The sequence below is a fragment of the Girardinichthys multiradiatus genome, chromosome 7, assembly GCF_021462225.1.
Source record: "Girardinichthys multiradiatus isolate DD_20200921_A chromosome 7, DD_fGirMul_XY1, whole genome shotgun sequence".
Taxonomy (NCBI): Eukaryota; Metazoa; Chordata; class Actinopteri; order Cyprinodontiformes; family Goodeidae; genus Girardinichthys; species Girardinichthys multiradiatus.
The window spans coordinates 48,001,336-48,121,694 of NC_061800.1; the positions used below are offsets into that span (position 1 = coordinate 48,001,336).

The 120,359-nt window shown below is 43.0% G+C and overlaps 7 protein-coding genes across 19 annotated transcripts; 3 read left to right on the plus strand and 4 right to left on the minus strand.

The window, feature by feature from the left end:
• Nucleotides 1–10,530: 10,530 nt before the first annotated feature.
• pms1 (PMS1 homolog 1, mismatch repair system component) lies at nt 10,531–30,279 on the minus strand. 4 transcript variants are annotated; one of them, XM_047370217.1, is made up of 14 exons: nt 29,663–30,074; nt 29,280–29,341; nt 29,013–29,149; nt 28,570–28,752; nt 28,038–28,140; nt 27,790–27,953; nt 23,452–23,562; nt 20,879–21,001; nt 20,655–20,801; nt 19,766–20,580; nt 17,400–17,867; nt 17,108–17,238; nt 12,466–12,626; nt 10,531–12,389 (listed from the first exon to the last, which is right to left on the minus strand). In XM_047370217.1, the coding sequence occupies exons 2-14, from the start codon at nt 29,299–29,301 to the stop codon at nt 12,189–12,191; spliced, it is 2,766 nt and encodes a 921-aa protein (XP_047226173.1). In that variant the 5' UTR covers nt 29,302–29,341; nt 29,663–30,074; the 3' UTR covers nt 10,531–12,188. The 4 variants fall into 4 exon arrangements, 3 of the variants coding, with proteins under 3 accessions (XP_047226173.1, XP_047226174.1, XP_047226175.1); XM_047370218.1 differs by lacking the exons at nt 29,280–29,341; nt 29,663–30,074 and adding an exon at nt 30,159–30,279; XM_047370219.1 differs by lacking the exon at nt 29,280–29,341.
• Nucleotides 30,280–30,335: 56 nt separating this feature from the next.
• On the plus strand, nt 30,336–36,632 carry ormdl1 (ORMDL sphingolipid biosynthesis regulator 1). Its single transcript, XM_047370220.1, has 4 exons — nt 30,336–30,627; nt 32,466–32,645; nt 35,282–35,433; nt 35,511–36,632. Exons 2-4 carry the CDS (start codon nt 32,472–32,474, stop codon nt 35,644–35,646), a joined length of 462 nt encoding a protein of 153 aa, XP_047226176.1. The 5' UTR covers nt 30,336–30,627; nt 32,466–32,471; the 3' UTR covers nt 35,647–36,632.
• Nucleotides 36,633–37,005: 373 nt separating this feature from the next.
• On the minus strand, nt 37,006–42,904 carry adat3 (adenosine deaminase tRNA specific 3). 6 transcript variants are annotated; one of them, XM_047371257.1, is made up of 3 exons: nt 42,769–42,904; nt 39,704–40,287; nt 37,006–38,165 (listed from the first exon to the last, which is right to left on the minus strand). In XM_047371257.1, exons 2-3 carry the CDS (start codon nt 40,280–40,282, stop codon nt 37,134–37,136), a joined length of 1,611 nt encoding a protein of 536 aa, XP_047227213.1. In that variant the 5' UTR covers nt 40,283–40,287; nt 42,769–42,904; the 3' UTR covers nt 37,006–37,133. The 6 variants fall into 6 exon arrangements, with proteins under 6 accessions (XP_047227213.1, XP_047227214.1, XP_047227215.1 ...); XM_047371258.1 differs by lacking the exon at nt 42,769–42,904 and adding an exon at nt 42,504–42,628; XM_047371259.1 differs by lacking the exon at nt 42,769–42,904 and adding an exon at nt 41,904–42,483.
• Nucleotides 42,839–48,383, plus strand: osgepl1 (O-sialoglycoprotein endopeptidase-like 1). 2 transcript variants are annotated; one of them, XM_047371263.1, is made up of 7 exons: nt 42,839–43,167; nt 44,858–45,245; nt 45,322–45,526; nt 45,598–45,746; nt 46,547–46,677; nt 46,754–46,825; nt 48,072–48,383. In XM_047371263.1, the coding sequence occupies exons 1-7, from the start codon at nt 42,962–42,964 to the stop codon at nt 48,154–48,156; spliced, it is 1,236 nt and encodes a 411-aa protein (XP_047227219.1). In that variant the 5' UTR covers nt 42,839–42,961; the 3' UTR covers nt 48,157–48,383. The 2 variants fall into 2 exon arrangements, with proteins under 2 accessions (XP_047227219.1, XP_047227220.1); XM_047371264.1 differs by having other exon boundaries at nt 43,027–43,156.
• Nucleotides 48,384–52,593: 4,210 nt separating this feature from the next.
• fkbp7 (FKBP prolyl isomerase 7) lies at nt 52,594–57,118 on the minus strand. The gene is made up of 4 exons (XM_047369738.1): nt 56,865–57,118; nt 55,736–55,887; nt 55,053–55,180; nt 52,594–53,240 (listed from the first exon to the last, which is right to left on the minus strand). The coding sequence occupies exons 1-4, from the start codon at nt 57,068–57,070 to the stop codon at nt 53,079–53,081; spliced, it is 648 nt and encodes a 215-aa protein (XP_047225694.1). The 5' UTR covers nt 57,071–57,118; the 3' UTR covers nt 52,594–53,078.
• Nucleotides 57,119–60,172: 3,054 nt separating this feature from the next.
• Nucleotides 60,173–95,464, plus strand: glsb (glutaminase b). 3 transcript variants are annotated; one of them, XM_047369802.1, is made up of 18 exons: nt 60,173–60,768; nt 67,670–67,766; nt 67,874–67,995; nt 68,349–68,478; nt 70,002–70,081; nt 70,733–70,896; nt 72,226–72,284; nt 77,289–77,321; nt 77,409–77,467; nt 77,865–77,931; nt 78,948–78,998; nt 79,236–79,412; nt 79,500–79,631; nt 80,702–80,794; nt 93,065–93,126; nt 94,444–94,520; nt 94,600–94,663; nt 94,802–95,464. In XM_047369802.1, exons 1-18 carry the CDS (start codon nt 60,509–60,511, stop codon nt 94,947–94,949), a joined length of 1,875 nt encoding a protein of 624 aa, XP_047225758.1. In that variant the 5' UTR covers nt 60,173–60,508; the 3' UTR covers nt 94,950–95,464. The 3 variants fall into 3 exon arrangements, with proteins under 3 accessions (XP_047225758.1, XP_047225757.1, XP_047225756.1); XM_047369801.1 differs by lacking the exons at nt 60,173–60,768; nt 67,670–67,766; nt 67,874–67,995; ... (1 more) ...; nt 70,002–70,081; nt 70,733–70,896 and adding an exon at nt 76,561–76,611 and having other exon boundaries at nt 72,247–72,284; XM_047369800.1 differs by lacking the exons at nt 60,173–60,768; nt 67,670–67,766; nt 67,874–67,995; ... (2 more) ...; nt 70,733–70,896; nt 72,226–72,284 and adding an exon at nt 74,580–76,611.
• A 937-nt stretch (nt 95,465–96,401) lies between these two features.
• LOC124870924 (signal transducer and activator of transcription 1-like) lies at nt 96,402–118,007 on the minus strand. 2 transcript variants are annotated; one of them, XM_047369789.1, is made up of 24 exons: nt 117,852–118,007; nt 114,339–114,466; nt 112,176–112,320; nt 111,995–112,090; nt 111,826–111,903; nt 111,663–111,741; nt 111,490–111,578; nt 108,758–108,909; nt 108,491–108,652; nt 108,315–108,407; nt 107,176–107,235; nt 107,057–107,086; nt 106,878–106,968; nt 106,740–106,781; nt 104,428–104,511; nt 104,203–104,304; nt 103,975–104,110; nt 101,335–101,375; nt 100,730–100,806; nt 100,491–100,630; nt 100,114–100,290; nt 97,070–97,133; nt 96,926–96,995; nt 96,402–96,755 (listed from the first exon to the last, which is right to left on the minus strand). In XM_047369789.1, the coding sequence occupies exons 2-24, from the start codon at nt 114,464–114,466 to the stop codon at nt 96,621–96,623; spliced, it is 2,271 nt and encodes a 756-aa protein (XP_047225745.1). In that variant the 5' UTR covers nt 117,852–118,007; the 3' UTR covers nt 96,402–96,620. The 2 variants fall into 2 exon arrangements, with proteins under 2 accessions (XP_047225745.1, XP_047225746.1); XM_047369790.1 differs by lacking the exon at nt 111,490–111,578 and having other exon boundaries at nt 111,637–111,741.
• Between the last annotated feature and the right edge of the window lie 2,352 nt (nt 118,008–120,359).

The following is a 120,359-nucleotide window of genomic DNA, read 5'->3' on the forward strand; positions in this document are numbered from 1 at the left end:
GGTAGTGGATTAGAACATTGTGCATTAAAGTTGGTGTAAAAAGGTTAAACTGAAGGTTTGGAGTGACTGTGCCTGATACCATCCATCTAGCTTCCTGCATTTTCACAATGCTGGTTTCTATAGTCTGTTCTTGGTTTGTAGATATCAGGACCAACCAACAGTGGTCCAAGAAAGGAAAACCACTAACAGGGTCAAGGACCAGTGATGCTCATTGAAAGGGGAGGCTGGCCTGTGTAGGAGGTTCATGTTGACTGCTGCACAGACCTGAAACCATCTACAAAGACTCATAAGCAGTGGACCAATATTAATGCATACTTAAAAAAGCTGTGTTAAGGTTCCTGGCGAATGCTTTGGAATATAGAGGACCGCGCAATGACTACATCAGCCGTCCAGCACTTTGATTGACAGTTAGTTTTAGGTGTTTCTGCCCACTTCATACTGGGCTGAGAACTGCTCAACTGCGCTGAAGGTTGCTTCCTGAAGACGCAGACAGAACTACTTTTACTCTGTAAAAAACAAAGACATGACCTTAAGGTTCCCAGAACAAGACTCCCTCCTCTTCAACACAACACCCTTAGATCCTGTCCTTGAACACCGCAGACAGAAATGGGTACATAGGACAGACCTGATGGAGTCCAACCGACACTGCAAACAAATTTTACTTTGCACTGAGAATGTGGAGACAGTTCTTGCTTTGGTTGTACAACACCTAGATAGTCCTTAAAAGGATATGTGATCTCTTTCTAGTAGGACCAATTTCTTTCTCAGGGGTTCGGGACCAGGGTATAGAGCTGGTCCAGTGTTCCACGGCCGGGACGAAAACCACACTGTTCCTCCTGAGGCCGGGGTTCGACTATCGGCCGGACTCTCCTCTCCAATACCCTTGTATAGGCCTTACCAGGGAGGCTGAGGAGTGTGATCCCCCTGTAGTTGGAACACACCCTCAGGTCACCCTTCTTATGAAGGGGGACCACCACCCCAGTCCGCCAATCCAAAGGCACTGTCCCCGACTGCCATGCAATGTTGAAGAGGCGTGTCAACCATGACAGCCCTACAACATCCAAAGACTTGAGGTACTTAGGGTGGATCTCATCCAACCCCGAAGCCCTGCCACCGCGGAGCTTTTTAACCACCTCGGTGACTTCAGCCTGGGTGATGAAAGAGTCCAACCCCGAGTCCCCAGCCTCTGTTTCCACCAGGGAATGCGTGATGGCAGGATTGAGGAGATTCTCGAAGTACTCCTTCCACCGCCCGATAATGTCCTCAGTTGAGGTCAGCAGTCTCCCGCCCCCACTATAAACAGTGTTGGCAAAGCACTGCTTCCCCTTCCTGAGGCGCCGGACGGTTTGCCAGAATCGCTTCGGGGCCAACCGGTAGTCCTTCTCCATGGCCTCACCGAACTCCTCCCAGGTCCGGGTTTTTGCCTCTGTCACTGCCCGGGCCGCAGCATGCTTGGCCCCACGGTACCCGTCAGCCGCCTCAGGACTCCCACAAGCCAACCACAGCCGATAGGACTCCTTCTTCAGCTTGACAGCGTCCCTTACTGCCGGTGTCCACCACCGGGTTAGGGGATTGCCGCCGCGACAGGCACCGCAGACCCTATGGCCGCAGCTACGGGCAGCAGCATCGACAATAGATGCGGAGAACATGGTCCACTCGTACTCTATGTCTCCAACATCCCTCGGAATCTGGTCAAAGCTCTCCCGGAGGTGAGACTTGAATACATCCCTGGCCAAGGGGTCCGCCAGACATTCCCAGCAGACCCTCACTATGCGCTTGGGCCTGCCAAGTCTGTCCGGCTTTCTCCTCCCCCAGCGGATCCAACTCACCACCAGGTGGTGATCAGTGGACAGCTCAGCCCCTCTCTTCACCCGAGTGTCCAAAACATGCGGCCGAAGGTCTGATGATACGACAACAAAGTCGATCATCGACCTCCTGCCTAGGGTGTCCTGGTGCCAAGTCCACTGATGGACACCCTTATGTTTGAACATGGTGTTCATTATGGACAATCCGTGACTAGCACAGAAGTCCAATAACAAAACACCACTCGGATTCAGATCGGGGAGGCCATTCCTCCCGATCGCGCCTCTCCAGGTGTCACTGTCGTTTGCCACGTGGGCGTTGAAGTCCCCCAGCAGAATAATGGAGTCCCCAGGAGGGGCACTATCCAGCACCCCCGACAGGGACGCCAAGAAGGCCGGGTACTCCGCACTACCACTTGGCCCGTAGGCTGAAATGATAGTCAGAGACCTCTCCCCAACCCGAAGGCGCAGGGATGCGACCCTCTCATCCAATGGGGCAAACCCCAACACGAGACGGCTGAGCTGGGGGGCGACAAGCAAACCCACCCCGGGCCGCCACCTCTCCCCGTGGGCCACTCCAGAGTAGAAGAGAGTCGAGCCCCTCTCGAGGAGATGGGTTCCAGGCGACGTCACGTGCCTCGATTTTGTAGTCGTCATGAGGGGTTCTTGAACCGCTCTTTGTCTGACCCGTCACCTAGAGCCTGTTTGCCATGGGAGACCCTACCAGGGGCATTTAAGCTCCAGACAACATAGCCTCTAGGACCATTCAAGCACTCAAACCCCTCCACCACGTTAAGGTGGCGGTTCAAGTAGGGGTACACTGGACCAGCTCTATACCCTCTACAGGGTACTCGAGTGTTCATGGGAGTTTGCCCAACCGGTCCACATGTGTTTTGTGGACCTGGAGAAAGCATTCGACTGTGTCCCTCGTGATGCCCTCCCGAGGAAGGAGTATGGAATCGGGGGCCCTTTATTAAGGGCCATCGGATCTCTGTAGAAGCGGAGCAGGAGTTTGGTCCGCATTGCCGGCACTAAGTCGGACCTGTTCCCGGTGCATGTTGGACTCCGGCAGGGCTGCCTTTTGTCACCGGTCCTGTTCATAACTTTTATGGACAGGATTTCTAGACGCAGCCAAGGGCCAGAGGGGTCTGGTTTGAGGACCAGTGGATTTTGTCTCTTCTTTTTGCAGATGACGTGGTCCTCCTGGCCCCCTCTAGCCAAGACCTACAGCATGCAATGGGGTGGTTCGCAGCTGAGTGTGAAGCAGCTGGGATGAAGATCAGCTTCTCCAAGTCCGAGGCCATGGTTCTCGACCGGAAAAGGGTGGCTTGTCCTCTTCAGGTTGGAGGGCAGTTCCTACCTCAAGTGGAGGAGTTTAAGTATCTCGGGGTCTTGTTCACGAGTGAGGGAAGAATGGAGCGGGAGATCGACAGATGGATCGGTGCGGCTGCCACAGTAATGGGGGCACTGTGCCGGTCCGTTGTGGTGAAGAGAGAGCTGAGCCAAAAAGCGAAACTCTCGATTTACCGGTCGGTCTACGTTCTTACCCTCACCTATGGCCATGAACTTTGGGTCATGACCGAAAGAACGAGATCCCAGATACAAGTGGCTGAAATGAGCTTCCTCCATAGGGTGGCCGGGCCCTCCCTTAGAGATAGGGTGAGGAGCTCGGCCATCCGGGAGGAGCTCGGAGTAGAGCCGCTGCTCCTCCACATCGAGAGGAGCCAGTTGAGGTGGCTCGGGCATCTATACCAGATGCCTCCTGGACACCTTCCTCGGGAGGTGTTCCAGGCACGTCCCACCGGGAGGAGGCCCAGGGGACGGCCCAGGACACGCTGGAGGGAATATGTCTCTCGGCTGGCCTGGGAACGCCTTGGGCTCCCCCCGGAGGAGCTGGGGGAGGTGTCTGTGGAGAGGGACGTCTGGGCGTCTCTGCTGAGTCTGCTGCCCCGCGACCCGGATAAAGCGGAAGACGACGAGTACGAGTACAAGGGTTTGGGACCATCATCCTGGTCACACTCGACGTACATTGTCCTAGTCCTCCACACCAAACCCACAATGTCCATATTTTTCAGCATCTGTCATCCACTCCTGATGTCCTGCCACCGGGGAACTTATGAATTATGTCAGCAGCCTGTCCCACAGCAAAAGATTCTCCTTCCTCAGGGTCGACACACTCGTTCCCTACTGTGAAAGACATAGTGAATGAATTAAGTGCTCCTTCCAGTATCAGACAATATACTCTCTGGGCCCCTGTCCTCACTTCCAAAAACTCAACTCAACGTGGGATAGCCTCTGTTTTCCTTTTTCATGGTCGGATAGTTTTCCAGAACTTCCTTAAGGCCAACCCATGTCCTTATCCATAGTCCTCTGCATTCTTCCCACAACCAAGTTTTTGATTCTACAACCAGTAAAACTACATACCTTCTGGCCACAATGTGCCAGTACGCTGCTTCAGGAGTCTCCAGAGCCAACAAGCTTTCCTCCTCAGCTTGACAGCTTCTATTATGCTGGTGTCTACCAACGGACCCACTGGTTGCCACTGTATCAGGCCCCATCTTCCCTCAGAAGGTGAGAGAAATGTCTCCAGGGTTATCAGCTGAAGAACTTCTGAATGGGATCGTCTGCCAGATGATGCAAGTTTGCCTTCATGCCAAACAGACCTGCTTTCAAGTATTTTATATTTGTTGATCAGGTACTGAAGAGCACATGGTTACAGGTGTTTTTTCTTTCTCTTGCAGAATCACCAAGGTTTTCTTCAAGGTTTTCTCATTTCTTTCCTGCTTTGAATTTTCTAGATTAACAACAGTAGTCCACACAGTGAAGTTTATTTCTGCCCAAGACTCATTGAGGCACCTGTGGAATGGACGCAGGCATGCTCCAGAGCTGTGAGCGGCACACTGGGCCAGCTAGCACTCATAATTCCTTTCCTCCAATCGGTGCCAGCTGCCCGGCCTCCAGTTTTCACAGATACTGGCTGCGTTAAATGCTTTACAGATCTGTGCTGTTGTTTCAACCAGAAAGTGAGGCGAATCCTTAACAGTGTGTTCATTTATAGCCGTGCTGCTTCCTGAAGACATCCGTCTGTTTTCCAGTATTGCTTGAGGTTTTCAGAGTCTGACAGTAGTTGATCTTTTATTATGTATTTCAATTACTTTGAGTCGTTTTGGTCTGAAAAGGATGTGGCGTCAGCACGGACCATGAAAAAGTATTTACCCCCTTAAACCTAACCACTGGTTGTTCCATCCTTGGCAGCAACAGCCACCATAATGTTTGCAATAACTTGTAATGAGTCTTTTTCATCACTGTGGAGGAATTTTGACCCACTCTTCTTAAGTAGGACACATTCAGAGCTGTATTCACTGGAGAGCTTTGGATCATTTTCCATAACCAAAGTGAGCTTGAGCTTAAAGTCATGAATTGATGGGCTTTCATTCTGCTTCAGGATTTCTGGTAGAGAGAAGTAGTCATGGTTCCATAAATTAGTCATCTATGTCCTGAAGCAGGAAAGCAGCCCCAGACCATCACACTACAACCAACACTGAGGGGATCCTCAAGATGTTTTTGATAAATGTGAAACGGGCCCTTGTATTCTTTTGGGTCAGCAGTGGTTCCGGCCCCGGAACTCTCCCATGGAGGCCATTTCGCCCAGTCACTCTTTATCATAGAATCATGAACTCTGCCCCTAATGGCTGCAGTGAGGCCTGCAGAACCTGTGACCTCCTGGATGAGTCACTGATGAGCTCTTGGAGTAATTTTAGTAGGTCCACCACTGTTCCAGGTTTTCTCTATTGGTGGATAATGGTTCTCACCTGTTCTTGTATTTTTTTAGACTGGGACAAGCTGTGATGCTTTTTGGGGTCATTTAGCCTACTTCATGTTGTCAGACATGTTGTCAGGTGTAGTTATGTGATGTCCTGAATCTATTGGTTAGGGAGTGATCAGGCCTGGGTGTGGCTGGGGAAACTAATGCAAGGCCACTATATTTTCCTCATTGGACCAGGTTGGTTTGGATAATAAATGAAATTGTCTGATATTAAAATTAGTTTAATGATCCTTTAAGTGTGACAAAAATGCACAAAAAGAAGAAATCTGTAAGAGGGCAAATACTTTTCCACAGTACAGTAACTGCTGAGAGTCATTAGTCTACATTTGGATGACAGGGATACAAACAGCCAGCGAAGGTTTTCACTTATCATCACTACATATGGATACTGAATCCCACCGCAGGGAGAAGTGCAATCTGATCGCTCAGCTTATGATAATATTATAGTTGGTGCTGTGAAAGGTCAAACCGCAGCACATGTTGAGGTTTATGTGGCATCTGCTGAGAGAACTCCCAGATGGCTTCAGCACTGCTGCAAAGAGTTTCTGGATGCCAGAGAAGACTAGTGCCTCTTGTTTGACCCGTCTCACTCGGCGCTTCAACCCCACATGGACTCTTGTTTGAGACTCGTCACTGTTGGATGAACGGTGCTCAGAAATGCATGCAACAGCAAAAATCTAGAGTGTTTGAGCTCCCTTCAGCATCCAAGGGACACATCAGAGTAATTAAGTGATGATCATCTTTTTACCATGTGACCTGACTGTTTAAAAGGTCAGTAACAGTTCATTTAACCAGCTGTCTTCTAAACCACCTATTTTAATATATTTTCTGCTATCGAAATGAGGTATTTGCTGATGGCTTCTCCCACAGGAGGGATGATAGGAAAGGAGCAGTTTTGGAAAGCATGCAAAATGTTTCACTTCTTCATTTCACACACGTCATCAAGATAAGTTTCTGTTCTCCTGTTACAACCTTAATGTGTGGAGCCACAGGTCACCGTCAGCAGCTGGGCCACTTATACAGCCATCTCATAACCCAGAAGTAACCATAGACTTTAACAGACTCATCAAATTTTAATTTAAATCACATGAGCCATATTTAACACCTTTCCCACTCTATTTTTGGATCTGCTGGAAGAAGTGGTAGTATGTGGTACTGAGTACTTGGACCACCTGCTTCTGTTAATGCATACATAAGGTTTTGCCTACCTTTACGAGTAGATATAGATACCTGGGTTAGTCTTAAATATACTCACCTGCAGCTTTATTAGGCAAACCCTGTAATATCGGGTTGGACCCATTTATGCTTTCAGAAGTGTCTTAATTCTTCATGGCACAGAAACATTCAGGCACCAGAAACATTCCTCAGTCCTGTTGGACTGAGTTCTGGTGACTGTGGAGACCACTGGAGTTCAGTGAACTCATTGTCATGTTCAGGAAACCAGTTTGAGATGATCTGGTGCAGGAAACAGCAACCAGAAGATGGGTCCATGGTGGTCGTAAAGGAATGGAGATGGTCAGCACCAATACTCAGGTGGACTGTTGGGGTTAAAAAGGAGATTTTGTCCTTGGGTTAGAAAACACAAGTCTGTCGGAATCCCGAAAAACATTGATTGGGAACGTTTACTACTTGGAAAAGACTGAAAAACACAATGAAATACTCTTAACAAGAAAGATTCAAAACTTTAGCTCCAAAATAAATGATAAAAATAAGAAAGTGCATTAACTTGGGTAAATTCTGATAATCTACATGTAATAAAAGAACTTTAAAATAAATGCAATCACAGCTAAATAGGCAAGTGCTAGAAAGTTGTTTATAACACGGACTAAAGTGTTAAAAATATGAGAAAAGATTTGTTTTTGACCATAATAGACGAAGCAAAGGGAAACTCTACAGTAATTATGGAACCAACTGGGATAATCAACAACATGGTAAAATACAAACCGAAAGAACCCAATAGAAATGAAGATAAATACACTCACAGGAAGATGCCGATGCCTTTAATAATGTCTTCATTGAGTCTGCATCTACGAACAGACCGCAACAAAAACCACAGAACCAGCTTTTAGCATACAGAGTGACACAGAACCATAAGGTCTCTCCGCTCACCCAGAACAAAGGATTCATTCGGACCTGATGCTTTCAGGCCGACAGAACTTAGTCTGAAAGCATCAAAACGTCACTCCAGTAACAAAACCTCTCAACCATTCATTCTTAGGCAATATTCCCTGAGGTGGGAAGGTCTGCAGCTATCATGCCCATCCATAAAAGTGGAGATCTTTCATCATTTTACAGTTACAAGCCCATCAGTATCCTATCTACAGCGTCTAACGTTGCAGAGAAACTAATTGCTCAACAAATAATGGACCATCTGAACACAATCTCAGCTGCCTTTGACCCAATGAGATTTGGTTTCAGAGCTAAACCTTCTACAGTGCTGCCAACTCCTTCCTCATGAAGCTGGTGTGGTTGGTGTTCTTTTTGACGCCAACATAAATTGATTCAATGTCTCATTAGGTGGCATAAAACATCACGTTATGTTTGGATGGATGGATGGTTTCGTGTTGTTTAAACTAGATTTGGACCTGACCGCCTGGATGCTGCAGCTGAAACAGGTCTCATTGGATCAGGCAACATTTTTCCAACCTGTTCTGGTCCAGTTCTAGTGAGTCCATGTGAATTGTAGCCTCGGTTTCCTGTTCTTAGTCAACAGGAGTGGCACCTGGTGTGGTCTCCTGCTGCTGTAGCCCATCTGCTTCAAGGTCCCAGATGTTTGTGCAGAAATAATCATCTCCAAAGCTTATGATGACTTTCTGAGCCACTGTTGCCTTTCTATGGCCTCAAACCAACCTGACAGTTTTTCTCTGATGTCAACAAGGAATTTTCGTCCACAAGGTTACTTGGCTCCGCGGACGTCTGCGCGTTCTTGAGGCGGACTCAATGTGGACGCCCGCAGGGTCACATACGCCCGACTTTGTGGGAGCCTTCACCCTACTTGTGGAGGGAGCCTATGACCTTCTGCTGGACAAATGGAGCAAGCAGTCTTTCTCAGAGTTTTGCGATAGACCATTACACTGTAAATAATAAAAGCACCACATTTAAAACTGAATCTCTTTACTAATTGTTAATACTGCAGCACAGCTAGCTGAGGCAGGAAGTTAAAAAGCTTAAGGTTAAAGCCACAGATAAGTGTTTTGTGCTCTTAATCCATTGCTGGGGAAGGTGCTTCAAAGTTTTTCTATTAACAGCCTCTTTATTAGAAAGTTCCTACAGTGAGATGCCTTTTGTTTGAATTGAACTGATGAAACAATAAACATGTCTGCCAACTTATGATCCACAACTTCAGTAATAGAGAATTGATCCAAACCTTTGAGCATCCTGGGGTGCATGCTGGTACAGTTGGCAGCGCTGTTGTGTAGGTCTTGGGTTCGAATCCTGGCCTGGGGTCTTTCCACATGGCGTTTGCATGCTGTCCCTGTGCATGTGTGGCTTTACTGCGGCTTTCTCCCAGTCCAAAAGGTTTGGTTAACTGGTCTCTCTAAATTGCCTTAGGTGTTGGTGTGTACATGGATGTCTGGGCCGTGTGTCTCGGTGTTGTCCTGTGTTGGACTGGTGACCTGTCCAGGGTGTCCCCTTCCTGGGACGTTCCCTACTGGTGATGATGCACTTTTCTGCAACCATCAAACAGCAGCTTAGTTCATGTTATGAGCTGGAGGCACACCATAATGTGATCAGTGTTAAAAAGCTGCAGGTTTCCATCTGTTGGGTAACTAGTCCCAGAAGTTTGTCCCAAACGGGTCGAGGTCGTCTAAATCGAGGCCATCAGCTCCACCTTCATATTATGTTCCATCAAATTCTGCTTTAAAGACTATATTTAAGATAACTGGAGGATAACAGAATGGAAATTGCTTAAAATTAAAGACTGGATAATCAACTCAGTGATGGAACAGATTTTAGAGGAATATCAGCTTGATGTCATCTTTTCTTTTTTATCTTGAAGACAGAAATAAGTTTTTTTTTAAAAGCTCCCTGAAACGTATCAAGAAACGTTGGATTGTGTTTTACGTCCATAAATACTGAGGTTCAGACAGCAGACTGGATCTACCTGATGAGGATTAACTGTGGAAAGTACAGCTTGCTACTTGAATGTCACAAATGTATCATGAATAATCTATAAAACTGTACCATAAAAGTTATTTCTGAGATGTCTGTACTCATCCAGCGTCCTCTGACACATACCTGACACCGCTCGACATCCGTCTGTGTTAGGAGCTCGTACATTTCATCAGGGGGGCAGCAGGTCTCTTTGGAGGAAGATCTGCTCTTCATCACTGTCATCTCTGTATCCTCAGAGGACCAAAGCTGAGCTGCTCTGGAAGTTCATGCCACATATTTTTGCTCATCACCTGATGCCTCCTCACAAACAAACACCAAAGCTGAAGCATTCTGTAAACAAATCTGGAGTGAACACCAGTTTGGTCTTCTCCACAAGCTTCCAGTGGCCGTCATTAATCACAGCGTGCCTTCCCAGATGTGGCTGTCAGTTCTGGGGTCAGAATGGTGATTGCTCATGTGTAAGTGGAAAAGCAAGCGCAGTTCAGACGGAAAGGATAAATTACAGGAGAAGTGAAGACAGGTAGCATTCAGCAGCTGGCCATCTGGCCCTCAGGTCCATGACTGGTTGATTTTATTGCTTTTCATTGCTTTCCAATTGCCCAGGAGGGACTTCAGCAAACAACCTGTCAATCTAGCCCAACATCCTCATCCTCTGCAAGTTGTTCAAGTGATTACAGCAAAGGTTTTAAAAATGATTCTCTCATTAGAAAAGTGACACTTTCAACTCAAGAATGAATCACTGGACTTTTATCCTCATCAGTATACACACATAATGCAAAGTATACCCTCAGTGCTATTATTTTATTTTTATATAAAGACGGTATATAAATCAAATGGACTTCAGCATGTTGTAAGGTAAAATAAATACATAAAAATAAAAACAAAATGATGTATTAATTTACAGCCTGGGACCAGGATCGACCACTTCACTACCTGAGGGTCATCAGAGTGAGCGCCTCTTTAAAAGCAGCAGACAGGTGTGTTAACACATCGCCAAGGTGGAAAGACATCAGCAATGGCCTTACAGCAGCAACTGTTGCTGACCTTAGAGCTATGGAGATCATTTCCATCATTCTGCAGAGACAGAGATGGTTCCCAGGTGGAAAACGTTTGCAGCTCCTCTCAAAAGTCTACACACCCCTATAAGCTTTCCAAAGTAAAATAAACGAGACTGACAATTTATTTACAAACCTTTTCCACATTTATCCAGTAAAATGTATCTAAATAAACAATCAATCTTTATTAATAGGTGGAAAATGTAAAATACATAGACCTTAAATACTGCAGAAGCACCTTCTGATTCAGTTGGTTGAACTCTAACCTGGTTAAATTTAATCTGATTAATTTCACCTAAACCTCTCTGCCAACTAAAGCCATAGTTGGCAGAGGTTACAAAGGATCGGGATAATCTCTTAGCAAAGGTATCAGTCAGGAGAAAAAGATCCACAGCAGGATTTACATGCCATAGCTGATGAAACCAAACCTCAAGTTTTGGTCCATAAAGTATATTTGGCAAGAAAAACAAAATGGGGAAATGTGAAACATGGTGGTGGCAGCATCATGCTGTGGGGTTGCTTTGCTTAGCTGGAACTGGTTCTTTTTCTCAAGGCAGAAGAAACCTTCAGATGTGTGTTAGAAAGTTGAATTTTAGTTTTCAGCTGCTCGTTGAGTCTGAGCAAACTTTGAAATCAACAAGAGACACGAGAGTTCATGAGAAGAGAATTAAAGATCTGCAGCGGCAGAACCAGAACTTTAGCGGACATAAAATCACCTGAAGAGGGCTGTGGACAACAGAGGTCCTCACAGTCTGAGATCTGGAGATCAGGCAAGGTGGGCCAATATTACCAATTTCTACTAAAGATTTCTTTTTTATTTAACAATTTAGTTTTTCAGTTAAATTGTAAAAGGATGTAAAATTAGTGGAACAATGTTGAGATGACCGTGTTTCATACCAGCTGTCAAGAACTTCACACCAAAGTATTCTAAATTTAAATGTAAGTCCATCTGTCTGACAGTTTGGTCCAAACGGAGTCATCAACAGAACAATGATCCAAAATACAGCAGCAGATTTATAACTGAATGACTGAGAAACAAAACAGAATCAATGAGCTGCAATGGCCTAGTTAAAGTCCAGAACCCAACCTGATTGGAATGCCGCATTCTGTTAGAAATCTTGTGTAGTTTTTGTACCAAATCACATATTTAAAACAGGAGTCGTCTCACACTGAAAGAAAAGCAGAAGCAGCAGCATGACGAGCCAGGCAGGCTGCCCACGGCTTGTTCAGAACATCTGAAGTTCATTCCTGAGGAAGGACCCACCAGCTTTACAGAACTGAGACAAAGCAGAGTTTAATATCATCTGAGAGAAAAAGGCAGCAAACCAGATGTCTGAACCCGGGGATAAAGAGGAAGTTTTATAAAGTTTGTGTCGGATGTCTCGTTGGTCAAAGCTCCAAAGGCCTGAACAGAGCCTTCGCTTCCCTGTCTGTAGAGGGGATGTCGGTCAGGTGTTGGAAAAACGGCCGTCCGTGGATGCAGGTCCGGTTGGTTCCACCCAGCTGCCGTTCCATCCGTTGAACAAGTTCCTCCACATCTCTGTGACATAAATTTGAAGGCAGCTGGCGGGCCAGTCGGACTGCCTCAGCCTGTGCAGGAAAAAAAAATTAATTCACAGACTTCATTAATCTAAAAGAAAGATAACAGCCATAATGTCTCTTGTACTTTTAGGTAGTTTGTGACTTTAAGTGGACGGCACTCTTGCACTTTGGAGGCCTTCCTGTGAAGAACTGCAGTCAGAACCTCCCTGAGGTCCTCCACGCCGAGGAACGGCACGCAGTCCGCCATGGCCGTCACTTCCAGATGTCTCTTTGCTGACATGAGACCTGGCCAAAGCAAGCAGAAAACAAGGATTAATACACTCCAGACGCTGCTACTATCTCCAGGAAAGAATAATAAATAAACACTGAGGTTTACGGCTGAGCTGATGACAAAGTGCAACAATCCCAGAGCCAAATGGAGTGTTAAATGACTAATAGAAGCCCCAGAAGACTGGAAGGAAGCTGCCTAGTAGGCTGGAAGAATGATGGTCTCACATTTTATGAGGAAATACAGTAAATCATCCACAATTTTGATTCTGATTTAATAACCTGACGATACAGAGGCTGTGACAAAATGCCTGAGGTGGTTGTTTGCCAGTGGAATGCTGTCAGATGCAAAGCATCATTTGTTAAAGAAAATTAAAATCTAAATACATAGAAAAAAAAAGTTATTTCTAAGCAAATAGAAATATGCAGCACTGAAAACATGAACATTTTTAGCAGAAGCTAAAATAAACTGAAGACGGAAAACTTAGTAAAACACATAAAGTAAAGATTTGGCAATAAAAAAAAGTCTTTCTAACATTTTCCAGAAGATAATTATTAGCGGACATAGTGGAAGATAAAATGTTGGAAATATATCATGTTTAAAAATACATTTGATAATTAGATAAAGACTTCTTATCAAGTTCTAAAATAATTTGAATCTTTAAAACATTGAAAAAGACAACCAACAGATTCACGAATAAAAAGGAAAAAGCTGTAAGTTCCTCAAGATTGAAGACAGAAAGAATCAGCTGGATTCTGCTGACTGAATACATGAACTCATCATCATGAGTGGGAGCACCTGCACAAAAACAAGACTTCTGGGTCAATGTCCTCTGGACAGAGGAGACCAAAGTACAGATGTTTCACCATAACAAACAGAACCATGTTTCGAAGAACACCAGAAACACCTCAGACCTACTGCAGGGCATGATGGTGGAGGTGTGATGGTTTGGGCCTGCTTTACAGCCACAAAACCTAGGACCCTTGCAGTCACTGAGTGGACCATGACCTCCACTTTAGAACAAAATATTCTGGAGTCTAATGTGAGTCCAGACCTCAGTCTGATTGAAACGCTGTGAAGGGACATTCAGAAAGCTGAACAGAAACAAAAATCTGCCAAACTCAATGAATTGTAGCAACGTTGGAAAGACGAATGGACCAAGAATCCTCCACAAAGATCTGAGAGACTGATAAAGTCAGACAGAAACCCTGCTGAGCTCATGAAGGAGGTTCTACAAAGTCCTGGATCACAGGTCTTCACAGGTCTTCTTAGTTTTGCACAAACAGCTTTCCTATTTTGGCTTCACTCCTTTTAACACAAGTGCCGAATCATTAGATAAGAGAACTAAATAAATATGAACATCATCTTTATGTCCTGGTCCAGCCTCCTCCAGACGTCTTGGTACCCCTGCTAGAAATGTGTAAAAATACACAAATTAATCTTTATTTGTAGAAGCATAATCTTACAAAACCTTACAAAAAGACTAAATTTATTTAGAGGAGACAAAAACATCTCAGGTTAAGAAGTATTTTTTCCACAACACAGATGTTCATATAACCGGCGGCCCGAGGATTAATGCTTTTCAGAACCACCTTTAGCCAGCTGTCTTCTCCTCCAACATTCCCACGGTTGGAGCATTCAGAGAGACGGATCTGGGCCCATTCCTCTCCATATGATCCTGGATCCTCTCTGGTGCTCTCAGACAGCGGCTTCTCTACAGGGTTTAGTTCTGAGGACCATGGAAGAACTTTGGGTTGGCCTGATGTGTTTTGGGTCATTGAAAACCCAGTGATGACCCATTCTCAGTTTTCTTCAAGAGGCCGCCAGATTTGTACCTCAATTATCCTGGTGTTTCAAAGAGTTCAAGATGGAATTCACTCTCCCTTTGGAAGAGTAACAGGCCCACAGCATCACAGATCCTTTGCCGTACTTAACAGTGGGCCCCAGGAGCAATTCCACTTCATTATCCCTTGTTTCCCAGCAGACCCACCCGGAGTACTTGGCGCTGAAAAGCTAAATCTGAGTCTCATCTGTTCAAAGCTCACAGTTCTGGTTAAAGTACCAGGTGGGTTTGTTTGTTCTGGTGGTCGGACAGAAAATAGCTTTTTCTTAAACTGCCTCCAAAACAATCAGTTAGCATGTAGCTAGAGTCTGATGGTTGCTATGGAGACATGGAGACCCCAGGATGCTGCTCTTTGCTGCAGTTCTCTTACAAGGAGCTTTGGAGAGGTTTTACCTCTGACCGTCCTCCTCACTGTGTGTGGTGGATGGTAAGCTCTGGTCCCAGTCTGGTCGCCAGCCTGCTGGTCTTAGTTCTTATGCTGGTTTTAAACCATTTCATTATCACTCTGACTATAGTTTCTAATTTCCTGATTGATGAAGATCACTCAGTCTCTTTCGAATGGCATGTTCTCCTGTTTTTCCCATTTTGAAGAGTGGCCAAGAGAAAAGTGCCTGTGTGACCCATCATATTTATAGTCCAGGGAAACAGGAAGTCCAGGATCAGTAAGTAAATGCTCCTAAACACAACCGGTGCCAATACATGTGAAGGGAGGTAAAATCTGAACATGTCGTTTGTTCTTGTTATGACTGAATATGGTTTTAATCCCATAAATTAAATCAGATTCATCTGAAACTGTGAACGGAGAGCATCCAACATGCACCTCCTGCAGAGGGTGGCGGTGCCAGAAGAAAAATCCCAGGAATTTCTTAAAGGGCAACTTTTCTCATCACCGGCACACCAGGGTCCAATCCTACCGTGAGACCACGCTACCGGGCAGAAAGCCAATGTCAGCTGAGGTGAACCGTTCTAGCACCATAAACAACCAACAACCGCCGCACACCGAGAGCTGAAGATGAAGCTGGAGCATCGGCTTCATTTAAAAGGACATTTATTCACCAGGTTTCAGGAGCTCCTAATACTGTAGAGTGACAGCAAACACAAGGATAAATAAAAATCTGTCGTTTTAAGCTTAAACACTAACACATCATACTTCTGACAGAGAAACTCTGGGAATCAACCCTTCAGACCCAATCAGGAACCTTCGCATTATATTGACTCCATTTTAAGTTTTAACCTAATGAAAAATGTCAACCATTCTGTCCTGGGCCAATGCACACACTGTAATACATGCTTTATTAATAAGGTGCAGACTAGATTAGTGCAATAGTCTCTGTTCTGCTCTTCCTAAAATAAACTGCTGAGGAAGACAAACACAGATCCCATCACTGTACATCTCTGACTTTATCTTAAAGATGCTTTTAATGTTTTAAAGCCATTCATGTTTTTAGTGCCTCTTAATTATATCTGCTTTAATTCGATAAGGCGTCCAGAACCCTCAGATCTTCGAAAACCCAAAGTAGGAACAAAACCCAGTAGGATGCCCTGGCTGATCTGTGGTAGCCTTCCTGAGGTCCAGAAGGCAGCAGAAACCACTGATGTTTTATGATTTAATATCTACTTTAAATTTATTGAACTTTTAGTCTGGTTTTATATTTATTTTAAATAATTCTGTTTATTATATTTTTTTCTTTTTTCACTGTCATGACTGATGGAGTTTTATACAAGTTGTTGAAATAAAACGTAGATTTTAGTGCTAAATATTAGTTTGTGATTTTGCTTCTTAGTCTTAAATATTACTTTTTAAATTATTATTAAACACAACGGTGTTTCCTAACATCATCTCTGATCTTTTGCTTCAGGCTTTGTGCTTTTTAGCTCATTCTTTGTATTCTTGTCATTTATTGCTTCCTGTTTTCATCTTCTGTAAAGGACTTCGTCGTCTTCGCTGTGCATGAAATCTTCACCTAATGGCTGATAATGAATAAACAGTCAGACAGATGGATGGATGGACTGGCTAATGATGCACACACAGATGGATGTTTTATCCTCTCATTACTTATTTAGGCGTCCAAAATACCTCAAATAAATCCCAGACTTTTCATTTACGGCACTTTGAATAGTCTTGCTACTGAAATGTGCTACAGAAATAAACTTGCATTGCCTTTTAAAGAACATTTGTGAAAGAAAGTGATCTTTTTACATTTAAAAATGAGTTTAATTTCTTTTCCAAACCAGTTTAGAACTGCTGAGTTGTGGAAAATGTGAGATTGTGTTGATTTAATGCAAAAGATTGGAAGAACCAAAACCTATTTCAGCTTTTAATTAAAAAAATTTCTGAAAAATGAGTGAAAAGCAGCAAAGTCTGGCTGCTTGAAAGGAAGAAGTACTGACAGGAAAACTGGATCAAGACTTTTACACAACCCTGTAAGTGAAGTACGATTATTTAAAAAAATATATAAGTTGTTGCTCTAGTGGACTTTGCTGATGGTATTTAGACATGAAACGGGCAGAGAGAAGGGATAAAGACCCCCAGAAACCCCCCAGAGTTGGGAATCAAACCCCAGACGGCTGCGCCATGGGGCACCCGCTCCACCACACGCCAACCCAAGGGGGTCATGGTGAATATTTTGCTCTGTAAGTCTGTCTGTACCGTACCTGGTGTGAGTTTGATTTTAAAGCCGCTGGCAACAAGTCTGGGGTCAGAGAAGAAGATACTTCCATCCAGCTCTGCTGCTTGTTTCTTCATGCTGCACAACGTGTCAACGTACTCAGGTCCTCCCAGATTCCTAGAAGACAGAAAAAGAAATGTGCAGCAGGGCGGTTTCTATGTTCTGAAACAGCAGGCATGTCCAAATTCTCCTTTCTAAATGTATAATCACATTAGAGAGCAGCTTCCCTGCGAGAAGACAACAGACAGTTACTGCTGCTGACAACGGGGATACGTTACCCATCTGTTAACAGAACCGGGTTCTGCAGACTCACTGCTGGAAGAATATTACTCTCCTCAAGCCTCCTAAACAACAAGGCTTCCTGCACTCGAAACGGGTTTAACAACATCAGCCTCTGACCACACAGAAGGACCCAGGAGCTCTGAGAAGCCAGTCGGTTTACAAGATGGAGGCCCCGGGGCCCTGTGTCGTTCTGGGATGAGAGGCGCTGAAGCTGCCGGCGGAGGGCCGCCATGCTGCAGGGGAGGGGCTGCGAAGGCTTAGAGGCTGGAGTCTTCATCTTCTTCTGGGGCTGAGCAGAGAAGAGTTCATCCAGTAGCTGCTGGTTGGACAGTGGCACTTTACGTTTCTGACCCTGGATTTTGGACCTCGGGGTCTTTTCTGTTGGGTCTTTGGGGCCCTCGTCTGAGGCCAACTTGGTCCTCTGGTCATGGAGATCCTGGTTTTTCTTTGCCTTTTCCTCATACCTGCAGTTACAGCAGAGGAAAATATGACTGTTTCACTAATGTCTATGACATTCTTTGGTACCAGTACCAGACTATTCTTTGCAGCTGATATCCGTCTGAGTGAGAAAGTCAGAGTGTTTCTGTTTTCATTTCATGAAAGCCTTTAATATTTTCTGCAAACTGTAAAGCTAGTGAGGCTGTTTATTTAATGGAAGAGCCTGAACAGTTTACCTGGATGAAACAGGAGGATATTAACCAAAAGATCTTTAGGACAAGGTGTGCTACATAATGCAGAGCAGAGTCACAATATTTCCTTTAGAGGGCAGAGAGTAGCCTCTCAGCTGTATGCGTGGCATGCAGTCAGGCTCACATACACACTTTATGCAATCATATCTTTCTGAGAGCCCATTATTGATAAAACATTTCCCTTTCCTTCAAACCTAAAGAGCATATTATCATCTCAATGAACCAGAAAACCTGAAACTATGAAAGTATAAGAAAAACAAACTAAAATTAGCCATCTACTGGTTCTCAAGGCTATTTACTGAAACAACAACCACCTTTTCAGTCACAGCCACAATAACAGGAAGTTACGACCATATTTGGATGATGACTTTGCGTCCATAACTGAACCGTCTGGAGGTCTACAGCTTTCACAGTCTATGGCTGTAGGCCGGTTATAGATTATTCTTTGATAAAAAAGGTGTTTCTAATAAGAATGTGTCTAATGGATGGTTGGCCACACAGAAACACTATGAGACGAGCAGGGAGTGAACAGCCAGGCCAGGAGGGGACGGCAGCAGTGTGTGAGCATAAAGCTGATCAGGTCAGAAGATGTTTCCTTTTATTGAGATTTTTTACTTTTTGCGTTCTTTGTCAGTATCAAATATCTGCTCATGTCCACAGGTTGAATCAAATAAATTATCTCTCTCCAAACCATCTTTCTGCATGTTTATCCAAGACAGTTTTTTTCTTCTATGGCACGTCAACCCTCAGGAACAAAACATCGACCTTGGCAAGCGCCGGTTTGTTAGTTCTCCAAGATAATGCAGTCAGACATTTCTCCTGACTTTCTCCTGTCCATTTAATAACTTGCTCAATAAATATGACCTTGTATGAACTCCTACGGGAGCAGCAGACTTTGCTCCACTACATCCATCCTGGGAGGCCATTGTTCTATGCATTGACATCAGAGCTCTGCTTCACATGCACGACGCCATCACTCTTCTGACTGTGTTCTCAGCACCAAAATCCAAACCTTTCACCAAGTTGTGCCTGTATGCCCGGTTCTGGAGGTAACCTGTGTGAGCGTCAGCTCACAATGAATTCCAAATCTCTTCCAATTCTGGTCTGTTAATCTTCAGAACTTTAACTAGGCCATTGCATCACCTCAATTGTTTTTCAGTCATTCTGTCACAGCTCTGCTGCTGTGTTTGGAATCATCGATTTGTTCAAATTGAATTACTTTAAATTGGTGATCAATAATCTACCTTAATTAGGCTGAAATGCAGTGTAACTGTTGTTGCCGGGTTGCAGCAGATCAACAGAAAAGGAGCCCGGTTCTGGCCCAGTGCATCGAACCATTTACTAACGACAGTTAGGGCCTCTGAATCCTTGCCTGAGTTCTCAGGTATGTTCAGGTATGCAGATTGTTTGTAACATTTGTGTCAGTTTGTACATGTTAAGAGGAGCTTCTGCACAACGTCTCACAGGATGTTTCCATGTTAGATAACATCTGTCACAGTGGAGATTCCAGGATTCCCTGGAGGAAAAGACATTTTACAGGCACAACCAACTGGAAATTGGGATCAATTAAATTTCCAGAGTATTTTTTTGCGTGCAAGTCACAGATCAGACGTTCCTTCTGCACAAGAGTTGGAAACAGAGAGTCAGAACAAGAGACAGGTCTGGAAACTCACTTCTTTCTGTCTTCCTCCCTCAGATTTTTCCACCTCTCCTGAACAGCGGTGCTGATCTCCTGCAGGCTGGCCGCAGGCTGCTCCCTCAGGACCTCCGATCGGGCCTCCTTCTCGAACAGGGAGGCGGGAGACAGTGGTGCCCTCATAGCGCGGTTGCTGATCATGTTGTAGGCCGTCAGAACAGCTCGTTTCTCTGTTATAGCGTTGATTGGCTTTTTACTCATGTCCTCCTCCGGGCTGGGATGACCGAGCTTTAAGGGTCGGAGGATTACGACGGGCTGCAGAGGTTCTCCTGACGTCGGGTCAGTCAGAGCTGTACCTCGACTCCAGTCCTCGGCCGATATTTGCATCTTTCTTGTTTCTGCAGCTGGAACATCACAGTCCCCGGGTTTCTCTGGAGATATGCTTGCAGAACTAGTTTGTGTTATTTGGGAGCGACTCCGAGTCATTTCATCATCGCAAAGAGAGAGGTCGGACTGAAGCTCGGCGGGAATCTGGTTGACAATCCAGTCGTCTGCCATAGAGGATGAGGAGCTACAGTTGGAGGCCTGGCGCTGCAGGGAAGCATCAGAGTTTGCTGCTGACTGACCTGTGTCACCGTGTTTCGGTTCTTCTGTGTGGAAGCCTTCATCATGGCTGGCGACACCAATTTTCCTGCTTTCCTTATTTTCCAGGGGTGAAGCGTCATTCTCCAAACAATTAGATAGAGGAGGAAGAGTCTCAAGGTTCAGCTGTTTTTCAGCTGGTTGGCTTGGACCCGGCCGAAAACCATAAAGAGAAACCAGCAGAGCCTCGACCGCAGTCAACACCGCCTCCTAAACATCAAGCACAGGTGGTCAGAGGCAGTAACTTCTAAATCTGATGAACTAAAGTGGAACTTCTCAGGTACCTTGTTATCAAGCAGGACTTGGGTTTTGTCAGGTGTCAGATTTACATCCACTGATGAAGGGGAGACAGTAATTTTAAGCATGAGGACAGGGTAGCGATGCCGAGCCGCATCATCAGAATACTGAGCAGAGTAGTGCTGACGCAGCAGCTGAAGATACAGGAAAACATAAGCCATAAAACCAGCTGAAAGTGCAGGTTGAATGCATTTATGCCAACAAGTTTCACCTTCAGAATTTCTTTTTGCTGGACAGGCCGGTTATTAATGAATATGAAGGTTTTATCTGGAGTGGAGGAGCTTGTGGAGAGGAGATCAGCTCCAGGCTTGGGAAGAAAGCTGTCCAGAACCATCTGAGTTAAAGAAGAGAAAAATAAAAACAATCATAGACAAAGAAGGCAGGCAATGAAAGTCAAACTAAACAGAAATCTCACCTCACTATTAATACCTTTTAGAGCACCTTGAAAGAGGAATCAGACCACCTTAATGTTAGCGAGTTTATCACAACCAGTTCAATGAATATTCTCTGGATTTAACGTTACAAACCGACACTAACGGCAAACCAGTGGAAGATAAAAATTCATTTATTTCAGCAGTTAGAATCTCCTATGCTTAGATGAAATCCAGTGCAAGCTCCTGCTTCCAGATCTCACCTAATCAGAACCAGAGTCCAGCTGTGTGTGATTTGAGTCTAACTGCAGAGGTTCTGTTTCTGGTTTCAGAGGTTCTTCAGAGAACATCAGAGAACAACCAGCATCTTGAAGACCAAGGAACACAGCAGACAGGTCAGGGAGAAGGTTCTGGTTCAGTTTAAAGCTTTGAACATCTCACATATCTCTGATCAACCTATCATCTGAACATGGAGAGAAGATGGACTTCTAGAAGACAGTGGCTGCAGATTTTATTCAGGTGTACCAGAGATGAGGGGGATGCTCATTTTCAGATGTTAGTTACACACAACATGAACGTTAAAGGGGTGTGAATACTTTTGTAAAGCACTTATATTTCTGACAGAATAGTTGAGGGAAACTTGAAAATTGAGCGAAGACAACCCAGAGAGTGACGTTTCTTCTTCTTCTCCTCCTCTGCAGGCTTCTCTATGAACACTGTTCTGTTCAAATCTGTATCATGATGATCTTTCACCCAGAACCCCTGGAGATAATGACTCAGCATAAAACTCAGTTGAAGGTTAGCCTGTAAGTTACGATGCACATGCCAGTGACAATCATAACCGAGCTCAGAGCACATCATGTGCTTCATCCTGCTTCTGCTCATTACGGTCATTTTATGAGTGTATGAACTGGACCTCTGGTCCCCCAAAGGTCCTCGGCTGTGTGTTGTCAGAGCTGCCAAAAAAAAGCCAGCGTCACATTTAGTTTCTGTAAGACGAGAGCCTTCGGTCAGCCTGCTTCCTCTTGATCAGCGGGCTGTGTTCTTGGGGAGAAGGAGGGAAAAATCTTTCATTAATACCAGGGAGGAAAAGGTCAAAGGTTGTTCTCATAACTTGGCACCATGCAGCAAAATAACAACAACAAAGAGGGAAAATGAGGAAGAAACAGGGTGAAAAGGTCTGCTCGATATCTGTCAGAGCAGATTGTTTGGGTGGCTGGAAGCAGGTAGGGGCCTCGTGACAACCTACCATGACCACGCAGAAACCAACAGCTGCACAGTAATTCAATTACTGTCAGCACAGCAAAGGCTTGGCTAACAAAAATCTCTCACTCTTCATCAGGAAAGAGCTCAGAAGAAAAGGGCAAAGCATAAGTTGGCCAGCCACCAACTGAGCACATTTTCTGGCAGCAGATCAGCTGTTCGTGATGAGGTTATTGAAATCTAACGGCTGTTCTCACATTTAGCCTGCAGAAAATTATCCACCTTTTTAGGTTTGGACTTTGGCTGCTTTTTCCCCCCATTTTTGAACAAATGTTGTTTGTTTTCCTGTTTAATCTGACTTAAGGCACTCGTGTGTAAAAAGGCGTGGATCAGATGCAGATTATTCAACTGCAGAACGTTTTAAACACATTAAAAGGTTTACTTTATAACAAACCAATCCTCATCGTGTTTTTGCCCAAACTGACCAGCTGCCCCCATGCCAGTAAAGTCCAATGATTGATATAAAACGGGACATATGTGCTAAAAACTGTGTTCTAGTATTAGCAATGGCTTTTTCCTAAAAACAGCGTGCAGACATCATCAAAGCAGCCTCACATCCAGCAAACTGCTGCTGAAAATATGGAAGCTAAAAGAACAGTTTCCTGAATCACCAAACTAAGACGCTCATCTGCAGAGAAGACCTAAAGGGTCCAGCAGACTCATTATCTGTCTCCGTAGGATCATCTCGCCACCACTGCAGAGCCTGCTTAACACTGGCAGCAGGTGAGTAGAAAGGCACCTGCACGCACAGTGAGAAGACGTTTGGACAACAACAGCAGAGCAGGAACCATTTCAATCCATGTGTGGTGTTGCTTTTCCACCAAAGGACTGGGCGTCCTCCCAGTTCTGCCCAAACATTTTGCCATGGATAAAAAGTGGGATCAATCCAGCCTCCAAGAGAAACTTCTTCCAACCATCACAGAACGTTTTGGTCATCATCTGTAGATTTTCCAGTAAAAAGGAGCAAGGGTCACTATGCTATGGCTCAAAGGTTCGAACATGTACACAACTTCCCAGACCTGAACCCCACTGAGAAAAAGCAGGTGAGGAAAGAAGCCACCAAACTGGGATCCACTCCAGGATCTGAACAGACAAAAACCTGACAAAGACCGACTACTACACAAAAAACTTGAACCTTTCTTTAACTGACCTCCGGTTGTTCTTGGTGGCACGACAGCAGGTTAGTGACAGCGCTGGGCCCAAGCGTAGCAACGAGGGCGCTCCTGTTGTCAGCCACTCTGGGCTTCTGCCAGACCACCACCTGAAGAAGAAAACACCTCCTTGAGTTCTCATCCCACCACAGCAACATCAGCCAAAAACATCAACAGTTCATAAGCTTCTCAAGAGCAGCATAAAGTTAAACATCTTCCAAAAATGCAGAAATAAGCTCTTCAAACATATTCATATTTCTTCAAACATATTCATGGTAAAATCTCAACCCAGATGGTTGCAGGACATGTCTGATGTTATACAGTTCGACTCCTGTAAACAGATCCCTGCAATAAACAGTTCCTGAAAAGGCTGTGAAACATAACACAAGTCACACAGCAGAGCTGGAGGCAAATGATAGGGACAACTGCATGATGACTGTACAAACTGTGCTTCACTGCAATCTCAAAACTGGTTTCTATGAAAATTGTGCAGCATTGCATGCAAACTCACTGACCTGCAGCGCCAACCAACGCCTGCACCCAGAGAGGCTGCAGCCTGAAGCGGACTTACTGCGGAGCTTGAGTCTGGGTTTCAGGTCGTAGGCAGATCTGCTCTGTGGTGGATGAGGTCTAGACTGTCGCATTAGGTGCTAAACACTTTATTTCGCATAAGACCTGCTTGATTTAGAAGATATGTTTGAGTTCAGGGCAGATTTTCTGCTTTAAAAGAAATAAGTTCAATAAGTGGTTCAGGAAACCACAGCTCTTTGAAATAAATTACAGAAACCTCCAAATTATTCATTTAAATGGGTAAACTGGTTTCTTTAAGCTAAGTAAACCAACGTTGATTTAAATTAAACATAAACTTTCATATTTGACAGATATTTTAATTTTTCCCTCTCATGTTCAGATATTTATTGCTGAGCTGCAATTACTTCCTATAAATGCTGGAGAACTGTTTATGCAAAAGAGCAGCTCCTCCTGCTGCCGCAGCACCGCTTCCATCTGGGGGAACGTATCTCTTCCCAGCACAGCAGTAGTCCAGAGTCCAGAATGGGTTTATGATGAAATCAGACCCAAACAACATTAATCTCAGATGGTTTCCTGGTGGTTATGCTGGAAAAGCCACGACCACCAATCCAAACTGTGTGGAAATGTGATTAAATGAACTGTGCCGATTCTGATTCCCGACTGTGGAAGGAAGTACAAACCAGAGCTCCAACCAGGATCACATTCAGATATCTGAAGATATTTATCACAAGCGGTTACACTTTGAAACTAAATAAAAATCAGCTTTAACTAAATAACTAAGTAATGATCCCCAGATCTTTAATTAAAGCCTGTGAGACGTGTCTTATTGGAACCATGGCAGCTGTGGTTCTGCTCCATTCAGATTTAAAATCAGTCAAATCGACCATCCTGTGCAGCTGTGATCGTTTCAATCTGCATCTCAGAACATAAATAATCTAACTTTACTCCTTAAAGTTTTCTAAAAAGACTTTGAAGAGAGAGCCGTCTCCATGGAGACACTTAAAGTCCAAATGAAATATTTTCACTGAGGTTGGCTGATTTATTGATGTATTTAAATGAAAACTCAGTAAAACACTGCTATATAACATGTTATATTCAGCCTGACTGGGTTTAAAAAGGTTCTGTTTGCCAACAAACATCCAGAACTCTGGTCATTTCATTTCAATTTAACAGTAAATATGAGCTGCAGAAGATAAACTGGGAGAGGACTGAAACAAAATGCCGTCATCAGGGTAGATTGGACCTGGTTCCTGCAGTGGAAACGCACCTTGGATCTTCCTTGTTAAACGTTTCTGCTCCCTTAAATGTCCCATTTTCATTCTCTTGGACGTGAGGCTGCTCTAGGTACGGATAAATATGCCATTCTTCTAAAAAACAAGTTTGTCCTTCTCCTCGTCCATCTCCACCTATCAATCATGCAGTGCCTCTATTGTGGGGACAATTTAATTTAAACATTATATGCTTTCCTTCAACTTCTTCCATAAATACAACATTTCACATAAACTACAAATTTCTTTGCTTTTAAATTCCAGATGTTAATAAGATAAAATTCTGGATAACAACTAACTGCCTTCAGTCAAACTCATCCGGGATATTCCCTCATCCAGGGTAGTTAGCAGCAGAGATCACACCCATAATGCTTTGAACAGCTTCCATGGTTGATCCAAGTGGGAATGCTGTCCCAGAAGCTTAATGGTGGCCAGTCCAAAACCAGCATGGATTAGTGTTTGGGATCATTGTCCTGCTGAAACACCCAAACGCAAGGGTTTCAACCACCAACCTGTTGATCTGAAGTGAAGAATGAAATCCTTCATTATTCACCTCCATGCAATGCACCAGTACCACAGCAGAGAAACAGACCCATAGCATGATGCTACCACCACCGTGCTTGGCAGTTTGTACAGCGTTGTTAGGTTTGAAAGCCTTAGCTTGACTCCAAACACACTTCATGTTGCCGTGACTGTAAAACGTCTCTCCTGAAGGCATCTGGCTTGTCCACATGGGCAGCTAGAGGTTTCAGTCTAGCTTCAGGGCAATGATTGAAGAAGCTTCTTTGTTAATCAGCACCATCTCAGTCCAAAACCATGGAAAACTGGTGTCACTGTGGGGAGTAACACTGCTGTTCAAACAGTTTCCAGTTCCTACCAGGTTTGATCCTTGATCTTTCCTAAACATCCTAACCCGTTTTCCTTCTTCTAAGGAGGGTGGATTGTGTCTTATTAATGATATGTGATTAATTTGTTCATACATTCCTTATGTGGTTATCTTACCAATGGGTCCAAAAGGCTTTGCCCAACCTGTGTAAATCTACAGATCAACTTCTAAGATCTTTATTGAGATATTTGGACTTTCCCAATGTTCTGAGTTTTGGTAAATCCAAACATTGCTGTTAAACTAATCCGTTCTATGCTGCAAAGAGAAACCAACAGTTGTAGTCAGTCATGGTCACTAATCAGAAGTGAATCGGCCTCTCAGCACCTCTTATAAGCTTCAATCTCTGCCAAATCATTTTTTTTCTCCAACCTGACAACAACACAAAGACTTAATAACTTTCATGAAACAACCTCAGGAGATAATTTCTGTCTCCAATACAGGCCTTAAATAATAATTTATTCAAATATTAAAGTCAATTTAATGGATTGACATGAAGTGTGCTGCACATCTGGATTCTGAAAAAGACACGGTGCATTTTACAACCTTAAATGAAGTCAACATTTGCCTCTCACCTCTTGCTCTTTTTGTGTTTTTGGGATTTTTTTCTGCAAATAATTTAATACAAGACACAATTGATCGTAGCCCTAATGTACTTGTTTAAACAACCCAAATGTAAAATCTGCAGGAATAGCTTAAACAGATGCAATGTACCAAATCTCAAAAGAAATCCAACTGAATCATCAGGCTCGACACCGTATTACATATTATCCTCTCCGATGTGATTATTCTATAGAAATACTTTAGAAATGTTATTAACCGGAGCTTCTTCAGTTATGCTGAGCGGCTGATGTACCGATGAGGCCAATTTTAAACCACCGAGTTCTGCATTTTTACTCATTTGTTAAAATAGGGATTTTACTTCAGTTGTTTGTAAATTGTTTTTAAATCTGCTGCTTTAAGGGTTCAATATGACTCTAATTTCAAAACCAGAGGGAGATTTTCAGCAGGAGGAAATGCAACGAGGACACCTAGTGGTGGAGAACCCCACTCTACATAAACCGGTTTAAATGACAGATTTTATTATTATAATCATCACTAAATGTTCATTTGCTGTTGAGAGTGTAATATGATTTAATCTTGGAAAGTTATTTCATCTGAAAAAAAAAAAGTGATTTCATTTTATTTGGAGATTTTAGAACATCTACTGCCTTGACAACCACATCTTTCCACAGACGTCTATTCATTTTTCACAACAAACCCACTAAAAAGAAACGCATTTCAAAAGGCCTGGATGAGGTAGAGGAGGGTACAGCTGCTGGGCTGACCTGCCTGCAGTCCTGATCTGTTCCCAACACAGAAGGATGGAGAATTTACAAACCAGAAAGGGGACAACAGGGATGTTGGGACACGTGTAGATGTGCTTGCAGTAGAATTGGGATAAAATAAAACCTGAAACTCTTCCTCGTTTGTTATTGCCAATGAAAGACTAGATTCTAAGTCCTGGGAGAAGGAATGAAGACAGGATAAAGTGGGAAAAACATCCCTGAAACAAGGCTTATGTTGTTAGGAAATGTTGCATCTGGAAATTCAGGAAAAGCAGGATAACAGATGAAATTGGTGAAGTTAACAGGCTGAAACCTGGAGGTACTGACCTTATTATGCACTAGCATCAGTCTGAGCTCTGGTTTTATAATGGCATAGGCCATCAACAGGTCCTGAACCTTCTTCAGCTCCTCCTTACACTTCTTTGTAGAAGAATAGTACTGCCGTCTCACTGGGAGATTCTTAAAAAGCTTCATCACATTCACGGACGTACCTGGAGACACAGAGAAGGTCTCACACTCAGGCCCTGCCTTCAAAGCAGAACAATCAAACCTTCATTTAATCATCAGTGACCTGCCTTGACCCAGGTGGGACGGCCTCTGAGAAACGATGTTTCCAGTGAAGTCCAGTGTGTACAGGGTGCTGATGTCGTCTTCCTCCGTTTTTGTGGTAACAGCTACCTAAAGAGGAAACAGAGCAGCTGTGTAGTTTCTGCACCGCTATCAGCTGTGCAGGAGCGACCCACTCATCTTTTAACATTCTGCTCTCCACTTCCTGTTTGCATGCTACGTCTAGTAAGATGTTTGCTCCACTATCGATTTAACTTTAACTGCGTTTTATTATCGAAGATTTAATGGGAAAGAAAGGATGCTACAAAATCTTCAGTTATAACAATACAATCATCATTTAACTTAAAAAAGTTAAGGAGAATGTATCATTTTCCCATGATTTAAGCCTTCAGGCTGACAGACATTTTTCTTTTTTGCACCTGAAGCTCCCAAATGACCAGAAAACATCCAAATGTCTCATTTCACCCAGCAGAAAAATCCCCTTTTAAAAAGTTTTAAATTGCTTGCATGTTCAATTTACTAGTCTGAAATATTTTTCACCTCAGCCACAGCACAGATGGAGCCCAGCGCCTCCCCCCTGAAGCCGTATGTTTCCAGATGCCCCAGGTCTTCGTGGCTGCAGATCTTGGAGGTGAAATGTCGGACGGCCATCACTGGAGCATCCACAGCTTTGATCCCACAACCGTTGTCACGAACTTCTGTCCGATCCAGGCCAAAATTCTCCTTAAAATGTGCAGCATGGTAAGTACAGTTGACAGGGGGGGGGGGGAACAGGAATAACATGAATGTCTTCAATGTAAGTCGTGAAAGTTGAAGCTTCCGCAGCAGATTTCCACATGGGAAAGAATATTTCTAGAAACCTTCAGAAACTGCTTGTTATAGAAAGTTTACAACATCAAAATCTAAAGGAAAATCCTTTCAAACTCACAAACTCATCCTTCCGTTTGGCATAAAGCAAACCAAAGAGTGAACAGGTTCAATACCAGTTTTATGTCGATGCTTGAGGCTCCAGCATCCAGGGAATTCTCCATCAGTTCTTTCACAACATTCACCACAGAAGTGATGACCTGGGAGCTGGACAGCAGCCGCACCGTGTCTGGAGGAAGCTGCTTCATGATTCCTGGTTTAAAAAAAACACAAGGATCATGAATCTGCAGGAAGACTGATTTAGTAGATTTTCAAGTAAACAGTATTATGTTTACAACAGATAATATTCATACAAAACATCAGAACATTTATCCAGAACATGCCTTGGCTGGTACCGTGTTTCATAAACTGGAGAACCTCTATCTGTCCGAGCGGTGCTGAATATCTGAAACCACGATGAATGTGATATAAGTGACCGGAAAATGTCTTCAAACACATGGTCTCTAGAGGTACAAACATGTTTCAACCCTCAAAACAATCTGCAAAATGACCCAGGACAAAAATGATACAGAAAAAAGATGACCGACAGAAAAAGGAACCATAATGGCCAAATAAAATAAAACAAATGAACCTTTTTAAGTCAGAAGTCAAATGTTTTTTAACAAGACCAGACTTCTAATAAAGGAGATAGAGCAGACTGTTACCCTGGTGCCACATGTATCTGACACCAATGTAACCAACTAGATAAACGCTGTTTTTACCTCACCTTGTTGTGACTTTGTGGACAGTCTGTGTAGTTTTTTACATGATAGTCCCCAACTCAAACCAATACTGCAAACAGGGAACCATCCCCTCTATCTGAGGTCCTCCAGCATCCACCGACTGATAATCTGGATGTTTGATCCCTAAGAGGTGATTGCAATGGTAGAAGACCGAGGACGCTGGAAACCAACGGTTTCTTTTATTATCTAACGCGTTTAAGTGTGATAAAAAAGCAAAGACAGAAGAACTATTTTTTACACCACTGTACGTTTAGCATATACCTGCTGAGCTGAAAATTTATAATAAGTGTCTAAAAACTATCGTCTCCTGGAACCAAATATTGAGAAATGGCGTCGTCTTAAAACCTATTTGACAATATCGACTGGTGCTCGATTGTGTTAAAGGTAAAATGTGCTCTTGAACTTTCACCTACTACACCATCGCCAGCTAGCTGTGTCGATAATTTAGCTTCCTGTGGTGATTTGCTAACGGCTACCCACCAACTCAGCAGCGCTGACCGAACCGCTTCCACCATTTATAATCTCACACGAGCGCGAGCCACAACAGAAACAACCTCGTTCCCGCCCCCGACGCTGCCTGCTGATTGGCCAGCACCAATGAGAGGGCGGGCTCAGATAGAATTTCAGAGAACATTCTACCCTGAGTTCAACCTGAAGGCTAGATTTTAGCATTTTTATGGAAAAATGTCGCCTCGATCTTAAAAAATAAAACAAACCAGACTTTCTTAGACAACGAGTTCAGTTTAAATACATTTTAATAAAATCAAATGAAGCCGACATTTTTGCGTAATTGCGAAGGTCGGACCGAATTGAGCTGGTTTATATTTGGACCCGTTTTCACCGCGACACCTACTTCCGTTCGGTGCTGTCTATCCACAACAACAAGGATACACCAATTCTCGCCATAGTGTTTTATAATAAGAAAAACATCTACTGCTCGCTGCTACATGTAAGTTAACAAATTGGCCTTTTTTGTTTGTCTCATGGTACCGTAACTTAAGTTCAGTATTTAGGTCGGGAACCAACTTGTTTTGGGAACACTGGTGAATTAAGGGCCTGGCTATGTAGTGAAATTAAAAGTCTATGGGACAGAGGAGATCTGACAGGGGACAAACCATATATTTAATAAGCTTGAATGTGTGCAAGTTTTTAAACGGTGGTGCAGTGAGAGACACCCACGAATCTCCAACAAATCGGATCGAGTGTCATCAGCGTGTTTACACAGTTTCAATTCAGTTCTTTTTTTATTGCTCAGCTGATTGATATGTTTGCAGGTCAACAATGGCAAGTGAATCTCTCATCATTGGGCTAAAAATAGATCATGTCACGTAATGCAACAACAAAAATGATGACCTATAGTTAGATTGGTACAATTTGCATGGTACTATAAATTTTTAATAAAACTGTTGGTCTCTGCCTTTAATCCAGTCTGACAGCTAAAAGTGTGCCAAAGGGCAAAGTTCAGTCACATTATATAAGAGTTTTTTTTCTAGCCTTTTTGCACAGATAAGGAAAATATCGCAGCACCAACTTGGTATGTTATTTATTAGAATGCTGTCATGCAGACCTGACCACTTTTAGCAAATATTGATGAGTTTTGTGCCAGCCTTGGTGTTAAAGTCTCAATAACCCCCCAAACTAAATTATGACCGAATTAAGTCCAAATCAGACCATTTTATACAGTACAGAAAAAATACTTTAAATTACTGGTAAATTATAACATATGACAGAAGTTAATAGCTGTGTATTCTGAAAAAGGCATTTAGAATGAAAGTAAATGGGACAGAATAATGTGGAACGGACAAAGTTTGGTCTAGTTTAAAAGGAATATGAAAGACTGGAAGGGGAAAATATGTGCAATTAAAATTTACCCAAAAAATGTGGAACCTGGAGAATTTTATGGCATTTAAATGAACTTAAATTGCTAAAATAAATGATGCTAGTGGCCCACAGAAAACGAAAGCAGGCTAAAAGTTTGTTCTGATTGTTCTAGAATGTCAGAGTTTGAGGTCTAAGGTAGAAAATGAAATGCCTGTTTTCTGTGCATTGTGTTTATCTACAGGTTCTCTTGAATGTTTGCTTGTTGATGCTCAGTGTTCTTCTTCTTCTTCACCTTAACCTCTGTTCCTAATTCTGCTCTTCTCTGCACACTCCCAGACTCTGGGTCTGCTTCAGTGTCTCCGTCAAACCTTCCTGCCCCTCCACCTTTAAACAAAGCCCAGTTTAACACCTGTCAGATGTGTTCATGTACAACTGGTTCTTTTTTCACTCAGCATCCTGGAGATTTGTTGCATTTTGCCACCATTTTGCGCACCCTAGCTTCACTTAATGTCTCATCTCTTTGCAGAGAATCTTTGCATAATTTTAACAGAGCTATAGTTGCATTAATTAAACATTAAGACAACAATTTTCCATTCACGTTATTTGCATGTTACAAAGACTAGCTACATTTGTTAAAATGATTTAAAAAAAAGAGGTAATTTCTTTGCGCCTGCACTGATAGGTTATTAATAAGTCCCATAAACAGGCTGCATTGAAGTGGAGAACATTCCTCATGTTCTTGAGGCAACAATAGGGATCTATTAAAAAATAAAGTTAGTTATGAATACAGTTATGAATTTCTGTGTAACAGAACCGTTTTTAGGACTTGTTCAAGGCTTTGACGGAAAAATAAAACTTTTCTCAAAGGGTCACTTGGACATCAGTCAGCGAAGGAACAGCTGCTCAAGCACCAGATGCCTGAAAATGTGCCAAACAAGTGAAATGTGATTCTTCTTCTGTCTACAGACCAGGATGAACGTGGGTGTGGCACACAGTGAGGTGAACCCAAACACTCGTGTGATGAACAGTCGGGGGATCTGGCTGACTTACGCCCTCGGTGTCGGTGTTCTTCACATTGTGCTCCTGAGCATACCCTTCTTCAGTGTTCCTGTGGTCTGGACTCTAACCAACGTCATACACAACCTGGTAAGTATCAAGGTTCTGGGTCAAACAAGGCGAGCAGATGTAGGAGTGTTTCGGATTCCTCAGAGGTACCATCTGCAGAGGGATGAAGCTTGTGTGCATATCTTGGTCCTCCTCCTTTTCTATGCTTGTTTGGTCTTGTTAAGATTGGCCCAGTTTTGGAGAAGCCAGTGGGTGAACCTTTAGATTTCACCACATAAGGTCTTTTTAGGAACGTGGCTGCTGCTGGATAAATCACTGACTGCACCAGGAGAGAATCGGTTTACTGGGATCAGCCAATATGGGAGGCTATTAACAGCAACCGCTAAGGTCAACTACAGTCTATTGTTTTCAGCAGCAGTGTGCTGAAAATGCCTCGGCTCCATGTCACTGTTTGGTATTTTATCAGTCTCAAGGCACAAACACACCTACTGTAAAAATGATCTGATTTGGATCTGCTCTGGTCCACATACCAACCAGTACTTGGTGATTCAGTGATGGGGTTTGTAAGGAACTGAATGGCTGCAGGTGATGGCAGTGGGGAAGTTTTTGCAGGCAGTTGCTGGAGCATCCGACAGCTTAAACGGCGAATGAGGATCAGCAGCATTGGAGATCGCCTTATTATACGGCATTAGCAGCACCTGATGGAGTTTCATGGAGCAACTGTCTGGCAGGTAGACCCTAATCATCACATTGTGGTCAAGGGTGACATGACATCATTTAAGGATTGATCCCAACATCCAGCCACCGCATGCCTGGCAGTTGGACCATGAAACCCCCCAGCTGGATCCAAACCACAAGCGCTGCTAACATTTTCCTAAAAAGTATCTCCATCTGCTCACCTTCACTTAGTTCCAACCATTTTGTGACTGTCAACTGTCTTCGAACCTCATAACCTAGATGGTTTTAAGCTTGTTAGCAAAGAGGTAAACCAAACATTTATGTAGCCCATGGTACCAAACCCTGATTCTGATGGAAAACCGGAACACAATGGTCAAGCTAAATGTTTATAATACTTAACTAAACCGTTTCTATTAGTCTAATACAAAAATGTGTCTAAATTCAAAGTCAAATAGAGAAAGGTCTCAGTCTGGTACACAGGAAGCTCAGTCTGTACTAAGCAGCTTCATGCAGTCTGTTGGCAGCATCACATTCAAGAAGCAGAGGAAGAGTTTCCTCCTCATGGTTCTTCAAACATGTTCCTCAGGAGACAGATCTGGACTGCAGTTAGGTTCCTGGATGCCATATACCAGGGGTGTCCAAAGTCTGTCCTTGAGGACCGGTGTCCCGAATATCTTAGATGTTCCCTGTCTTCTGCACACCTGATTTCCATTGATGGCTGATTACCAGGCTTTTGCTGAACTGCAATCATCTGAATCAGGTGTGTTGAAGCCAGGAAAGATTTCCAAGGCTTTGGACTCCAGAGAACCTCAGTGAGAACCATCATCTACACGAGTAGAACTCATGGAACAGTGAAGAACCTTCAAGAGTGACTGACCAAACAAAATGACTCTGAGAGCTCATCGACAACTCATCCAGGAGGTCCCAGAAGAACCCAGAACATCTAAAGTTCTGCAGGCCTCACTGCCTCAGTTAAGGTCAGAGGTCATGATTCAACAATAAGAAGGAGAGACTGGACAAAAATGGCTTCCATGGAAGAGTTCCAAAACCAGAACCATTGCAGACCCAAGAGAACACAAAGGCCCGTCTCACATTTAATAAAAAACATTTTGATGAACCCAAAGACTTCTGGGAAAATATTCTGTGGAACTTCCTGGACGGTGAGCGTCCCATTAGTTCTGGTGTAAAACTAACTGCATCTCAGAACCAGAACCTCATACCAACAGTCAAGCATGATGGTGGTGGTGTGACGGTCTGGGACTGCTTTAGGACCTGGAGGACTTTAGCAGGAAATCCCGAAGGAGAATGTCCGACCATCAGTTTGGGACCTTGGACACCCTCCAGTGTGGCTGAATTAAAACATTTGTGGAAAGCAGAGTGGGCCGTGATTCCTCCACAGTGACGTAAAAGACTCATCATTAAATATCTGATGGGTGCTGTTGCCAAGGGTGGAAAAACTAGTTAAAAGGTTCAGGGTGTAATTAATTTTTCATGCAGGGTCAGGTTGGTTTGGATAGATTTTACCATAATTATTCAAATCCGTCCCTCCACTTTCTATACCCGCTGCTTCCATAGTGGGTGACGGGGGAGCTGGTGCCTGACTCCAGCGGTCTACAGGCGAGAGGAGGGGTACATCCTGGCTGGTCACCGGTCCATCGCATGCACACACCCATTCACTCCTACGGTCGATTTAGAGAGACCAGTTTACCTTACAGTGGGACCGGGGGAGGAAGCTAGAGTACCTGGAGAGAACCCACGCATGCACGGGGAGAACATGCAAACTCCATGTAGAAAGACCCCCGGCCGGGAGTCGAACCGAGGACCTTCTTGCTGCAAGGCAACAGCGTGCAGCCCAATTCATAAAATCATCATGCATCATACATACAAAGTTTACTTAGTTTTTCTTTGTCTGATACAAAAATGTGTTTGGAAATATTTTATCGTGAGCAAAAAGCAAAAACAGGAGAAATTAATACGGTGGAAATACTTTTCACAGCACAGTCCTACCCGTGTGTTCACAGACATGATTTGTTGTGCAGGGCATGTACGTGTTCATGCATGCGGTGAAAGGAACGCCCTTTGAGACCCCCGACCAGGGAAAAGCCAGGCTTCTCACTCACTGGGAACAGCTGGACTACGGCGTGCAGTTCACCTCCTCCAGGAAGTTCTTCACCATTTCCCCGATCATTCTGTAAGTTCTCCTGGTCCTGGTTCTCCTCCGCTCATATTTCACTCCCTGAGATGAGCTTTTATTTTGTTTCTTTTCAGATACTTCCTCGCCAGTTTCTACACAAAGTATGACATGACACACTTTGTGATCAACACTGCGTCACTTCTGAGCGTCCTGATCCCCAAGCTGCCACAGCTGCACGGAGTCAGGATTTTAGGCATCAACAAGTATTGAATGAGTGGAATCGCTCCAACTTCCTGTGTCCGTACTGCCGGTTTGTGTACTGAATCATACCGTGTGTGTGTCGGGGTTCGAGTTAACAGAAAAAACAGGTCATAGGACATGATGTGCATCAGCAACTTATGTCAGTATTTAAATGTATATTTTGAGCCTGCATAGACCTGGGCTGGCCCAGGCCTCGGTCCGGTTCTTTGCCCCGTTAGTCACACGGTGACACAAATGATGAGTGTTGAAGCCACCCAGATAATCTGAAGTATTTCTTTTTTAGAGATGTTGACTTTGTTGCTCTTTGGTACCCTCTTCGTTTCGTTTCATCGATGCTCTCAGCTGTAGCGCCGCTCTTTGTTTGCATGATTTCTCTAAACGTAGCAGAGAGGCTTGTTTTATTTACAGTGTTTGTGGATGTGTGTCGTCTGTGTCCAGATATGAGATTAATGTGAGGTTCATAGTTTACTGTCCTTGTGGAGAAGACTACACTCACCCAGCCGCTGTCTGTAGATGAATCAAGGTGATACTTCTTGTTCCAGATCTTTAATAAAATGTTTTTGCCCTCAGTGATGCTCCTTGCTTCAGTTTGTTAATTGGGATGCGATCTTTTTATTTAACGTCTTGGATCAGAACTTGCATGCTGGTTATGCCCAACTGGTGGAAGATTCGACAAAGGTTTTTTTAAGGTGGACAAAAAGTGACACTTTGGAGAAGTTTCACATGAATTTAGCAAGATCTCTTATTATTTAAAAAGTAAATGGAACAACAGGCGGAGTCCAGCCCATAATGAATGCTGTGGATGGACCTTTGGTCAGGTTAAGGTCTAGACTTTAACTAGGCCATTGTAGCCTTGGGATTATTTTCTTTTTCACCCATTGTGTTGTGTAACAGCTACTGTTTTTGTATGGAGACAGCATGGGTGTACTTAGTTTATTTTACACACTGCTTCTCCATGTTGGATTACGTTTTATTTAATAAATTATACTTTGTAATCTGTGTTTTTGAGTTGGTTTTTTTTCAAAGGTTTTAGAACCTGATAAAATCCAAATGATCATAAAACCAAAATGTTAAAAGTGGGTGTACTTACTTTTTACCACAGCAGTTTTTGTTCAGTTTTAAGCTGGAAATGAAAATGTTATTTGTATTTGTGATGAAACGAGTTATCCCTTTAAAAACAACTCCTGGTCTCTTCACATTAAAGTCTCGGCTTCAGTGGAAAATGATGGAATCTGGTGGAGAACTTGGTCTCCAAACAGCAAAGCTCACAAAGCATCTTCAACTGAAAAATCTCCAAAATAAGGAAGGTGGATTTGTCTTACCCAACAAGTCATGGAAACATTTGATCTAAATAACAACAATAAAGGATCAGAAGATAAAAACTTTATTTCAAATAAAAAAAAAAAAAAACCTTTGTTGGAAAATAAAATCCCTTCTTTCAGTTTTTGATCTAGTTTCAGCAATAAAACCTCCTGTCCTCCCTTCTACATTTTCCCTCATGAGGTCCTCGTGTTCAGGTCCTCACACTGCTTGCTCAGGACTCCTCTGTAAACCTCAAAGCGATGGTTCAGATCTTTCTGCGTGTGGATTTTGAATTTACTCCCTAAAGCTCCATCGGCAGACGCAGCGCCGTAGAAAACCCGACCGATCCGGGAGTGCACCAGCGCCATGGCGCACATAACGCAGGGCTCTCTGGTGACGTACAGGTCGTAACCGGTGCATATGTACGGCAGAGCGCCTCCCTCTGGATGGGACTCTGTTGGAGTTGGGTCGGTGGGGGTGAACCTGCACGCTGCGTACCTGTCGGACCGATAATAACCTCCTCCCTGACTCTGAGCCACCAGGTCGATGCAGACCATGACGGCGTGATGCAGTGGGTGGTCCCCTCTGCAGTCGTGACCAACAGCTATGACCTGCTCCCTCTCAGGGTCAACAACAACCGCTCCCACTGCCCCCATCCCCAGCTGCTCTGCAGCTCTGGCAGCGGCCACAGCAGATGTCATGAACGTGTGCATCATGGCTTTTTGTTGGGGACTGAAGAGCTCTCCTTTCAGAGCCACGGTCACCTGCTTGTCCTCATGAAAGGATGTGGGCCAGCGCTGGCTCGCCAGCTCAAACTGAGGCCGGGTCAGCGGAGGTCGCGCAGGGATCTTAACCACAAACGGCTCACCCAGTCCTTCCCATTTATCTCCATCTGAAGGCAGGAGGGACAGGATGCTGAGCTCCTTCGTGTTGGGAACATCACTGATGAGGCACAGCAGGACCTCCAGAGGATGAGGACTGTCCTTGTTCCTGCAGGCCCGGACCCTCTTGACGTGCTGCAGGCCGTTTAACGGGTAGAGGCTGTTCAGCTCTCTGATGAGCCGAGACGTCTCTTTCTTGTTGACGATCGGAGCGGCGAACGCCTCGACCAGCTCCACGTCTTGTGACTGTTCATCTGACAGGATGGGATAAGCGACCCAGGAGTCGGCGTTGCACTCTGACCCTTTCCACCGTTTCATCTGAGGTTCCATTATCTCAGCGTCCTCCTGTCGGTACGCCAGAGGAAAGAGCACATGATGAGAAATACATCAGACATGAAGATCAGCAGAAGATGCAGCTTTCACTCAGTGCATCTGGTGACAAATCGATAGAAACAGAAGAACCACAATGATGGGAGAGTCCGATGAAGTCTTATTGATAAAGATGCTTCCTTCAAGACCCTCGAAGATACCAAAGACAAAATCAGACTCACAGTTTGCATATTAAACTCAGCACAGGATTGAAACTGTTGAAAATCAAGACCTGGAGGAAGTTTAATAAGTTGTTTTTGTAGCCATAATAATAACGTGATTATAAACCAGATGAACATTCTGGCTTTTTAAAACATACCTTAAACACACGAACGTTGTTGTGATCATTGGCACATTTTTTCTATGAAATCACCATTTAAATGATCATTTCTAGAACTAATATCCTCCCAGGTCTAATCTTAACAAGCTGCCTCAGCTGGCTGAAAATCGTGGTTATTTTAGCTTGAGGGAAATTCATTTTGGAATAAATAATCATTGAAGAAAACTGTTATGGAATCATGAACCAGAAACACAACTTCAAGTCCTTTAATCCAGCTCTTTTAGGGAAAACCATCTTCATCCATAATCCTCGTCTAGCTGCTAGCATCAACCTTGCAGCATGTTTTCAGTTTCCACCATAAATCCAGACTGTTAGTGGACCAGATCCTGGAGTTGATCTGCCTGTCCTGTCCATGGGCAGACGGATCATCCTGAAGATCATCAGCTACTTTGGATTGATAGAATGAGATCGTGTCCAGCTGTGCATCTCCTGCAGAGGTCCTGACGCCATCTGCCCTGCAGCTCCAGATCAAAATCATCAGCTTGACCAAATCAGATTCAGGATTTATCCCTGAATCTCCGTCCTCCATCATCTATCTTCTCTTCAGCGTCTGGAACCGCTTTAATTTCTGCAGATGCATGGATCAGAAGCATTTTATCTGATTAAACCTAACATGACTTGGTTATAATGTTTCTCATATTAATCTCAATCTGCAGTTGAGGAAATAATGTATTTATTTGATCTCAAGAAACATGAACAAGTTGAGCCGAAATAAAATCCTGATATCAGTGTTTAAAGCTGTTGAATTCATATGACAGCAAATATTTTTAATTTCTCTTATCACACTCTTAGATACAGGTCATTAGTCATCATGATTAATATTAATTATCTGAATATATAATATAAAAATATACCAACGAGCCCAGATTTTATTGGAATATTTTGGCATTCAGATCCAGACACACAGACCATGTGTGTCTGAGGGTCCATGGCTGACTGATGCCGTCATCATGTTCATCTGTTTAAACTCCTTCATGCATCACAGATACAGACCCATCCAGAGCTGAATCAGTGGAGCCTTGTTGACTCCGTCAGACCAAGCCTTTCCTCATTTCCTTCCCAGAACCAGCTTGTTCTTTATCACTTTGGGAACATGTCTGATGGTGAGGGACACCCTGGTTCCTCTGCTCAGCGTCTCCCCGGGCCGGGCCCCGGCAGCAGACAGGTTCATTACCTTGTCCGTCAGCCTGTCCTGGTCGCGCTCCTGGATGCCATGCAGGAGGCGTTGGTACATCTCGTCCTGCAGGATCAGTAGGCTGCGCGGCTTCACCAGCAGGGAGAACAGGTACCGGTTCTCCTCGGTCTGCGACGCCTCGCCATCCCGGCTACTGATGGGTCTGTAGAAGTCCAGCAGGGTGTGGGAGCCCAGGCTGATGGTGGTGACTGTGGGATGGTATAATGGGCCATCTTCATGGGGCATGATTCCTTCACCTTGTTCATACTCGTTCACCAGCACATGGTTGGCAGTTTTCCCACTGAAAGCTCCCAGTAAGGATATCTTCTCACAGTAGTTCTGAAGCCAGTCAGGAATCTTATCCACCAACATGCCTTTGGGATGCGGTAACCCTCCCCAGTTCTGGAGCCGTCGACCTGACAGCTGGGTCCATTTAGTTTTTGGGGATTTATAAACCTGCTGTAGAAGGTAGGACTCCTCTTCTTCTGATATGAAATCTGGGATGTAGTACACAGTTTGTGGAGCTTCTCTAACAACGAACTGCTTCAAATCTTCCACAACACAAGCTGGACGCTCCATGTCTCCTTTGGAAAAGTTAACATGAAATCCTAATTAAAAACAAGTTCATAACGAGTGGGAAAAGAGATGTTGCCTCTACCGAAATATAAAAGTACCTGACAGCTGTTTCTGGTGGACTTTCATTAAGAAACATCTCATGTGACCCAAAACAAAGACAGACTGAACTAAATCGCAGCTCCCTTCCTTAATCTGACCTCATCTTAAAGAACCACTCTGGAAATCTTCTTCCAGGTCTACAAATCAGGATTTTTCCTGGACAGCTACAGGATCTCGATCCATTAAAGGAAAGCGGTGTTTTCAAAACTCTCAATATTTCAATATTATATCAGACCAATAAAATGTGATTTTTAACTCATAAATGTTAGGCTATGGCCTGCACCATCATGGTGAAGACCGATGCTGACTGACAGTTGTACGGCAGACAGTCATTGACACCCTCCACAAGGAAGGTAAGCCACATAAGGCTGTTGCTAAAGAAACTGGATGTTTACTGAGTGATGTATCCAACGACATTAATGGAAAGTTGAGTGAAAGGAAAATCACAATGCACAGACATATCCAAGACAAGAGCTGCGACTGTCGCATTCCTTGTGTTAAGCCCCTCCTGAACCAGAGACATCAGAAGCATCTCACCAGGACTAAAGAGATAAAGAACTGGTCCAAAGTCGTCTTCCCAGATGAAAGAAAATGTTGGATCTTATTTAGAAATCACGGTCCCAGAATATGGAGGGAGAGTGGTGAGGAAGGGAATCCAAGCTGCTGGAGGTCCTGTGTGAAGTTTCCACAGTCAGTGATGATTTGTGGACTCATGCCATCTTCTAGTGTTGGTCCACTGTGTTTTATCAAGTCCAAGTCCGAGCAGCCATCTACCAGGTCGTTGTAGAGCCTTTTATGCTTCCCTCTTCTAAAAGGCTTTACGGGGATGCTGATTTGACTTGTCAGCAGGACTTGGTACCGGCCCACCCTGCTAAAGGTATCAATGCCTACTTTAATCCCCATGGTAACACCAGGAACAACCCAGGCTGACCTACATACCACACAGAATCTATGGGTTGTTGTGGTTCCTGAACACCTCAGCAGAACCACAGGCTGATCTCCACCATGTCTCGCTGCAGTGATGCAGAAATTCATGCAAAAGGAGCCCAGACCAACAGCAGGTACTGTACAGAACATGGACGGACTGCTCAGTAGGCCCAAATTTCCTTATTAAAAACCATTTTCACTGGTCTGATGTAACAGTTTCATTTCTAAGAAATTGAATTTCTAGTTTTTATTTAGCTGTAATCCAAAATAATCCCCATTGACAGAAAGCAACTCAAATAAATCTGTGTGGAATAAATCTATACGAGCTTCACTTTTTGAACTGAACACAATCTTCTGATGATATTTCAAGTTATTGAGATGCAGCTGTGCAGCTCTACTACCAATCAAACAACTTCTTGAATGGCTTAAAATGATTTTCAACAATTGTTCTCAAGACTTTTTGAAGGTCTTCAAGTTTGTTCTTTGGACTTTGGCTGAGAGGGTTTGTCACCTGTCTACTCAGATAAGTCCTAATAATTAACCGTAGATTTATTTGAATTGAATTGATGTCCCACGGTGTAACTAGCTGTAAAACTACCTGGGTAGACGAGTCAGGGCTGCATAGTAGGTGTTAGAAAGATGACCTTCTCTGACCAGTCTTGGTTTTTCATGTTTATCATAGATGGCTTCTTCTTCTTCTTCTCTCAAAGCATCTGTTTTCTCTGTCAAAACGGTGCACATTGATGTCTTCAAATGTCCCTTTTTATCTTATTAAAGTGTCTTGGGACTTGTGACCAAAGCAGCTCACATGACGTCTTTAGGAACATGTTTGGTTCGTCAAGGAACGACGACCCAAATATTGAGCTGAATAGAGGGAAGTGTCATTATCTCCAGTGTCCTGACCTTAACGACCCCTGACCTTAACGACCCATTCTCAGCTTTTAAGCAGGTTACTGATGTTCAGAAACGAAGAAGTCATTTGCATGACAGATAATACGTTAGGTCGTGGATAACTGCTCTGAGAAGGTCCTTTGTTGATACTTCCTGTAGCCGCTACATGATTAACACGATAAAAAAAAAAAATCATAGCTCGTTAACAGACATATTAAACTTATGTTGGTGTTTTTCTTAGGAATCCAGATTTTAAAAAGCAGGCTTCAGGAAACGTTTACATTTACGTCATTCATACATTACTTACGCAGACTGGGTGGATTTTTCTGACTACATTAAAGGTTTTAAATTCAGGTTAGGAACATATATTTCCGATATTCTAATAAATCACCAGAAGAAGAAAATCATTCGAACGACGTAACGACATTTATAAATGTAACACATATTTCCTAAACGGAAACATTCTTTTTACGAGATTTTAACCGGTAGAAATATTAACACAACATCTCTGCTCATATTATCTTAATATTTATACATTTGTAACTAAGAGCAAATAGAAAACTTTGACTAACCTGAACAATTCTCAATAAAACACAGCTTCTAGCCGAAGAGCCGTACTGTTACGAGCCATGTGTGTGCAACCACATAAAGTGTCCGGGTGAGAAACGCTGCTGCGTATTTTTCCCTCGTGAGCTCCGTCTTATCTCGCGTTGTTTTAGTTTGGAGCGGTGGTGAAGTCCTGCACTTTTCCAGCTCACTGAGAACATGACGCTTATAACTATGTCCCAATGTAGGGCAAGAAGCCTGCAGAGGCTGCTGCGGTGCAAACCCGCGTCAGGAAGCAAGGCATCCTGCAGCAGACTGGTTTTAGGCATCGAGACCAGCTGTGATGACACTGGAGCTGCTGTGATGGACGAAACTGGAACCATACTGGGAGAATCTCTGCATTCCCAGAAAGAGGTACACCTGAGGTGGGTTAAATATTGAGATGTTTTGTTTTAATGTTGAGTCGGGATAAACATACATGTTTTAACTTATTGTGGTGAAAAAAAATCTGATTTTAGCCAAGTCTAAAAGTATACATCCAAATGTGTCAGTTTGCTTATCTGGAGCATACAGGTGAGTGTTGACACAAAGCCAAAGCGCAAAGATTTTAGTGAAGCAACTGTTGCAGCTGTCAAGCACGGTGGTGAAGGAGTGATGATGTGGGCCGTGTTGAATGGTAAATGGACTTTTCAGGTCATACCGACCTCTCAGAGCGCTTTACATTAGAGCCACATTCCCTAATTGCACTCACAGCTCACACACTAACGCTGATCGGTGGGCAACTTGAGGTTAAGTTGCCCAGGGGGACAACGACATGTGCCAGGAAGAAACTGGGTTCGAACCCACAACTTTTCGGATTGTAAGACTCTACCCACTGAGCCACAGCCAGCCTGCTGAGTTGGAAAAATCTCTGCGTGTTCATTTATATGAGAACAGATCACAAAACTGCTTCTCTCTACGTCGGGAACCTGCAGATTCAACTCACTATACACACTAAGGCGCACACAATATCCCACAGAAAGAGCAACAATCATTCAGTGCATGCATGTTTTATGCAGCGATCGACAGGAAAGGTGGGGGGATCCGTGGCTTAGACCCCTTCAGTGGTGGTCCTTTTTAGTGGAGATTAAACCTCTGTTTGTCTCTGCTTCGTGTTAACCTCATCACATTGCAGTGTGTGCGTGGTTCACCAGGCTGCTTGTTGAATATCTCCTAAGGGAAGCATCCAGGGGGCTTTCTGTTCAGATGCCCAAAATGACCTCAACTGACTATTGTCAGTGCGAAGAAGCAGAGGCTTCACTTCTAGCTCCTATCAGATGTCAGAGCTCCTTATATGTAAGGTTGATTCCAGCCACTGTACCAAGAAGCTCATTTCAACCTCTTCTATCCAGGACCTTGTTCTTTCCATTGTAATAATCATAGTAATAATACATTTTATTTAAGGCGCCTTTTTAGGGCACTCAACGTCCGCTGACAAAGTAAAAACCAATAAAAGCAAAAAAACCCAAAAACAACAAAAAAATAAGACTGAAAAGGAATCCGAAGACCATGGTGCTTGGTCAGGGTAAAAATGCTTGCTTGAACAGATGTCGGGATTTGAAAAGGGAGAGAGTGCCGTTGTTTCTGATGTCAGGAGGGTGTTCCAGTGGCGGGGGGCCGAGCAACTAAAGGTTCTGAATCCCATGGTGGTCAGACGAGCGGGAGGTGAAATGTGACTGGCGGGTGATGTTCTGGAGATGACCCGGGCAGCAGCGTTCAGGACCAGCCAGAGTTTATAAGTGGATTTATGATCCACATCTTATGACCATTGTTGAGGGTCACAATTTCCCTTGCTGGCTTTTTTTCACCATGACAGATTGAAGCAGCAGCTGCATTACTGAAACAGATCTACAGCAAAATAATTCAAGGTGTTGCAAAGGTCTAGTCAAAGTTCAGATCTTACCCTCATTGAAATGATGTTGAGGGACCTTCAGGGAGCTGAGCAGAGACGAATGTCTGCAAAACTCCATGAACTGAAGCAATTATAGAAAAGAAGTGGGCCAGAATTTCATTATGCCACGTGTTGGGCTGTTTTTACTTTACTCTTCCATGACTGGGTTTGCTTTCTTCTTGCAGGAATGGTGGCATCATCCCCACAGTAGCTCAGCAGCTCCACAGGGAAAACATTGAGCGTGTGGTCCAGGAGGCTCTGGACAGGAGCGGCGTGACTCCAGCTGAGCTCTGCGCCGTGGCCACCACCGTGAAGCCTGGCTTGGCTCTGAGTTTAGGTGTCGGCCTGCAGTTCAGTCAGAGATTTGTGAGGGAGCACAATAAGCCGTTCATTCCTATCCACCACATGGAAGCCCATGCCTTGACCGTTAGAATGCTCCATCCTCTAACCTTTCCCTTCCTGGTGCTTCTGGTGTCTGGTGGCCACTCACTCCTGGCTGTAGCTAGAGGAGTCAGGGACTTTCTGCTCCTTGGCCACACGCTTGATGAAGCTCCAGGGGACACACTAGATAAAGTAAGCAGTTTTTGGCCTTTGTAGCAGATCTTGATGTTGTGGTCATAAACAAATCCTTAGCTTTATGGATTCTCAGGTGGCCAGACGTCTGTCCCTCAGGAAACACCCACAGTGCTTCACACTGAGTGGAGGGCAAGCCATAGAGCTTCTGGCAAAGGACGGTGACAGGAAGAGGTTTGGTTTCAGGACACCTATGGGGCAAACTCCCGACTGTTGCTTTTCTTTCGCCGGACTTCGGAATCAGATTACGATGTTGATAAAGAAGAAAGAGGCAGAGGAAGGTAAGAGGGTTTCCAGACTCCCTGCTGTAACTAATAAACCTGCCTTAGTCTTAGCAACCCTCCCTTTGCAGGTGTAGAAGAAGGAACTCTTCTGTCATGTGTGAACGACATTGCAGCTGCGACTCAGCACACGGTCGCCTTACATCTTGCAAAGAGGACACATCGTGCTGTCCTGTTCTGTAAAGCCAACGATCTGCTGCCTTCAGGCAACCCAACCCTGGTGAGTAAGCTTCACTTTAATCCCCCACATGTATTAAAGCAGGATTTAGCTGATGGCGAATCTCCGATAAATGATGCTCTCCAGGATGCATCTCCTTCCAAAAAGGTTGTTTCAGGAAATCTTTTCTTGCTTAATGTTCCCACTCTTTCTCCTGACATTTCTAAGAAGTTCAGGCATTAGGAAAATAAAGAGAAGAGTTTCAGGTGGATTTTGTTGTCCTATTCTTCCTGCGAACACGTCTTTGGGTGTCCAACAGTACAGGATCATCTCCAACATTCCCTACTCAGGACAGGTCAAGGCTGCAGCTGTAGTTTTCCTTCGTCTTGGTGAAAAATTAATGGATTTCTCTGGAAGAGATGTGGTCCTGAAGGCAGCAGATGTTGCTCTAAAACCTCTGCTGGACTTATCTGCATCAGTGCTGCTGTTGTAGAAGTTCAAATGATACACGCCCATCCCATGATACAACCTTCTACCATCACAGAGCCTGGCTGCAGGGCCTGGTTGCTGTCAACAGGCTGGATTCTCCTTTCCCTCTTTCCTTTGGTCCAGTAGTCAGTACTGTGGTTCTTCTCAGGCATTTGTTGTCAGATTGAAGGTCCTCTGAACATCTTTGCTCTGGAGCTTTTATGGATTTTGCTTCTGGACCAAACTGTGGCTGCAGTCATCTGTTTGTTGTCATACTTGGAATATGTTGCAGAAATAATGCAAACAAACTGCAGTAAAAGTTTAATTTCAGTATAAAAAGGTGTACATGTTCCATACAACCCTCACATTTAGATTTGATCCTGCAACTTTTCCAGGTGTTGTCTGGAGGAGTTGCAAGCAACCAGTATATCCGTAAAGCTCTGATGATTATCACAGAGGCGACTGGACTACGACTGCTCTGTCCTCCGGCCAAATTCTGCACCGACAACGGCGTGATGATCGCCTGGTGAGCGCTGATAATATGCTCAGAATCAAAATGAATCCTGGTTTATCTGAACATTTGTTTTCCCTCTTCTACGCAGGAATGGAGTTGAGCGCCTGAGAGAAGGAAACGGGATCCTGCCGCCAGATGTGGACGTCAGCTATGAGCCAAAGTGAGTTCTTAATGGGTCACAACATTTTCCCAAGCATCAGTAGAGTCATATGTACGGTTCTGGACAGAAGTTCCCATCCTGTCATCACGAGCATGAACTTTATATTAAACCAGTCTTTTTCCCGGGTGGAAACATTATGACGACACATTTCTGCAACAAACTATATATCGCGGATTTTCTCTGATCCACACAGGATCAGAATTATACATGCAGTCACTAATTTATACACATCTATATCTAATTTGTTAATTAGTGATGCTGTAAGTGTTTTACCTTAACAAGAAGCTGCCAGCTGACAATGCCCCCCACAGGGAAAGAAACTAGTCATTGGGCTCAGGAACAACCCTGGAACCACCAAGGCTCAAACTACCATGAACTGGAAATACTGGAACACCAGCGTCTCTGGCTAGAGGGCCGCCAGTAATGTCTCTCCAGAGGCTGAGTGAGAAGGAGCTCCTGCTCCTAAATCATCATCTTAAAGCTGGATTGAAATCTGCAGCGGTTCCCAGGGACAATCCCAAGGTCTTCCATAGAATAGTTTGATGGTCAGACGAAACAAGGATGGAGCTGTTTGGACTCACTATCAAGGAGTGTGTTTAGCAGAGTCAAGGTGAAGCTTTCAAACCCAAGAACACTGAACCAATTGTGAGGCACAGAGGTGGCAGAATCATGCTGTGAGGATCCTAGGTGGCCAGTTCCACTAGTGCATTGCACAACATGGATTGACAAACAAGGACAAAGGACTGTCTCCAGATTCTCCAAGATCTGCTCAAATCAACAGCCTGATGGTGTTCCAGCAGGTCAGAAGATCTCAAATAGAGACCCACACTGGTTCTGGAATGTATGAAGCAGGCTGACATTGAGCTTCTGGAATGACCATCCCAAACCTCGGACCTAAACCGCGTTTAAAATTTAGGGATTATGTTTAAAATCAACCATTTTTTCCAGGAGGCCCGGTCCGATATCAGCCAGATTGATGCCAGAAGCTTGTTGATGGATACTGAAAGGGTCCAGGTGCAACTGGCTAAGGGTTTGTGTCTCAGTGGATCAGAGAAAATCCCCAGTAAATTCTACCATGTGGACCCAGTTTTGGCTGTTAAAATAATTTCAGCTCTATGTTGTTGAATCATTTCACCCGGAGAAAAAGAACGATTAAACCGCCTAATTAACATGACGTTCATGGTCACGGTGGTGGGAACCTCTGACCAGACCTGTAGGTTCAGACTGAGAACTGGTTCTGTTGCAGAGCTCCACTGGGTGTGGACATCTCAGCGGAGGTGAGGGCTGCCGCCATCAGGTTACCATCGATCCAGTTGAAGATCCCAAACTGACAGCCAGAATTCCCTGAATCCGAGTTTAAACTGTGTGTATATAGGAGCTGTTTGTTCTGTTATTTATTAATAAGTATATTTTCATATGAAATTTTATGCTTAATTGAGTCTGAGAAATAAACGGATCCTGTGTGATAGAAACACTGAGGTGTGAACATTCAGTGTCTCTTTCCACAGGAGCCACATTTAATGAGTTACATGCTAATAAAACCCCAACCTGAGGATCAGCTGGCTTCTTTCTTTGTGTAGAACACTGCCACCTACTGGAGAGTTGGTGGCAGTGTACCTCAACAAGACTATCTGTGCAGAAAGAAAGATTCATAAAACCCATTGTCCAATTAAGCCTCAGATTATTGTTATTGTTAACTTACCAGAAACAGACAGATGGTTTTAAGGTGTTTATGAACACATTTAATAATTTAGTCGCTAAATAATATTACAGTCCGCTCTGTAGTGGTCATCATCGGATTCTCCTACATGATGCTGCAAACCCTGTCAGCAGGAGATGACAACAGGAAGATAAGCAGAGTGAGATCTGGCCTCATCCTGTTTCTCATAAAACCCGGTATCCTTCTCTGCATCATCTGGAAGTTAGCCCAGGACTCATTCCCAGTCGTTTTTTCACTTCCCTTGTGGCACTCTCCTTCTGGAGGATCCCATGGTCTTCCCAGGCCAGAACTCATGCACAGGTACATCTCAGAAAATGAAATATTGTTTGTCCCTCATGTCAGAAAGTAAAACTCATAAAGATTCATCACTTATGGGGTGAAATACAGTGAGGAAAATTAAATATTTGAATACCCTGCGACTTTGCAAGTTCTCCCACTTAGAAATCATGGAGGGGTCTGAAATGTTCATCTTAGGTGCATGTCGACTGAGAGACATAATCTAAAAACAAGAATCCGGAAATCACAATGTATGATTTTTTAATAATTTATTTGTATGTTACTGCTGCAAATAAGTATTGGAATACCTGTGAAAAATCAATGTTAACACAGTAGCAGTGGTACAATAGCCTTTGTTTGCAATTCCAGAGGTCAAACGTTGCCTGTAGTTTTTCACCAGGTTTGCTTAAACTGCAGCAGGGATTGTGGCCCATTCCTGCAAACAGATCTTCTCCAGATCAGCCAGGCTTCTGGGCTGTCGCTGAGAAACATGGAGTTTGAGCTCCCTCCAAAGATGTTCTATAGGGTTTAGGTCTGGAGACTGGCTAGGCCACTCTAGAACCTTGATATGCTTCTTACGGAGCCACTCCTTGGTTATCCTGGGTGTTTGCTTCAGGTCATTGTCATGTTGGAAGACCCAGCCACGAACCATCTTCAATGCTCTGAGGGAAGGAGGTTGTTCCCCGAATTCTGGCAATACATGGGCCCGGTCGTCCTGTCCCATGTGCAGAAAAACACCCCCAAAGCATGATGCTTCCACCCACATGCTTCACAGTAGGGATGGTGTTTTTGGGATGGTCCTCATCATTCTTCGTCCTCCAAACACGGCGAGTAGAATTAACACCAAAACGTTCTATTTTGGTCTCATTTGACCACAGAACTTTCTCCCATGATTCCTCTGGATCATCCAAATGGTCATGGGCAAACTGAAGACATGCCTGGACGGGTGCTGATTTAAGCAGGGGAACCTTTAAACTATGACGTCTTAGTGTATTACCCACAGTAACCTTGGAAACAGTGGTGCCGGCTCTCTTCAGGTCATTGACCAGCTCCTCCCTGTAGTTCTGGGCTGATTCTTCACCTTTCTTAGGATGATTGATACGCCACGAGCTAACGACCTCAAACAGGTGCTTCTAATTTAGAATAATAAGTGGAGCGGAGGTGGACTTTTTTTTTGAGGGCCAGAATTGTTGCTGATTGGCAGGTGTTGAAATACTTATTTGCAGCAGTAACACAGAAATAAGCTCTGCTGAGTCTGCTGCACCTGCGACCTGGTCCTGGATAAGCAGAAGACGAATACGAGAACACACAAATAAATTATTTTTTTTTAGATTATGTTTCTCACAGTGGACATGCACCTAAGATGGAAATTTCAGACGCCTCCATGATTTCTAAGTGGGAGAACTTGCAAAGTCATAGGGTGTTCAAATACTTATTTTCCTCACTGTATTTCTTGTAATTTTGATGATTCTGGATAACAGAATGAAAACCCAAACTTCAGTGTCAGAACATTACATCAGATCAATAAAAATATTTTAAACAGATGTGTTACACTTCTGAAAAGTATCTTAATTTCTGTGCACCTAATGCTTGGTCTGGTTTCCTTTTGGAGCAAGATCAGCCTTTGGTTCTGCCAAGGTGTTCAGGAAGCCCAGGTTGCTTTGATAGGGACCTTCAGGTCATCTGCATCGTTGATTATGGTGTCTTTTATCTTCCTCTTGACAATACTTCATAGATTCTCTATGAGGTTCTGGTCAGGCCCGTTTGCTGGCCGATCTAGAACAGTAACACCATGGCCATTGGGCCAGCTTTTGGTACTTTCAGCATCGACATAAATCTGTCAGCAGAAGGAAGCATGGAGTGCCCTACAATGTCCTGTCAGATGTTTATCCTGTTCCTGTTGCAGCTTTTCCTACCACACTTTTTCCTTCCACTCAACGTTCTATAAATATGCTTGAATACAGCATGGCTTCTCCTCCTGGTGGAGGGCGTCTATGACTGTCTTCCGGGCATCTGTCCAGCCAGCAGCCTTTTCAATGATTGTGTCTCCTATTGACCCAGACTGAGACCATCTAGAGGCTCAGGAAACCTTTGCAGGTTTTTGGAGTTGGTGAGCTGATTAGGGTGCTGACACCACGAGTTTCAAATGTTTAACCTCTTAATGAAATTCTAAATATTTGAGACACTGATCTTTGGGTTTTCATTCTCTGTAAGTCATAATCATCAAAATTACACCGGCCCCTTTGACCACCATCAGCAGGCAAAGAGGATGAAGTGTCTTGCCCAAAGACACAACGACTGAGACAGAGGGTTTGAACCAGCAACCCACCGGTTACAACATGAACTCCTACCACTGTCGCAATGTGCCAATTGAGACCCTCCAGAGCGAGGGGTTGACTACAGGATACATCTTGAGGGTTTGATCATGATGGAGCAGTAAACCAAAATCTTCTCCTTTCAGCTTAGCTCCCTCTCAGATCACTGCTTTCCTCACTGTAGATGAAGCTCTGATCCATCTCTCCAGCTCCATCCTCCCATCATTAATGAACAAAACACAGATACCCGGAACTCCTCCATGACCCAAGCTGAGTTTAATCTTTCCTTTCCAAGACACACTAAACCTTTTAGTCTCGACACCTTCAGCTGCAGGAGATTGTGGATACAACTCTGTTAGTCATGTGTCCAGTCCACAAATTTTTATCTGTATTTGTCCCTCAGGAGGGTCTGGTTACAAATGTTCTCTGGGCCTGAGATCAGGACTTTGTGAAGGACACTCCAGAACTTGGACTTTGTTCTCCTTCAGCCTCTTAGTAACTAATCTGCTGGTCTGCTGAGGGACATTGTCCATTTAGAAGACCCATCTGTGTCCAGCTTTAACTTCCTGCCTGATGTCTTCAGATGTTGCTTCAATATTTCCACATAATGTTCACTAGTCCCTCCTGCAGCAGAACACCACCCACAGCATGATGCTGCCACCCCCGTACTTCAGTTAGGATGGTGTTCTCAGGCTTCCAGCTTCCCTGTTTTTCCTCTAAACGTAACGATGGACATTATGTCCAAACACTGCAGGTTTAGTCTCATCAGACCACAGGACATGTCTCCAGTAATGAAGGTCTCTGTCCCTGAGTAATGGCTTCTTCCTCTCTGAGTGGCCTTTCAGCCCATGTTGGTCCAGGACTGGTTTCACTGTGGATAATGACTCTCCTACCAGCTTCAGCAGCATCTTCACAAGGTCTTCAGATATTGTTCTGGTGTTGATTCACACCAGAACCCGTCTCCTTCCTGAACCGTATGATGGCTGGACATCTCCATGCTGTTTATGCTTGGATATAATTGGACAGATGAATGTGGAACCTTCAGTTACCTAGAAAATTGGACCCAGGAGGAACCAGACTGTTGGAGGTCTGTAGTTCTCCTGATATCTCGGCTGATTTCTGCAGATTCTTCCATGATGTCACACAAGGAAGCAGAAAGTTTGAAGGTGTTCCTCTATTTAATTCATGGTTTATTAACCTATTGGAAGCTTACAAAGCTATGACATCATCATCTACGTTTCCTCAAGCTATTTAAAGGCAGAGTAATCTTAATGTTAAAAACCTCTGAATTTAAAGTAATAAAAGCTCTTATTTAGACATTCAGCCAATAGAAATTATTTTGGTCGTCCTGAGCTCAAACATGAATCATTTCTACCGTGAATGAAAACATCTGCTTTCAGTTATGAAACTGAATTATTGTGACTTTTTTTATTCTTACCTAAATCACAACACACACAATTTGTCCCACTGTTTTATTTTGTAAATCCAGCCTAAAAGTGGTTTCTAATAAAATGTTCTGTCTGTGGGCCGGTCCAGACAGATTAGAGGACCAGGAGCCCAGAATGACCTCTGACACATGACAGTCATGGTATATTTCCACAGAAGCCCACACCATCTCCCTCTGCAGCCTCGTGGTTCAGTCTTTGTTCTGCTCTGATTCAGTCACACAGTAAAGGTTTACATGGGTTCCTGCTTTCCCTTTGTAGAACTAACGGCACCGTTTCTGGATCTGATCCAAAACAGTAAAACCACAGTTATTTTTCTCTGCATCTAAATTTGTAAGTAACACGAAAGATTTTAAAAAATGTAAAAAAGTGAAAAGGAAGACGTGGTTTAACACATAAAAACAGACTGACTGATGGAGCTCCTGTGGTTGATATTCCCATTTAGTTTCACTTCTTCCTGTTTCCCCAAAAACAACAAGGCAACAAATAAAAAGCAACTAAAGCTCATCCCGTTCATAAATATTATACTCCTTCGCGCTGATCTGTCCGTCTCGGTCCTGGTCGCTCTTCCAGAAGATGTCGGTGAGGATCTTCTCGTAGAACGGCTCGTCCCGAGGCTTCCCGCCCTTTTCGTACTCCAGCTTCAGGTATTCTTTCACCTTGACACAAAGGAACAGACCTTCAGTCCACCTTTATTCAGTTCTGAGGTTTCACTGCAGCATCAGCTCAAAAAAGGAAATTTAACAGCAAAACAATGAACTTACTGATTCGATGTAAAAACAGAAAAGCAACAATTACCCCAACTGCTGCTAAAACGACACCTTGATAAAAACGATGGGTGGTGCCGGTGGAGTTTCCAGTCCATAACTCCCTGTTTTTCATGACCACAAAAATGTCCAAACTTTGGTTTAGTTCAAGAGGGGGAGAAGAGTTGGAGCCTTCTTTCAGCCAGCTGACTTGGAGTGTGCAGCAACAGGTGTGGGAGGGACAGAACCACTGCTCTATGCTCCATACACCCTGAAATAAACTCCACCCACTCTAGCATCTCCTCTGACATCTCATAAAACTCTATCAAGCTTTGGTAAATCTTGATTCAACAGATTCAGCCCAATAAGCAGGAAATAAATAATAAGGTCTGGAAGAATGCATCTTTAAATAAATTAAACCTAATATATAATTATGCTTCACGACTTTAAAGACAAACAAACCAAAATGTAGACTGTCTCTTTAAAGTAGCAGCCAGGTGATGCTGATCTCATTACCTGAGAAACCGAATGAAAGCTAAGCTATGTGGCCGGGCTAGAAACCTGAAGAAGCTCATTTACAAGCAACTCAAAGATTGTCTCGACCCAACTGATGTTCTGTCTCATCATCGGTCCAGTGTTAGAAAGCACAGCTGCCATCAAAGTGATCAATGATATTGGGTCATTAGAGGTCGAGAAACATTGCGCTGCTCTGGACTGGTCTCAAGCCATTGGCCCTGTAGAACCTGATGTTTGGTAAATAGGCTTCCAGAACTTGGCTTGTCCAGTCAGGCTGTTGGCTGGTTTAGAGACTATTTATCTGGAAGAACATAGTGTACAATCAGCAGGGTCCTGCTCTTCAGCTGTCCACATAACAAAGGGTGTTCCTCAGGGTCCAATACTAGAGCCGCTGCTGTGTTAAAATTCTTTGTGGAGATTTACTGCTCCTCTGATTCTGTGGTGAGTAATTACTACCATCATTCATGGTCAGCTGACAGAACCACATGGAGCAGGGATCACTTTGGAGAACATCTGTCCAGCACTACAATGCAGAGTTCAGCACGATGTTAACCTTGGACAGAGGAGGATTCAGCTTCTCTGGGCTCAGAGGCTTCTGGGATGGACCATCACACAGTGGCAACATGGATCAAATGGATCAGTTCTCCAGATGTTTGCTGGAAAAGGAGCATCCAGCCTGTTGTCAGCAACCAGACCCTGCAGCCAGCCTCTGTGTGGGTAGGAGGTTGTGTCATGGTATGAGCTTGGATCATTTCCTCTTCTGTGATGGCAGCATTGATGCAGAAGATTCCAGCAGAGATTTTAGGAAAAAATCTAATGACCGCAAGACCACATCTTCTCCAGGGCCCTCTATGCTTTTTTCACCATACGGAAAACCACATTCCAATGGCCTGGCTGAAGAAGAGAAGGGTACGGCTGCTGGACTGGCCTGTCCCCAACAGAGAACGTAGGAGACAACCATGAAGTGTTGGGAGACGTGAAGACATGATTGCAAGAACGCAAGAAGAATGTTTTGGAAGAGTTGGGAGGAATGGAGACATTAAAAAGTGGAAGAAAATAATATTTCAACCTCCTTTTTCAGAAAATGTTGTGGCTGAAATGCAGGAATGGATGAAAATCGACAGAAGGAATAAAGTTCTCGTCTGCCTGTTTCTGCTTTTTGGTCCATCAGGATCACTGTTCATCACTCAGCTTGTAGATCATTGTTACCTCAGCTTTTGTGAGACTTCTGTCCTTATCCAGGTCTATCTGTCCAAAAGCCTCCATGCTGCGAGGCCCCCTGGACACAGAGAGCACCTCCACCTCAAAGACCACGGTGGCGTTTGGAGGCACCGGACCTTATCCAGGCGGAGACACAAATCAGAATACATCAATGAGATTTAAAAGCTCTTACACTGAACATTTTTAATCATTGTGCAGTTTACAGGCTGCAGATGAACCTGGATAAAAAGTTTCTACTTAAACCAACATGCAGCTGCACATAGTTTCATTCAGGTAAGGAGAGGAAAACTTCAACACAGTCTTTATTTCATTGCTCCAACAGACTGAAACTGTAACAACCGAGGCTTTAACTCCAAAAGCAACACGAGGAAGTCTGGTGCTCAAACCTGAAATGCAGAAGCCAATGCAGCGCCCCCATCAGGTGATGCAGATACAGCTGCTAGTTAATCCCGGCATGCAGTGCATGCAAAGAAAAACCCTTTGAGTATGCTCAGACTACATGCTACAGAGGAGTAGCAAACACTGCTGCAAAAGAAAACAGGACAACATGAAGAGACGAGGAAACGAAGGATAAAAGCTGGAACATCTGCTGCAGAGCTTTTACAACTCAGCTTCTGAGCTTCTGGGATGTTTTCCAGCTGATTGAAGGTGTAGTTTCTAATTAAACCAACCTTTTCCTGTTTGACCGAATGCCAGAGCTGATGGAACCGTAAGCTTCCTCTTCTCTCCAGCGCACATGTCCATCATCCCGATGTCAAGGCCTTTGATGACCTGTCCCACACCCAGAACGAACCACTGTGGATGGCCCTCTTTGTCCGACCGGCTGAGGCAGAAATGATTCCAAACATCTCATCAGTCTGGGAACTCGGCATCAATCCGAGGTTTAACATTTCTAGTCATAAAATCTTAACGTTGATGCAGTCTCGGTCAAATAATGACCTATATTACAATATTATTTTTCATTTAACTAAACTAAACCCAAACCAACCAAAAGTTGAACCCTTCAGCAGTAATTTCTGTCCAACTCTCACATTGACCAGGAGGAATTCTACTCCACTCTTCTTTCTGACGTTTCAGTTCACTGACGTTTCTGCACAGCGCTCAGCATTTCAATCAGGCTGAGGTTTGTACTTTGACTAGGCCATTGCTGCATTTCGATTGTTTTCTTTTTAGCCCTTCTGTTGTAGATCTGCTGGTGAATTCGGTGTGATCTGTTAATGACCCAGTTTGGACCAAGCTTCTGCTGTTGGACCGACAGATTCACATTTGACTCTAGAATATTTTGGTCTACAGAGGAGATCATGGTCCACTCAATGAATGCAAGGTGCCCAGGTCCTGTGGTTGCATCACAAGCCCAGATCATGACCTGTTCACCACCGTGTTTGACAGTTGATATGAGGTATTTGTTCTGGCAGCTGTCTGAAATGTTTCCTACTTTCTCTCTGCAGATCTTTTAGAAAGGTCCTTTAAAGCCCTTCCCATGTGGATAGGCAGCAACAGTTGCTCCTCTAAAATAATTGCTGATGTCTTTCCACCCTGGTGTTGTGCTCCAAAGCACAAACCAGAAAAAACGTATTTTTTCTTCTTTGTGTGAAATATGCGGTGTGTAAACAGGCATGCACTGATATGCAAAAACAGTGTTTATCTTTCCTAACAACGTGGTTTTTCATTGTAAAACCCACATCCAGCATGCATTATTCAAGCCTCTGTGTCCAGTGATTTTCCAAAGCATTAAATAACTTTTAAAGAGAAACTTGGACCAGTTTATTGCATCCATGATCTGTCCTTTCTGGAACCAACCTGCAGTAGAACTGGGAACCATCTTTAGCCAGGAAGCCATCGTAATGAGCGTTGATCAGATCTCCTTTCTTGCTCTTTCTGCTGCACTCCTCGGGCTTGACCAGAACTTCGATCTTGACCTGGTCGTCCAGCTCATCTGCTCCGGCCCACACTGACCACGAACCGAGCTGCAAGGTCAGAAACACGCACACCAACTTCCACATCATCCCGCTCTGCTTTCGTGGCAACTTCTGAAACTGACATCCGAAGCGTCAGCCTGGAGGACGTCATTATGACGCAGGAGGGTGATGGGCTTTCCAGCCCTGCGTTTAGTCTGTCAGGAGCTCCAACGCCCTCTTACCTTCCCTTCTTTGCTGTAGTTTTTGGAAATCAGACCTTTTAGCGTCTTTCATCCAATTTGACCATGTTTTGTTTTCAAACCGAGACTTTAAATGTATGACTCATTTCATTATTTGCTTGTTTTTCTTTTATACATAAAAAAGGCGACTGCACGGTGGTAGCACTGTTGCCTTGCAGCAAGAAGGTCCTGGGTTCGATTCCCAACCGGGGGTCTTTCTGCATGGAGTTTGCATGTTCTCCCCGTGCATACATGGGTTCTCTCCAGGTATTCCAGCTTCCTCCCACAGTCCAAAGACATGCCTGTTAGGATAATTGGTCAATCTAAATTGCCCTTAGGTGTGTGAATGAGTGTGTGTGCTTGGTTGTTTGTGTGTTGCCCTGCGATGGACTGGCGACCTGTCCAGGGTGTACCCCGCCTCTCGCCATAGACTGCTGGTCCCTCTCTCCAGCGGTCATTGTGCAAGAGAGGGAGTCCACCTTGGAGAGATCTCCAGTCCATCACAGGACAACACGGAGACACACAGGACAGACAACCAAACACGTCTCACTCATACCTGAAGGACAGTCATGTTTTTGGACTGTGGGAGGAAGCCAGAGTACCCGGAGAGAACCCATGCATGATCAGGAAGAACATGCAAAACTCCATGCAGAAAGACCCCAGGCTGGGATTTCAACCATTCTTGCTGCAAAGAAACAGTGCTACCAGCTGTATTCCATTTTCAAATTGGAAAATAATGACTTCTCCAACTACAATTATCATTCCAATATTAGTGTATTTCTTAGCATTTAAACAAAGTAGCACAGATTTACTAACAGAGGTTGAAAAAAATTAAGTTCTTTGATGCAATTCTTCTAATGCTCTGCCTCCATCCAGCCATGTTGGATTCTAGGATGGAGGCTCTTGGCATTCTGGACAATACTGGGGAAATTCCAGCTGACTTTGAAAGTTCTGATTAAAAGTACAAATGAAATGCCAACTATGTTCCAGCTGCTAGTCAGGGAACCAGTGGGACATCCTCATTGTTTTGCTCAGTGAGCAAGCTGACACCAATTAGCAAACTAATCTAATAACCATTTATTTCCCAGCATTTGCACACAAACAGTGTGGCACCACATTTACTAACAAACGTTGGACTGTACAATGACCGACACTGATTTAAAGTAAAACGAACTGAAAAACAAACATTACAGCGGTAACTATTGCAGCTATTTTAAATGTGTTCATCCCTGAGGAAGCCATGTTGGATTTTAATGTTTGTGTGACTATGATGTTGGTTGGTGCGAACCTCCTTTTGGAGTTCCCATCTTCTGGGGCATCCTAATGCATTATTCCAACTTAAACTAAATTCCAACTCAAACAAGAAGAAAGAAACAGGGACATGATAAAATTAATTGCAAGTTTTATTTTTGCAGATATCACAAGGTTTTACACATAAGCCGGCTTTATTGGTGTTATGTCGGAGTGGGAGTGGGAGGTCGGTGTTCTGTTTGATTTCTCCAGATTGCAACTAAATAAATGACCACATTCCTGTATAACTGGAGACCAGCACTACATTTCCTGAGAAACAAAACTCTGGGCTTAAAAGACCCACAACTCAATCAGATTCAGAGCTTTTTAATTCAGTTTTTTTGTACAAATGTATTTCTTGTTAAGATTATACGTTCAACCAGCCACTGCAAAGGTGCATGCTGTACAATTTACAGAAGCAGCAACAATAAAGGGAAGCCTAAAATAAAGTTGAACAATACTCCAACAAGCGACACAAAATTGACAACTGGCAAACAAAACAGAAAATTAAAATGTAAATCTGTTATAAATAATATTTTTATATGTTATATATATATATATATATATATATATAGAGAGAGAGAGAGAGAGAGCCACAGAGAGCCATATAAGTGTAAAAAGTGTCTTAACTAAATGTGCAAATAGGCTGATAAATTTGAATTACATTCATTATTAAATATCTAAAATTCTTTAAATGTTTCTGTAATTTATTAAAAGCAAAAATAAATAGGTAGATGTAAACAGAATATATTAAACGTTGCATGCATTAGATGTGAAAACCATTTATAATTATCACAATATTTATTTTATGTAATTATTTCACATTCTTGTGTTAATTATTGGACGGTAAAAGCTTTATATTTAGAAAGAAAGTGTCACAATCCGACACTTAAACTATCAGACACTGTTATGTCTGATAATTTTAATAAAACTGCCAAAAAATATATGTTAAATAAATGTTGCATTATTAATATTATTAATAATATTTATTGTATTATTAATATTATTATTCACAATTCAAGAACTGAATGTGAAATTCTTTAATTAAAGAATATTTTATGCTAAATTATATATAATTATTTCTGTATTTATTGAAATATTTATTCAACATATTTATTACTGTGTTATTCAGCGACATAATTCAGACATTCAGACAATAATTTATTTAACACATTTTTTATTTGATGGATTGTAACACTTTTGTCTACACAAAAGAGGCATTATTCCATGAACAAAAGATGTATTGAAAAATTAATTATATATGTGCCAATTTAAAATAAAACAGGAAGTTTATACATCACATCCATAAATACCTTCAGAAATACTTTAATATTATTTAATTGTTATTCTAAAACAAAATCCATTAATTGTTACTTAATTGTGGAATTTAATTCGTTCTGAATTAAAAACATCATTTAGTTTTAAATCATTTTAAAATGCTGTGTTGCAGCACATTGTGAATGTATTTCTGCAGTGTTATATTGGGGTCCGCTTGATGAGCCATAGTGTTTGAATAACATAATGATTAACTGTAATACAAGCAATGTGAAAATATAAAATGTGTGCTGAAATAATAATAATTAATAATTGTCCCATCTAATTCTTCTATATACATTTTGTATGGACACATTTCTTTTTATTTATCATGTTTATGGTATTTTTATTTAATTACCACAAATATTTATTTGTCAAATCATTTCCTTGTTGGATTTTGGCTCTTTTGGGCCATCGATACAGCAAAGGAGGGTAGGAGCGAACATGCTGCTAGATGTAGTGTTGACATCAGCCAATAGAGGGAGTCAGTGCGTCATTGCAACGTGTGGTATGTCAGAGGAAGAAGTGGGAGCGGAAGTACCAATCAGGTCGCAGATGGGCGGGGCTAGCCGGCAGTATTTATTTTTGGAGCGCGGTGTCGGGTGACTCATCGCTGCTCAGGTTCTCTGTGTTCCGAGAAGTAGCTCGTTTAGCCTGACACGTTTGGACCCACATTTCTCCCTCACAGCCGGACAGGATTGAGATGTTACATTTTAGGTTCTCCACAGTCCTGAAGGAGTGTTTTGAAGCCACCGTAAAACGTCCCTTCCCCTCCTGTACGCTGAAGAGCTGGTCCCCGGCACCCCGTTGCTTCGGTTCTGTACCCGGTGATGCTGCCAGAGCTGCCGCCCGTCGCACCGCGCCCTGCGCCGCGCCGCTCCGCTCCTACTGCGTGAAAACAGATGGCGCAGCCGCCGTTGATCTGGACGAACACCTGAAGAAGGATGGGGTCGAAGGAGACAAGTAGGTTGTTTGATGGGGTGTTTTTCTTGCCTAGTGGTGGGATTTTATTGTTGGGGGTCACAGCGAGCCATGACGCACATGAAGTGCAGGAATGAAACCGTCGGAAACCCGTCAAGCCACCTCCTCCCAGTCAGAATATAAACATGTGGTGGTGTCAGATCACATACCACCAACAGGAGCGGTACAGGTGGCGTTCATGAAGGCTGGATGCTGCTGTGTGTAACGGCCTGTCCCGGATAGCAGTGGTGGCTTTCACCCCATGTGACACTCGTTGATTCCGGCCCTGGAGCTTCATTTAAAACCATAACCCCGTTATGTCTTCAGCTGACCAATCAGAGCGGTTATTAAGGTCCTGCTCTGATCCTGCTGCGCCGAAGCTGGCCTTCGATTTGAAGCTTGGAGAAATAATTATTTCACAACTTTTTAGGAGTTTAAAATACTAATTACATAAACTGGTCGAACCTGGACTGGGTTATAACACACTTATGACAGAATTGGTAAATTACATTTTGATGTTCTATTCTTGACATTTAGAGTCTTCGACTGGGTCCAAAACATAATGGTTTTTAGAACGATAAACATTTTCTGTCGTACCCTTCTGATTTAAGATTTCATATGCCAGGGAATTATCTGAGTTTTCTGGGTCTGACCTCCCCTCTTTTATATGCTGCTGCACACTGCTGGCCAGCTTGCTGAAAGAAAGCTGGAACGCATTTCCCTGGCTTCCATGAAAGAAAAATGCAGCTTGTTGTGATAAAAGACAGTCAAGGTGTGGAAAGTGAAGGAGCGCCACCCATTCCTGCAGTGGGCGAGCTGGGAGTGGCATGGCTACATGTGAGGCATCCAACTGCAGGCAGCCCAACTAATTACCTGCCCAATATCAGCTTGTTAAACCTGCGTTACTTTATAAAATGACAAAAATATTCTAAAAAACAACTTTTTCTTCTGACGACTTCTATATTTAGCAGCTGTTTATTTTGATTTGATATTTTAAATGATCTGTAGCTTCGCCACCGTGTGGCCTTCATGTGGCCATTGTTGTTAAGGCAATAAGCTTCAGTTAACTAATGAAAAGAACCAAAGATTCAAACAAACTCTTTTTCCTGCAGAAAATCCAGTCGTGGTTTTGTTTTTAAGATGGACTTGATTTAAGGCGGTAAAAACACTTTGTGGGGTTTTTACTAATAAAATAAAGGTTTTACAAACTGTGTTAAAGAATCTGTAACTGGTGTGGAGTCATCCAGTCCAGGTTTGTCCAGTGTAGGTGTTTTCGATTGGCCGTTCGATTCATTAAAAACTGAAAATAGAAGCTCTGAATCAGATGCTGCTTTAGCTCCGTTGGCAGCATGAACAGTTTTAAAGTGAAACCAAGTGTTACAGAAGACCAGCAGAGTGTGTCTGAGGTTTCTTCTAGTAGTTTCTACTGTGACCTTCACTGAAGCGCCTGCAGGTCACAGCCAGCGGGCCTCTGCAGCAGATAAACTGTGTGTGTGTGTGTGTGTGTGTGCTACATGGTGACAAAAAGGAAAAGCATGCAAGTCATTATTCATCCTGAGGAGCGTCAGAAGAACCCCTTGTTTTTATCCAGGTTTTACAGACTATCAACAGTAAATGACCAGCAGCTCTTTGGTACCGGTAGAACCTCTGAATCCAACTAAATGGATGAATGAATAACAACTTTACGCCTCACACCTAAAAATCTAGAATCTGATTTAAGGATCTTCCAGAATCCATTAAGGTTTAATTTTCATTTGTCTTATCTGTTGTTTGTCGACTCAACTCTGGTTCATCACTTCTTTTTAAAGATCCTTTTAATGCTTGAATAATTCACAGGTCAAAGTTCAGGTGGTTTATCTGAAAATGTTCAGGTGAAAAGCAGCCATGGAAACCCTTAAACTGGAGTTCTTATTGCTTCTTGACATTTCAGAATCTCTCTGTAGAGATTGGTGAAGATAAAACTTAAGTTCTGGCTTTCTGAGATGTTTTATGGAACATTTGTGATTATCATCCTGGACCTGTTACCAGGCTGGAAGGATCCCTGACATTTAGAGCTCAGCTATAGCAGAACAAACGGTGCCATGCAGTCGTGATTAGAGCTTTTAATAAACAGAGCGGTCATAAAACCAAACTGGTTTCTGTTTGACCCCCTTCAATCAGCAGCTCTCACAGTTCAGCTTTGTTTGTTGGGAAGCCGCTCTGAGACCCTCATGGTTTATAGGTCTGCGTCCCATTCCAGTTTGCTCCCAGTCCTGGGATTCATAACTAATGCGTCTGACCATCGGAGGACATTTTGATGCTCGTCGTGTGGGTGTTTGTCAGATGGTGAAGATGATTTCACATTTTAAACCTCAAGAGAAAGCAGGTTAATGATCTAAAGATAAACCAGAGCTCTGAGAAGCGAAGTGAGGCTCTGGGCTCTGATTCCGACCTTTTAAAAGCAAACAGAGCTGTAGGTGGAGGTGGCAGCGAGGAAGAAACATGCAGGTTTGTTGACATTCTTCACGCCACGGTGAGAGAGTTCCTATTAGTTACAGCATTAATGGTCGAATGAGCGTGTTATGGTTCAGAATCTGGATCAACCAGAACGACCAAGTTTGTCAGCATAAACAAGGAATTTGACTTCCGTTTCCATCGCTCCCATCGCATATAAAACATCAATCCAAACAACCACGATGTGTTGCAGCATGCTGAGAGGGTAGAGGACATCAAACCCAGGATCTGAGGAAGAGAATTCAAACATCTCTACTGAAACCATCTGGCTGGGTCATTTCAGCCTTTCTCTTCTCCTTAATTCATGTTCATTTGAACTCATCAGGACGGACCAAGTACCGGAGCTGCTCACTGGGACCTAAACTTAATGCACAATCGGACCAGAGCTGCTTATTGAATCACAGCCAATGTTTGTGATACTGTAATCGTTATGGATTGCCTGGGTCCAATATTTGGTAGGATCCTATATTTCCAGTAAATGAATCATAATAATTCCTACATTAATTAGCAGTAGTGTCACAGTTTTCCTGGTGTTGTGCAGATTTGATGGATGAATTTTCTCCTCAGCTCTCTGGATGAACAGAGGTTTTATTTCTCTGCTCTCTTTAACTCTTTTCTGCACACGCTGCTGCTTTGTGGCCCTTTTTGGGTCGGAACACGATCACGCTGAGAATGGCAACGCAGCTCTGTTTTCAATGATCCAGTTTCTCTGCAGGCTCCCAAACACAGTTCATATTTGCATGTTGTGCACAGATGCACCTTCCCTCAGCTTTGCATGTTCCCTCATGACTCCTCAGTTCTTCCGTCGGTTCCGCGGGTTAAAAGGCTGTTTTGTAGCGACAGAGGTGGGCCCAGTAGCAGTGTGCCGTGAGTGTGCCTGCCTGGCGGCCGAGGTGTGTTTGAGCACGTTCAGATGTGGTCACCTGGGCTGCAGGTGGAGTGTTTACCCTGTTGGAGTGGAGAGGAGAGGAGGTGGAGACGTAAAACATTCAGAACCAGGAAAGGTTGGGGTGGGTGGTGAAGTTAAAACAGAACCCTGCAGTGGGATTCATACATACATTCTGTGAAATGTATGGCATGCATTGTTTCTGCTCCATGATAGAAAACATCATAATCATCTTTGTTGTGGTCAGTGCAGCAGAGCATTCTGGAAACCAGTTAAATGCTTTGAAACATGAGATTTTCCTCTAAAATCTTCTCGTTGAATTTAGGCTGTCATTTATAAAATATCAGTTTAGTGCCATTCAACAACCCGGGGAAAGATTCTGAACTGGAAATCAATAAAATTAGAACCTAAAACTAACGATGGTGCCTTGCTGCATGAAGGTCCCAGGTTTGAACCTGCATAGAGTTTGCATGTTCTCCCTGTGCATGGACGGTTCTCTCAGGGTTGTGTTGGGTTAACCGGTCCCTCGGGTATGAGTGTGTTGCCTGGTTGTTTGTCCGGTTCTGTATTAGCTACTAGTGGATCACTGACGTTTCAGATCCATGCCACGGGTTTGTTCTGAAACAAACCCTGCTGGTGCCACCGTGGCTTCTGGTCGGGTTCACTATAAATGATGCCGTCTACCGCGGGATGTTTGTATTCAGCCCCCCTGAGTCAGAACTGTGTAGAACCTCCTCTGGCTGCAGGTTTCTACCTGCTTTGAACATCTACAGACAGACATCCCTTCTTTGCTAAACAGCTCAACCTCAGTCAGATCCGATGGAGAACATCTGTGAAGACCAGGTTTCAAGTCCCTCCACAGATTCTCTGGGTTTATGTCTGGACTTTGACTAGGCCATTCTAACACATTACCATGACTTCATTTAAACCAACGTTTTTGGTTTAATGTAGAAATTTGCTTAAAAAAAAGTTTTTTTGAATGTTAATGAGTGGAAGTGTCAGCCTGAGTTACACGAGTGCATGAAGAGATTTCATTTGTTCTTGGCTTTGGAGCATGACTCCTTCCTCTCATTCAGAACCAACCTGCTGATGGTCATAACTGGACCTGAAACGAGCTAAGCTGTCTCTTCTGCAGACCATGCAGACATTGAACAGGCGTGATGTTGACTTTATTAATCCGGAAGCCACAGCCGGCTGGACTGGACTAAAGACGGAAGAATTTCTGGAATCTAGAGATCAGGCTGACTTGTTGAAGTCATAAAATAATTAGATATCGACCATCAGGCCACCTAAATGATGGCTTTATCAGTGTATGGTGCTGAAAGTGAAAGGGACCTGTGGTTGTCATTCAGAGAAATTTAATCAGCAGTCTGCAGTGTTTTATTTGGGCTGGAGGCTGTTCAGGCGGCATCATCCTTCCACACAATGAGTCATGAGGTGGTGTGACCTCATCAATATTTAACTCACTGCTGAGGGTGCGTGCTTAGAGAGGGAAACGGGTGTCGCAGGCTTGGGTCAGTGGCCGGGTTAGCTTCCAATTCTCTGGCACTTTGCAGAAACAAAGTCCAGATCCGTTCTGTTTAAAATAGGCCCCAAAATCCTCAGAATCATCTCACAGGCTGCCTTCTGGAGCCGTCTAGTGACTAGTTTATGGACTCAATTAATGCAATAATAAATGAGTTATTTGAGAAAGGCAGCATTGAAGGTTCTCTTCATCCTGGTCTAATAGCCGGTAGGTTTATACACAACAACAACAACAACTGTAAATCTCAGGAGTTTCAGTTAAAGCAGGGGGGAATTTTGTCCCAGTTGTTTTTCCTTAATAATTCATTCCTGGATTTGATGAAAGCAGTTCAATCATGAAACTTCCCAAGAAGGTTAACAGTCCAGTAGCTTCTGTCGTCCTACGGCAGGCAGGTAGGACCATGGTTGGAACAAAATGAACCCTTGATCGGCTCTGATCGACTGTGATCGACTGGTCAAACACTAAAAAGTTTAGTTATTCTTTTACTTGTTGATTTAAAGAATAAAAACTCCAACTACTTGCATTTAAAAAGCGTCAACCAGCAGACTTAAAATGGCAATATTAACAATGTAGTGAGGTTTGTAAAATTACTAGTAAGAGTAAAAATAGGTGACATTCTGTATTATAGACATGATTAAAGTAGATTTTCTCTGCTGAATATCTTCTCCATGGAGGTAAGGCTTCACCCTCTCATCTAATCTCAGGAAGCTTTCAGGGTCTGTAACTTGCAGCCTCTAAATTGTTTTGGGTCTAAAGTGTCTATAAGATGATTTTGGGCTTTTTTCAATTAGCAGTTAGTTTACTGTCATCTGGATCAGGATCTGCTCAGTTGTTAATCTGGAAAGTTTTAAGCTGCAGCTGCTTTATTGTTTTACTTCCTGTCATAAAACCTCCACGTTTCCTTCATCAGGAAACGTTTCCTTCATCAGGAAACGTTTCCGACAGAAAGAAGATGGAATGTGGTTCTGTGTGTCGGTGCATCCCGGCCTAAAGTGACAGGACCGCTTCGGGTTAACACTGGCACCACAGCTGGGAATGAACTGGAAAGGGCTACAGTGCAGACCTCCTGCAGATTAACCAACATGCAGACCTGTAATCTGTTACGGTTTGGGCAAAAGTCCCAAGTCATCAGTCTTAAGTGGTCTTGATCAATAGTTCTTCCAGAAGGTTTTTCTGTGGACTTTGGCTGCTTTTTCACCCATTATCAGACCAAGGCATTTAACTTCCAGCTGTAAATCCTTTAGGTAATAAAAGCTGGGTGACAAAGGAACAGTTTGTTCCCATTTATTTTATAACTTCTGTGAAATAAACTAAAACATCCCAGTGGCAGACAGGAAATGGGATTTTAGCACCAAGGAGAGCTACTGGAAGAAAAAATATCGAGAAATAATGGACTGACAAAAAATTTCCAACCCTACCGTACTTTTTTAAAAAGCCACTTTGGAATATTTTCAATAGTATGTCATGATTTTTCACATCTTAATCCCCTTTTAATTGAGATAGACATATCCATGCATATTTATGGGGTTGCAAAATATGTCAAAGAAAATATAAAAAAGTGAAAGAAACAGAACAAAGCTTAGAATTGATGAAAGTTATGACTTTACATCTGGAGCAGTGAAGGTGGACATCAGTGCATGATATGATGACCATCTAAAGTGACAGTAGTAATGTCAAAGCCTCCAGGTTGAGGAGGAGTTCAAAAGGTCAGATTTATAGGCTGATCTGTGCTGTGAGGAGGTGGGGAGAAAAGTTTTCTGATAAAAGCAGCTCAGAGATCTAACAGGTCGGCACCCTACCCTGACATTTAAAAGCTCCCTGGGTCAAGCCCAGTCTAAATAATGTCTACTTAGCAGAATATTTCCTCCTGCTCTGGTTCTGACCAGCATTTATTGACCAGCTGAAAGTCCCCCTATCCCTTACATAATGATTGGTGGTTTTACATGTCACGGTCTAATGCAAGTAATGTGTAATGAGTTTTAAACTTTTGTTTTTCTCAGGAGAAGAAATCCAGGAATTCTTCCCAGTTTGGAGGATTTACTCTTCTACACGGTTGCAGACGGTCAAGAGAAAATTCCTGCTCACAAGTTTCTCACAGTAAGTTCCTCACATTTCATTTGCTACTGAAGGATGAAGCAGAACCAACTTCATGCTTAGTTCTGGTTTGTTGAACACTTAAAGCTTCTTTTGTCCGCTGATTTCAGGCACTGAAGGCTACCGGGCTTCGTACCGGAGACCCACGCCTGAAGGAGTGCATGGAAACACTCAAAGAGACCCTGAAGAAGACTCCGGATGGCGTCACCCTCGACAGGCACCTATTCAAGAAGTAAGGCTTGTCAGGTCTTGTTTGGATCATCCATTTATCACGTTTCCCAAGAACCTGGACTCCCTTCGACCATAGAGCAACAATAAACCTCCAGGAACAGAGATTCTTGCTCACAAACAAAGTTTCTCTGTTTCTTTATTAGAATCAATGAAAAGTACCAAAGACAACAGTTTAACAGGCTTGAAACAGGTTTTTATCGCTGTGCTGTAACGATGCTTCTTCACTCAACGCATCTGTTTTATTTTCATACAAGTTTGTCAGACTTCAGAGTTGCTAACTTGGTTGGCAAACTTTTCCTCCAGCTGCATGCCGTCATGGTGTCTCAGCATGCTGTTTGTGGTTCTGTTCATCAGGTGTGTCCAGAGCAACATTGTCCTGCTCACTCAGGCCTTCCGCAAGAAGTTCGTCATCCCGGACTTCAAGTCCTTCACCTCCCATATCGATGAGCTTTATGAGAGTGGCAAAAAACTCTCAGGAGGAAAGGTGTGCCCTTAGATCCGTGACGTTTTTTTGCTTCAAGTTATTCTCACTTATCGTTTATTTTCTGCAATCAGATTCATTCTCATCCGCCTGGTCCGGGTTTGGTGCACTCTGTTCTGATTTAAAGAGAAAAATTCACTCTTTAGACGTGTCAAAATGATCATTTTGGTCTTTTCAGCAGCACAGACCTGCTACTTTCACACATCAGTAGAAGATTTTCTGCCTATAGTCACTGAGGTTTTATTCATCAGTAAGAAAACTGATCTGGTCTTAATCCGGTTTCAGCCTGAATTGTACAAAAACACACTATCATCATTTATTATATAAAGATGAAGCCAAAATGGTAACGCTGTCCATGAAAAACTAAGTACACCCTTGATGCTGCCACAAGACATTAGCAGCCAGGTGCTGATCATCTAATCATCATCAGTGTGAGCATCATATAAAAGCAGATGTTTTGGTTGTTGTGTTAACACAACGTCAGGGCGGAAAGATGACAGCAGTGACAGCAGTCTGGGAAAGGTCATAAGTTCATCTCCAAACTATCTGAAGTCCATCCTCCTTCAGAGAAATAGATTATTCCCCAGTGGAGACAGCTGCCAGTCTTCGCAGGAGAGGATGTCCCAGCTGATTCAGCCCAAGTTCAGAGCGTGAAGCTCAGAGAAATGACCCAAAACTCGAGAGCTCCATCTCAGACGCTACAGGCCTCAGTTAGCAGGTTAAAGGTCATGACAGGACAATCAGAAACTACTGAACATGTCTCTTCTCTCTAAAACAAGATGGCAGCGGGACTTCTGTTGCAAATCTGCATCTGAATGAAGAACACGACTAATGGATTAGTCTCCTCTGGACAGATGAGTAGACAGGTTTCACCATAATGGACAGAACCATGTCACAGAAGATCAGCACCAACACCTCATACCAACTGGAAAGCACAGTGGTGGAGGTGTGATGGTTTGGACCTGTTTTACAGCCACAAGACCTGGGTACCTTGCATTCATTGGGTGGACCATTATCTCCTCTTTAGACCAAAGTGTTCTTGAGCCAAATGTGAGTCCTTCTGTCCAACATCTGAAGCCTGGTCCAAACTGGGTCATCAGCAGAACCATGATCCGAAACACAGCAGTTTATCTAGAACAGAACGGCTGAAAAACAAATCCAGTGCAATGGTCTAGTCAAAGTCTAGACCCCAGCCTGACTGAAATGCTGTGGTGGGACCTGAGCAGGAACATGAATGAACTGCAGCAATGTTGGAAAGAAGAGTGGACCAAGATTCCTCCAATGATGTGAGAGACTGCTGAGGGTTACTGCTGCTGAAACTGGTAGATCATGGGGTGTACTTAGTTTTTCATGGATAACAGCTGTTTTTGCTAGTCAGAGTGGATTATTCCTTTCATCTTCTGCAGGAGCAGATTTGACTTGTGGTGTTTTTGCTGTCGGAGGTGCGTGGCGTTGAACCCTGAACCTGAGCAGGCGTCGGTGGGGAAAAGTGAAGCCTTCTCACACCTGCCTTGCCTCTTTTCCAGGTAGCAGATTACATTCCTCAGCTCGCCAAGTTCAGCCCTGACCTGTGGGCGGTCTCGCTCTGCACTGTGGATGGACAGAGGTGAGAGTTTCAACACTGACTTGTGGTTTCTCAGTAAAACACCACATTTTACTGGTCTGTGAAGAAAACTGATCAACAGTTTAGTTATTTAATGCAACAAGAAACCAGGATTTCTTTGGGTCATCCTTAAATTTCAAACAGAACTGGTGTAGTTATCCAGAAATCTCACATTCTGACCATTTTTGACTTGCACAGCCACCGTATGACCCATATAGGTTCCACCATCTACAGCAGTTTCATATCTGGAAGCACTGGTTGGTGTGCAAAGTCCTCTATAGTCCTCAGGCAACGAGGACATCCTGTTCTCACTTGGAGACCTTGGACTTCATGCCTAAATGCAGCTATTTCTCTGGAATGGGGAAACCTGTGCAGAAAGATAATTAGCAGCGCTGTTGATTAATGCTTGCCTGAGGTGTGTACATGAAGCTGTTTTCTGATTGGCTCAGAGGGGATGTGTGGATGAATGACTCCATAAAGATAAAACTGTTTTGTTATGAAGCTGTAAAAGTTTTTTATTGGTTTATTTTAGGGAGTCCTTCCTAGATTGTTATCCTTCCTGCAGTTAACAGCCTGTCATAATTATTCACACTGCTGCTTCTCTGCCTGTTGACACATCTAACCTTTTAACCTTTGGTTTTGTTTTTGGCGCAGGCACACGGTGGGAGACACGAAGGTGCCCTTCTGCCTGCAGTCATGTGTGAAGCCTCTCAAGTACGCCGTTGCTGTTCATGACCACAGCACGGAGTACGTGCACAGTTTCATTGGGAAGGAGCCCAGCGGCCTCCGGTTTAATAAGCTCTTCCTGAACGAAGACGGTGAGACTTTAACGTGTCGTTACTGATGGATGTGTTCTGTACATAAATCCTGGCCCTCTGACAGGAGGAATGTTGCAGCTTCTGCTCAGCAGCTGTGAAGCTTTCAAACCAGAGAGATGCTCTCTGGAACAGTCTGTCCTCACTCTGTCATTCTGTGTTGACTTGCTGGTCATAAGCAGAGAACTGCATGTGAAAGTCAGCGTGGCTTCATCGACCTGGCTGCACATCAGAAATGGTTTGGGTTTTCAGAGGTGGTTCCTGAAGTGGTTGTGTAAGGAACCCAGCCTGGTTCCTGCCAGATTGGCTCTGCTGTTTGTATAAGGGAGGAACTCCTCTGAATCACCGAGGAACAGGAAGTGAGCTGATATAAACAGGGACCTCATGGGTTAGGGTTAGGGTTAGGTGCTTTAACTATTTCCTCCGATAATTAATTTTATTTTATGACACATTAAACAAAGATCATCTCCAAACCGAACACCTCCTCCGGCTGTAAACTCACATTTCCCACTAGGATTGTAATCTTGCTGCAGCTCCACGACGTTTTACTGGGTCTCCAAAGGCAGCATGGTCAAAGTAAGACCCGTGTCCCAGCGCGGGCCGGACTTCTCCAGGGTCGCTGCTCATCACCGGTCCTGTTTGTGGTCTTCATGGATCTCAAAGCATGGTCTTGGAGAGGAGGCTGTCTGCTTGGGGAACCTTAGGGTATCACCTTTGCTTTCACCAGATTCTGTGGTTCCGTTTAGTTTGGTCTGGAGCGGTCCACAGCTGAGGGGGATGCAGAATGGACAGGAAGAAGGTGGACCACTCCCAGCAGGTCTGGGGTCAACCTTTGGGTCTCATGTCTTTATGATGATGACCTAAAGAACCAAATCTTGGACCGACCCAGAACTCACTGCAGAGTCTGAATATTCCTTCTAGCCTTGGATTCAAACGTTAGGAGCTGAAGAGTGTTTCTGGGAAGAGGGAGAGGTTTCCTTCCTGGGTTGGATGGGTGGGTGGATCCATTTCTGAAACATTCTCTGGCGCCGCTGCAGGAGGCGCTGCAGAAGATGAAAGCCAGTGTTTGGTGTTAATTAAAGCTGGTTTGTTGGGCTCTTAAACCATTTTCTAAATTTTGACGCTGAAACAAACAGAAACTCTGGTTATTTTGTGAGTTTCTGGTGGGAAATTGATCCCATTATGCCTTCTATTTTATGAAAAAAGTTCTGCAACACGAGCTGCTTGTGTGTAACATGTAGGGCCTCTTGGTCCGCTGTTTGTTGTGGATTCAGGTGAGATCATGCTCTGATCCAGGGCAAGCTGCTAACTGAGCTCCTGTTGTTTTGGCAGATAAGCCCCACAACTCCATGGTGAACGCTGGAGCCATCGTTTGTACTTCGCTCATACAGGTAAAAGCAGCTGCACTTTTCTCTGCCTTTTGGTGTCTTTGAACATCGGCTTTTTGGGTCTCTTCCTCTGAAACATTAGCTAGAAAATATCTTTAAAGGGCGGGCATCACTGAGCTGCTTCATCATATGCAAAATGATAGTTAACATAAATGTTTGTTGCAGATTATTTAAAACAAGCCACATTACTCATTTAAACCACTTTCAGAATGATTTCTGCAGACTTCCTGCTGTTTTTACATATTTCGGCCTCTTTTGCAGTATTTCCCGGCCTCTGGCTGCCGTGTTCCTGGCTATAAATAAGACCAACAACACTCAGATGCTCCCGTGGGGCTTTAAGAGATCTCAGCACCGTCTGAAAGTAACTCGTTCAGAAGGAAAATGAGGGAGACACAAACCTGGATGAAATGCTGCATCACAGCTGATTATGTCCAGTCTGCTGTTCTAGGTTTAGATAAACTTTTAAAGAGCAGAAAAAAATGAGCTTTTATTTCCAAATGTTCTCTCAGGCGGCTTATTGAAACATTGCTCTTCATTTATCAGCTGAAAGACAGAATCAGAGACCTCATGTTCAGCACTAAAACTATCAGGATTTCGGTTGTTTTTTAGTGAAATTAAAGCTTGCTCTTTTGAAAGACTGAACTAATAAAATGCTTCATGCTTCAGTTTACATTTAAGGGAGTTAATGGAGAAGTTCTCCACTGAATTTAAAACTCAACATGATGGCAGAGATCTGCATGTTTTTGTTTTTTCCTGATGAATATGAAACAAAAGATCAACTTTTAAACTTTTCCTTTCCTACACAGCTTCAAAGATTAGATCCGAATGACTGATTGCAACAGAACGCAACATTAGGTGAACAAAAGTATATGAATTATAAGTATGACCTTGTGTTTAGGTTAATTAATAACTGCATAAAGGCCCATGATCCGTGACATCAGCGGTTCTGTGTCTTGACCGGAACCACAACCTGGTTGTTGTTGGTGTTGGAGGATGGGTGAATAACATCCAAGTCCTTCCTTGTTTTTCTCCTGATGAACTCTGAGGCTCTGTCTCTATCAAACACTTCAGTTCATTTCTGCGTCCATTAAAACTTCATCCCAACCTGTGGCTTCGGTAGCGGGTCGAGTTCTGATGAAAGCTCTGAGAAAATCCAGGCCTGTTCAGAGCTCCGGATTCTGATGCTGTCAGATATTTGAACAGATTTATGGATCTCAGAGTTATCTCCTCATGTACAGTTGATACATCTCACTGTGGGTGTCTTTGTCCACTTCCACCCAGAGTGTCTCCCACTACTGTGGCACTTATCGGATCTTCTCATACCAGCCCGGAGCGCAGAAAGTGTTTGTTTCCGATGCTTACCTTTACCGAGCCTTAAATGGTTGTCTGTGCCTGTCTGGTGGAAAGAGTGATGCTCTGGGCCGGCCTTTCTCTGCTCACCATAGCAACCAATGACTCGACATTTTCTAAGTCTCTGATTTCTGGAGCAGTGTTCTGTTTTATAAAGTTCAGATGATTTTTGTTGTTAGAGTTGAACTCTACGAAGCTTAGATTAGTTACAGAGCAGCTTCCAAAGTGGAGAATAGCAAGTGAAGCCGCTGAGTTCAGTTCATCCGTGCCATCCTGGTCAAACCAATATTTTCTCCACTTTTTTAAATGACTAGGCATAAAAAGCTGTAAATAAAGCGGATCTCTTGTTTCATATTCATCTTTTAATGCCAAACCCAAATAGTTACAGAAAACGGATCGATCAAGCAGTTTTTGGACAGAACTAAACAAGGCCTAAATGATTTACCTTTGTCCACCAAACTGGCCCCCGAACTAAATCGGCCCCCGAATTAAATCGGCCCCCGAACTAAATCGGCCCCCGAGCTAAATCGGCCCCTGAGCTAAATCGGCTCCCGAGCTAAATTGGCCCCCCGAGCTAAATCGGCCCCCGAACTAAATCGGCCCCCGAGCTAAATCGGCCCCCGAACTAAATCGGCCCCCGAACTAAATCGGCCCCCGAACTAAATCGGCCCCCGAGCTAAATCGGCCCCCGAGCTAAATCGGCCCCCGAGCTAAATCGGCCCCCGAGCTAAATCGGCCCCCGAACTAAATCGGCCCCCGAACTAAATCGGCCCCCGAGCTAAATCGGCCCCCGAGCTAAATCGGCCCCCGAACTAAATCGGCCCCCGAACTAAATCGGCCCCCGAGCTAAATCGGCCCCCGAATTAAATCGGCCCCCGAGCTAAATCGGCCCCCGAACTAAATCGGCCCCCGAGCTAAATCGGCCCCCGATTTAGTTCGGGGGCCGATTTGCAGATGGAGGAATAAAACCCTTCTGATAAAACGGTTTAATCAGCACAACAAAGTAAAACTAGATTTAAATCTGAAATTTTCTTCATCCCGATCAGATAATCCTGAGCCTTTCAAGCCTGATTTATGAGACTGAAGCACGAGACATTTCCTGCAGGTAGCTCATCCATCAAACCTCTAAACCTGTTCAACTCCCCACCAGGCCGCTGAAAACAAGACATGGTTTAACTCAGAAGATCAAGCTGAGTCCTAATTCAGGGCCTGCATTTCAAAGCCAACAAAGTCTTCATGAAAACTCAGCCAAATAGATTCTTCTTGGCATCTTGATGGTTAAAGGCGGTGGTTAAACTAATTCTAACATCAAGGATTGTAAGTTTGAGTCTTGAGCTCATCCTAATATTATTTACCCTGTTCTGGCTCTGTTGAGTCATCTCCTCACATCAAACTTGGAACATTTCTTGAAACATTCAGATGCCAATATAAAAAATTAAACCAACTTTAGTTTCCAAATGTAAAAGCAGGAGCAGCGCTAGCGATGTAAACAGGAAGTCCTCTAAATGCTTCATTGGTTTATAGCGTTGCTATAAATCATATATATGATAATGGTTGACTGAATTAATGTCAGACACCCAAACGGTTGTTTCTGAAGCTGCCAGGTGTCGTGCATGGCGGCCATGTTGGATTTTAAGGTCAAGGTTGGTGGGAAAAATGCTGCCTTTCTGTATTCTATCTTCACGGTCTGGTCCAGTCAAATTTTCACACACTGAACCTTTTAAAGTAGAACTTTAAAGTACACATAGAACGTTTTAAGGAAGAACCAAGGTTCTGTCAAAAAGTCCAGTTTTTTCCTATCCGTCTCAACAAGGTGTGATTAGAAAGTCTAAATGTGGCTGAAAAGGTTTTAGGTTTGATTTATTGGGCTGAAGAAGCCTGAGTTTAAACATCTTTGTTTAGACTACATTTAGACAGAACATATGGGCTAAATGGGTCCAATTTACAACCGAGTTTCTGGGGTAAATGAAGGACGACTGACCAGTTGGAAGTGGTATCCCACTGACCACTAAAAACGATGTCTGTAGATATCTTGTCTGGAGGGAAGTGTTGCTACAGAGTTTAAATGCTTATATTGCTAATAGCATGAAGCTCTCACACTAAACGTTATGAAGGTCAAGCAACTTGTATTTCAAGTCCAAAGTCTGAATTTCCAGGTTTCCCAGGGTTCAGATGGGTTCAGAAAACCATTTGGATCACACTCTGTTTTCTAGAGTCGGGTTTTTTTTCTCCAACCCAGATCTCAACATCCAACTTGGCTGCCGTCTCTAAAACCCGATGATTGCTCCACTAACAGTAGTTAGCCTGATCGTTAGGCATCGTCTAGCTACCAGTATCTGGGTATACCAAGAGTTTAAAAAGCTACGCAAGCTAAGAGCAGGATCTCTGTAAAGCAGCAGACTGTAGGCTAGTGACCCTGAGCAAATAGCCTGACATCTTACCAGCTGTTATCAGCTCATTTATAAAGAACAGCTTTTGTTTTTTCTGTATTTCCGTGACTTAAAATAAGAATATGTTCTATATAAATAATATAACTAATAATGAGTAGTTTAGATGATTTAGGCAGCAGTAAGAGTAATTGAACTAACTGGATTAGCTCATGTCTTACAGCTGCAACACTGCCCTGTGTTCCAGCGTCTGAGGCAGCAGGAATGCAGCGAAAGCCTTTTGACCCTTGAATGTATGCAGCCCTTGAACTAAGACCCCCCCTTAAAGTGTTTTTGTATCTGCAGCAATAGAAATATAGCAAATGATATTTAGTTAAAATGTGTTTCTTTGCTTTTATGTATAATTTTAGAAGTGAAAGTTGATGTTTTAGCCATTAGTTGGTTGGATTTAACGTCGGCGGGATGTCGCCCAGGCAGACTGTTGTTTCATGCTGCTTGAAGGCTACATGTTGTTGTTTGTGTGTATGTTACATATTTTCCAGACGTAGGAACTGTGGGAAATAATGACTGCTGCTGCAGGTCAAATGACGTTGGTAATTTTTTCTTCCTTTTCCATATCTATCTCCTGCCCCCCCTCCCTTCTTTCTCTCTGTCCTCTCTTCCAATCAGCTCAGTAGAAACCATGTAGTTAAAGAGCAGCCCAAAGTGGGCTCTAATCGACCCAGTTCAGTTAACAAACCCATCCAGAGTGTTTTTCTGAATGCATAACACTTTAAATGTGCATGTGTGCAGTTTTTCTTTGTGCTGTGTTTCTCTGAGGCAGCATCAGAAACAGTGAGGGCCATCTTTCCCATCCTCTTTTCCATCTGGTTGTTTTTTTTGGGGGTCGATGACCTCTTCAGTGCATCCACACATGCATTATCGTAACAAATAATGCAGAAACCCAGCAATCACCTGCACACGATGCACACTCAGACACATGTATGATGATGAATCAGCTGTATTTTAAGTTAGCTTGATGACATTTCTGTTGAGCTAATCTGTTTACTAAAATCACACTTCAGCTCCAGACAGACCTTTCTCTTTGCAAGCCAGTCATAATAATAAAATGCACTTTTATTGAAGCAAAGCTGCAGTGTTTAGGTTTTTTATTTGTGATAAACTCTATTTCTAATGCTGTAGCTTTAACCTGTCAGCCGTTAGTGTCCTCTGCTGTGTCTCCTGGTGGAGGAACTTCTCTTACGATGTTCTTCTTCTGTTCTTTCCACAGCAAGCTGCCAGCAACGCAGAGAAATTTGACTATGTGAGTAATGGGGTCCTAAATGTAGGACACAAAATCCCACATTGTTTCCAGTTCAGCATCATGTCAATAACTCTGTTTTTCCTCCAGGTCATGAACTTTCTGAAAAAGATGGCAGGAAATGAGTACGTTGGTTTCAGCAACGCCACGTGAGTCTCTTTAAATTTAAAATTGTTCCCTGTTTCTTTTTTAAAAGATTGATCTTAAAACACGCATCATATTTATCATAAAGACTGATGAATCAGTTTCTAAAGGAGCTGTGTGTTACGGAGGGGAAAAACTATGAGTAAAATCCAGGAAATCATGTTTGTTTTAATTTATTTGATTTGAACTGGTTTTCATACTGGTTTCATATAAAGTTGGCTGCTGGCTCTGGATCGGTGCACTAAAGGATCCTTACATGATTTCTGACTCTGCTGGTAAACATCTGAGGCTCATGTTTCAGCACCATCACATGATGAAGGTCTGAACGCTCTGCATGGCGGGTGGAGCAGCAGGATTCCAGCACCAACTTGAAATGATAGCTCCCTGCTCTTTGTGTGACAGATTCCAGTCGGAGCGCGAGTCAGGAGACAGGAACTTCGCCATCGGATACTACCTGAAGGAGAAAAAGGTCTGTCCCTAGATCGGTCTCTGGGAAACTCTGTGGTTACGTTTGTATTTCATGTCAGCGCTCCGTATCGCTGTGTTTCAGGATGGTTGAACTCTAGAATAAAATGATCCTGAGAAGAACAAAGGCTGCAGAATCTGTAACAAATATACATTATATGGCTACTTCTACATGTACATGAACTTTGATCACATCCTGTTCTTAACCTATAAGCTCCAGTTTGTTGATGGACCCACAGTTGCTAGCAACAGCAACTTTAACTATTCTGTAAACATCTTCCAAGGTTTAGGAATTTGTTCATAGTTGGATCAGAACCAGAACTGCAGCCTCCGCTCTAACTCATCCCAAAGGTGTTGGAGAAGGTTGAGGTCAGGACTCTTTGGAGCCCAGTCAAGGTTCTCCAGACCTGCAGCCATGGAAGTGATTGGATCACCAGGATTCATTGATCTGGTGGTGGGACCAGATCAGAGTATTTTTATTATTCTGTGCAACATTCAAATCAATAAGGCCTGTCTGGAGCGCAGTAACTGTGGTCATTTTTCATGCTAATGTAATATTTAAGCTGCTGGACAGAGTCTCCCAGCAGCAGAGGCTCACCTTATACTCAGAAGAGATTACCCAGAATGCTAAAGGCCTCAGAGCGATGGAAGCTCAGATGATGAGGAGGAGAGAGAAGAAGAAAATAGACGTATAGCAACTGACATCATCGTCAATATTTTCTACTGTTGTGCAGCTCTAATAGACACAGAGTCGTCCAACATGTGTCTCCTGTTCCCATACAAAGCCAGTAAAGTTTTCTCAAACTCTGTTTTTAAAAGGGAAGATCCAGTTCAGGTTTGACCTTTTTGGGAAAGGTCAAACCTGTTCTCAGTCAGGGACAACATTTTAACAGAAAACAGAATCAATCTGGAGGAAAATAAGTTTCATGTTCAGGCTCAGATATCTCAGACATCAGTACCCCACAGTGATTCCTCCAGCCAGTCAGGAGGTACTCAGCCTCTATGTTGATCTGTCTGCAGTGTTTTCCTGAAGGGACCGACATGACGTCTGTGCTGGACCTTTACTTTCAGGTGAGTCCAACTCTATTATAAAATATTAATGATTCCTGCTCTGCTGCTGCTCGTCCTCTGTTAGTTATCATCTCCCTGAAGGTCAGACCAGTTTCTTTAGCTAATTTACTCCTTTTTTGTCAGTTTTCCGTTTTCCTGCAGACAATCTTTTTCACCAGAAGGCTAAATCCATCCTGATGTTTGCTCATTCCCCTCAGTCTCCTGAACATGAATGGATTTTTCTTTGTGTGTCTCCAGCTGTGCGCCATCGAGGTGACCTGCGAGAGCGCCAGCGTCATGGCGGCCACGCTGGCCAACGGCGGCATCTGCCCGATCACGGGCGAGCGCGTGCTGAGCCCGGAGGCCGTGAGGAACACCCTGAGCCTGATGCATTCCTGCGGGATGTACGATTTCTCCGGACAGTTCGCCTTCCATGTGAGAAAAAGTCCAAGTTCCCTCTGAGCGGCTCCAGCTGTTTATGTTCTAATGTTTAACTGGTGTTCTGCCCCACCCCCGCTGCAGGTCGGGCTGCCAGCCAAGTCCGGGGTGGCCGGGGGCATCCTGCTGGTCGTTCCCAACGTCATGGGAATCATGTGCTGGTCGCCTCCACTGGATAAACTGGGCAACTCGGTCAGAGGAATACAGTTCTGCACGGTACCAAAAGAACCCTTTTTTTTTATGACCCAAACAAAACATTTTAGATTTTTACAAAGTATGAGGAATCACTATGTATCCAGCGCTAAGCATTTCTTAATTTTAGGCTTAAACATTCAACCAAAATGCAGAAAAATGCAGAAAATGTGGAAAAACTAAGTACACCCCATGATCCAGCAGCTTGTAGAATCTCCTTCAGCAGAACTTCAAGGCTTCATATTGTTGTGGAGGAATTCTGGTCCACTCTTCTTCTCAGCGTTGCTTCAGTTCGTTGGGGTCTTTGACTAGGCCGTTGTAGCACGTTGATTCGTTTCTTTTTCAGCTGTTCTGTTGTAGATCTGCTGCTGGGTTTGGGATCATAGTTCTGATGATGACCCAGTTTGGACCAAGCTTCATCTGTTGGTCACATTTGACTCTGGAATGCTCAGGTCCAAGCCCAAACCATCACTCCTCCACCACCGTGCTTCAGTTGGTTTGAGATGTTTGTGCTGATATACTGTTTGGTTTTCTCCAAACATGGAGCTGTGCATTCAGCCTGTTAACTGACGGGTTTCTGGTCATTTCTCTGAGCTTCACGCTCTGACCTCGGGCTGAGTCTGCTGGGACATCCTCTCCTGGGAAGATCGGCAGCTGTCTGAGATGTTTTCCACGCGTTTGTGGAAGGATGTTAAATGCTGCTTCTATTTTTTGGTTTAGTTTTTGCAGTGATGTTTATCACAGGCTGGATTTCATCCTGTTAAGCAGCCGGTTTGGATCGAAAGTGTGAAGAATCTTGTATTTTTGACTCAATCATCTAATTAAAAACACAGTCAGAGACACAAAGGTGGAAAAGGCGTATTAATAAATGTAAAATTTCCCAAACTCAATTGACTGAACCTGTTTAACGATTTCTAGATGGCCAGTTAATGATTAGCCTCCAGGTCGCAGTAAAGCACCTCCTGCCACTGATTTCTTCTGTTTTTGTTTCACAGGAAGTAGTTGTGACTAAAAACTCCCGGCTTCAGCAGCCAATTCACTGTTTTACTGATGAATCCTGCTGATATTTTACAGTGATCCTTGTGTCATTTCAGGACCTGGTGGAGCTTTTCAACTTCCATAACTACGACAACCTGAGACACTTTGCCAAGAAGCACGATCCCCGCAGAGAGGGAGGAGACCAGAGGGTAAGGATGTTCCCGTTTAAACAGGAAACACTTAAAACCGCATGGTTTCTGTCCTGCAGGAAGTTAGATGTCACTGCTGCCTCATCCATCAGCTCTTCTGCAGCTGATGGGGGTCACAATAACCCTCAGTGTGAATTTAAGGTTCATCCTAAAGCAGGAAAACCTCAACCAGCCATCCAGATGGAGGCTTAGAAGTACAGGTGGTCAGAAGTTTCCATCCACTCATCAATAACATGAAGGTCCTTGACGTTTTGGGTTTAAAATGATTTATTTCAACCGATTTTTAACAATTAGTTAGAATTTATTCTGGATCGACACAGGCTCACAACTATACATACAGGTTCACATATTTACATACAAGCTGCACCTGGACCCCACCTGTTCTGGGTCCATCAACACGCTTCTGGCATCATTCTGGCTGATATCGGACCGCTCTGACTGGCAGAAGAGGCCATAAAAGAGGTCATTCCAGAAGCTTAGTTGAATGTATCCAGTCCAGAACCAGTTTAGGTCATTATTCTGCTGGAACACCCAGCTGGGTCCAGGTTTCAACCATCTAAGCTGTTGCTTCAAGTATTTGGTGGTAGTGGTCCTTCATCATTATCCCATCCACTTTGCTTCTTGCACATTGAGACAACCCCGCAGCATGATGCTGTCACCGCCATGCTTGACAGTTACTACAATGTTCTTAGGCTTAAAAGCCTCACCATGACTCCTCCAAACCGCCAGTCTGATTTGACCATCAACCCTTCCACCAGAAGACATTTGGTTTGTCCATGTGGGCAGCTGCAGGTTTCAGTCCAGCTCGAAGGTGTTGAGTTTGGAGCAGGTCAGAACCCTCTCAGCCCCTGAGGATGTTAACTTTAATGGTTGAGGTGAACATCTGAGCCTGTATGAATAGTTCCTCCCCAGTGATGAGTTCATGTAAGCTTCTGGCCACAGCTGTGGATGTTTGCTTGAGGAACTGAGTTCAGAGTAAAGGGCAATGCACAACTGGAGCCGTCAGACATCAAGAACCTCATCCCCATTGACCCAAACCCAGCCTGTTCTGTTCAGAACCGTCGCTGCAGTAATCTGTTCTGTCTTGACCCACTTCAGCTTGATGTGTCCAGTGTGTTAAAGGCATCAACTGACCAGATGCATGGCGGCGCTCCCAATGTGCCTTCCCCTTTACTTTACTGGACCAGCGCCTCCTGAACTGAGATGTTTAAATAAACTTCTTTGGGTTTTTTTGTGCAACAAACCGAACCCAACGGGAATGAAACTAATTCATTATCCGTGTCGATTAAAACAGCAACACAACTTTGGACCCATGGATTACGAGAGCCTCCAACAGGAGCTCACTCTGAAAGCGCCCCTCTGGAAAAAAGTGTCTCCTACTGAGACCGACCAGGACAGCTCCACCACTGTAGTCTATAGGATGGACAAAGTCGGCGAGTGACACACACCTGTCGCAGCAGCACCACCTTCCATCTCCACCCAATATTTATATTTATAAAACAAGTAGAGGATTATTTATTGCCTGTGAAGTAGTTACTGTGTGGACGGGCGGGGAAACGTTTCTCTTTTATTTGGTTCATATTTGCTCTGAAGTTTAAATGAGGCTGTCTCAGAGATCTGATGTTCAGGTTGTGCTTCAGCTTCATCTCACTCCTGATTCTGCAGAACAGGTTGGATTTTATGTGTTTTTCTGTAAATGGGTCAGAATGTGGGTCTTCGCCTCCAAGAGGAACAAGACTAGCAGCCAATAAGGAAGGAGAACATGTCTGGATGTGCAGAGGCGCCATACAGAAATAATCTAGATTTAAATGATATTTGCACAAAAATACAAGTGTTATGTGGTCATAAAGTCTCCATGGAGGCAGATTTGTTCTGATTATTGTTGGAAGGTGTTTATAATAGTGACATCTCTGGAAACTGGGACAGTTTTGGATGCAGATTTTGGAAAATAGGACTCGGATATCTTAGAAAAATCTTCCTTCTTGAACATTTTAAAGCTATGAAATTCATTTAAGCAACATGATCTACGATACTGATAATATCACGATACATCATCTCCACTGTAATCGATGCACTATTTGACAATCTTAATAAACGTCAGAATAAATTTACTCCTGAAGAGAAGAAGAACCTGATTGGAGATTTTTACTGATTATCGGCTGCTTTTAATTGATTCCCCTGAGATTCTAACCTTAAGCAAAAATATGGTTGTTTTTACATGAATCAAGGGCTTTTATTGAAACACTTTAAAGTAAAGCAGCATATTAATTATTGGGGGATGGTAGTGCAGCTGAAGTAAACTGCAGCCACATTAAAATGTAGAAAGAGTTTTATTTACTTTTTTGTTTTAAGCCGTAATATTTTAAAAACCTGGAAAACCAGCTATTTGACCCCTGCCCTCTGGGTCACATGATCTGTGAACATCTGAACCAGAGCAGAGTTCAGCTGCTAAAAAGAAGTTGGGTTATAACCTGCTCAGAAAAAGGCTTGAACCTGGAGCTGCTTTCGCCCTGCAGTCATGATGAACAATGACAGTTTTCTTGTTTGCACTGCATTTAATTTAGTGGCATCAGAGTAAAGGGGGCTGAATAAAAATGCACGCGGTGTTTGTTTCTAAGAAGGTGCAGTTGTTGATCCAACTGCATCCTGAAGTGTTGAGTTTGTGTTGTGGTCCCATGCAGTATTCGTAGGTTGTTGTGAGGTTCACTCCACGCTCCGGGTCAACGCCGCGTTCATCTCGGCTGCCTTCCCAATTCCTGGTCCAACCCGCTGTTTTCTAGTGTTCATCTCCCAGTTCTGTTCATTGTGAGCCCCGCTGCACCAACAGGCGGCTGAAATATTTAAAATCATGTTAGCTTTGTTTCTAAACAGCTGTTTATTGAAAGGCTGCTAAATGCACAGAAAATGCTTCCAATTGGCCCCAAAATGTCATCATTAAGTCTTTTTGCTTTAAGAAGTTTATGGGTTTAGTGTTCCTCGGGTCTCGGTGAAGCCCCTGGACTCAAACCCGAGGATGAACACTCAGTATTTCGATTTCTGGCAAACATCTGGTGTCCATCTCCGGCACCACGCAAGCATTTAAACACACTCTGATTCAGGTGTTGAAAGGCCCTCACTAAGCCTGGGAAAACTTGCAGGAACCTCTGGGTTCTTGGAAGGAAAATCAGAAGAAACTGGGTCTGGATGAAGAGTTTTGCACAGTACTGTGCTCCTCTTCTACAGTTGAACATGTTCTCCACCCACACAGGAGCAGCCATTCCCTTCATGACCCCATATTTATTTTCCATGATCTTTTGCCAGGATCAGAGTTGAACCAAAATGTGAAGAAAGGAAGACGAGCAAAACTTCTCAGAGAAATGGATTTGGGCACCATTTCCTTTAAATTATTAGTGAAACTGTTCCTGTGCTTTGTCTACATAGCTGTGTAGGAAGAATGCATCGTGGATTTTCTTCATCCACTTGGTCTTTGAGTGTGTTTAATTCTTTGGTTCAGGGTTGGGTCCCACAGACATGCAGGATGTTTTCAGTATTATCTGAGCCGTTCTCCTGAATGTAGAGCAGCAGCTCTAAACTGCCTTTTGTGTTTGTGTTAAATGGAAACTTCAGACGTTCCAGATTCATTCGGCCCCCTGTAGGAAACATGAATGTCCAGTGATTAGAGGCCTTAATGATAGCGGCACTGGGATCAGCGGGTTTTCCAGTTAGTGCTGAAACTGTTCAGCTGGTTTTAAGTTTGATTTAAGCTCAGAGTGACAACTTCTGGAGCAAAACCTCGGACATGTGAAAAACTTTTATTTTCTGTCATAATATACGCTTTGATTTTATTTTTGTCTTCTTTTTCTGTAGTTAGAAGAATTTGAAAACCTCGACTGTATTTATGCTCTTTCAGACTATTTTCCGTAACAGATTTGGCTTTGTTGTCTGGGATTTATGTCTCTGTGAGACTTCTTCTGAATGTGTTGGGTTAACTTCAGCCGTAATGATCTTCTGGGATCATTTCAGATGATTACAGAGCAGTTCAGAGGGAAGCGGATCTCCATCTGAAAGTCGGCTCAGTTGTTAAGATGATGCTGGAAGTGTTTTACGCTCGGGTGCGAGTCACAAGGTAATAGTCGTTTCTGTAGGTGGAGTTTTAAAAACGCGCCATAATTAACATTTAAACCTTTTTCCCTCCTTTTGGGCAACTGATTAGATTACCTGATCAGGTAACTGAATAATAATAGATTATTATTATTGGGCCAGCGAAACTTTGGTTGAACTATTATGTGCTGAGTTTTGTCCAGCATCATGTTTTATTCCACAAGTCTTTTTTTACTAATATTTTTAATCTTTTACAATTATCCTTGTAGACTTAAGCAGCTGCTCAGGTCATTAAAGACAAGTTCGTGCCAACTGCTCACAAATTCAGTTCAGCAATATGTTTAAATGGTTTTATTTTTATAATTAATATAGAACATATAAATATTTACAACCTAACAGAAAATATTCAGATTGGACCAGCTACAAAAAGTGTCTGAATAGTAACTAAAAACATTTTAAGCAGATCTATGATGCTCCAAAATATTTAAAATGTGCTTGAGTTAATTTAATGTTAGCTTCTTAAGATTCAGGCGACATAATCGGCCTACAAGCAGAGAGCAGTTGGTATGAACTCTGGGGATAATACCTGAAAATAAACACCGTCAGTTTTTACAGCTTCTTTAAAGATGGAGGTCTGTATATAATGGGATTATAAATGAGGATATGTCAATGTTTGATGCAACGTTGTAGTAAATTACTCTATCATCAGCATAGAAGTAAATTTTACGTGTATTCAGCAGGGAATTCTTTATATAAAAATGTCAAACACGGTGGTTGGAGGATTGATCCCTGAGGAACTATTGGCTCCATTCAGGTGGACAGAAGTGTTGCCTTCCTACAGTTGTTCACTGATGCTTTCTTGCCTCATTGTTTTAAAAGCCACTTAAATGACTGGGGTATTTTTTATTTTACCGTATATTAGTTGCTTTCTGTCATGTCCCAAAATTTTATTAAAAGAAACAATATAATGTGTCGTGCGACATAATTTCATAAACATAAAATTAAATTTAAGGAGATCTTGAAAGGAGTCATGTATGTACAGGTCCTTCTCAAAATATTAGCATATTGTGATAAAGTTCATTATTTTCCATAATGTCATGATGAAAATTTAACATTCATATATTTTAGATTCATTGCTACTAACTGAAATATTTCAGGTCTTTTATTGTCTTAATACGGATGATTTTGGCATACAGCTCATGAAAACCCAAAATTCCTATCTCACAAAATTAGCATATCATTAAAAGGGTCTCTAAACGAGCTATGAACCTAATCATCTGAATCAACGAGTTAACTCTAAACACCTGCAAAAGATTCCTGAGGCCTTTAAAACTCCCAGCCTGGTTCATCACTCAAAACCCCAATCATGGGTAAGACTGCCGACCTGACTGCTGTCCAGAAGGCCACTATTGACACCCTCAAGCAAGAAGGTAAGACACAGAAAGAAATTTCTGAACAAATAGGCTGTTCCCAGAGTGCTGTATCAAGGCACCTCAGTGGGAAGTCTGTGGGAAGGAAAAAGTGTGGCAGAAAACGCTGCACAACGAGAAGAGGTGACCGGACCCTGAGGAAGATTGTGGAGAAGGGCCGATTCCAGACCTTGGGGGACCTGCGGAAGCAGTGGACTGAGTCTGGACTAGAAACATCCAGAGCCACCGTGCACAGGCGTGTGCAGGAAATGGGCTACAGGTGCCGCATTCCCCAGGTCAAGCCACTTTTGAACCAGAAACAGCGGCAGAAGCGCCTGACCTGGGCTACAGAGAAGCAGCACTGGACTGTTGCTCAGTGGTCCAAAGTACTTTTTTCAGATGAAAGCAAATTCTGCATGTCATTCGGAAATCAAGGTGCCAGAGTCTGGAGGAAGACTGGGGAGAAGGAAATGCCAAAATGCCAGAAGTCCAGTGTCAAGTACCCACAGTCAGTGATGGTCTGGGGTGCCGTGTCAGCTGCTGGTGTTGGTCCACTGTGTTTTATCAAGGGCAGGGTCAATGCAGCTAGCTATCAGGAGATTTTGGAGCACTTCATGCTTCCATCTGCTGAAAAGCTTTATGGAGATGAAGATTTCATTTTTCAGCACGACCTGGCACCTGCTCACAGTGCCAAAACCACTGGTAAATGGTTTACTGACCATGGTATCACTGTGCTCAATTGGCCTGCCAACTCTCCTGACCTGAACCCCATAGAGAATCTGTGGGATATTGTGAAGAGAACGTTGAGAGACTCAAGACCCAACACTCTGGATGAGCTAAAGGCCGCTATCGAAGCATCCTGGGCCTCCATAAGACCTCAGCAGTGCCACAGGCTGATTGCCTCCATGCCACGCCGCATTGAAGCAGTCATTTCTGCAAAAGGATTCCCGACCAAGTATTGAGTGCATAACTGTACATGATTATTTGAAGGTTGACGTTTTTTGTATTAAAAACACTTTTCTTTTATTGGTCGGATAAAATATGCTAATTTTGTGAGATAGGAATTTTGGGTTTTCATGAGCTGTATGCTAAAATCATCCGTATTAAGACAATAAAAGACCTGAAATATTTCAGTTAGTGTGCAATGAATCTAAAATATATGAATGTTAAATTTTCATCATGACATTATAGAAAATAATGAACTTTATCACAATATGCTAATATTTTGAGATGGACCTGTATTAGATAAAAACAAGTGGTCCGAGGATTGATTCCCTGAGGAACGCCCTTGTCTGCACCAAGCTAGTGACTTCTGCTTTTACACACTGGGATCAGCCTGACATGTGTTGCATGACGCGCTGCATTAAAATCCTTAGGAAAGTGCAATGATGTAAATTAGATGTCAGAGTTTAATTTCCAACACTTTAAATCTTCGTGTCACCCAGTAATTGACTTTCTTTTTGACATTAAATCTGAGATTTTGTGGTGGAAATAGAAAAGCTCTACAGGAGCAGCAACGACAGACTGGCAGCATCTCACTCCCAACCAATCAGCATCAATTATCTCGCTGACCTCCCAGGCCTCATGAAATGCCTCCTAACGAGTGATTTAGACGCATCGAGCTAATTACAGCGGGGCTTTTGAGTCTTTTACTGATTGTTTCCATGAAAATCATCATTTTTCTTTCTTTCTGCTCATGTCATGTATGATTTCATTTTGTTCCTCATGATTCTCATCTTTCGTTCTGCATGCTCAGTTTTGTACAGACTGTTAAATGTCTCAAGCTTCATCCATTACTTTTGTTTTCACTATTTATGTTGATTCTTATGCTGAGCGTTTTATCTGTTTGTAAAATGGAAACTACAGATGCAGCTTAAATAAAGATCACTACCATTATGGTCTGACCTGGTATTGTAAGGTTCTCTGATGTTGTGTCAAACTTTAAGACCAGAGATCTAGTGTTTAATTGGGATGAGAGAAATGGAAAAGTATTTTTAAATATAAAACAAACCTGCATTAGATGCAACCTTACATTTCCAAGTTCATGCCTGTTAAAATCTTTGTTGGTGACTCTGTATGAAAAGTCTCCATAAATCCATGAACTCTCCTGTCTGCTGGTTGAAGCGTCGCTCAACCCTGGCTGAGGCAGACCTGCAGACATGAAAGTCAAAGTTGTTCATTTTCTTTCCTTGTTTTTGTCGTTTCGTCTGTTTGAAATAAAATAAAGCACTTATCCCTCAGCTTCCCCTTTTGTTCCTCAACTGTTCTTTCTCACCTCAGCCCCTCTAAGTCTGGATGGAGATTCTGCTGAGATGTAAATCATCATCCAGAAGGTGGATGGTCCCTGCAGGGTCTTAGTGGGGTTGTCATGGTCTGATAAACAAAGCAGTGGAGTCCCAGTTAGGAGTAAGAAAGCAGGAAGTTGTAGTTTTTAATCCTGGTGCCGGTCTCAGAGTTCTGGGTGATCATGGTCCAGGACTGGACCGAGGTTGATTTTGGGCCCCTCTCACTGTTCAGAACATCTGGACCACTAACGGCGTTTCCCTACAGGTTTGTTGGAATCTGGGAGAGGCAGACCGAAGACTAAAGCACAGAAAAGGTGAAACTCGTAGCATCAGACTGCAACTATGGTAACAATCAAACTAAAGATTATTATTTATCCTTTTACAAAGAAAACTTCCAAATTCCTTTACATTTTAAACAATTTAAAATCTTTTGATTTATCTGCTGAAACCATCACATTTCATAGTAATCTCTTTCTCAAAATTTTCGATGTATGGTCTGTGGTAAAATTCAAGCATTTATAGGAGGCCCCTGATGGTTTAAGGGCCCTAACCAGCTGCCTGGTGTGCTTTTGCATTGGGCCGGCTCTGCATGGTTATATCCATGATGAGGGGCCCATAGAGACCGGGGTGCTTTTGTTATTCAGACACTCTGGCCTCATGCTAAGCTGTGACCCCATCACACGTCCACCACCATGGCCACAGGCAACTGGGGAAAGTAAAAAAAACTGTTGAACCAGAACCAAAAAGGTTTTGATATTTTTGTCAAATAGTTGTGTGAAACCCCTGAAAGTTTTCTCTGGTTTTTCCTCTCACACCTCCAATGAGCTCAAACTCATCTAGTGACTTTCTGAAATCATCTTCTTTTCTCTTCGTATCCAAGTTGGTTTTGAAGTGATCCAAAGTGGAAAACCATCCTGTGCCATATAAGCCAGCCACTACCTTGCTGCCACAGAACAACCATTCAGGCTGGAAAACTGCAGTTGTGCCGAGGTTCCCCTGGGCACAAAGAGAACCCTACTTCAAGTGACCCAGTCCGGCTCACTGAGTGATGACCAAAAATCCAGACTACAGTAGGGTGTTCGGATTCTTCTGATAAGCCTGTTCTCTGAAGCTGAGACACTGACTCAGTAGTTTGACTTAGGAAAACTAATCCTTCCAAGTTAGATAAGTTAGGAAATTAGTTTTTTGTTTGTGCTTCTTTTATGTTTTGGTTCCATCTCCACTGTTATTGATCCAAGAGGCGTTCCATCTGTTTGGGGTTTAGGACTCAGGCTGCAAGCCAGTCATGTTTTTCCACATGGAGCACTGCTTCTTCACATCTTTATGGACTTCACTTTGTGCACTGGGGCTCTGTCATGGTGGGGGCAGGAAGAGAACATTCCCAAGCTTTTCCTGCAAGGTTGGGAGCAATAAATTGCCCAAAATGTCTTAGTTTGCTAAAGCATTAAGAGTTCCTTTTACTGGAACTAAGCGGAGAAGCCAAAGTCCTAACATAGAGCCCCACACCATAATCCTTCCTCCACCAAACTTTAAAGTTGACATAATGCAGTCAGAGAAAGATGCATGATTTATCACTTCACAGAAAACTCCAACTCTAAAGTCCAGTGGAGGCTTGTATTACATCCCTGCAAATAAACTGAAATTGAAGTGAAACAAAACTCAGGGAAGCAGAATAAACATTTGTAGAGTAGTTGGAGCCTAGCAGCAACCTGGTTGCCATCATGTGGATCCAGCTACACTAAACGGGTCATGCTGGTGTTACAGCGGTCTTCATTCAGTGTGAACTGGCCGTTAGCCTCATCTTTCATGCTTGTCGAAAAAATGTTTAGCTGCATCGTTAAACCTAAAAGAAAGGGTCAGAAGAGCAGAGAGGTGATAAGGAGATCTTTAAGACACCCGATGAGGATGTTGAGCTCCTCGCTTTTCATCTGCATGTCGTTCTTCTCCTGGTTCAGTTGGTTCTGCAGCCACAGAGACTTGTAGAGCGACACTGCAGCAGCTGTGAAGGGGATCCACAAACCTCCGTCAGATGTGAAGTTACATTAAATAGCAGGCAGCATAATTATCTCAGAATGTGTCCAACTGTCTCTCAGCTTCAGTGTGAGGGAGTATCAAACCATCAACATCCCAACACTCACCAAATTGTCCTACTTTAAAATGTCTTTGAGTCCGATGAATTGGATCAAGCATCTGTGTGTTTAGGGTGCAGAACACAAAATTCTGTGATGACTGACAGCATTAAAGGGGTACCACAAAGGTTCACATTTGGGACCATTGTTTTTTAGTTGATCTGTTATTGATTCATGCAATGTGTAATGTTAATAATTGGATTTAGGGCTCTTGTTTATATTTTAACAACCAAAACTTGTATGTATGTACTTCTCAGAAAAGGCAAATACTGACAATGATTAAGTATTTTCTCATACTCTTACTCGTCGTATCTTTAAGGGAGAGCACGGCCACCTTGTGGAGGAAGCTAATTTCAGCCGCTTGTTTTGAGGATCTCGTTCTTTAGGTCATGACCCCAAAGTTCATGCCCAAACGTGAGGGCAGTAAGGTAGACCAACCGGTAAATTAAAAGCGTTGCCTTTCAGCTCAGCTCTCTCTTCACTACAACGGACTGGCACAGCGACCTCATTACTGCGGTGGTCGCGATCCATCTGTCCGGCTCCATTCTCCCCCCACTCATGAACAAGACTCCAAGATACTCCTCCACTTGAGGCAGGGGCTCCTCTCTAACCTGGAGATGGCAAGCTACCCTTTTTTAGTCGAGAACCATGGCCTACTGCTATTGGCCGTGAGGCCAAGGCACACTTGGCCTCACGGTACCAGTCAGCTGCCAAATGTGTCCCACAAGCCAACCAGAACTGATAGGACACCTTCTTCTGCTCGATGGTATCCCTTAATACCGGTGTCCACCACTGGGTTTGGGGATTGATGCCGCGACAGGTAGTGAAGACCTTACGGACACAGCAACGGACGGCAGCATCGGTAATAGAGGTATAGAACATAGTCCACTTGGACTCTATGTCTCCAACCTCCCCTGGAGTCTGGTCAAAGCTCTCCCAGAGGTGGGAGCTGAATACATCCCTGGCTGAGGGCTCTGCCAGACATTTCCAGCAGACCCTCAATATATGCTTGGGCCTGCCAAGTCTGTCTGGCTCCCTCCTCTTACAACAGATCCAACTCACCACCAGTTAGTATTTGGTGAACAGCTCAGCCCCTCTCTTCACCCGAGCATCCAAGGCATGCAGCTGAAAGTTGGAAGACACAACTAAAAAGTCGATCATTGACCTGCTGCCTAGGGTGTCCTGGTGCAAAGTGCACTGATGAACGCCCTTATGCTTGAACATGGTGTTCATTATGAACAATCCAAGACTGGCACAGAAGTCCAATAACGAAACACTGCTCAGTTTCAGATTGGGGAGGCCATGCCTCCCAATCACATCCCTCAAGGTGCCACTGTCTTTTCCTATGTGGCCATCAAAGTCCCCCAACAGAATGATGGAGTCCCCAAGAGGGACACGGTCCAGCAGGTGATGGGCCCACTGGGGGATGGCCTCGGGTCTCTCGTTCAGGCTTGGCCCAGCTGGGTCCCGTGAGGAGTAACCTGGCCACCAGGTGCTTGCCGACGAGTCCAACGAGCTTGGCTCCAGGATGGGGCTCCAGTTCCACCGTGTCAGGCGACGTGACGTGCCTCATTGTTTGGTTCTCATGAAGGCTTCTGAACCGCTCTTTGTCTGACCCGTCACCCAGAGCCTGTTTGCCATGGGAGACCCTACCAGGGGCCTTAAAGCCCTGGACAGCACAGCCTCTGGGATCATTTGAGCACTCGAAGCCCCCTCACCATGTTATGGTGGTGGTTCAAGGAGGGGTCCAAATATTTTCATTCAGGACAAAAAAATAAAAATAGTACAAGAATTCAAACACTTGGGAAACATTATGGACTCACATTTTTTTTCCAAACAACAGATGAAACAGTTTATGGAAATTTGAAACTGAACTTGTCCAACTTTAGATGTATTAGAAACAACTTAACTTGGGAGAGCTCCAAGTTATATTTTAATTCGATGTTTATGCCATGTATGGCATTTTGTGGAAGGAGTTGGGCATCGGCTTGCAAAACTACATTAAATTAATTAAGGTATTAGATAAAAAAAAAACAGAAATTGTTCCATCGTTGTCAGATATATAGAAACACGAACAACTTAAGAAGAACAATACTGTAAAATATATTGATTCTGTATTGGTTATTTCATGGTTATTCTCTACTGAATGTTATCACACCATCACTTCAGGGGTGATTGTGATTGCTTCTGCAGTTCCTCCTGCAAAGATCATCTCCAACATGTTGATGTGATCACCTTCTATGACTCCACAACCAAAGCACAACTACACAGGAGCTCATTGTCCTCAAACCAGAAGACACCAAGGACAGAGAGTTTCTGCAGCTGTAGGCCTCTGTGCAAATGTTGTGTCTCTGATTCTGTCCTCAGGTGAAGTCTGTCATCAATCTACTGTTTGCTGCCTACACAGGAGACGTTTCAGCCCTGAGGAGGTGAGCTGCTTGAGTTCAGGCCATTTCTCCAGCAGAATCCATCCAACATGCATGTTACACTCATTTCATGAAAAAAGAAAGGTAACATTTGAGGCAGCTTTGCACTTTATTGCCCCCTAGTGGTTTCAGGATGAGCTTATCAGACGAATACAATCGCTTTTGTTTCTTCCTCCTGATGATTGTTAAATATGTGAGATTTTCTTTGTTGTTGGTTAATGTTGGTTGTTTTCCGAGCCTCTTCATTATCAGAAGACTGATTATCCAGCCTCATTCATTAGTATTTCATTTAGCTCATACTGTTAAAAACACAGCTCCACATTAGAAATCTCTCACCTTGCCTTCCAGCGTGTTTGGTGTTGGTGATAAACTGTAGGTCAAGCAGAAGCTTCTATGAACTGATCAGTGGAGGAATGAAGATTATATTAAATTGGGTGTAGGATTTATTTGAGGCAATCCTTTTCCCAGGAAGGAATGATGATGCAACACAAACTGAATTGTTTTTTTAAACAAGAACTTGCTGCACAAGTTAGTCTATAAAGAATGTTCTCTGATCCAAACAGGATCCAAATTAGACATTCAGGCTCAAACTGGCACGTTTTACGTCAATAATGTAATTTCTGCAGCCATCAACGACCTGACAGAATATTTGACCACTCTCCTGGGCAGAACTGGTAGAGTTCATTTAAACTGGTTAGTTTCCTGGGACTGACCCAACTTTTCATAATCCATATATTTTCAACAGGGTTGAGATTTGGGAAGGCCATTCCAGAAGCTTAATGTTGAATCCATTCCAAAACCAGTTTGGAATATGTTTGGGATCATTGTCCTAGCTGCTGGAGCACCCACGTGGGTCCAAATTCCAACCATCTGACCCAAACTAGTTAAAAGGAAACTGGTTAGGATGATCAAGAACCACCAAGGCTTAAATTTGCCATAGCTGGAATACCAGTTTAACAGCTTTAACTGGGAGGGTGCTGAACAAGAGGGAAGCTCCTACTCCAAAATCAAAACCTTCAGCTGAGCACTTGCACAAGCCAAAATGTCTTCTGGAAGAAAGCAGATGGAATAATGTAGGGAGACTCCCTCCAAATTCTTTAGCTTCACCTGAAGGCAACAGCTTTCATGTCTGAAACAAGTTGGGCGCTCTATTCGATTTCTCTGTAAGGTTCAGTGCAATAAGCCAGAATAAATGAAAATCCTGAGTTCAATGGACACAGAGGTTACCTCCAGAGGAGCTGAATAATCTACACTGATCAATTCAGAACCCAGACTTCTGGATGTGTTTTAGGAGTTGATTTAAAAGACGTGTGTGTTTAGGTTTGCTCTGTCATCCATGGACATGGAGCAGCGGGACTACGACTCCAGGACGGCCCTCCATGTGGCCGCAGCTGAAGGTAAGCTGAGGCCGGAAAATAGAAGTTATTTTATCATTTAACAGAACGAGTCAGTTTGCTTTTCTCTGTCTGCTTCCAGGACACTTGGAGGTTGTGCGCTTCCTGCTGGAGGCCTGCAAGGTGAATCCAGTACCTGAAGACAGGTGTGTCCAAACTGCCAGGTTTTTAATGTTGTAAAACATCTCAAACCTTGCAGAAGGTCTTTAAAGTTTAAGGAGATAACATTGACTCGTTTATTGCCTGCTTGTTCTTTAAGACAAACCAGTGTTTTCTCTGCTCAGATGGGGGAACACACCATTGGATGAAGCTGTGCAGTTTGGCCATCATGATGTGGTCAGCGTCCTGCAGCAGTACCAAGAAAAGTACACCCCACCCAATGGTTCTGATGACAAGATGAGCAATGAGAAGAACCTGGACAGCCTCCTGTAGACCTGCTGACCTATCTTCAGCACCGAGGCTTCTGAAACGTGTGATGAGATAGTTGCTTTGCTTTGTGTTGGAGCATATGTCCCAATTTAATGTGTGTGAGCAGCTTACCTTTACTGTTCAAATGACGATACAGTATCTGAATATCTGTAACTCCGTGTTTACAATATATTTATATCAGCTCAAGGTTGGGAACCAGTCTTAGAAACCATATTAGGTTCTGTTGTTTCAGTACCGCTCTCCAGGGATGGACCTGTATGTTTGTGAGTTGTTAAATTTTGGTGTAATTTGTCCCAGGTATCCCTGCAGCCGTTGATCGTTTGTTGATCGCTGCAGAATTCATGCAGCTTCTCTTGACGTCAGACAATGATTGTATCCTGAATGTATTTTACAATGACAATGCAAGAGGAACGTGATGGATTCATTTCACAGAGACTTTACAGAGCGCGAATGCTGTCCAGAGACTGATGTTTGTGTAATTTGTTACATTTACAATAAAGTTGTTTTCTTTGGTTGCATTGTGACTCTTCTGTGGATGTACTCCATTCTGATGAGAACAAACAGTGTCCTTTAAACCCAACAACACAATCCCCACAGTGAGGCACAGTGGAGGAAGCATCATGCTGCAGGAATGGTTCTATTGGCAGAACCTCAAAGGTCAGCTGAAGGTAAACTTCAGACCCCTTCCTCAGACCCCCTGAAACAAAGAACCACACTGGACCTCTGGAGTTTCCTGGAGTCAAACAGAGCTCTGCCTGGTGGACAACATCACAGCAGCGTGAGGAGCTTCAGAGAGTACTTCTCACTGGGACCCCACTGTGGGTCATCAAACACCATCTTCAGGGGTTTGTGGGATAGGAGGTTAGAATTTTTTATGTCTCCGCAATGTTTTATGCAGCAGATATGACAAATTCAAGAGACCCATAAGAACCATCCAGAGGTGAAATCTGCTGGGGGTGGATGAGGGTGTGGGCGTGTCTCTCTGCACTCTGATTGGACAGAAAGCTGCAAGTCCTACAGCAGTGACTGGCTGGAAAGGGACAGGTATACCTACAACTGGATGGAGAAGCTGAACATGTGGAGATGAAAGGTGTTTGAAAGGTTTCTGAATATTTCACAGTGTGACATTCTCACACTGATCTGAACATTCTGGAGGAAAAATTTTAAAATAATCCTGAAAATAAAAACTGACTTCTATTACAACTGTTTTATGAGTTTTAATAACTAAACTATAAAAGCCCAAAGTGTTCTTCCCATTAATCTGTGCAGGAGTTTTAAACCAAAAAGAGTAATACATTTATTTCTCTGCATACAGATCGGCACCTTTAAAATACAGGAAAGTGCAGTTTTTTCTATTTCAGGTGAAACATCTCCTAAAGTTACACGGAAACCTGAGCTTTTTGGCTTCATTTCTATAAAATCAATGCTTTTTTCTAAAAAATAAACTGTTTCACATTATATTTACAGATTTTATTTTTCAATAAAATGCACAACGGTGGAAGCAGAAAGCTGGCATATAGCTCAGTATGAAGCACTTTTTTACATCTAAACATGGAAGATCATACAATAATCATCAGAAAGGATTTTCCTCCAAAGATAAAACATGCATTGTTTTTTTAATAAATACACACAAATAATTGACCTGATCTGCATCCAGTTATTCCGATAAATGATTCAATGATCCATCTCATTTTGCAGAGGGGAAACCGGATAATTTAAGCTTTCCTGAGGAAACGGCTGGAGATTTGACAATTCAGGCAACTCGAGTAGATCCGACAAAATTTCCTCCAACCTTTGGAAGAAGTCAGTCTGCAAAGCAACCAAAACATTTATTTTAAATTAGCTGCAAATGCAGTAACTTATCCAACAAAAATCACTCAAGGTAGACACATTTATCCATTTCTTTTCTTTTTTTCTTCTTGGTTTCTCTAACAAATAAAGCAATAAATCAGGAATCAGTGATGAAGCTTCAAACCCACATTTAGGTCCATAGTCTCGATGTCCATCGGCGGCACATCTCTGGGTGGAGACGGAGGCGGCGTCGGGTTGCTGTTAGGAAAAGACATTTATTTCCTTTCTTGTGAAGCAGAAAAGAGAAAAACTTTAGTTCAGCAGAAACTTACTTGGAAAACACAACAAGGCTCCTCTGGACATAACCTTTTATGTTCTTGTTGGTTGAAGAAGGTCCTACATAGAGACAGCTGATTACTGAACCCAGAAAATGGTACCGATCATACTTAACTGGGTCAACACAGACACCGCACCACCATGAGGTATTGAACTTCTCCACGTTATTTCGCAGACTGATTCTAAAAGTGATTTTAGTTTTATTTAAAGACATCGACACAAAATTCCCTGGAAGTGAAAACAGGGTCAGAGTACAAAAATGTTAACATTTATAAAGTAGGCGCTCCTAAAGTCTTCACACCCATGGAGTAACACTGAAGCACCTTTAACAGCAATCACACCTCGGGTCTCCTAGGATTCGTCTCCAGCACCATGGCTCACCTGTTTTAGGATTTTTCCACCATTCTTCTCAGCAAATCTTCTCGGATCAGACACGTTGGATGGACAGCTCACAGACTGCTCCTGAAGACCCTCCTTGATTATCTGGGCTGAGGGTCATGGTCAGGTCACTAGAATCTGAGGTCCAGAGGACTTTAAAACAGGAATCTTTCTATATTTTTCTGCTTTCACCTTGTTCTCTATGCAGACTAGTTACCCACTTCCTGCTGCAAAAACACATCCCCACAGCATGGTGCTGCCACCACCATGCTTCACAGCAGGGATGGTGTCAGCCAGGTGAGGAGCAGTGTTTGTTTTTATCCAGATATGGCACACGGAGTTCAGGCCGGAAAGTTCTGTTTTGGTGTCATCAGACCACATAGCTCAGTTTCTCCTGGTCTGACAATCTTTAAGGACAACAATGGACCTTTTGGTGAAAACTGGCTTCTGTTTGACTGGTCGACCACGAAGGCTGAGTGGTTCAATTTCCACAAGGGAACACTGGAGCTCCACCTCTGTGACCACTGGGTGCCTGGTGACCTCTCTGACAAAGGCCCTTCTTCTCTGATCACTCCGTTTGGTCGGACAGATGAAAGGAGAGTCCAGGTGGTTCCAAACTCCTCCTCTCTCCAGATTATGGAGACCACGGAGCTTATCAGGACGTTGAGTGCTGCCAAATGTTTGTGTCCTTGATTTGTGCTGGAGGTCAATTTGACTTCGCTGAGATCGGCTGGACAAGAGGTGTGATTACTTACAGGTCCTTCTCAAAATATCAGCATATTGTGATAAAGTTCATTATTTTCCATAATGTCATGATGAAAATTTAACATTCATATATTTTAGATTCATTGCACACTAACTGAAATATTTCAGGTATTTTATTGTCTTAATACGGATGATTTTGGCATACAGCTCATGAAAACCCAAAATTCCTATCTCACAAAATTAGCATATCATTAAAAGGGTCTCTAAACGAGCTATGAACCTAATCATCTGAATCAACGAGTTAACTCTAAACACCTGCAAAAGATTCCTGAGGCCTTTAAAACTCCCAGCCTGGTTCATCACTCAAAACCCCAATCATGGGTAAGACTGACGACCTGACTGCTGTCCAGAAGGCCACTATTGACACCCTCAAGCAAGAGGGTAAGACACAGAAAGACATTTCTGAACGAATAGGCTGTTCCCAGAGTGCTGTATCAAGGCACCTCAGTGGGAAGTCTGTGGGAAGGAAAAAGTGTGGCAGAAAACGCTGCACAACGAGAAGAGGTGACCGGACCCTGAGGAAGATTGTGGAGAAGGGCCGATTCCAGACCTTGGGGGACCTGCGGAAGCAGTGGACTGAGTCTGGAGTAGAAACATCCAGAGCCACCGTGCACAGGCGTGTGCAGGAAATGGGCTACAGGTGCCGCATTCCCCAGGTCAAGCCACTTTTGAACCAGAAACAGCGGCAGAAGCGCCTGACCTGGGCTACAGAGAAGCAGCACTGGACTGTTGCTCAGTGGTCCAAAGTACTTTTTTAGGATGAAAGCAAATTCTGCATGTCATTCGGAAATCAAGGTGCCAGAGTCTGGAGGAAGACTGGGGAGAAGGAAATGCCAAAATGCCAGAAGTCCAGTGTCAAGTACCCACAGTCAGTGATGGTCTGGGGTGCCGTGTCAGCTGCTGGTGTTGGTCCACTGTGTTTTATCAAGGGCAGGGTCAATGCAGCTAGCTATCAGGAGATTTTGGAGCACTTCATGCTTCCATCTGCTGAAAAGCTTTATGGAGATGAAGATTTCATTTTTCAGCACGACCTGGCACCTGCTCACAGTGCCAAAACCACTGGTAAATGGTTTACTGACCATGGTATCACTGTGCTCAATTGGCCTGCCAACTCTCCTGACCTGAACCCCATAGAGAATCTGTGGGATATTGTGAAGAGAACGTTGAGAGACTCAAGACCCAACACTCTGGATGAGCTAAAGGCCGCTATCGAAGCATCCTGGGCCTCCATAAGACCTCAGCAGTGCCACAGGCTGATTGCCTCCATGCCACGCCGCATTGAAGCAGTCATTTCTGCCAAAGGATTCCTGACCAAGTATTGAGTGCATAACTGTACATGATTATTTGAAGGTTGACGTTTTTTGTATTAAAAACACTTTTCTTTTATTGGTCGGATGAAATATGCTAATTTTGTGAGATAGGAATTTTGGGTTTTCATGAGCTGTATGCCAAAATCATCCGTATTAAGACAATAAAAGACCTGAAATATTTCAGTTAGTGTGCAATGAATCTAAAATATATGAATGTTAAATTTTCATCATGACATTATGGAAAATAATTAACTTTATCACAATATGCTAATATTTTGAGAAGGACCTGTATATAACCAGTCAGCTTAAATCTTCATCTTTTTCATACATTTACAAAAATGTCTGAAAACATGCTTTGACTGTGTCATTATGGGATATTTTGTGTAAATTGTCTTAAAAAGAAAACTAAAATTTGTTTTAGGATCAGTCTGCAACCTAAAAAAACTTGGAAAAGGTAAGAGGGTGTGAATACTTTCTGATGGGGCTGCCTGCTAACATCAAAATAGAGTTCACTACCCTTCGAGCGTGACTGAACAACCACAACATTCCTACCGAGTCCGAGTGTGTAGCTCAGCCAGAGGCGGTACCTGGGACTGTGTAGTAGCGTCCAAACGCCGAGTCTTTGGGGATGTCGGGGTACAGATAGACCAGGGGGTTGGAGCTCCTTCGCTGGGTGCTCAGGGTGTAGTGGTTGATGGCGTCAGGCAGAGACAGCACAGACAGCTCTTTCTTGGTGTAGGGCTCTACAGCGTGGACATGTTTCTCTGCAGAGAAGCACAACCAGCTGAATGTTGAAGAAAAGATGATACAAGATCATTTCTCATGTTCTTCACAGGTTCTTTTGATCCCTGTGGAAGTGGGCTTCTGAAATGTCTTAGATTTTACGCAGAAAGCCCCGCAGAAAGTATGACTCTTCATAAAATGTTTTTAACATCTCTTGAAGGAGAAATGTTCAGAAACAAACCTCCAGTGGAATGATCAACCCAGCTGAAGGTGATGGCTCCATCTCGGATGCTCTCGCTAAATCGGATCAGAAACGTCCCGGTTGGTTTATTCTGCAACAAGGAGCTTGTTCTCTGCTTGCTCACAAACCCCATGATGTAGCTGAAAAAAACCCCAAAAAAACACATCTGGGAATGGACAAAAGTGAAGATGAGCAGGAAGTGCATTGATTCAACATAACCAGGATCTGAGTTGTCCTACCCATGCTGCCAAAGATCACTCAGATGTTTCTTGATCAGATCCAGGATCCCATCGATCCAAATCCAGACACTATCATCCTGGCCACAAGTAGGGAACTCAATTGTTTATGTGCTGGACGCATCAACAGACAAAATGTGTGTTTAACTTGTTCATCAGCAGCAGAACATGGCGCAAAGATCCAGGTTCTACAGCAGTTTGGTCCTGCTTCTACACCAGGGTTCTGCCACTTTACAATCCAAACGGACATCTCTTCCCTCAGTCCAGCTAAATAAAACTCGTTTAGAACCACTAATGTTACATGACCTTTTAAAAAAAAAACTTTTAAAAAACCACCATTTAGGTTTTAACATTAAAAGAAAAATATAAAACTTTTCCTCAAAAGAGAATGGAAACACTTTCTTCTATGGGATGTTGATAATGGTGGAAAATTATGTTAAAATAAAAGCAGATAATTAATTTCTTGCCTCATAATAGATCTAAAACAGTATTTTAGGTACTTTTAGAGTGATTCTATTGAGGAAATTCAATGCAAATATTCAATTAAAAACTGAATATATATTTAGATTTATAAACATTAGTTTAGATATACATGTCCAGAACCTCACCTTAGAGAACTTGTTCCAGTGCACCAGACCTTCAGGATCATCTGTCATAAAAAGAGAAACACATTGACGTTCATTTTAATGGGTTTTTTATTTAAATGATACATTTATGAGAAGAAATCAGAAAGCTAGTTAGCTTAGCATGGAGACTAAACAAAGGTAACAAACCGGGTCTTTATCTGGAGTTCAAATCTAAATCCATTTTATTTATAAAGGCCATGGAAAACCCATTTGTTAAACCAAGGTGCTGCACAGTTTTACAGCATCAATAATAATAATAATAATAAGTAGAATGAAAAACAATAAAAACAGAAATAAAACTGATTACAAAGAATAAAAGGAAACAAACCAACTCAACATGTCAAAAGTCACTGAAAATTAGACTTAAAAAGATTTTTTAACTCTATGTAATTATTTTTAAGGGTAACATGTTCTATAATTTTGGAAAAGGTCCAATCTCCTCTGAGCTTCATGCCGGTCTTTTCTCTGGTGAGAAATAACATTTAAAACAAGTAAAAAACAAACCAGATGAACCTTCAGATTGGACCAGCGCTGCGTCTATGCAGAGATAAAGTAGGAGCACAACAATGAAGGAGAATGCACTGCTTTGTGAATTTCTCTCTTTTGTTTCTGTTGTTTCAGCAGTTTATGCTTCTTCCTGTTTTATCTGGAGATGGTTTTATTCTTCATCTGTTTTTTGTGCTTCGTTAACTCATCTTTTTAATTTCTCTTTCTTTGTTTCCCTACTAGTTTGGGTTCTGGCTTTGTGCCTTGTTGGACCAGTTGTTTGCTGAATATTGGACCATTTGCACGTTGCTGGACGCCACTATGCCTTTCCAACGTCATCGGCCATTTTGTACCGCAGGATAGTCTGTCCTACAAATCCCAGCGGCCACTGCGGCTGATAAGACGGGGCGTCCCAGTTCCAATGCCCCACTGAACTATATAAATGGACTATGAGACAGCCCACACTTTGCTTCACGTTTGGAGACCGGACCAACATCTGAAGCATCTCATTCTGGAGAAGAAGTCCCACGTGGATTTCATTTATTCTCCTTGTTGGCCAACGGAAAAGAAAAATTCATGAAAGAAATTTCATTTTGCCCATCAAAGACGTGAGTTTAACACGTAACAGAAAAAAAAAAACCTCACAGTGGTTTCAAGGCGACGGATCGCCACCTTGCTTGGTTCTAGTCGACTGCTGACGGTCAGATCATATTTTTCCTTTTCGCCATGGAGGCCAAAGGACGGAGATTGACCGCTTTCTTGGAGTTTAACTGCAGACGCGCAGAAACTCTTAACCCCCCCTTTCCTCTCTCACTCGCTGCCCCAGAAGGAAGACTTAAACAAGTAAAATCCACCTTTTATTTTCATTTCTTTATTAGGAATAGCTTGGGCAGGATAGAGGAGGTTTTAGTGCGATTAGATTCGCCACTTAGAGTCTAATGTGTTCTGAATTGTATGTGCATGCCATTGTTCTTTTGAAACGTGATTACTGTTGATTTCTGAGGCCGCCGAGTCTCGCAAGTTGTGTTTTATTGTACGAACACCTGAGCGCAGGTGTGCTGTGAAACTGGACTGCTATAATAACCTTATGGTGAAAATCAACCATTTTCTTTGTCTTCAGCTTCATGTTTTATTAGTTGCCGCCAAACGTTTTATAACCCTTTGTGTTCTCGAACATCCCCAGCGGTGGGGGAAGTTTTATGACTCACTGTACCTGAGCTACACTTTCTGGCGGGCTCCCAAAGCTTCGTTCAACCATATTCCCTTTTTATTTTGCCATAACTGCCATAACTGCTGGTTTGATCTCATACACACTCACTGCTGTTTTTATTTTGTTTAGTTAGATATTTTACCCTCTTTGAAAGTAGAACTTTGCATGTTTGATTAGGTGAAGATTATTGAATCAGAATAGCGAAGCGTATCAGGCTGTTGATTTAATAAATATTCACATAGATCAAGAGAAGTTGTTTGTGTTTATTTTGTGTAAGAATGATTCGTCAGTCAAGATAAGGTTAAAGTTCCCCACGTTTCAGCAGAAACGGTTGATTAAACAGTGACATCTCTGGTAATAGTTATTAATTATTACTGAGTATTTAACGGTTGTAATTATCAAAGGCTTTAAGCTACAATTACAACACCAGAAACATCTCTGGCTTTGATTTATAAATGAGGATTTTTGGTTAAGAAATTAATTTTCTCAAATTATGATTTTTAATAATAATTATTGATGAATATTAATTCATCAATAATCATAATCCCAACAGCCTCCATGCTGATGTTCAGTATTTTTGTGTTGCTTGGTTCTGGACATGGTGGTTTCTAGTAATTTCCAACAGAACCTTGTGGGTCCAACCTGACAGTTGTTTAACACTTATTCTCCTTGGTTACTTCTGTTAGTTTTTCTGCCTCCACCAGTTGTTGGTATCTGGTTCTGATGGTGTACATCTGCACTAACAAAACAAAACGTCCAGGAGGAGGATGTACATCAGTTCTGATTCAGTTTTGTTGGTTCTTTCAGGTATTTCTGCACCTGCATTGATTTTAAGTTCTTATCTCCATCATTTGACCAACTCCTGCACAAGTAGCAAATAATCAGACCTTCAAAAGGATCTTAGGAAGAGGTTCCTGTAAACCCACCCATGATTTTGTCTCGAAGCATTGAGAGCTGGTCCTGATCAAGTGGCCGCTGGCCCATGGACAGAAACTGCCAGCTCAGAAGCGGCGCCAGCTGCTGCCAGGAGAGCGGAGGAGGATCGACAAACAGGGACAGGTTCTGCGGGACACAGCCAAGCATTTTTTTAACTCACTTTGGTTGAGCAGAGGCTGGTTGTTCTTATTTGCCCTGATGAAGCTGGCTTTCCTTACCATCGGTTCGCTGGTGGAGAGCATGTTGAACCACATGATGGAGGCCCAGGCACTGGGGACCTGGTTGGAACTGGAGATGACAACCACAGGCAGAGAGCTTGCCTGTTTAACCCAAAAACAGTCCGTAAACTACCTGCTCCAGTTATATCCAAGATTTGAATTCAAATTTCAAACATGGAAGTGGGAAACATTTAAACTGTAACATAGGAGAGGTTGACTCTTCACCTCTATGTCAAATGTCTCGCCAGCATGATGCAAAACCGCCACAAAGCGTATGATGTGGAGCTCCTCCGTGACCACCAGATGACTCTGATTGGAGCAAAACCAAAACATTATTGGGTCTGAAAAAACGTTTACACAGAACAGCTTACATCTTACAACAAATCCTTGATATGTGATAACGAGAGCAGCAGTGTGGCTGTTCACCTTCAGAAATATTGATGATTCTGGTTTCAGCTCATGAGAAACCCAAACTATCTCAGATTATTAGAATATAGGGCTGCATGCAAGCATATTCATAGAAAGTTGACTGGAAGGAAAAAGTGTGGATGGGAAACAGGGATAACCTAAAGCTTGAGAGGACTGAAGGTGAATTTCCTGATTGGGTTAGGCGTATTTCGTCACTTCCTGTTTCGCTCTTGCACTCGGTGGATTGTTTGGTGTGCCAGGCTCTCTCGATTAATGTTACCTCTGACTTTTTCTAACATATAAGCACATTAAAACACATTTTCTGTTGCCATACTTTACAGGTGCTGGTCATAAAATTAGAATACAATGAAAAAAACTGACCTTTTTCAGTAATTCCATTCAAAAAGTGAAACTTATATATTATATTCATTCAGTACACACAGACTATATTTCAGATATATTTCAAATGTTAATTCTTTTAATTTTGATGATTATAACTGACAATTAATAATTCAGTATCTCAGAAAACTAGAATATTACTTAAGACAAATACAAAAACGGGATTTTTAGAAATGTTGGCCAGATGAAAAGTATGAGCATGTACAGCACTCAATACGTAGTTGGGGCTCCTTTTGCTTGGATTACTGCAGCAATGCGGCGTGGCGTGGAGTCGATCAGTCTGTGTGTAATGAATGAATATAATATACAAGTTTCACTTTTTGAATGGAATTACTAAAAAAGGTAGAAATTTTTTCATGATATTGTAATTTTATGACCAGCACCTGTATATTTGGTATATTTTTCTTGTTGTGGTAAAGGTTCGCTAGCACTATTATGCACTACTATTACTAGCATTCTGTCTCTTCTGCCGTTTGACTCTCCTCTCTCCTGCTCTCTGTGTCAGATGTTCAGTTACTCCTCTGCCTCCTTTAGTGATAATGGGACGTGTAATAAATGTAGCATTTTTGTAGCTTTGGAGGCAAGGCTGTCGGAACTGGAGGCCCGGCTCCACGCTGTTGAAAAACCAGCAGATAGCCGAGGCCCCTTAGCCAGCGCGGAGCCACCGAGGGTAGCTCCCCGTAGCAGTCCTCCAGCAGAGCCCGCGCAGCCGGGGCCTCAGGCCGGTTGGGTGACAGTATGTAGAAAGCATAGTCATAGATCCCAGTCCACAGGTCACCACCAACCCGTCTGTGTTTCTAACAGATTTTCCCGCGACACACCCGCTGAGAAGCCAACTCTGGTAATTGGCAGCTCCATAGTCAGAAACGTGGCCCTAGAGACACCAGCGACCATAGTCAAGTCTGCCAGGGGCCAAAACGGGCGACATCAAATCCTACCTGAAACTGCTGGCTAAGGATCAGCTTAAATACAGTAAGATTGTTATTCATGATGGCGGTAATGACACTCGGTTACGTCAATCGGAGGTCACCAAAGTTAGTGTTGCTTTGGTGTGTAAGTTTGCTAAAACAATGTCGGACTCCGTCATTTTCTCTGGTCTACTGGTGTTGGTCCAAAAATACCAAAATGGCTCCCGTCCCACTGAGAATGATGTCAAATGGAAGATGAGAGACACCAGAACCAATAATGCAGATGAGCTGAAAGCCACCATTGTAGGAACCTGTGCTTCCTGAACATCTCAGCAGAACCACAAGCTGGTCTCCATGCCAGATTGCATTGATCCAGTGGTTAAGGCGAAAGACGCCCAGACAAAATACCGACTCCAGATTCTGTACACGGTACATGGAAGTATTGTTCAGTAGCTCCACATTTCTGGATTAGAAATCATTTTTCTGTATGATGAAATCTTTCTTTAAAACTGAATTTTGGATTTTCATAAGCTATAAGACAGAATCACCACCAATAACTGTAAACTGTAATTCTATTACATGTTCCCCATCACATTTATCTATTTAAAACAGCTTTGACCAAATTAGGTGAAAACAGACAAAATTATATATTTTTAAGAAGAAATTCTGAAGACATGCATCAAATGCTGTTTTCATGTTGAACTAATGAAGCAGCCTGGGTTAATTAAGATAAATATCACAGCATTAGCTGCTCAAGTCTGAGATGTAAAGAACAGAAACTATGGCAGCAAAACATTATTGAAAATAAATGTTCTAGCTCACCTCACAGGACCCTTTGGTTCTGGCTTTTTTTTCCTTGAGTGACTAAAAACAAAAACAGATGAAAAATCCATAATTTATTACAGGCTGTTCTAGAGATGTGATAAACAGAAAGACAACTGAATTAGTCATTTTTTCTACCATGTGCTCAAACGCAGCCATCATCGCTCCATTGGGCATGTCCACATCCAGAACCTTACTGTTGTCAAGGTTGAAGTCAAACAAACGAAATCTGGAAACAAATGATAGAATGAAAGACATTTATTTGTAGTAAAAACATAAAACATAAGTTACTGCATGTGGGTATTCAGTCATTTTACCCATTGACTGTCTTCACTTCTTCGACATCCCTTGTTTGGACAGGAAAAAGGACATTTTATTGTAAAACAAAAGCTGTGACAGTACAAATGTGGTTTGAACTGAATATTGTTTGACTTACTTGTCAAATACAGGCTTGACTTTTAGCAAATCCTTAAAAACAGGAAGGTTTGCTAAGAACCTAAAAGGGTAAAAATGAAAACATTTACTGACTGAGCTGTAAATGAAAAACAGCAGCAAAACATTACCCCAGGCTAAAGGTTTCCAGCTCTGAACATAAAATCTGTCACCACTTCATGGTTGGATGTTATTTTCTGAGAGTATCTGAGATAGAAAAATCCAGTTAAAAACATTTAGTTATGATGAGGAGAAGAACCACGCTTCATCCAACTGGCAGACAGAAACACACACAATTTAAGCCACTGTACAAAAGTCCTGTTTGCAGTTTTTCACAAACCATGAAGGGGACACAGCAAACACATGACCCCTGACCCCAACCCTAACCTGATTAGAGGAGACCAAAACTGAACTTTCTGGACTACAAGTAAAACACTAGGTGTTGAAAATATCAGCGCTAGCAAACATTTTAACAGTTAAACATGGTGGTGGCAACATCATAATGTGGGGATTATTTTCTTCAGAGATGATAAGAAGATTGATGGAGCTAAATCTAGAACAATCCTGAACGAAAACCTGTTAGAGACTTGTAGAAGACCTGAGATTGGGGCGGAGGTTCACCTTCCAGCAGGACAACTGCCCTGAACATACAGCCAGAGATACAATGGATGGTTTAGATCAAATGTTAGAATGGCCTAGTCCAAGTCCAGTAATTAATCCAACTGAGAATATGTGGCGAGACTTGAAAACTGATGTTCACAGAGGTTTTACATCCAATCTGATTGTTTTTTTCAGTCTGTATATGTTCGCAGCTGGTGGAGACATACCCTGAAAAACCTCCAGAAGGACCTACAGTCAAAGGTGCATGCAACACTTTTTTATTAGTAAAGATTTTTGAAACCATGGATCATTTGTCTTCTGCTTCACATTTAGGGTCTACTTTGTGGTTGTCACATAAAATCCTAATAAAATACCTTAAAGGTTGTGTTTGCGATGCGAGAAAATCTGAGCAGCTCAGGAGGTGTGAATACTTTTGCAAGGCACCTGAGAGGTCGTTACATCTTTAATTCAACATGTCTGAAATATTCCTTTAATGATTGAAAAGCTACGTCCATCTTCCTTCAGATTTAAGTTCCGCCTCACCTCACTGTCATCTTGAATCGGACCCCGGTCTTCAGAATCAGAGGTCGATGAGGTAAGTTCTGCATGACGGGCTGTTTCTCCACCACCAGAGCACTGCACAGAACAAACACAGACCCATCAACACGTACTGCTCATCGTTGTGTTGTGCAAAGGACAAATCCCCGGTGAGGTCTCACTTTGTGAGAAGTTTTCTGATCAAACTCAGAGTAAATTTATCAATTTCTGCTATTGAATCCGAGAGGCTGGCAGAGTCTGAGCTGGTGTACTTCTTGTTCTGCTCCTGCAGCTTCTGCAGCTGTTCATGGACTCCTAGAAGAACCCCTGTAACAGTTGTAAACCTGCATGCAGAACATAAACACAGATGGGGTGGAGTTATAACACCAGGATTTTTAAAGATGATCATTCTTCAGTTTTAAACAGGAAGACAAAGACAGCATCCTCACCACTTCTGGAGGAGCTCCAGGCTGGTGTCCTCCAGACTTCCGATGCAGGCCAGCTGTTGCCTGCGCTTCCACTCAGGAAGCTCCACGCTGGTGAGAGTCGTCACAATTTGGGCCGACTGGTTTAAAGTGGTCACCAACTGCTGCAGCACAATCTTTAGGACCAAAGCAAAAGGCAAGTCAACATTGGAGAACATCTCAGCCAGGTTCCACCGATCAAATAGCAAACAAGGAGCTTCACAGCGTTCTACAGTGTCCTCATCCACGTTAACATGCCAGGTGTTTGTGATGTAAAAGCCGTGACCATAATTAATTTTATCAAAACATTTTCTACCAATTATGTGATTATTATCAAGAACATCTCAACTAAAAACAAACTAACCTGCTAATTATGAAATAACCTGGTTTCATAAGCATGCACACCCTTTAACACTGTTCAATGCGACCATTCAGTCTTCTTCTGATAAGCCTGAAATGAAGGATTTTCCTCTGATTCTCTCGTTTGCATCACTTAATTAAAGCCAGATTTAGCAGAGAGGTGAGGAAGAATCTAAAAGGTTGCATCGTTCAAAAGGTATCACAAAAACTGGACGTTTCTCCAAAATTATACAGGTCCTTCTCAAAATATTAGCATATTGTGATAAAGTTCATTATTTTCCATAATGTCATGATGAAAATTTAACATTCATATATTTTAGATTCATTGCACACTAACTGAAATATTTCAGGTCTTTTATTGTCTTAATACGGATGATTTTGGCATACAGCTCATGAAAACCCAAAATTCCTATCTCACAAAATTAGCATATTTAATCCGACCAATAAAAGAAAAGTGTTTTTAATACAAAAAACGTCAACCTTCAAATAATCATGTACAGTTATGCACTCAATACTTGGTCGGGAATCCTTTTGCAGAAATGACTGCTTCAATGCGGCGTGGCATGGAGGCAATCAGCCTGTGGCACTGCTGAGGTCTTATGGAGGCCCAGGATGCTTCGATAGCGGCCTTTAGCTCATCCAGAGTGTTGGGTCTTGAGTCTCTCAACGTTCTCTTCACAATATCCCACAGATTCTCTATGGGGTTCAGGTCAGGAGAGTTGGCAGGCCAATTGAGCACAGTGATACCATGGTCAGTAAACCATTTACCAGTGGTTTTGGCACTGTGAGCAGGTGCCAGGTCGTGCTGAAAAATGAAATCTTCATCTCCATAAAGCTTTTCAGCAGATGGAAGCATGAAGTGCTCCAAAATCTCCTGATAGCTAGCTGCATTGACCCTGCCCTTGATAAAACACAGTGGACCAACACCAGCAGCTGACACGGCACCCCAGACCATCACTGACTGTGGGTACTTGACACTGGACTTCTGGCATTTTGGCATTTCCTTCTCCCCAGTCTTCCTCCAGACTCTGGCACCTTGATTTCCAAATGACATGCAGAATTTGCTTTCATCCGCAAAAAGTACTTTGGACCACTGAGCAACAGTCCAGTGCTGCTTCTCTGTAGCCCAGGTCTGGGGAATGCGGCACCTGTAGCCCATTTCCTGCACACGCCTGTGCACGGTGGCTCTGGATGTTTCTACTCCAGACTCAGTCCACTGCTTCCGCAGGTCCCCCGAGGTCTGGAATCGGCCCTTCTCCACAATCTTCCTCAGGGTCCGGTCACCTCTTCTCGTTGTGCAGCGTTTTCTGCCACACTTTTTCCTTCCCACAGACTTCCCACTGAGGTGCCTTGATACAGCACTCTGGGAACAGCCTATTCGTTCAGAAATGTCTTTCTGTGTCTTACCCTCTTGCTTGAGGGTGTCAATAGTGGCCTTCTGGACAGTAGTCAGGTCGGCAGTCTTACCCATGATTGGGGTTTTGAGTGATGAACCAGGCTGGGAGTTTTAAAGGCCTCAGGAATCTTTTGCAGGTGTTTAGAGTTAACTCGTTGATTCAGATGATTAGGTTCATAGCTCGTTTAGAGACCCTTTTAATGATATGCTAATTTTGTGAGATAGGAATTTTGGGTTTTCATGAGCTGTATGCCAAAATCATCCGTATTAAGACAATAAAAGACCTGAAATATTTCAGTTAGTGTGCAATGAATCTAAAATATATGAATGTTAAATTTTCATCATGACATTATGGAAAATAATGAACTTTATCATGATATGCTAATATTTTGAGAAGGACCTGTATTAGAAAACGAAAACAAGACAGAAACTGGTCAGGAAGCTGCCAAGAGGCCGACAGGACCACTGGTTGGTACTGGTTGGGTCCTACATCTGACAATAATCTCCTGTATTCTCCATCTCCCTGGACTAAGGAAAAGTTGTGGGACAGAATTCCTTTCTTCCAAAGAAAACATCATGGCTTTCTAAAATCTGCCAGAACCTTGTGGGAGAAATGTGTTATGTTCTGATGAAACCAACCTAAAACATTTGGGTCATAGTTCTAAAAGGAATGTTAAATGAACACTAGATCCACAGCGAAATATGGTGGTGGCAGCATCCTGATCTGGGGTCTCTTGTTGTTTAGCTGAAACTAGGATGTTTAGCCACGGATGCATGAAATTATGAAAGCTGTGCTGATATGTGCAGAAATCAATAAAAACAGTCAAATGGGCCAGAACTCTGACTGGGATCTGATTTGAAACCACCCATGCAGCTGATTCACCTAAGCCAGGCATGTTCAGCCCTACATTGTGTGTAAATTAGTGGAAATCTGTCCAACCTAACATGAACGCATTCATACATGCTTCGTTTGTGTGATGAACGTCTCCCTCTTCAGACATTCCTGTTCTACCAGAGTTTGAGACTGGGCCAGTCCAACATCCTGTTCCACTGGTGATGAAAAAAACAGAAATATTCCCATCAAACAGTGTTAAGATTCAGCCCACACCGCTCCTGCGTGGTCTTCTGCCAGACCTTTGCTTTGCCACATCTTCTGGATGAAGTGGAGTTTTTCATTCAGACCCTCCAGCGTTTTGACGTCCTTCTTCAGTTCCTGCATCAGATTTCACAAACAAGGAAAACATTTGATCATTTTTTTCTCAGGATGGCTAAAAGGATCCCATCTGAGAAAGATTACCGAAATCGGCAGCTTCATCTGAGTCACTTTGTTGTCCAGTTCTATCCACTGTGGGCTCATGACAGGAGAGCTGCACGGCTGTTTAGGAAAAACAGATTTAGTTCCCCCTTTCATAGCTTAGAGACGTTTAGTAGCAACACCTCATCAATCAAGCTCTTTCCAGACTCACCAGAGTCGCAGTGACTGAGGCGAGGATTTTCTTCTCCTCCTTCAGACATTCAGAAAGAAGTGCAGCCAAGTTCATTGGCTGAGCCTGGAAGTTCTCCTGAAAAGCAAAGTTACTTACAGACTGACAAGAATGCCTGAGATAAAGACGGAAATTTCTCTTCTTGCTGAACATTCTGCCGTACCATCACATAGTCCTTCATCCCTGAAAAGTTTGGCCCCTGCAGGATGTTGTTCTCCTGGATGGAGTGGGTCCACTGGTACTGCAGATGCTCCAGGAGAGCTTGGAAACATGTTCTAGCTGCATTCTCATCCACAGCTGCAGAACCCCTGAAAGCATCAAATTCAGTTGAGGTTTGATAACCAGAACTTGAGTGCAGCATCTGTCCTGTTGTTCATAGAAGACTACTGAACCAATGTAAAGCTGGAGAACATATAGAACACCACAAGTGTTGCCCTCCTGGTCTCTGATGATGCAAGAAGAACAAAAGCAAGAAGATTTTCTTCTTCAAGGCTGCCCTATGAGCCACCGTTGGCTACATCTGGTATCAAATACCAGTCCATGAGAGTGTTCCTATATTTAATGTGCCTGTTTGCAGAATTATCTGTTCAAGTCTTTAAAATAAATGTCATTTTGCAATAAGCAACATGCAGGTCTCTGGTAAGGACAATGTGGAGCAATGCAATGCTCTGCAAACCTCTAACCCACCTTCTTTCTTCATATTTTCCTCTCAAGCAGCCAGACCTTCTGATGATCCTGTAATGTTGTTGTGCTTAGCAGTTCTCCAGGCTTTCTGAAGGGCATTTAAAGTTTGACTCTGGACTGTTGCTGCTTTTTTTAAATTCTCATTTTCTGTCATATTAGTTCAGAACTTAATATCTTGGCATATGAAGCAGTGTAACCTTAAAAAAATTAGAAGTCTGAAAAAGTAGCGGACAAGCGGACAGAATACAAAACTGAAGTCCAGTAGATGATCATCATCTGAAGGCACAAACAGGCAGGGCCTCATCCTGTTGGAGCTAAAATCAGTTTTTCAGCCTGTCTAACTGGGTTATGTTTGGGATTCCAGATTGAAATAAATAAAAGTGAACAAACATTTCTGTGACGAGCTGCTGGAGTTCAATTTCGACAACGTCCAAAGAGAACTCTGAATAACCTTAAGTCTGGAGAACTGTTGATGAAGAAGGTCTGATGGGTAAAGTTTTTTTTCATAAGGGTCAGGAAAGCTGGTCAGAGTTGATGGATGGAGCTAAATCCAGGACAATCCTGAAAGGAAACCTGTTGGAGGCTGCAGAAGGCTAGAGACTGGGGTGGAGGTTCACCTTCCAGCAGGAAAACCACACTGAACATACAGCCAGAGATACAAAGGATGATTTATATCAAAGCAGATTCATGGGTTAGAATGGCCTAGTCAAAGTCCAGACCTAAATCCTACTGAGAATCTGTGGGAAGAATTGCAAACTGATGTCCATAGATGTTCTCCATCCAACCTGACTAAGCATAAGCTGTTTAGCTAAAGAAGAATGGAGACATTCAGTGTGAAGACGTTCAAAGCTGACAGAGACGAACCCTAACAGACCTGTAGCTGGACCTGCAGCCAGAGGAGGTTCTACAGAGTTCAGAGGTGCTGAAAACAAATCCACACCACTCTTTTCAGATTTTTATTGGAAAATAATTAGAAACTAATCCATCATTTTTTTTTCACTTTGAAATTCTGCATTACTTGGTTTTAATCTATCATAAAATCAATTCATTGGCTGTTTGTTGCTTAGTAACTCTTTGTCATCTAATGCAGTGCACCCCCCAGTGGTATCATAGTTCAACTGATTCAGGAACCTTACTGTACCATATCTTCCCATCAGGGCAGCTGAAGTAGCTGAGGAAGATCATACATGTACAGCTCAAAAGTCAGGATGTCGTGAAAAAAAATTCTACATTTTTTCTCTGTAAGCCAGAATCATCAAAATTACAAGACATAGATTATCAAAATATTTCACTCTGTGTGATGAATTTATATACAAGTTTCACTTTCTTAAATGAGGAGGAAAATATTGAACTTTTTCACGACATTCATATTTTTGGAGATGTACCTGAATAACAAAGTTAGAAAGCTGTGATAGCTGCATGTGAAGGGAGGTTGATGGAGTATGTTCATGTGCCGTCGCAGAAGATTCATAGATGGATTGTTTGCATTCCATCTGAGGGACGGTTAGTTGTTGTGCTGCAGGTTGATGTTAAACATGAAGACAAACTTGAAAAACCCCTTAGTGTCACTGATTATATAGATTTCTACCAAAAGGAAACAAAGATGTTTATTCTCAGCAGGTGCAGAACCACCTTTTCTTACCAGTCCTGGCTCTCGATCCAGTTGGACAGCCAGTGTCGGATCTCAGTGGGGAACCTTCCCTCATACAGCTGCCTCACCTGGTTCTGCAGCGCAGAGTCCAACTTCAGCAGCTCCTGCCACTGCGCCATCTGCAAAGATCCCACAACAAAACCCTCTGAGGACCCATTTTAACCTGCTGAGCGCTTTGAGTTCAGTTCAACTTAAATGATCTTGGCTGGTTTAAGGAGGGTGTGCACTCCTTGCTTATTTAAAAAGAAAATACTCCATCTCCAGTAACATATAAAGTCCTTTAAAGAGTCTGGTGCTCTAAGTTTAAAAAACAGACTATTTAGTGGAAAATGCAAAAGAAAAAGCACCAAAAAACTACATCAGGGCCTGGTAAATATAAACCAGTTGCATTAGAACACAGCAGGTTATGATCCTCATGAAAACTGCATGATCCCACAAACCTTTAGCCACTAAAAACAAAATGCAGCTAAGATTTTCTCCTGTGTTCTGTGCATCATTCTCAAGTATAAATGGTCTAAATGTTGCAGAGACCCACAGCTCAGATGGGATGATTTGTCCAGAAGACAACTGTCATTTTTTCATAACACAAATCTGACCTTTATGGTAGATTGGCAGGAAGAAAACAAGAAGAAATCCTGTTTGCAGTTTGCTGCATGCCATGTAGGAGACACGTTATGTGGCGTAAAACACTGTGCTTCACTCTGACCACACCATCATCTCAATGAGACACAGCGGTGGCAGCATCATTTTATGGGGATGCTTTTCTTCAGCAGGGACAGTGAAGCTGGTCAGAGTTGGTGGGAGTTTCACTACAATCTTTGTCCCTGGTCCCTGTCTTGGTTTTCTCCTGTCTCAGATGTCTCTTGGTTAATGTCTTCTCTCCTTTTATCTCCATCATCTGACAAATCCCTTTGAATTCGATTTCGAAGTGATGACGCGTGTTTACACAAACGGAAAGAGGTCCCAGGGCACAAACTGTGGTTCAACTCGGGCACCACAGAATACTTGGAACAGAACCTATGGGCGGGTTGAAGCCCCAGAAAACAGAAGCAACAAGTACGGCAGCAAAGACGAAGAACGGACTGTATAAACATCTTTTACATGTTTAAACTTGCATTGTATGGAAACTACTTGTTGCCGTTTCACTCATGGATGCTGAACATATGCAGATGAAAACATTGTACAAACCATTGTTCTTGCACAGAGTTGCCGTCTCCTTCCTGAATTAACTGTAGTTTATGGACGCCCTTTTTCTGCATCAGAAGGAACGTTGAGCAGCTCAGGAAGCTCAGCTGTCTTGCTACCATGCTGTATAACGCCCTCAACGGGCATGATGCTACATGCATGCTCAGTATGAGGGATTGCTGCAAAGTCAACGCCAGTGACTGTCCACTGTCTCTACATGCTCATCCAGGAGGAGTGAATGCTCCAAGTCACTGACTGGATGCAATCTGCTGGGTTTCCTTAAATAGAAAAACCTTTTATCCAATTTGAATAAAAAACTAACTCCGACTGAACTGTTCAATGGTTACGATTAATTGGAATGTATGAACCTGACTGTTGTGAAGAGCCTTGAGACGACATGTGTTGTGAATTGGTGCTATATAAATAAAACTGAATTGAATTGAGTAATGCTCGGTTTCCAAAACTTGTGGAAACACGGTGCTCAACAGAACACCAAAGTTTAAAGGCATACGAACCGATCTGGTTCAAGAACAGCCGGGGGATGACCAGTGGTGGTTTTTAAAGCTCTGACTCCAGCTGCAGTCCACACCTTGTGGAACACCCTGCATTTATCCCTGAAGCTTGTACACCTTTTTTCAACCACACTTTTCCTTCCACTAAACTTTCCATTAATTATGGATGCAGCATTCTGTGTACAGCCGGTTTCTGTAGCAATGACTTTTGAGTTTCACCTTTTGCAGAGAACTACTGAAATAAATGACCTTTTAGATGACGTTGTAATTGGTTGATACACACACAGCATGACCTGCTGGTAGCAAAAATAAATTTACCTATGGATATGGAGGCAAATATTTCAGGAGGATGGAAGAAAAGGTTTGGAAATATCCCGCTTTCTCATTCACGCACACAACAGCATGCAGTGGATTGGAGCATAAAACCAGTTGCAGAATAAAACAAGGTTGTAAAGATCCATTACGGGTTCTGATCCAAAAGGATAAAAAATCATGCGTACATTAACACATTGTTGTAATCTGTAAATGACGGGATGTGCTGTTCTTTACGTGCAAACGCGTTTTGAATCATTAAAACTGGTCACTGATGATCCTAACAAAAAGAAGATGTTAAAAAATCGACTTGTAACATCCGGAGTGTGAGAGTTAAATTCTTGTTAAAGTCTTAGATGTAGGATTCCAGCCTTTTGCTGATGTCTGCTGTGCAGTCAGAAGAACTACAAGTTGATAAACTGTCTTTCAAATGCATCTTTTGTCATTTTAAATATAAAACTACCAAGACATTAGCTAAGACATAGTACAAGTCAAAACAAATGAATAAAAAAGAAAAAGAAAATACAGCAGTGGACTAATTAAAGCAAGAAGGGACTGGGCTCCCGGTGTCATGTGACTATATAGACCCACGTGAGCCACCGGTAGGTCACATGTGACCATGTTGTTATTAATTTCTCGATCTGCGCATGCGCAAGAAGGATCATTCAGTGCTTGAAGCACCGCCTCTGGCGGTCAGTAGGGATGAAATAGAACAAGTACAGTAAGGTGAATATGTCAACCAAACTTAACTGTTAAACTGGGTGTGATTAAGACAGGAGTATGTAGTTTCTGTCAAAGATCAGGGATCTTCTGGTTGTCTGTCCTCTCAGTGAACTGATTGGGTCAAATGTCTTAAACTCTAGTGGCTGAACATTTTGATGATAAAATATGCATAAAACGCCACCGTACGCTGAGACTCACAACGCGTTTGCACGTAAAAAACAACACATGCCGTTATTTACAAATTACAGCAACGCGTTAATATACGGGTGATTTTTGACCCTTTTGCTAGCCATACACTTGCATTCAATCCCGCAGCGTTTTTACGTGCGGAAATACGCGCAGGGGGTGCAGATTAAACCCTAAACAGGAGGGTGGCCCAGAAAAAGGGTAGAAATCAGTGAGAACAGGTGGGAAATCACTGATGGGTCACAGCTGTACAGGAGCCGAAAGGGTTCATTATTTCTGATGACACCGAGGCTGGTTAAAGTCCTTCTAACGGCAGTGAGATTTATTATCTTTATTTTTATGGCAAAATAATTAAAAGGGTAAGCAAAGCAGGACTTTAGCAAGAAATCATTTAACATATGATCAAATAACATAAAACCATTAAGTGATTTTAACTTCATGCGCAAAGTAGCAGCAACCTGAACACCGGTAGCACCCCCCACATCTGCACATTTCTGTTCAAATCCACGTAAAAAGAAACGAATGTAAAGCAGTGTTTTTCTATTCTAAATAAAGCTATGTATTATTAAGTCAAACTGCCTCTTACCTTGTGGCTGCCGCCTTTTATTAATAAGGTCCAAAGAAGAGAAATCAGAGCAGGAACCAGAGTTCAGCTGAATGACGAAGAGTCGGAGGAGCAGCTTTTATTCTGCGGAAACTCCCTGTTCATTGTGTGATTCTTGGGAAATGTCTCAGCAAGAAACGAAAAGTTTGTCAGCAGTTTTCCGCCTTCAGCAGGCGGTACTTTTCATATTAAAGGTTTTCTATATTCAAAGAAAAATGCAGCTTTAGAAAGATGCTCTCAGCTTGTTTAAAACACAGACAACTTTACATCAAATACTGTTAATCACAGCTTCTAGCTTTTATTTATAGCCTAAATTAACCTTTCATTTCTTTATCTTTTTGTTGCACGGCGATAACGACCAGAGTTTCAGTATTAATCTTTCTGTTTCTCACATAATTAGAAAATTGTCAAAAAGTTATTTTTGAGTCAGTAATTCAGCTTAAAAAGTGAAACATTACAGATTTTTCCAAACAGGATGTGCTTTCAAGGGTTTATTTCTGTTATTCTGATCATTACAGACAGAATATTATATCAGACCAGTTAAAATGATTTATAACACAGATATTTTATGTTATGGTCTACACCATCATGGGGAAGTCTGCTGGCTGAATGCTGACCAGCAGATAGTTTCTGACACCCTGATGAGCACAAATGATAAAGCTAAATAAGCTCACTGTTCACAGAGTGCAGTTTCCAAGCATATTATTGGAACGTTGAGTGGAAGGAAAGTGTGTGGTACAGGTGCACAAACAACTGGGATAAGTGAGGTTTGGAAAAGATTCTCCAAGCGTGGTCTACAGCTGGAATCAGAGCATCAAGATCCATCACATACAGATGTGTCCAGGACATGGGCCACACCTGTCACATTCCTTCTCCTAGACCACTTCTTCACCAGACACAATGTGAGAAACATCTTACCTGGGCCAAGGGGAAATAGAACTGGGCATCAGAATGAGGAAGACAGGTGTATTTAAGTGACCTTAAATGGATGCTGGTACCATATGGTCTGGTCTAAACACAACATGCTGACCTACTGGGATTTTCACCAAGGACCATCTCACATGTTTACAGAGGATGGTCTGAAACAAATAAAATATCCAGTGAGCAGCATCTGAGTGGAGGAAAACATCTTGTTGACCTCAGAGGATGATGGATCGACCGGTTCCACATGATAGAAATGCAAAAGCAGAACACCATTTCTGAAGGCACAAGTTGTTGAACCTTGAAGTAGATGGACCACAGCAGCAGATGACCACACCTGCTTCCACTTCTGACAGCTAAGAACAGGAAACTGAGGCTGCAATTCACACTGACTCCCCAGAACTGGACCAGAACAAGTTGGAAAAATGTTGCCTGGTTGAACAGTTTCAACAGTTCAGGCTGGTGGTGGTGGTGTCATCGTTAGTGGACACATCTTCTGATGGCTGCTTGCAATGAGTTCACTGAGCTTCAGTAGTCACCACAGGCACCAGATCTCAGTCCAACAGAACGTCTCTAGGATGTGATGGAATTGGAGATTTCCATCATGGAATTTGAACCAACAACTCTTCAATGGAAAGCCATCATGTCAATATGGACCAAAACCTCAGAGGAATGTTTCTGAAACCCAACTGAATTGATGCCATGGAGAATTAAAGCAGTTCTGAAGGGGAAATGGGGTCAAAACTCCAACTAGCATGGTGCACCTAATAAATTGGCCAGTGAGTGTATGCTGACATTGTGCACAATTAGACTCTCTGTAAGCAGCAGCCTATCACAGTTTCTTCCTGTTTCTTTAGTGGAGTCAATAAAACATAAAAGAGTTTAACAGAAAATAAGATTTTAGTTTAGAGGAGATGGTTTCCAAAGAGCCTTTAGCTGAATTGTGGATCTCTCAGCTTCTTCTTCAGGTCTTCTGCAGGATTGTTCCGTTTCTTAAAGACGACTTTTAAATACTCCTCATCTGTTGTGAATTTATGGCTTGTTTTTGCTTGTCTTGTCCTCCACCAGATCTGTTATTTTCATATTTTATTGACTCACTCACATAGTGGACTTTCGCCAACTTATTGGCTAGTACCGCTTTGGGAATCACATTGTTGGAGCTAAAACACAATATTTTCTCCCTGTCAATCTGTGGAATCTTTGGGATTTTCCCAGATTCAGCTTAAAAAATGGAACAAACTGTGTATTTATGACAGGCTACTGGTAACAAAGGGCCAAAAGATCCAGTTAAAAGCTGAATCAGTAAGAGTCAGTGGTGTAACAATCATAAATCTGGACTGAAATTAATGAAATGCCCAGAAAACCTTCAGAAAGCCTGGGGACTGCTGATCAAGACCACTATTAGGAAAACAGCTAAAAATAAGGTCTGGATTAAGACTTATGCAGAGAGGAATGACTCGTATCTTCCGGCTTCAGGTGGATGGGGACTTCCTTTTTGATCCTACAAGGGAACAGCATTCACAGCACAGCAGGTATGGCTGGTTCCAGCTGAATGCATGAACACAACAA

Excerpts from the sequence above, each read along its gene's own strand:
- pms1 (XM_047370217.1), bottom strand. The coding sequence starts at position 29,301 with ATGAAACACGGTACCAGCCAAG. Across the intron at positions 28,753-29,012 it reads CAAGCATCGACATAAAACTG|GAGAATTTTGGCCTGGATCG; the intron begins GTATTGAACCTG and ends GCACATTTTAAG. Across the intron at positions 28,141-28,569 it reads CCATCTGTGCTGTGGCTGAG|GTAGCTGTTACCACAAAAAC; the intron begins GTGAAAAATATT and ends TTTCCTCTTTAG.
- ormdl1 (XM_047370220.1), top strand. The coding sequence starts at position 32,472 with ATGAACGTGGGTGTGGCACACAGTGAGGTGAACCCAAACACTCGTGTG. Across the intron at positions 32,646-35,281 it reads CCAACGTCATACACAACCTG|GGCATGTACGTGTTCATGCA; the intron begins GTAAGTATCAAG and ends TTTGTTGTGCAG. Across the intron at positions 35,434-35,510 it reads ACCATTTCCCCGATCATTCT|ATACTTCCTCGCCAGTTTCT; the intron begins GTAAGTTCTCCT and ends GTTTCTTTTCAG.
- adat3 (XM_047371257.1), bottom strand. The coding sequence starts at position 40,282 with ATGGAGCGTCCAGCTTGTGTTGTGGAAGATTTGAAGCAGTTCGTTGTT. Across the intron at positions 38,166-39,703 it reads AGGACAGGCTGACGGACAAG|GAGGACGCTGAGATAATGGA; the intron begins GTAATGAACCTG and ends GCGTACCGACAG.
- osgepl1 (XM_047371263.1), top strand. The coding sequence starts at position 42,962 with ATGACGCTTATAACTATGTCCCAATGTAGGGCAAGAAGCCTGCAGAGG. Across the intron at positions 45,246-45,321 it reads CAGGGGACACACTAGATAAA|GTGGCCAGACGTCTGTCCCT; the intron begins GTAAGCAGTTTT and ends ATGGATTCTCAG. Across the intron at positions 46,826-48,071 it reads GACGTCAGCTATGAGCCAAA|AGCTCCACTGGGTGTGGACA; the intron begins GTGAGTTCTTAA and ends GTTCTGTTGCAG.
- fkbp7 (XM_047369738.1), bottom strand. The coding sequence starts at position 57,070 with ATGATGTGGAAGTTGGTGTGCGTGTTTCTGACCTTGCAGCTCGGTTCG. Across the intron at positions 55,888-56,864 it reads GGTTCCCAGTTCTACTGCAG|CCGGTCGGACAAAGAGGGCC; the intron begins GTTGGTTCCAGA and ends TTTCTGCCTCAG. Across the intron at positions 53,241-55,052 it reads GAAGTCTCACAAAAGCTGAG|GTGAAAGAATACCTGAAGCT; the intron begins GTAACAATGATC and ends CTTTGTGTCAAG.
- glsb (XM_047369802.1), top strand. The coding sequence starts at position 60,509 with ATGTTACATTTTAGGTTCTCCACAGTCCTGAAGGAGTGTTTTGAAGCC. Across the intron at positions 93,127-94,443 it reads GACGTTTCAGCCCTGAGGAG|GTTTGCTCTGTCATCCATGG; the intron begins GTGAGCTGCTTG and ends GTGTGTGTTTAG. Across the intron at positions 94,664-94,801 it reads AATCCAGTACCTGAAGACAG|ATGGGGGAACACACCATTGG; the intron begins GTGTGTCCAAAC and ends TTCTCTGCTCAG.
- LOC124870924 (XM_047369789.1), bottom strand. The coding sequence starts at position 114,466 with ATGGCGCAGTGGCAGGAGCTGCTGAAGTTGGACTCTGCGCTGCAGAAC. Across the intron at positions 111,579-111,662 it reads GAAGATGTGGCAAAGCAAAG|TGGAACAGGATGTTGGACTG; the intron begins GTCTGGCAGAAG and ends TTTCATCACCAG. Across the intron at positions 100,807-101,334 it reads ACTGGAACAAGTTCTCTAAG|GATGATAGTGTCTGGATTTG; the intron begins GTGAGGTTCTGG and ends ACTTGTGGCCAG.